The sequence below is a fragment of the Notechis scutatus genome, chromosome 3 (genome assembly GCF_049901735.1).
Source record: "Notechis scutatus isolate UNSWTSFEM ecotype Mainland chromosome 3, rNotScu1.2, whole genome shotgun sequence".
NCBI classification, from domain to species: domain Eukaryota; kingdom Metazoa; phylum Chordata; class Lepidosauria; order Squamata; family Elapidae; genus Notechis; species Notechis scutatus.
In genome coordinates this window covers 106999091-107143269 of record NC_142011.1, presented here as the reverse complement: position 1 = coordinate 107143269, position 144179 = coordinate 106999091, and the positions used below count along the sequence as shown (strand labels likewise).

The 144179-nt window shown below is 37.5% G+C and overlaps 1 protein-coding gene across 2 annotated transcripts; it reads right to left on the bottom strand.

The window, feature by feature from the left end:
• Positions 1 to 27219: 27219 nt before the first annotated feature.
• Positions 27220 to 124813, bottom strand: COP1 (COP1 E3 ubiquitin ligase). Of its 2 annotated transcripts, none has more exons than XM_026669194.2 (20): positions 124236 to 124813; positions 117357 to 117416; positions 116610 to 116707; positions 113600 to 113664; positions 110138 to 110257; positions 106618 to 106686; positions 104921 to 104980; positions 101894 to 101970; positions 101022 to 101079; positions 98028 to 98142; positions 96253 to 96388; positions 82734 to 82877; positions 76496 to 76604; positions 75159 to 75240; positions 72673 to 72789; positions 60449 to 60566; positions 58038 to 58162; positions 57014 to 57174; positions 34068 to 34112; positions 27220 to 28319 (listed from the first exon to the last, which is right to left on the bottom strand). In XM_026669194.2, the coding sequence occupies exons 1-20, from the start codon at positions 124583 to 124585 to the stop codon at positions 28302 to 28304; spliced, it is 2127 nt and encodes a 708-aa protein (XP_026524979.1). In that variant the 5' UTR covers positions 124586 to 124813; the 3' UTR covers positions 27220 to 28301. The 2 variants fall into 2 exon arrangements, with proteins under 2 accessions (XP_026524979.1, XP_026524977.1); XM_026669192.2 differs by having other exon boundaries at positions 113588 to 113664; positions 124236 to 124760.
• Positions 124814 to 144179: the final 19366 nt, after the last annotated feature.

Genomic DNA, 144179 nt, shown 5'->3' with positions numbered 1-144179 from the left:
GGTACCCTGGAATTTAAATTTAATAACATTGTTCCCAAAGAAGATTTTGAAGCTGCGAAGGAGAGAGAGAAGGGAAAGGATTAGGTTTTTTGTTCTTCCCTTCCTTATACTGACAGCTAAGAGACTTAAGCAAGAAATTGAAAAAAAAATCCACTTTGACATTAATAGGCATCTAAGCTGAAAATAAAAGTCAAAGGGATAATAAAGATTTCTGGATATTTAAAAGTTTTTAAAAGCAGGAAAGGAGGGGAAAAAAGAATAAAAGGGCAGGATCTGGAAAAATGGAGGAGAGTGCCTGGAACTAAGGAATGGAACTGTAACTAAAAGGAACTTACAGTGAAATTTTAACAAGATTCCTCAAAGATACATTTTAACTGAAATTTGGTAACAAAATAATAGAACCCCAGGAAGAGAAAATGGAAAAAAGAAGCAAGAAGAAACAGCCTTGGATTATTTGGATTACTTGGTGATTTTTGTTGCATCTAGATGACTAAAATTAATCAGGTGGTTGTTTAAAAGTCTTTAAAATGGTATCACTCTTAGAAGAACTGAAAATGGAACTTTAAAAAATGGAAAGAAGATGCACAAGAAGGTTCTTTTGGCTTCGTATTTCAATTCTTAGAAATGGAGGTCTGGAACTATGAGAAACAACAAGAAACGCTTGCAGAACAAGAAGATTGGGACAAAGAAGAAGCCATCTTTAATAATCAAATAATTTTAAGTGGGGGGGGGGGAGAAAAGGGGGGAAAGAGAGTGAAAGGTTTAAGACTAGAAAAAACAACCAAAAAGAAGAAGAACAATTTGAAAGATAAGTATAATATTAGAAAGCAACAGAAGAAGGGATTATAGATGAGAGAGTTAGAAGTAGAGAGACGAGGGGGTAAAAAAGGGGAGGGAGAAGAAGAGGGGGAAGAAAGCAAGGAAAAGAAGTTGTAAAAGACAGAAACAAGAAATGGAGAAACAGGGAAAAGACATAAGGATTGTAACCATAAGCTTGTTTAGAGATAATGGGTGAAAAATTAATTGCAAAAGGAATTCTGCAAAGGTACATAAGATAGCATTGTTATATTATAAACAGAAATAATTTTAGAAAATATTATTAAAATGATGGATAAAATATTTACTGTAATGTAGTTGAATGTTTGGTAATAAATAAATGAATTAAAATGATTGAGAGAATTAAATGGGAACATTTTTAATTATTAGTAATGATTTATAGAAATATAAGTGAGAAATATGGAAAAAAAGAATTAACTATGGAAAGTTTATAAGGTTCCCAAGGAAGTATGATATTTAATTGAAAAGAAATGTTAAAGATGTTAAGATTTTAATGAATATTAATGATAGAATTGAATTGGAATGGAATGTGTTGTGTGTGTGTGTGTGTGTGTATATATATATATATGTTTTCTTAAGTTTTCTTAAGAGATTCTGCGAAACGTCGCTACAACTTTAAAAGCACAGCTACTATGATGTGGGAAAATACCCGAACAAAGCTGAATGATATATATATATATATATATATATATATATATATATATATATATATATATATATATATATATATATATATAAAGAATATAGTGTGTATTTTAAGAATGTACCAAGCAGAATTCGATTGGAAGTTATGTATTATATTGAATGCTATAATCTTAAAGGTATACATTGAAGCTTAAATAAGAGTTTGAATGGATAAAATTAAAAGATATAAAGGTGTCATACTCCAATTGGTAACTACTGGGGAAAAAATGTTTAATAAGAAAAGATAATATGAAATTGAAACAGGACAGACAAAAGTATAAATATAATGATTTGAATTGAAATGAGATAATTAAAATAAAGTTGAGAAAATTAAAAGAGGGGAAAAATTATGTAGAATAAGATATGGAATAGAATATAAAAATGAGCATGAAATTGAGTTTTGTGTCTGTATGAAGAAGTGATCTGGGACCATGCTATTTTTTTAAAAAGATGTTTTATTTGTATTTTGTTTTTGTGAAAGCCCAAATAAAATTTTCAAAAAAAAGAAAAAGAAAAAGAAATGTGCCCTTTGAGTTCTCTTGTATCTTTTCTTTTCAAAATACCCAATGGTTTGCGTCTTAAGAATATTTTAATTAACCGCTACAAGGAATTGTTATATTGGAATATGTCTTATAGTTAATTGCATGTATTTTGCCTCTAACAGTGAATCAACCCTTTCTGTTAAAGATTTAAAAAAAAAAATCTTTAATTGTGAAATCACATGGGTTTTGCAGTTATTCTATCCCTTCAGGGTTCATAGAGAAAAAATACATTCTGATGCAATTTGTGTGGATTTGTGCTTCCATGTAAAATTGAGTCCATGTAGTAGAATTTTTTTGTAAATTTACTCAGAACTAAGTCCTATTAGTACAAAAGTTTCACTTTCAGGATTGTAACCTTAGAACAAACAAAACCCATGCAAATACAATCAACATTAATCCAATTAAGTCTAATGGATTTTCCTCTGAAGTGGGTTTAGCATTGTAATATTATAATCTACCTTTCAAATTAATTTTTGGACAAATAAATGTGTTTATTGTGGGACAATTCAGACAGACCTTGCTAGGTTATTTTCCAAAGCACCAGAAGGCAAGACAAAAAGCAATGGATGCAAACTAATTAACCTGGAATTAGGAAAAACTTTCTAACAGTGAGAACAATTAACCAGAGGAATGGCTTGCCTTCAGAACTGGTGGGTGCTTCATCATTGGAGGTCTTTAAGAAAAGACTGGACAGTCACTTGCCTGAAATGGTATAGGATCTCCTACTTGAACAAAGGGTTGGACCAGCAATCATCCAAGGTCCCTTCCAACTGTATTCTGATTGATTGATTGATCTATTTGCTCTGCAAAAATAAAGAGGCCTGGCCAACATCAGAAAGAGGGCCTGTTTATCCAAGCTTCTTGGTTGAGTAGGGCCAAGGATATAGATGATGATGATGATGACCTAAGACACTTGTGACAAAGTTGAGCAATCCTGTCAGCATATTGCCAGAGAAGAGCGTACTCAAAGAAATCTTCAGTGTGGTACAATTTGAAAAATGTAATTAATAACAGATAGGTTGTTTCTTTCTGAAAAGACGAACTTCTGTTCAGGGAGTTTCCATATGACTTAGGGTGATGGTGGGAATCATGTCAATAAAGTATTAATCAATATAAATAATCCCTCCTAAAAGAAAACTAAATATTACAAGAAGGCAGAACAATTTTATATTTCACATTCTCTATATAGAATTGCATTTCTTCTTAACATGTTGTTCCTGATGTGGAGGAAACTATGTGTAACTATATAAATCCCATGTACAGTGGTATGACACAGTCCAAATACAGGATCATAAAATGGCAATATTATTTATATAATGCAGAACATGAGCTGTGGACACTACATTAGTTTAGGATGTACTAGACAAGGTGCGAGTTTCTTTCCACAAAATGGTACTTTATGACTGAAGGAGGGACAACATATGGTGATATTGTGTTAAGTCTTCATTTGATGATCTTTGTACATTTAGTGAGCTGACTATGAAAAGGTTCTTTGCAGACATATTAATGAAGGAGCATGGGATGGGACAGAAGACTGCTACTATAGTAATATCATGCCAACCTCCACCACTTTTGTTCAATAAACATGCAAAGTACATGTAGGAAGCAATCATCCCTAACCCATTGCCATATACATGTAATCTTTTCATGTGATGTGAAAGGATGCTTCTTATACCAATGAACTATACCAGTTCTTATACCAATGAAACCCAACTGCAATTGTGTGCATTAATTCATCTTCCAGTTTTGTATGAATGAGAGACAAGAACGTATTTACCTTTCAAAAGAAATATTTTTACTTGCAATAAATATAATTGAACACCTTAAAGAAAGAAAAGGCAAATTGGTTTTTTAAGAAAACCTTTATAATTGCCTTTGGGCCAGAAAGTACAACAATAAAATACATAGATCTGTTTAGGAACCCAGTTTGACTGAGGAATAAAAGAGAAATGAGTTCACATACTGTACATAACAGTCCAGACAGGAATCTGGAAAGACGGCTCCTGTCCTGCTTTCTGTTTGCCTTCCATTCTTCATTAACTCCTCCTACTTTCTTTGTCTTTATTTTTGCATTAACCAAAAGTTATATTTGTAATGGCTACCCTTTCTTAAGATGTTTTCCCTTTCTCTTGGAAATTGTTGTTGTGAGTACATGACACAATGCTGTAAAGTAATGGTCAGAATGACACATGATGCCTATGAGTGCTATCAGAATGGTATATTTACTAAAGGCCTCAGAAGTTTGAGAAGTATAGAATGAACAGTTAACAGCAAAGCAATAAAAATGGTCAAGATGTCACCATTTCTGCCCCATATGTACTTCCATGTGATGTCAAAAATACAAGTATACAAGAAGTGGAATGTGTTCACAATGTACATTTCATCTTTGTCTACCTTGTAGACAAAGCTTCTAGTCTACTAAGATTCATATGACAATCTTGGGGTTGATGCTTTCTATGAGCACACCCAATCTCACAAATTATCACTGTGTCAATTATCACACAGACAACCCATTCCTTCCCACACATGTTTGTTTTTGTTTATTTTTAGTGTCTGGCACCTTGTAGAATCATCCATTGCAAGCATACATAGGTCAAAGGGGAGTTATTCCCCTTTGTTAATGTGCAGTTAAGTACATAGGCTGGGTATATGCAACATACTAGGCTAAAGTAGATTTGGATCGTTTATGCTTTGGCTGATCATAAGAACCATGCCAGCTGATTAAATCCTAGTATATTGGGGAATCCATGTTATATGAATAGGGAACATAACACATTTCATTTTATCATCTTGTATGATCTAGCTATAATGTTCCTATTTATACTTTCCTGTACTATCCTAGACTTGAAAATACATTGGAAATCAGCTGATCCAAACTTCAGGCCAATATTGGAAGCCTGTTTCTCAACATACCATGATGATACCAAAATAAAGGCATGCATGTCACAGGCACATAAATCATGACAATTGTGTAAATTACCTTATTACATGTGTGATATTTTTTTGTTGCTGCTGCTGCTTTCTCCCAGGTTCCCTGTTCTATTTTGTTTCATGGCTTTATGACAGGAAGAGGCATCCTCGGCCAAGACAAAATGGTGGGGATTACAGTCGGTTTCATGTCTTCTGTTCTCTCATTCAGAATGCTAAATACAGTTCACCTTCTCTTCAGTTCCCAGAGCAGAGAGATGTAAGATTATATCATGCCCTCATGTACATCCACTCCCACCTTGCATATGGGGAAAATATTTTCTGCACAGTGTATATTCTGTGTAATTCAGATGCTTGGGCATATCTACCGATGTTATCCATTCCTAAGATTGGAAAAGGATGCACCAGCAAAAGAGCATCCAGGGCACCTGTGGGGAAGTAAAAAGGTCAAAGTGGTGACTTCCACTGTATAATTGAAGCTCTGACCCATCAGACCCATAAAAAAGGAGCAAAGCTTCAATCCTGCAGTTCCAGTTCCCATCTTGATTTTTTTTGGGGGGGACTGGGCATCAGGAAAACTTATGACAACCATTGCCTATTTCCTTGCAGCAGAATAGAGATCTGACTAAGCTGAAAGTTCTCCAAGCTGTTAATTGATTAGCATATTCAGATGGTGCCTAAGAGAGAAAGAAATTCAAATAAAGCTTAGTTAAGCTAATGTCAATGTGAACCCCTCAAAAATATGAAACTGAGAAGGGAAATCGGGACTGCAAAGGAGCAGGAGGAAGAGCGGCAAGAGAAATGTCATGCTGTTCCATGGGAGAAGCTCCCGCTTTAATGACACACAAATGCAGCATCAGAGATAGGCAGTGATAATTTATGGAGAAGCGGCAAATGGCCAGCTTTGACACTCTCGAAGAAGAGATGTCAGCTCAACATCTGTTCCTGGCTCTTCAACAACTAATTATTTCTCCACACGCGGCAGTCAGGTTGCTAGAAAAGCCCTGGGGTGGTCTCAGCCCTGTCAATAAATCCGCATTGGACGAGCTAAGACGAAAATAATAAAAGCTTCAGGACTGGCATCAGATGATCAATTGAACTTTGTGAAGGTCACTCACAGCCAGAAGAAGGAAGGAAGGAGAGGGAGAAAGAGCGAGAGGGGACTTGAGGAAATTTGACCCACTTGTGCAAAAAGGCAGAACCAAAAAGCATCCTCAGAGAAGTGACCCATGGAAGAAGGTTGATTCATGAGAGACTGATGCATGGGAGTGAGAAAATGATGAAATTCATTACAAGAAAAAAGGTCATTAGATCACAAGAGATACAAACATTAAAACACACACACGCCGCCCGGTTTATCCTCAGAATAAATGATATGATGGGGCCAGAGTCGGGGCCATAGAACCTCATTAGAGACTTTGGGCAAGTAATTTCTTCCCAGCCCACCCTACTACCCAGAGTTATTTAGTTATTTTTATGTCAAAATAGGACACCGTTATGCAAAAAAGTGGGATATAAATCTAATAAATAAATAAACAAATAAACAAACTCTAAAGTGGTAAAAAAAACCAAACAACAGAATGTAGTTTAGGAACAAAGACTCAAAAGAGAGTAAATAAACAGTGGATTAGAGATCTGAGAAGAGCTTGAGAGAAAGTTTAAATGGAAGTGAAGAATGAGCTCTTTTAAGAAAAAGAAGCTAGGGAGCATGAAGGACAGATGGATGGATGGATGGTGTTAGAGTGATATGGACAATGTCTGAGATCCACTTGCTGAGTCTTTTAGATTTTGGCCATTTGGAAACATGTTTATGAAATAAATAAATGAATACATTCTGAGATTCACAAACCTCATAGGGTGGCCTAGAGGACAAATCCACACAGTTACCTAACTATGACATCCTGTGCCATGCAGGGAAACCAGGATATCTTAAAAATCAGGCTGCCCCCCCCCCCCAAAAAAAGCATACTCCTGTAGTACAGTCTGTATGAGTCTTCTGTGGGCCACTATCTTTTCAGATCTGCTGCACCCAAATCAAAGGTTCATGATCGGTAGCTAATTAAAACGAGTACATGAAAAGTCATCAATTAGGCCTGGCGTTTCCCCCCTCCCAGAACCATTGACTGCACTATTGTCAAGCAGTCAATCCTATGATGCAGCACTAATGACTATTGGTTGATCGCCTGGTTTATCAAAGAAAAATTAAAAATGTGACAGTGGGGCCTAGAGGTCCAGTTGCTTTTGCAGGCTCTTAGGAGTGGAGACAAGGTCAGGAACCAAACAGATGCAGAACAAATTGTATTCACCTCTTTTAAACACTCTTGATTATGCACATCAGTATGACCTATATCATATACATGCAAATCTAGAAATGGGATGATGTAGAAACCACAACTTCAACAACAGAATAAAGTCATATTTGGGACTGTTCCTGCTACTGGCTGTCCTTGAGATACAAGTGGAAGCAAGATACACGTTATGAGACTGATGGGTGGGGACTGCTTGCTGTGATGCAAGGAAACTATTTGGATATGGCCAGGACCAATCATCATCCTTAACTTACATCTCACAGTTATTTAGAAGAAAACATCATGGCAGAAGAGGAGGGAAACTACGTACAACTTGACGTAAATGTGAAATAAACATAGAGAATGTATGTATAATAGAAATAAACAGATATGCATTGCAAAGTGGACAGAGGCTGTCTAGAAAAGTGAAAGGACAAGAAGGAAAACTCTCCTCTGAGAGTAAAGAAGAAAGAAGCTACAACCAGGCTGGAGAAGATGTGATGGCAGAAGGAGAACTGAAGATTAGAAATGAAGACAGGAAGATGATGAGCAGTGGGGAATGAGAGTTGGAAAAGCCTTGTGTTCAGTGCCAGTGTTCATCTATGTGGGTGCTATTGAGAAATGAAGTGAAAATATTTCCACAAATAAAGACAAGTGATTGGTATTGTTGTATGGTAGCAAATATTTCCCTTTCATTTCCATATTCCTGGTGGTTCTATCTATTGGTTTTAATGTTTGGAGCACTATTGTCAGAGATGTCCCACTGGCTGGAACAATTCCTTACTTCCAAGCTTGAATGTGAAATACTCAGCATTGTAGAATCTGTCAAGTACTGGCTTCATAAAAATGATGACTGAAAGGAGCAGGTTCAGACTGTAGTCAAACTCTCCACAGGGGCATCAATATTCAGCAAGGCGCAATACATTTATTTCCAAAAGTGCCAGCATACCCTTTTTTAGTGCTGCTATCATCGTGTGCGTTTCACTGAAATGTTACAGCATTATTAAAGGGCATATTAGTGCAATTAAAACCTATACTCAGATGCAGAATCCAATATTGCCAAATGAAAATTTGACAGCCTTGGGTAGTTGGAAAAATGAATGTTCATTCCGGGCATACAGATACAATAACATCACAGATCAGACAAGGTTGATAAAAGGGATAACATTTTAGAGGAAGAAAAAGCTGCCACCAACAGCAAGCAGCACAGCATCACTTCTCCAGCCAGCTCTGTACTTTGGACTGGGACAGGCACTAGCCTTGCAGAAGACATGCCAGCAACCCAACACAGTGAGAGATCATTTGTGCAGTACTTTAAACTGTCCAAAGAATTGTTATTGTTATATCAATAACTATTGTAATAACTGGTGATGTTAAGCCAGTGTCATTAGCACCCTATTGCACGATGAGGACTGAAGCTCACCTAATGAAGGTTTCCATCCTGTGTTAAAATATACATATCTCTTGGTCAGTGAAATAGAAGTCTTCGAATTTCTAAGGTAAAATAAACTAAGTTGACTCTAGATAGCAAAGTCAGTCAATGTCACAGTGGGAAATGCTATTTAACGAGGAGAGGAAATTTACCTTCAAACAATAAGTCTCATTAGAGAGATGATATAGTCTCTTCCTGTGCAAAACATCATTGTTCCCTCCTTGCCATTAGAATTTGCTTTCTGGAAAATGGGTGCTTTTGACGATGGCAACCAATTTTTGAGCATGCTATGGCATGCAACAGGGCTCTCCTTATGTTAAGAGACTTATTGATTAATGGAAAAGGGTAATATCTAGATTTAATGCAGCCAGCTCAGGCTGCTGGATTGGATGGAATCTACATTTTAAGAAGTTTTCTGGAGCCAGTTTTTTTTAATATATTCCTGCATATCCTACAGCACTCACTGGATGTTCCATCCTTTTTTCAGGATTTGGGCAAGATATGGAGTCAATTCCGTCCTGCTTTCAAATTGTCAAAATAATTACAAATCATTTACTGTAGTTGTCATGAGCTTCCTACAAGAAAGGGTCCACCCCAAGAAGTTAGGTGGGGATAGTTACAATCCTTTCTCAAAGACTAATGGCATAGTTTCAGGCATCCCAATCAGAAGAGAAAAAATGGCCAGAGACAGGCAGGGTAGCACCTTCTCCATCACTCCTTCCCTCTAGCTATATCTAAGCAGATCAAATCCCTGTGTTTATATTGTGTAATGTAGATCATTTAAAGAGGGAAACTAAATTGTGGAATTTATAAACTACTGTCATATTGGAAGACAAAGTACTGCCATTAATCTCTTAAGGAAGAAAGGGAAAGAAAGAGAAGAAACCAGTTAGAAAAAAAATCCTCTTCTCCCCTTCCTTCCCTTCTGCAGGCTCCAGGGGCACGTTTATAAATGAGTCAAGCTGCAATTCCAACTAAGTGTGCTTTGCATTGCAGATTTATCTTGGCAACCCCCCCCCACACACACACACCCTTCTTCTGTGGCGAGGAATAGTGTAAATAATAGGCATTATTCTCCCAAGTTGTTTACACAAAGTAATCTAGCATATTTGTCATCCTGAAGTCCTTGCTAAGTCCAGCACTGAGAGGGCTAGTCTGGCAGGAAAGAAATGCTCTTGGGAACCAGTGCCCCTGTAGATTCTTACCCATTTAACTTTAATTTTTAAAGAAGTATTTTAATTACAAGGAAATGGGAAACCGTCATGCTGCAAAGTCTCAGTTTCCATCATGGTGGTTATTTACATGAATGACTCCAGGGTCCCACAGGCATTTTTAAGAAGTAGAAACAAAGGTCTTTTTTTATTAAAAATGCTAAAAAGCAATTGGGGATTGGGGAACAGGGAGGGAGCATAGAAGGGTGATGATAACAGCTTTATTGAATAGGGCTTCAGTAGTGCTGAGAATTAATTAACGCAGTTAAAGTTTGGTGAAAATTAATAGGAATTGGTCAAGAACCGTGAGGGATTTAAACATTTATTTATTTATATATATATATATATATATATATATATATATATATATATATATATATATATATATATATATATATATATATATATATATATATATATATATATAAAAGATAAATTAGTGGAGGCATCACATATGTACACGATAAAGGGATGGAGCAGAAAAAGTCCAGAATAATATTTTATTTATTTATTTGTAAAAATTATTGGCTACCCATCTTACCACAGGGTAACTCTGGGCATTTTACAATCTTAAATATCTAGAATAAGGAACAAAAGGAAAGGATTAGCTAAGGGACAATGCTTTAAGTTGAAGCAGAAAGGCTACCAAAGACTATAGGAGCAAGCGAGAGAGAAAATACCAGGCCTCGAATGGAATTTTCTCCCCAAAGTGCTACAATCAGCTGGAACTCCATTCCCTGCAGCTAGCAAGGAGAACAGCTCAAGTGAAGGATGTTCAAGAATTAGGAGAATCAGTTGTTTATCATAAGAAGAGAATGCCTGATAGTTTCACCAGCAAGGAAACCAGAGGTGGTATTCAGTAAGTTCTGTCCAGTTCTAGAGAACCAGTAGTGGAAATTTTGAGTAGTTTGGAGAACTGGCAAATCCCACCTCTGATTGGCCCTGTCCCCATCTATTCTCTGCCTCCCGAGACCCAGCTGATCGACTGGGTCTTCTTTTGTTGCCCTGCACAGGAGAACAGAGCTGGAAAGCAGGTTAGTGGGGTGGGGAGGGAATGGGATTTTGCAGTATCCTTCCCCCTGCCACACCTACCAAGCCACGCCCACAGAACCGGTAGTAAAAAAAAATTGAATACCACCACTGAAGAAAACTGCCCATGAAGACTGAAGAAGGATCAAGATTTGAAATGCCTGGAGGAGAGGTGGACTGTATCAGATGGGCCTGGATGGAGGGGAGCTGAAACAGAAGGAAAGATTAAACAGTCAAGCATAGGAAAATGAGAAAAAATACTATATTTTTCAGCTATTGCTTTGAACATTCTGTAAGAGAGATGGGAAGGTTGGCTTCTGTAAATATACTTTAAGGAAACCACACAGATTGCTGTATCTATATATATAAGAGGCATGAGCAGAAGAATCCAATTTAGTTCAAAAGCTTTTCCTTGTTTAGAGTTATTCTTGTATCTATGGGATACAATCGATATTGGTGGTTTTTTTTTTTAATGCAAATACAGTAGGGAAGTTGTTCATGACTTCTCACAACAACCCATCTGATATTGTTCTTACTGAAATTGCAAAGAAGGGAAAGGGAGATGACTGCTAAAGTTGCCCTCTGGTCAAAGACTCGACAGCAAGACTTTTAAAGTGACTAACAGTGCTAAAGAGATCCTGCTTGGGGTATCTCAGGGATAGCCATCTCCACAAGTCCAGGAAAGCTTCTGTATAAAAGCAGGAATTATTGCATGTGAGCTTTGCCACAATCACAACAGCAGCTTGTTAATAAGTAAGCTCTTTCCATGACAGCCATAACTTTCAAAAGTCAGAAGTACCACCAGCTCAGAAAAGTGTGTCCTATTCTTGGTAGTATTCTAGTGTAGCTGAACTGTATTGAATTCCACCTTGAATTCAATATGGTTCATGGCTTTGGTCAAAGAAATGTTGGCTTTGATACGCCAACTGCACTTACTTAGCCAATAACGGTTATTGCGTATTTTGTTTCTTTAAGTGCACATCCTCCTTGTCCTTCACAGCCTCTTAAGAACAAGTATCATTGATGACAAGAAAGTGACTTTTGACATCCAAATACAAGTAAAGACACTTTCAAATTGAACTTGATTCTTAGTGATTTAAATAGGTACATGCAAGTAGTTTATCATTGCATTATTCTTAATGGTTTCTTTTTTGTTTCCCTTTTTGATTTTACTAGCAAAATAAACACAGGTCACTATATGATACCGCCTAGTTGAGACTGCACAGTGGTAAGAGAAGAAAAAGGAGGCAGAAACAGCTGCCAAAGAGAAGTGAACTCAGTAAGTAAGTGAGGAAGGGGACCTTAGCTGCTGAAAATTGTAGGAGAAGCTTAAGCAGCATGGAATAGGGAAAGTAAAGGAACAAACCTCAGCTGAAAATCAACATTCTTGAGGATAGAGTGAGAAAAAGGCTACTTATAAACTCTTTTAGAAATGGTACTTTGTGAGAATCTGAACTTCATCTGAGAAAGGTGATCAATCTGCCCATCAGAGACCTTTATCCTTTTCACAGTGAGGGAGAGGAATGAACAGTTCCACTTCCACCATGATTCTGGATGTCCCACCTAGACTTGCTTGATAGATTTTCTCTGACCAATTAATCTCTGAAATATCAACCCTCCAAAGCTGTAAAGTCCCTGCTGTTAATTTCTTGGAACAATGTGGATATTATTTCATACTATTTCTGTAACATACAAACTTAAGGAGAACTTGTGGCCCCTGAATTTTTGAAGGTTATAGATTGTGGCTCAGAAGATTTGGAACCTGCATTGCCCTTAAAGCACATCTGTTTCAACACAATGTCCATTCCTTGGCTCCTTGAAATGTTTAATTATGTTTGGGGTTCTATTTTCAAACTTTTACCTCAGCCTGTCCTATTTATTGTAGTCTTTTCTTGTTTGGTACCTTATGCCTGTTGAGATCCGGCCTATTTAGTTACTCAGGATAGTAACTCTGTCTCATCTCCACTTTTAATATTTTCCCCTTTGCACTCTCTTTTTTTATGTTCTTAGATTGTAGGCCTTTGAGCAAAACCATCTTTTAAAAAATGATATTGCTCAATCACTGTTATTACTATTAGCTGGCTATGCAGATTCTGTTCAACTTGAACTGATCCCTGGAAGCTACGCATGCTTAATGCATCTCCATTATTCCCATTAAAAGCAAAAAGCAAAGCCTATCCCTGCAGTTATGAAGCTGGCAAGTCAAAGGGAAGGGTTAGAGCAAAACTTTCTGGTGTGTTAATGTGTTTACCTGTTTGCACTTTCTTTTGAATGCAAGGATGTATTCAAAATGTGACTATAATTAAAGGAGGGAGAAATAATTGCAAGACTAAACAGGCACTGTCCCCGAGACATTTAAGAAAGCTCATAGAACATTCATTGATGTCAAAGATAAGTAGGAAAACAACCTGCTGGAGACCCCCATGTCAGTCTTGTTCTGCCAACTGTCAACTAAGAAGAAACAAGATTTAACAACTGAGAATTGCTAAAGCCCTTTAGCAGGCCCCTATTTGAAATAGGTGTTCTGACTGGCAGTTCAACCTCTTAGGCATACTATGGGCACTTCCAATAGTCAGCTGAATGTGCTTTCTTCCAGAAATACACAAAAGTATATCCAGCATAATGTACCCCGCCTTAAGCCAATCTTTATTCTTCTGCAGTAACAAGGCTGGCATGATGGCATACGGTGTAATCCTAACAGTGTTCAATGGGACAAATAAACATGTAGCAGTTTTTGGTGGATTTCCTACTGATAGGAAATCACTCTCCTTAACAATGGCTGCAGCTGGAAGAGGCAATGGGAAATAAGTTTGGGCATCTGAGCTTGATCTGCAAAATGGGTAAAGGCTTTCCATACCTGCTTTACCAGCAAGTCTGTACCCAATTTGTGAGGCAGGCTGGTTCTGCTTTCCCTGGTAGCTCTGTTATTCTCCTGTATGGACCAGGTGCATATAATCTCTGCATAGGTATTAACAGACAAACTCTTTCATAGCATATGGCAGGCAAACACTGCCCAATAGAGCAACTTATCTTTCACATGGGACATATTTTTCAACTGGTATCAATGTTGGTTAAAAAAGTAGAAGACAGGTAAGTTACTTGATGGTGGAGACTATCTGAATTACTTTTGTGGTACAACCTGCTAAAAATGGAATATAGGAGATAATCAGAACTGAGGTCCATGAGCAAGAGCCTCGGTGCCACAGTGGTTAGAGTGCAGTACTGCAAGCTACTTCTGCAGCCTGCTGGCTGCCTGCAATTTAGCAGATTGAATCTCACCAGGCTCAAGGTTGACTCAGCCTTCCATCCTTCCGAGCTGGGTAAAATGAGGAGCCTAATTGTCGAGGGCAATAGGCTGACTCTGTAAACTGCTGAGAGAGGGCTGTAAAGCACTATAAAGCAGTATATAAGTCTAAGTGCTGTTGCTATTATTAATATCTCTGCAATTGCTGCTAAGGCACCATAGACTGTGCATGTAGCAAGTCTTCTCTTGGGAGAAGATGAAGAATGCCACTTCCACACCAGATGAGAAAATGCTGAAATTGGCTGACTGTAGCTTCAGGATGGACATGAGAGGGACTATGCAGGAGAACGTGATACTCAACAATATTTTGTGAGGCATCATGAAGCCAAAATTAAAGACATATATGGATATGTCTAATGCTATGATTATCCTAAAAACAATGTTTGAATTATTTTAGTGTGGAGAATATTGTACCCTCTAGTTCTAGAGGACTTCAGATCATTTGTTAAAGTTGAAATATGGATAACACAGTGTATATTAAGCCAGAAATTGCTACAAGAAAAGTACTATCTACATTTTTAGGAAGCCCAAAATTTAGATTTTCCATGTTGGAGTGACACTGCTGGAAACAAATTCATACAGTACATGTATAAACCCGTAAATCATTTCACATTTAAAGGGTTCCATTATACATCACAACCATTGCAAAGATTTCATGGAGAACCATCCTTCTGGTGTCCTCAGAACATAACATTTTTATTTATTTATTTATTTTGTCAAATGCTTACAATATAATAGAAATAAGAATAAACATAAGTTTAAATATAAGAAATAGGAACTAGAAATTGGGGACAATAGGACAGGGATGGTAGGCATGATTGTGCGCTTATGCACGCCCCTTACAGACCTCTTAGGAATGGGGTGAGGTCAACAGAGGTTAGTTTGAGGGTAAAGGAGTGGGGGTTTGAGCAGGTGACAACAGAATCAGGTAGTGAGTTCCAGACATTGACCACTCTGTTGCTGAAATCGTACTTCCTGCAATCAAGTTTGGAGTGGTTTACATTAAGTTTATATTTGTTGTGTGCTCTTGTGTTGTTGTGGTTAAAGCTGAAATATTCATTAACTGGTAAGACGTTGTAACATATGATTTTATGTACTATGCTTAAGTCCAATCTTAGCCAGCGTAGTTCAAGGTTGTCTAAGCCTAGAATCTCAAGTCAACATAACGACAGTCTCTTTGTTAGCAATATTTTTGCTAGTGTTCATGCCCTTCCTTCTCCTCCACTACCCCAGCTTGATACTTTCCTGAACACTTAATTCCTCCCAATTCTGGCACATCAAGTAAACCTGCTTTCCAGGGCTTGCCATAGCATGTATTTGCACAATTAGGATGATGTGAGTCGGTGAAGAGATGTTTGCTTTGTTCACAGCAGTCTCTCAGACAGTACTCTGAATGCATAAAAATGTGGGAGCTCTTACTTTGAATCTGCAAAGAGAGGCTTTTATTTCTAGTGCTTAGATTTTCAGAATAACATATGCTGTTGTCAGTAAGAATACAAATTCTACAAACTCATCGCGCTTATCATAACTAGAAGAAATTCTTTCCTGATGAAGTATCATACTTGCAATAGGCATGGATCAGAGGTGGTATTCAGCAGGTTCTGACCAGTTCTGGAGAACCGGCAGCAGAAATTTTGAGTAGTTCAGAGACCCGGCAAATCCCACCTCTGACTGGAGATTTTACAGTATCTTTCCCCTGCCACGCCCACCACGCCATGCTCACAGAACCAGTAGTAAAAAAAATTGAATCCCATCACTGGCATGGATCCATGTTTATCATTCTTAATGGACCTTATAGTGTTTATTAAAGTAGTGGATAGATAACTTTATTGTGGTCATTAAATAAACAACATAAGGGAATTAATATTCAAATATTTAATTCAAATTAAATTGATAGTGTCAGGATAGATATAAAAAGTACATATAGACCAGTGGTGGGATTCAATTTTTTTTTACTACCGGTTCTGTGGGCATGGCTTGGTGGGTGTGGCAGGGGAAGGATGCCGTAAAATCTCCAGTTAAAGGTGGTATTTGCCGGTTCTCCGAACTACTCAAAATTTCTGCTACCGGTTCTCCAGAACTGGTTAGAACCTGCTGAATACCACCTGTGATATAGACCAAAAAAATGGCAAAAAGACAATATTAAATCAAAGTATGCTAAACAGCTTGCTCATATTTGCAATAAGGAGAAAAGATCAACATTTCAAAATGTATATTAGCTAGATTCAAATTTTAACCTCTTGTGCTGGTTAATGACCATAATAAGGGTAACTATTGAATTGTGGATATAAAATTGCCAGGGTATGGCATTTTTACAATGATAACCTTACCCCCATCTCTCTTACCCAAGAATTCCCATTCTTTTGTTGTTTTTGTCAAGACAATTATTTCCAGAACATATTTTGCTGTTTAAAATTTTTGTGTTGAATATATGTTTATTGTTTGCTTTATTTTTTAATGCTATTAACTTTGCCCATTTTGGGCAGTATATAAATTTTATTACATTTTGATTATATTGCTTTGATGTTTCCATAGCATAAAAATAGAATGCTATAATAAATAAGCAACTAAAGCCAACAGCTGTGACACTAATCTTTGATCACACTTAACCATTTGGGGGTACTGACTGGATGTGTACGCTTCCTTTCAGTCCAATCCAGAATTAATAAAGAAAAACCAATTTTGGAAACCAATGTCTAGAAATTATGGATTGGAGCCCTCCAATGTGGTACATGCTTGTGGCAGGATAAGCTGGTCTAATGGGCCTGGAGTTGTACTTTGGTCCAAAGGTTGGTTGTTTTGTCTGCTGCCCCACTCTGCAAAATGTTACATAGATATCTACTGTAGAAGCAGCTTGGATTGATTAAAGCTGCCTTCAGGGAAAACTATATGAAGGTCAGATCTGTTAGGCAAAAAAAAAAAAAAAGACCTGAGGTGGTTGATGGTATGTTTATGCTAGATGAATCAAAGAGCCAGCACTGAAACTGTTGAAGAAAACAAGCACAGAGTTGGAGAGAGGATCCCTGGAGAAAGTGGAGAGATGCTGGCAGCACCAGAAAGGGACTCTGCAGAGCAGACTAGATATCAGCACAACACAACTCATAGTATTATATATGGGAAAGAGGCAATTAAGAACTGCAAATTTCTGTGTAAATCAATGTAAATCAAGTAGCTTATTAAACTAAGGCCAATGCATAATTGGAATAAGAACTTTTTCTTAAATAGCACTGCAACAATAACCAGCATTTTACTTTTGAGAAGAAATTATGTCTATGTTCTCACCCTCCAACAACGGAGACTGTACCATTTCCTGAGCATACCGGTAGTGCTTGACTTATAAGAGTTCATTTAATGACTGTTCAAAGTTACAACACTGAAAAAAAGGGACTTGTGACTATTTTTCACACTTATAACCATTGCAGCATCTCTATGATCACATGTTCAAAATTCAGATGCTTGGCAACTTACACGTATTTATGACTGTTGCAGTGTCCTCAGGATCATGTGATCATCTTTTGTGACCTTCTGATGAGCAACGTCAATGAGGAAGCCAGATTCATTTAACAACCATGTTAGTAACTTAAGAACCACGGTGATTCACTTAACAACTGTGGCAAGAATGGTCATAAAATGGAGTAAAAGTCATTTAACAATGATCACATTTAGCAACATAAATTTTGGTCTCTGTTATGGTCATAAGTCAAGGACTACCTGTACGCTACTCTCTGTTCGTGGCAATGGATTCTCCCTGTAACTTTGCTGTATGGGAAGGACAAGGCTGAATCTATAGCAGGGGTCCCCAAACTTGGCAACTTTAAGACTTGTGGACTTCAACTCCCAGAATTCCTTTAGATTAGATCAGTGTTCAAATGACTGCAAAGTACCAGCATATATTGCTCTTATTACATTCTGGAGTCTGAATACCCTTTCTGAAACTAGAGTAACATCAGTTGCTGCTGGAACAAAGTTCCATCAGAAAAATCTCTGAACTTGACAATAGAACTTAGTCCTGAGGATGTGAAAATATCCTCCATTCCAATTTTCTATATTAAACAGTCCTAGCAATTATTCCCAACTGGCTACAATTTTCTGCAGCTCTCTGATTGTTGTTTTCTTCCTTGAACACCTGAATTGTTTTATGGGGATTTTGACAATTCACATTAGATGCCATAATCAAGACAAACCACTTATTTAAACAAAGTCTTGGCAGACAAATTCATACTCGGGAACTTTCATTTGCTGCCTTTTCTCTCATCTCCCTTGTTGATTATATGTAATTTTTTTCATTAGCTTCTTTGTCACCTGCACAGCCTATTTAATCAGTTTTTGATATCTAATTTGTCACCCTTACTACTTCCAGTGTCCACTCTGAAACATGCATCATAGCAACAACAGGGGTAGCAATAAAGAAAAAAAGTCTTTGAGAGGATTTTTTTAAAGGTGGCTTTCATATAAATTGATCACATGCTATAGGGATGGCCAATTCATCAATTCAACTCCATTCACAAAGCCTTTCCTTTTCAAACAGAACTATGGCTTCTGTTGTTATAGGTTACATTATAGATGCCTACTGAAAACAGACAAGGGTTCCCAACTTTCCCTTTTTCCTTGTGTTGTGTGACATTTGTTTCAAGTTATAAACCTAGACACACATTGAAAACATCTCTGCAAACATACATGTGTTTCTCTGGAGTCCTTTTTTAAATGTGTTAAATTTGACACAATCTGCACTTGATATTGTTTTGTGATTTTTTTAGAACTCATTATGATCTCACAGCTTTCGTCACTAGATTAAAGGTAAGAGACTTCGTGATGGTGACTGTAGATTCCCAGCATCCTTCAATGTTTAGGCCAACTCAGTCTGCTGGATATAGTAGTTCAGCATCATCTAGAAGGGTTCTGCACTTAGAAGCTAGCAACCTAAAAACAGCTTTCTCTCATTCCTGAAATGTGTTAACCAACATGAGAATCACTTGGATGATCCATGTTCCTGAGTCCCATAGACAAAATGTGAGGTTTACCTGCTAGCTGACACCCAGATATAATTTGCTATCAAATTATACAGTAATTATTCAAGTATTTAGAAATAATAACTAGCATTTTTTACTATTTAATACTTAAATATTTCAATATTTAAAGGGAATAATTTCAGGAAGTAGAGTTGTTTCAGTTCTAACTAATTCAACTTAGATGTTTGGACTCCACAAAACTTAGTATGTTGATGTGTCCTTTAATTCCCAGACATTGCATGTAAAATAGGTCATTGCAACTTCAAAGGGTTTTAAAAGCAAAACATTTAAAATATTAGGATGGATTGTAAACCATTCAACCCTCTGGGGCATTTTCATATTTTCTTATCTTTGTTCTTTTGGAATAGCAAAATGTTGCTTTCAAGTGGCAAGTCCCACCCCACTGAGGGACATTTATAGAAACCCAATAATGAGATGTCCTCCACATAAAGAACAAACTGTGAGATCAGCCTCTCCCCCCGCCCGCCAAATCCCCAGAAAATGACAACACAATCCCAAAATACTTCTTTTTCTGTGCTTCTTTCCTGTGTTGTAGTTACCAGGTTACTTGTAGTTAAAGTATTGCATGATGGGGAAATCAGCTGCTCCTTCAAGGGCCAAGATCATTCTCCATAGCCATTCATGGAGTTCTGCTGAATAACCTGCTTCTTCTCAGGGCTGCACAGCCAAGGTTTATTTTAGTCACTGAAGTTATCCAGATCATCTAGGTAGGCCAAAGGCAGCAGGAAGGAATGTTATTTTGTGTGTAGCGGGCTGTGATATTCACGAAGTCTTTGGAGACTGCTGTCAGAAGGGGAAATAGCCATCCACTTTATCCTTAATATGAGAAGTAGGGCAAAAGCTACATCTGGCCTATAATAAGTTTGGCTTTTCCACATTTCATGAGGTGATAAATGGATGAGAACTTACTTCATATGGTCCATTTTCACTTGTCTTTCCTAGCACTACATAGCAAAACTAGATTATTCAAATGTGACAGTTGATAGGACATTACTTTGCAATATATTACCATCTTTACCAGAAGTCCCAAATTACTCAATTGACTAGTTTATTTTTTAAAATGGTGCCAGTAGTTGAAGCATGTGGACATTTAGTAAGAAGTATTCCTTGCTGAAATCCAGCGTTGACAAATCCGATGACAGATTCAGAGCGCAACAAAAATAAATGTATTTTATTTCTCCTATTTTAATCCAAGTTCAGTCGTGCAGTTTAAATGAGTTCCTTGTTTCAGCAAAAAGGAGTAAGCACTACAGACATTGCACAGGAATTAGCAGAATGTTCCATGGAAGCTGGCACTTGGAATACCTTGAATCTCTCTGAGCTGTGGGGAAGCATAATTTCCTAAGATGAGCAAGTAGCCCCACCAGACATGTCATAAAAGAAATGAACTAAATAAGATTAAATATGCAGTTTAAGAAAATGTGTATTATTGATCTTATACTACATAGGGTAACTTGTTTTTAAAGAGCCCAAATGATTTCCACTATTGCTTCCATTTATGCCAGAAATGAGGATCAGGCAAGTGCTAAATACACAGCTTGAAATCGTGCCCCAAATGATCAGAATGCTGCTACAGAGATTTTGTTTTAACCTAATGAAAACTAGTTTCCAGATACCACCAAGCTCCAATGAGCAGGAAGAATTTGTGTTAACTTTTGTGTTCAGGGAAATCAGTTGTACTGGAACATCTTTGTGGAAGATATTACCATGCAAAAATCAGGTAGTGAACTTCATGTGTGACGTTTTAAAGTTCACCTGGCAGTCAATCTAAGAGTCCTATCATTTAGGAAAGGGAGAAGGAAAATTCAGGGGTGATTTCAAACAAGCTATTTGAATAGCCCTGTTATGAACAGTGTGTTATGAACAAAGGAACAGCAACATCTACACATCTAAGATGGATAATCATATTTTATAATAGTGACGAAAGAAGCATGGTGCTGGGTCCTACAATCTTCCCATAGTAAGCTAATCAAAGCTATGGTGGTGTTGATTCCAAAACTGAAGATGAGGTCTAATAAATTCCTTTGCAAGATTTGCCCAAGTCTCACTTGCAAATGAAGAAAGACACATTTTTCATAAGATCTATTTCTTTCCCTCTTATTGAAATATCTGTAGTTCTGGAAACTTTTACATTGGATGGGAATTCCTTTGCAGCACTATATAACATTCTGTTCTCTTTGTTAAGTACACAGCAGAGAGCGCAAGGACCATTTAAGGCATGTTGCATTTAGCAAACAGCTCATTTCCTTTCCCCTGCTTGTTGCAATGTGTCATCATGAACTGCTTTCACCGACATCAAATGAAACCGCTATGACCATTTGTGATATTTTTGCTGTAGAGATAGTTTCATAGTCTCTTCTGCTTTTTATAATGTTCAACCAAGTGTTTTACAATCACCTTGCAGTTCAAAGACATCTGGACTTCATGAGCATCCATAGCCATTTTGGCTTCAGATATGAGAAAGCCAATGGACCAGAAATGCCAATAAACCTTGCTTGGCTGTACAAATTTAGTATCTGCCTGTGCAGCTTTATTGTATGTGTATTTACGGATGTATATCTGTAGAAACAAGTGCCGGTTGAGTACAAGAATATCTAAATTAATTACTTTACAGCTGGCAGAGTAGAAAGGAAAAGGAAGGTTAATCCCATTCACCTAGCAAGCCTGTTTATGAATGCACAGAAAGATCCCAGAGTTGGATTGAATGGAAGAAGAAAAGAAATGAGTGCACGTTTCTTCCCTGGAAATACTTCGCAATCTGGCTAAATGACTGAGTCAAGGCAGAAGGAACACATTTCAGGTGCAAAGTAAATGTGTCTGAAAGAAGGGCAATTAAAAATGATCCAAACGTATTGAAAAGAAAGACATGTAATAGTACAAAGATGTTTTGAGGAAACAAAGGCAAGGAAAGACGATTTCCAATAATGCAACACACAAATAAACAAAACAAAATCCAGACTTTCGAGCATGAAGGTCACTTCCAAGATCACTTTCCAAAAGGGCATTTCAGATGTCAGCTCAGGTTAAGATAGAGATCTCATTATTTTGGAAACATGCTACAATGCTGGTCTAAACTAGTATAGTTTTGCTAAGGAAATGTGAAATCAATGCAGATGGAAGTTAAGGGCCCCAATGATCAATATTCCATCTTCATGAAAAATGCCATGTTAAACCTATTCAGCTCTGTATCTTTAAAAGTAATGAAGTGAATGATTAGAAACATACCCGTAACTCAAAAAGCCCAACCGATTTAAAGCTGCATATTGTTTACTGATGGCTCTAACCCTTGCTCATGTAATCCCAAATGTCCTACATCGTATCTCCTTCTGACCATATTTGCCTTCTTGAACCAAGATAGGAAAACTTCCAAGTTTCAGAATAGATTTCTTCTGAAGGGAGACAATCACATTTAGTACCTTTTCACAGACCACCACCGTGGAAATTATTGTACAAGGATGGGCAGTTGATTCTTGAATGAGTTTCCTTTCTAAAAAGCTTTTCACAATCCTAGATGGCCAGGTTGGCCAAATTCAGGAATGTGAATAGATGCCACTAGATATTTCTGTTCATTATCCTGTGATTCTGCTAATCATCTTTGGTAACGGGGTAAAGATTAGAAATGTAGCTTGCTACTGCAAGGTTTGAGGCTGCTTTGTGGATGATAACTCTGAGATAATAGCTGTTTCATATGAACTGTGCAAGATTTATATTTCTTACCCAGTAAACACTCTAATTGGTTGTCCAAAATGAAAGAAATCTATCTAGAAAATTGACGAAGGTGCACTCACTGAATCCCAAATGAATGTTCAGTTTAACAAATCTGTCACAAGTTGACTTTCTGTACTTGTTTAGCTCTGATGTGTGTTTCTGCCAAGGCTTGCTGATTAGCCTTATTATTTATGTATGTATGTTTGTTCTGTATGTATGCCTTATCTGGAAATGGTTGTCTTGTATCCTTTCCTGGAACTCTGTAAACTTTAGCTGGATAATTTTAAAATCGCTCCCTTAAAACTCTTCAACTGCTTGTTTTCCAAATGCCATTTAATATCTCAATCTCTCTTTTTCGGAAACAGAGATATATCACCAATAGTCTCTTGAAGATCAAATTGAAGTAAACTTCTATAGATATTTTAGGCACTACTAGCACTAAGAAATTCTTCTGGATTTTAACAATGAAGCTGTGCATGTATGTTGAGACATTCAAATGTGAACTTATGAGACAAGGGTCATAAATTGTAGGCAAAATCTGTCAAAGTCTTTTCCCTGGTGCTTTCCTTCAGAATAGAGTTGGGTAGTGATCAGAGACAGGGTCTTCTGTTAAGCTATCAAAATGTTTTATGTATTGATTTTGTACCCCCCCCTCCATTTAGGATCCTTCTCTTGGATACTGCAGAATAGGACATTAAATCTCTTAAGACAATTTCCATTTGAATAAAACAATATGAAGAGCACAGTATCAAGTTGATCTCCATGTGTTATTTGCACAACTACCAGCATCAAGGAGTTCCTCTGCTGCCATTTTTGGGGTCCCTGGGATATACTGAAAGGCTATAGACTGGAATACCTTTCTCTGCTAATTTTCTTAATACTCAGTAAAATCCTTGTTTGTCTTCAAACCCTAGTAGCATCAATTAGCTCCTGAATGGCACCAGGCTGCCAATACATAATTTGGCAACAAGGATGGGATTTGAAGCAATGGGTGTCTTCTGGGAAAAAGCCATAAAAAAGAGGGTGAAGAATGCCACCACTTGGACTTCAGTGAATCAAATTTTGAGTGCCCGTCCCTCAGGGTCATTGGAATTTGTCAGCCCTTTAGAGGTAGGCCAGGCCAGGAAACGAATTCCCTAAGTCTCACTGGCACTATACTATGTTGATATAGGCTATAATAACAGAACCTCAAAAGCCTGATTGCATTATGTCTTCCTTTCTTTTTATACCCCAGGTGTTAGGGTGGTGTTTCGTCCCAATATTTTGTTCCCAGCCTTAAAGCATGCTTGAGTACACATTGTTGAAACTGCCTGTGCATCATTTTCCAAGGTCACCTCTGGGCTCAATACAGAATCTGAGTTGGTTGAACATGCTGCACTGAAATGCTTGCAGGCTTTTTGGGTGTAGCAGAGAAAAGGGAGAAGCCAATGAAGGGAATGAGATGGATTCTCCTAACTATGCTGCGAGATGCATGGGAAATCCTAGTAGACACTCAAAAGGGCAGCAGGCTCTGTTGAGAGAAGATGCTCAAAAGAGATGGCAGACAGTGGAATAATGCGCTATTATCTGGGCTGTTTTTATGTTAAAAATAAGTAAACCAAGAAAAAACGTGTCTAACCCTGGAAAGGTGATGTCATGGCTTCGTTGGATGCTGGCTCGGAAATGGAGTTGTTACCAGGATTGTCCGATGTGGAGAACACTATCCCCTCTGAATGAGTGAAGAGTCCAGGGTCTGAGGACAAGGTAGTCCCAGGGCTGTCTGGCAGGGGAGGGGGAGGCAACTGGAGGGAGAGCCACCTGCAGGAGTGGAGCAGCTGGAGAGGGCCAGCAGAGATGACAGGCGCCAGACCACCTATGATAAGGAACAGCTGCCTCTCCTGCCCGATTCCCAGGCAAGGAGAGCACAGCAGAGGGAAGCTCAGAGGCTGCTTGCAAGGAAGATGCCTTATAGCAGGGGTGTCCAACCTTGGCAACTTTAAGACTTGTGGACTTCAACTCCCAGAATTCCTCAGCCAGCAAAGCTGGCTGAGGAATTCTGGGAGTTGAAGTCCACAAGTCTTAAAGTTGCCAAGGTTGGACACCCCTGCCTTATAGCTAAGAATTGAGAAGAATCAATCAATTTTCATGATCCACCTCTAAAAAGAGCTTAAAGCACTGGCAATCAATTAGCTCCAAGGGCTATGAATATTATGGGAACAATGCTTGAAAAATTATTTGGTAATTTGTTCATCAACATCCACTATATTGACTTTGGTTTTAATTTTGCAGTAAAACATAGCTGTACTCAATATCTCTGCATATTGGTACAGTAGTTTGCATGTTGTCATTGAAAAATAGACCAAATTTAGAATCAATGTTCATAGAACTAATATATGGAGAAAATAAAAGATGTTATTCAGGCAATGATGGGACAAAAGAAGCTACTGAAAGAACCTTAAATTCAGCACCTGGAATATACATAGACGACTTTACCTATAAGAAAATGAATTAAGTGGCTGTAAATACAGAACTAGCTACTTCCAATTTCTTTTGTCACTTTGTTCAGGGAGTTCTAAATTTCTAATTAAAGCTTGGCAATTTGAATGTAGCTTGGCAGAGAAATGAAATATTTGAAAATATAGCCACTTTCCATTTCATTTGAGGATCTGCCTCAGAACACTATGCAACTTTCTCATTCCTTATTCCTTTGTCTGTTTTGTTATAAAAGTTGCTAAGCCCTTCAAGGAGCAAGTGAATCAAGTTTAGGGGTATTTATAAAGATTTCTGGGACATTATGTGGTCATATTTAATTTTATTCATTCATGTTTTCACTCGTTCAATTTATGTGATCATCCATCTCAAATGCATTCCAATTAAAAACAATAAACAACATACAACATAAAATAACAATGCATAGCAAACATACACAATCATTGCAGCCAAAAAAAAGGCTCACCCACAATACCAGGGCCCCAGAGAAAATGAACACCTATAAAGCTCTTCATGGCACAGGGATGAGTTATTTGTGGATCCACCTGTTTCCATTTCCTTTGATCATCCCATGAAATCCAGCAGGGTACCCTTGCTTTGGGTTTTTTCTATAAAAGAATGTCATCCACTGGAACTTAGGAAGTATGCCTTACCCATGGAGTATCATTCCCCCAAGGTTTGGATGGCCTCAACCCTGCTGGCTTTTTGAAGACATTGGTGGAGAACATAAGGTAAATCTATCAATCATGTTTTTTTGAAATGGATAATGTAGTGATCTGGCCTTGATTATTCTATTATTGTTTTATTCTCTCTATATTTTTGGTTCTGAGTATTTGTTCTATTTTGCTTTTAGCTTCTTTGTTGTTCTGCTTCTGTCCAATTGTAAGCTGCTCAGAGTTGCTTTTGTCCATTTAAATCAAATAATAAAGGTAGTCCTCAATTTATGACCACACTTGAGTCCAAAAATTATATTGTGAAGCAAGATGATAATTAAGTAAATTTTGCCCCATTTTATGACCTTTCTTCCCACAGTTGTTAAGTAAATCACTGAAGTTAAGTTTGTAACATGTTTGTTAAATGAATCTGGCTTCCCCATTGATTTTGTCAGGTCACATGATCTTGGGATACTGCAATAAATACAGTATTTTCCTACATGAAGGGTTCTTATCCCAAAATCTTATTTCAAATCTATCTGGACCCTTAGTTCATTTGTAATTTTCCACCCTTTGCTGTTTATACTAAAAAAAGGCACATAAACTTGTATTTAAAATTTCTTTCACAAAGGATTGAAGGAATTCACCCAGTGTTTTCAGACTAGTCAAGCTAAGCCTGCTTAATAGTTGAAAAGCAGTCAACAAGCAATTTCTGAAAGTTAGAATAAGAAATTCCCAAACTTAACTCTTAAAGGTGCTGGCTGTGGTGTGAGCAAGATGAATATTACCTCATGCTCCCAGAGCTATAAGCATACTGGAGATTACTGACTTTGTATCTTTATAAGGAGAAATTTACTGGAGCACTTGTGGGTGATCTAAAGTCCTTTTTGAAATCCATTTTAGCAAGGAATAACAAAAAGCCACTGTACTTGATGGATCTTCCTTCCATCAGTTGTTGGCTCTGTCTTCAGTTCATATTTCTTCCCTTAATATGTAGGCAAATTTTTCCATGTAAAGGAAATAGTATTGCCATCACAACTAAGAAGCCCGCTTCCTTTCCCCCAAACAAGTCTTACTTTGGGAAGACAAACTAACAATGTGAAATATTTGGAATCACTTTATTTCCCATTCACTTGTACAATTAAGAATATGAATGTTTATTCAAAAAATAAGGCTACCAAAGCCTGTCCCAAAATATATTACAACATTCAAAATGCTTGGCTTTTACAAATGACACAAATAGTGAGATGATTGGAATGAACAAATTGGGGACAGTAATGTGTGGATAGGCACTGTTGCCTTTCGTGAAGCAATTTCAATAGCCACTCAAATCAGAAGAGACAGAAAGTCATTAGTTACTGACAATTTAGTGGCTTGTATAGGGATAACTATGTCGTGTCACATCTGCTCTCATTCAACACATGTCTACATCACAGATGAGATCCTTATATAGCTGGCAGGCATGAGAGCTGGTGAAGGAACAGATGGGCTTGAAAATAAAATTGCTTACATGCCCTCTCTCAGACCGGAGAGTTTGCACTAGTTAGTCGTACAGAGAGCTTCAATAGTTGAATAGTAAAAAATGGCCCAAACATATCATTTAAAAAAACAAAAACAAATACGAAATGAAATTTCACTTGAGGGTCTCAAGTCAGATGCATGCTCACAATGTTCCAGTCAGGATTAGACAGCTTACCAGATTTTTTGAACTAAACAGAAAAAAGACCAGTAGGAATAATCCAGAACATGGCTCAAAGCATAGCTCTCACAGAAATCATTCAACAAGGCAAATCTGTTACCATGCCTATCAACAAAGGGACATTGTTTCTATGTCTAGCTCAATGAATATTCACCATTCCTTTTCTGCATCAGCACCTGCTTTTATTTAAAAGAATCCATCCATTCCTCCCACCCCATCATAAACATCAGAGAAGCAATAGAATCAGCAGCAGTGAGTCTGTGCAGTTAATGTTGATGGTTCGGAATTCTGAATCCACTGTACTTCCCAGAGTCCCAAATTGCCCTAAGGGCATCCATAAAAGAAAAAAAAAAAAAAAACTCCCACCCCCAAAATGTGACCACACTCTGAGAAGGAAGAGCAAATTATCTTCATTTTGTGTCCCACTGAGAACCTCAGACGAAAGCTGTATCAAGTATTCCACTCCTTGAGAGAGAGAGAAAACCTTTCATACCAGTTCCAGTACCTGGTGGGGGAAAAAAGAGGGGAAAAATTAGCCCCAGAAACACAAAATAGCCCTTCTCTCCTAATCAAGGTTAGATGTGCTACAGGCAGCTGGGACTTTTCTTTATATGCCTGAAAATATAAAGGATGATAGTTATATCCTAATCAAAGGAACATATGTAAAGTTGGTGAGTAGAACACAATCTCCCTTGTGCATTATAACTGATGCTTAATTGCTCTTACCTCTTGCTCGGTTACTAAATATCACAAACAAAGCGACAGAGCAGCACTGTATTTAATATTAAAACTACTTATAATACTATACTCAGCTTTATGTGAAAACTGAAAAAAGCAAAGTGGCTGACCTTAGTTTTATTTTAAAACCAAAAGGTGCCTTTTTCACCACCCTTAGGCTCCAATTCAATAGAATAGGGAGCTCTCTTATGAGCCAGTGTCAAAGGACTCTTGTATCTAAAATGGCAGAGTAATCATTTCATAGCTGATTCTTCTACGTGTAACTTCAGGCTTAATGGGGTGGTTTCAATGTCAAAAGTTGTAAGTTAATAACCATCATTCCAGCATTGATATGGAAAGCAACTCAGAATATATCACTTCTGAACATGAAATCCCTCAAAAGCAAGGGATGGGGACATTAAAGCAGCTTCATTTTGAAATCAGCTTTATTTGAAACTGATTTGCAGCAAGTCACGAGAAATCAGAAAGTTCGTTCAGTTTCAAACTTGCTCCATAATTTATCCCAGCTAATGTAAAATAGATCCGTTTGTTTTCCAACTCAAGACTTATTCTTTTCAGAGCAACGATAGATAGAAAATAGAAATAACTGACTCAGTTTTATTGACCTGAAATGTTGTATTGGAGGAAACATTTGCAGAATCGAAAGTCTATTACCAATCTATCTGATAAGAACAACAAAGAAGGTAGAATCAAAGAGATGAAGTTACCTAAGTGTAATATGTGTAGCTAACAATATCTCGAATTTACCGTGAATCTGTATTACTACAAGAGAGAATGGCATTTTATAATGGGTATATCCCTCTCTCTCTCTCTGGAAGCAAGCCCTAGAAACGTTCAGATGATTCTTCCTCTGGAGGAGATAACCCCTTTCCCCAAATTTAGAACAACAAGCCAGAAAGAGCAAAAAAAACAACCAAGCAAACAAACAACTCCTGCCACAGGAAACATAGGCATAAGGGTGCAGTGTAATTTTGTTGGTAAAACCTAGGTGGACTGGAGAAAACAGATCCCTATATAAACCCAAGATATCATTTTCTATAACAGACCAGCGTATTCATAATCTATGCTAACTGTCATGGTGAGAACTAGACACTGTTTAAGCTTGCATCTGCCATGAAGGCAACAGCCTTGGCCGCTTTCTTCCTTCTGAGTTCGCTCTGCTCTTGGATTGTAAGCTGTCCCAAGGATCGGCCAACTTTCTTGTCATTATTCAGAATGGCCTCTCAGATCAGTGCTGCCACAACATTATCTATTAAAGAGAAGTTATGGAAAACTAATACTGACTGCAAGAAAGTATAACAGCTAGGGAGATGTTAACCTTTGCTGTTTTGGACTCTCAACTCAGATCTGAGGAACTTAAATGTGTCAAGAAAAGGAAAGTATATGGTAGAACTGTTAGATACCAGGACTATCTCTACTGCCAGTAAATCCAACAAGAGATCCATAGGAAAGAACAGTTCTGGTTCCTTCAGGCCTAAAATGTTGCAGATTTTTTTGAGTATTTGTGGGGAAATCTTCAGGGCTTTTTTCTCATCTACAATTCCTGTCCTGTGTGATTGGTCCTGAAAGAAGTGTCTAGTAGTATGCCATATAAAAAAGAGATTGGGCATCTCTCCTTCATTCAGCGCCATTTCCCATTCTTCTTCCTTGTTTTCCTCCTCTCCACTGCTACGGAGAGTTTGAAAACAGTACTGGTTGTCCTTGATTTACAACTATTTGTTTAGTGACCATTTGAAATTACAACGGCATTGGAAAAAGTAACTTATGACTGTTTTTCACAGCCCATTGCAACATCCCCATGGTCACATGACCAACATTAAAGACGTCTGGCAACTGGCCCATATTTATGACGGTTGCAGTGTCCCGGGGTCATGTGATAAACTTTTGCTACTTTCTGACAAGCAAAGTCAATAGGGAAGCCAGATTCACTTAACAACTGTAGTGATTCACTTAATAACTGTGGTAATAAAGTTCATAAAATGAACTCACTTAACATCTATCTGACTTAGCAACAGAAATTTTGGGCTCAGTTGTGGTTGTAAGTCGAGGACTACCTAGAACATTCATCTTTCACATCTTTCATGGGTGTATCATTGAAAAGGTGTTGCTCATCTATCCCATGTTCACATCTGGAGGTCTGCCAGATGGGTGAGGATACACTTGCGAGAAGCTGTTTTTCACTGTGAAGAGCATGGCACAGAGATATGGGGCTATGATGCTTCACTACTGGGGGGGGTCAAGCTCTTGCTCAGCCCCAGCTATCAGAAAAGTCACCCAGTATGTACAAATCAGCAAATACATGTTCAGTAATTTGCTAGCCCTGGAGTCTGAATTCCGTTTTATTCATTTATAGCAACTTTTAAAGAAAAATACAACAAGAATAAAGATACAAAAACTCAAACCAACAGCCAATAATAAAACATAAGTAAAAACTTTTGTGGAAAAGTTTAATGATGTATTATTCCCTTCCCTCCCAATTATTTCCCTAACTGCTAATTACAACCTAAATATTTGCACTTTACATTAAATGTGGTCCATTTCATTATTATTGCTAGCATTTGTTGATTTCCTCTATTGCTTTTAATTGGTCTCAAGACTCTTTTCCTAGATCCCATATTTCAAATGTCTGGATATGCCTTGCTGTGTAATACGTAGTATATAGGGAGCCATACCTGCTTAAATTTAATTAAACTTCTATCTTAACTTCTATCCCTTGTCATTGCTACTTGTCATATTCTCCCGTTTTAGTCTCCCAATCTTGTATTGTAAACAAAATTTAAATTTTCCAATGCTGTGCCAAATGTATTTTGGAAGTTATCAGCATGTACTGTATCAAATTATATTTTTTCATCTACTTTGGAATATTATAATTAAAAAATATTTGTGATTTCCATTCAAATTTTATTTGTAGAATTTTCTGAATATTTTGATGTATTTCTTTTTAGTACTTCTGAGATTTACAAGACCACCATGCATGATGGAATATTCCTTACCAATTCTCCCATTTCCAACATTTATTGTTATAGGATTTGTCTATCTTGGTAATTACTAATGGAGTTATATACTATCCTTGGTGCTTTCTGAACTTGGCTGTTTTTTTTGCAGACGTTTTACTATCAAACTAGATAATATCATCAGTATACCTATAAATATTTTATCCTAATTTTCTCTTAAGCTGTATCAGGAAGTAAATTACATTGATTTTTTTTCCATAGCATTTCTCATTAGTGTACTGTGACTACTTTTTAAAAAATGTGCATCCATTTTAACATAATGCTTAATTTGTTCCTTTTCCATACTGTAATTCAGTAAAAATTTATACACAGTATATATCCTAACAGGTGACCTTGATTTTGTATAAATGTTTGAATTCTATCATTTTTCTCAAGGTCCCTCTTTTTTTCTTAAGATCTCTTTTTATTCTTCCAGCAATTTGTAAATATACCAACCATGCTGGATTTCTACTTTAATTGAGCAGTTCTCGCTGTGTCTTCAGTTAACTTTCTGAGTCTGGCCACAGAGTTTCTGATTCTAACAACTGAACTGAATAATGTGGTGGAAAAAGGGGGAAATAATTTGATTGAGAGGGTCTTGGCAGTTTAAATAACTGACAGAGCTGACCAGCTAGGTGCACTGTGAAATTATTTCCTCCACAGGAAGTAATATCAGTACATTTCTAAGCACTGTTTCTTGTACAAGTGGGAGGATTATAACCAAAATAGGATATTCACTATTTTTTGTGTATATATTGTACCTTTAAACTAGTAGTGTATTGTTTTGGGTTGTTAGGAGGCTGTCAAAACTCCTAAAATGTCTGCATTATTTATGAATTCTTCCAATTCGCTAAGACTCTGTGCAATGTAGAATTAATGGAACAGATCTCCTGAGAGAGATTTAAAAATTTTGAATAGGCATTTAATTGCTAATTGCCTTAGTTTAATTTTTAACACTTAATTTAGAAATGACAACCGTGACTTTGTTTTTATTGTAAATTGTCATGATATTTTGATAGTTGATGTTATAAAATATTGATGGGTAAATTGGTAAAATAAAATAACTTCAATGTTCAAAGTGCTGCTATTGAGGTATATATAAGGTTCAAAGAGAGAAGATAACAAATTTAATTTTCGCTCATTTAATGACCAAAGGGAGATTCTAAACATTCCCAATCCTTTTCATGAAGGCCAGAAAATTTGAGCTTTTTATGAGTGCTACCTGGAGAGACAATAAAAAACATCTCATATGAAATCAAACAGTGATAGGGATGCTTAAAAGTTTGTGAATCTTTTTGAATTTTCAATATTTCTGCATAAGATGCTATGTGTTCTCAGAACTAGATAAACAAGCCACACCAATTATACAAATGTGTGAAAAATGTTATGCTTATTCATTGATTCATTAAGGCAAATAAATGATCCAAAGCTATATATTCATGTGTAACAAATATGTTGTGAAACATAGTGGTGGCTATACCGTTGTTTGTGCTTGTTTTGCTGTCTCTGAACCAAGAGAGTTTTCTATCATTGATGGAACTCTGAATTTGAAATGCACAAGTATTTTACAGGAAAACAACAGGCTATCTGCCCATGAACAAAAGCTCAAAAGAACGTGGGTCACGCACCAAGACAACCCCCAAAGTACAAGTCATTTGATTAAAGAATAGTTAAACCAGAAGAAAGGTAATGTTTTGGAGCCGACAAGTTATAGTCCTGACTTTAATCCTATAGAAATGTTGTGGAAGGACCTGAAGTGGGCAGTTCATGCAAGGAAGTACACCAACATCCCTGAGTTAAAGGCGTTTTGTAAGGAGGAACGGGCTAATGTTCCTCCAAGTCAGGGGTTGTTACGGCAGCATCACGTATTGGGACTTTTTCCCCCTTCGCTAAACTGGGTGTGGGGATGGCCAGTGTATGATGCATCCAGTCCACAGACCGGGAGCTTGACAGCCCTGCTCCAAATCAATGTGTAGGACTGATCAACAGTTTTCAGGAATGCTTAGTTGCAGTTATTTCTGCCCAAGAGTGGCACACCAGTTACTAAAAGCAAAGGTTCACATACTTTCGCCATACACAAATATGTAGCTTTGGATATTTCTCTTAATAAATAAAAGAAGTGGAATGTTTTTGATTCATTTGTTTTAATTGAATTCTTTTGATCTACTTTTGGAACTTGTGTGGAGAATAGATCATATTTACACTGAAATTTGAACATTTAAAAAGGTTCACAAACTTAAGCATCACTTCATTCTTTTGATTATGGAGTGTATAATATTTTAGTTGCAGCTTTTGTTTTCTATACATACCGTTAAAACTACTGCCTGCTAGACACATTACATTCCACATTTTTTCCTAATTGGACAGCACCAATTTGCAGCTGACAATATTCCCATCTCCTCAGTAGATGCAAATAAATAATTTTAATTTATAAACAGCTGTAAAAAAATGGAATTCCTAGAAAAGTCTCTTCCAATTTTCTGTAACCTTGTTGATATCCCCGTCAACATTTTAAAACTCACCTTAATTGTACCCTGACTGTTAGCAGCAATCAATACGTTGGACTCCTGCAAAAGAAGAAAAACTATTAAGTATTATGTAAACCAAGTAAATTGGATGCTGTTTGCCTTAACAATCAGATATGGTTGTTTCCAGCATTCAAGAGATGTGTAGAATTTGACATAACATTTGAGAAGCTGTGCCTGCATAGTTTGGGAACACCACCAGTTGGTGTCATAATATTTCAAACCATCTGACATCCATGAAATCACTGAGATCTGTGAACATGGGAAATAAGTGAGAAATTCAAATTTAAAGGTGCTTCAACTGAATTCCATCACTGACTACTGGAACAAACTAAACAGGCAACTTTTATTATGTAACAGAATGAAAAACGATTGAATTTAACCATAATTTTGTAATCTATGTATAATAAGACTCTTGTGTGTATCTGTAACCTTTAACTGGTACATCATAGAAAAAAACTTTTGTCAACAAAGGTACTTCAAACAAGCAAACTCAGAATGCCTGGATTCCAAAGCCCAGAGATACTTAGGTGAGATGGGCAGTGTAAAAATCTGATTGACAGATTAATCAATCAATCGATTGATCAGTCGATCAATCAATCAATCAATCCTCCCTTGGGAAAGTTAAGCTATTTCTGTGCTGCCAGGCTGCTACTAAAAATCTTCATTTTCACCATTCTGTGAGTTTTACAACCACTCATGCAATTCCTCGTTCTCTGCTTCTCCTACCCAGCAGTATGCATGTTGAGAAGGGAAAGGAGGGAAAACAGGAAAGAATCCCCTTCCTGTCCACATCATCCTGCCTCTCCAGCTGGTGTGGCACCTCTTGCACATCCCCACAAACTTATCCATGTGCACCTTCTCTGACCTGTGTCACACCTCATGGCACCCACATATATCTTTCCCAACCAATGCCACCCCTCCAACGTAAGTGCTACCTCTTATACACTCATGTACTTCTCACTCCCTGCCCCACATGCCTGCTGGCCTTGAACCTGTAACTTCTTGCTGGCAGGAGTTGCTTCCATTCCATTTCTGCTGCATTTTTTACCTGCCTGTGGTCATTTTATTTTTCTTATTTAGGTAAGGAAATATATCTGAAATTATGACCCAATGGAACTTGGATTCTTCCAATATGCTAACTGATCCTTTATTATCGCCAGTATCTTTATGCTCAACTCAGCAATTCAATTTGCTATGTTGAAGCTCTCCAAAAGTTAAATTTTTTTTATAGAATACCCCAAATCTCTATCATTGGAAGGCAGAAAATATTTGGATGGAAAAGCATATATTACATCAGTTATAAAACAAATAATAGAGTCAAGAAGCAATAAAAGTATTCAAGTATTTAAAACAAATCCTTTGGTTTAACATTAAGAATGGGTACCCTAAACAAGGAAATTGCAAGTTAAAGTAATAATCCTATTACCTATAACAGTGCATGTAAGGGCACTATTTCCTGGTTATATTAATATCTGTAATTATGATTTTTAAAATATGTATGTATGTATTGAGTTTGTATTTGGTTTTAATTGACTTTATGATTGTTTACCAGAGTCATTTGTTTGAGATGGGCAACTGCAGAAATTGAATGAATGAATTATGAAAGATCAAGGTATATCTATTAAATCAAAGACAAAGGTGAAATCAACCAATGCAACATAAAGTTGTTTTCTGAATCCACTGATATACTGTTGAATTAAGACCTTCAAAGTGACATAGTGATTTATGTGCTCTGGATTTTATGAAATCCTACCTGTTCCAGATGTATACAGCTTCTTAATTCCTCCTAATCCTCTAGTTTATTCAGAAGATGTTAGGCTAAAGTTTGGAGTATGTCCAAAAAGGCTAGAAAGTATTGCCTGCTGTCTTTTTAAAAATTGGGACATAATCCTTTCAATTTTCAATTATTAGATCTAACACGTTTTGCCTATTTCTTAAGAGTGTTTAGTTAGAATAGGGACTCACCAGTGGAGATTCTGCTTATATACCTCTGGGTATATCATATATTCTCCAGGGACTTTTCAAGAGCTAATGCTATAATCTACCTGCATTTTAGTTTGAGACAGGTGACCACTCTGGTAATGTATTGAGTTCTTTGTTAGCTGTTGTTGATAAAGTGCTATTTAATACATATGCAGGCTATTAGTCAACAAATTCTTGAATTTTTTTCTCATTTTTTTTTGAGGGGGGGGGATTATGCTGAAGACAAAGTCCACTTTATTGAGCTACATAAGAACTGTTTGGATTTTAATAATTATTTATGTTGGAATTAAAATTGGATTAATAGCTGAATTAGAGGGTTACATTTATCCTTCCTAACTCTACTTTTAATCTTTCTCAAAGCTTGTCACTGAAACCTATAGTCATGATCAAGCCATCCCTTTTTTATATTGATCTTTTTGGGCTGTCATATAATGGTCACCTGAGCATAATGCACATGATTATGCTGAAAATTAGATACATATTTCAGTTGAGTTGCAATATGAGGTCTCTTTGATTCAGCATCTGCTAGTTATTTAATAAAGCAATAATGTTCTCGAAGTTAGAACTTAATCTAAAGTGATGTTTAAGTTGAGTAATACCATCTGGATTACATCATCTCACAGGAAGAGGGCCCCTGTACAACCAAAGAGTCAGAAAGAGGGATAGGTAAAATTTCTCTGTTCCGTTATGAATGTCAAAAGAACCAACCTGAAGAAGATATGTAGGTATGATCAGAAATAATCATTACTGCTTTAGAAATGTATGCACTACAGTTTGAGTGACCCAGATCAGTATCATGCAGATGATATAGACCAAATCTAAAGGACAAATTCAGCAAGGAAAACCCATGATTGTGTTTAATACTTTATTCATGGAGGATCAAAGGAGCTACCACTTGTCTTCTTGGCTGGCCTGTGTTATTCTGATATAATTGTTAACATCTTTATTAATTCTGCCAGGCAATAAAGTATCTGTGGTAATGGTTGTTCAATATACTCAAAAAAGTATTTGCAGAGAGGACCAAAACTTAAACCACAGATTTAGCTTCCTGCCAGCAAGGGAATAAACATTAGTACAAAGAATTGACCCAAAGGATTTGCTATCTATCTGGATTAGCTGGATATGACCATAATAAGACCAGACTTCTCTGGTATAATGTCAGCTGAAATCAAAATTGATATTCTATCACGTCTTTCATTCAAACTCAATTTCACTGAAAAGTAACATGAGGAGAAACCTGACAAGTAAAGGCAAGAAATATCCTGGCACATTTGTCTTATTAAAAAAAAATAGTTATCCATTTTTTTCCAAGCAGTCTTCAACTTAGATTTGTGACTTCCTTTCTTCCCTCATCCTGTGAATGACTGATATTGAACAAGGGCAGATCACATACACATCAGAGGTGGGCAATGCTTTTCAGCCTGGAAACCAAGAAGACATTCCTAGAGACTCATCAAGGAATGCGATAATTTTTCCCCCTTTCACCCCCCCCCCCATTTTTCTATTGTTGGGAGATGTGCTAAAAGTGAAAAATGGGCACCTATTTTGGATATTTTTACTCCCCTTGCCTCTAACAAAAGCCCCAAACTCATGTTCGTAGAGTTTCTTGCAGATTTCAGCAATACTCTCTTGGAATTCTCTAAAGATGACAAAATGGGGGTTAAGGGGAGTATACGTGGCCTTTGGGACACTTTAAAATACAATGTATTATAATATCAAGTCCAAGAAGAGCAATTAACAGTGGCTAAAAATAAAATTAATTGGCAAATGAAAGCTATTAATCTCGTCTTTACAATATGCCAGAAAGCGGAGAAAGAGCACATGAGGCAGAAGGAGGCCAAGTCAACGTTTGGCTTAAGACTGAACAAGAACACTGATTATCAAAGTTATATATAGTAACTTTGCCAAATGAATTTTATTTTATGTGTTCAATTTATTTAGCTGCCGATCTCACATGTGTGACTCTCGCAGCCCATAGTTAAAGTAGCAAAAATCAAAACACATGTAATAAACTACCCTAACCAAGGTCCAACAAAAAAATTAAATGTAAGTCATATAAATTTTCTAAATAAATAAATAACATTAAAAACAAATTAAAACAAACATAAAACAGAATATCTGAGAGTACCAAGCAGCAGGTTACGAACATCTCACAGACTCCATATCTCCATGGGATCCCCAACCTGATGGCAAAATCATGTCTCCAGCATCTTCTAAAAGGCCAGTTGGGCAGAGGCAACCCAACTCAGGGGAATGATCCAGAACGCAAGTTCCATGGCACAAAAAGGCTATCATCCTGGTTCCCAAAACTCCTTATTAGATGGGACCTATTACATACACCCATCTGTTGGATTTCATGGAATGGGAGGATGTAATCAAGAAGTGGTACTCTCTGGCCCCATGCCATTATAAAATTAATACGGCATGGGACAATGCAATCATAGCAGACCAGAACTCTTACAAAACTTTGAAAGTCATCAGGCCAAATAATATAAATATGTTTAGAACCATATTATTTAATTTATAAAAATGTTTAAAAACTATATCCATTAGTTACATTACTATTGTAAAAAATGCAATTAATTAACAAAAGTGAGCCATTTATTTCATCTTTGTTTTAGATGCTATCAAGAGATGGAATTCTAGTTATCTGGTTATATGTATCAAAAAAGTAAATTAAGGTTCTAAGAATTAGGAGTTAGCTTTAGCAGGGTACAATACTTGATTATTTCTTGATATTAGTGAAGCTCCTTACTCTCCCTACCATAAATGTTAACTTTTCTGTATTAAATTACAATCTCTTTAAAAATAATATGAATACAATTTGAAAATAAGTCACTTTAATTGAAGTGAGTAGTTAAAAGTAACCAAGCAACTGAAAACTTTTTAATTGCTTGACAAGCCTAAACATAAAACTGCATATAGGTAGATTTTATGTTATTATTATCAGACCAGCTGTCCTTCTTTCTTTATAATATTTTGTTCTATTTTTGTTTTAATTCACACTGTTATCCACATCATGATTAATATCCTACTTCTCTAAGACTGGGAATATTCACCCAAGAAAAATTACAGATTTTCAGATTTTTAAAATGTTCTTATATTTGCAACTACTTAAAATGAAATCGAGCCCCAGGTTTTTTCACACTGCACATTTCACATTCCACTGATCTTCCTCAAAAATCCTCTAAATTATCTTTAAAATTGCTTAGTATTTCAACTTTCACACTCATGTCCCTGTGCTGAAGCTGCAAGTGTTTCCACATTCTCAAGAGAGAATGAAGTTTTAGCATAACAGGACTCCGATCCATCATATGTTTTAATCTTGAAACTCGTTGACAGGCAACAAATTGTCAAAGGTTGCAAAACAGAACCAATTAACACAAATATATTTATATTTATATTTATATATATATATATATATATATATATATATATATATATATTATATTTATATTTATATTTATATTTATATTTATATATATATATTCCAGATAATTGGAATAGTTTTTGCTTTTTGAAATCTATTTAATGACATTCACTGAATAAACATTGTTATTTATACAATAAATAATAGTCAGATATTTATTACTGGGAAACAAGGCCCGACATTCCTGATAAAGTTGACAATAATATCATACATTTATTAAATTGAGCATTATCACTGAAGGACATAAATAAGTGATTTTTGTGGAATAGTTTGGAGATATTTCCTAATTCTAATATGAATTCTGAGGGTCGCACTGCATTGCTAAAAAAATAAATGGAAAAGGCATTTATTTTTCTGTATGTGATTACCACATAAAGAATATGAGAAAAGTCATTTTAAAATAAAATGTGTAGGGTTTTATCAGGGATGTCAAACTCAAGGCCCGGGGGCCGGATCTGGCCCACGGGGTACTTAGATCTGGCCCGTAGGGCTGCCCTGGAAACAGCGAAGGACTGGCCCGCAGTACTTCTGCCAGAGAAAATGAGGTCCCGAGCTCAGTTTTTGACTGCCACAGCCTCCTGCACCCTCTGCCAGTGAAAACGGAACTTGGGAGGGTCGCATGCAGCCGAACTCCATTTTCACTGGCAGAGGGTGCAGGAGGGCGTGGCAGCCGAAAACAGAGCTTGGGAGCCTGTTTCCACTGGCAGAGCGCTTGGGTCAGCACAGGCGCCCCCAATAGGAGTGATGTTAAGTTGGCCACGCTCATCCCAGCCATGCCCACCCTATCCCACGGAGGTCAAACACAACCCTGATATGGCCCTCAATGAAATCGACTTTGACAATCCTGTTTTAGATGGTTAGATATAATCTGATCAAATTCCTTTAGTGTTCCAGGAATGTATTTTTGATTCAAGAAGTAACAGTTCATTATATAAAAGGTAATCATTAGCAAACACAATCAATGTATTCCATTTTGCAAACATAAAGTTGGAGTCCATCTCCAGTATATTTCTGGTCAGTTGTATATTTTAATAACTAATTTTAATTAAAATGTTCATTATAAAGCAAACTCAAAGATGAAAAATAAATTGAAGAAAGAAAAGCAGAAATCTGGAGAAAAGATTCATGGGAAATATTAAGATCAACAAATGAAGAACAATTTTGATTGTAAAAAGAAGTATACATCTTCAAAGGATAATTCACAAGCCTATGAGCTTTATTCTTAAGTTTCTAAAAAATAGAATCTATGCATTTGGACACTGTGTGTTGGGGGCCGCCAGCTGCCAGCAGACTCGGACAGGGAGGAGGTTGGGGAGGAACTTGGGTTAGTCCTGGAGTCTGGGGAAGGTTCTGATGGATGCTCTGAGTCTGAAGCAGAGATAGGGCCAGGGCCATCTGACATTTCCCAGCTGCCTTCAGAGTCAAGTGGGGAAGAACAGCTGGAGCCTGTTCCAGATGAACATATGTGCAGAGCTGTCAGGAATTGGGTGTGGTTCCTCAAATGGTCATAAGATGGAGCCAGAAACCTGGGTTGTTAGGCTTGTTGTTGCTAGTTGCTAGTTGGTCAATGTTCTGATGTTCGCTGTTTTTGGTTCTTGAATTTTTCCCTATTTCCTGTTGCTGATCGTCGTTCTTGGATTGCTGTAAGTCTGTTACTGAACTGTTTATGATACTGGACTTTGATATTTGGATTATCCCTGGACTGAAAAACTGACTGCTTTAACCGTGTATGACTTGGACTGCTTGTTGGACTTTGCTTAACCGTTTACTGGAAGTAAAACCTACATTTTAATATTCAGTGTATCTGTGTGCTGGTCATGTGTTATTCAACATCACTCTCACTACATCTCCCTGTGTGCGCTCATTCTCCTAACGGGGAATTACCTCAACAAAAACAACTAAGGAACAGGGGCCGACTCGGAAAGAAAGGCACATATGGACGCTGAATGGCCCCTCCCTGAGGAATAAATATAAGCAAAAGGGGAGTGGTGGTTTCAGGAGACAATTAGTTCACTTATTATTATGAAGATTTGCTTATCATGGTTCGTGCCTTGGGTGACTCCTTGCCAGGAATTAATTTACAGCTTTGCAACTGGAAACTCTTAGTCTTGCAATTATCCAAGGAAGGATAATCTGTTCTTGCACTTAACCCTTGGAAGGATTATTGCCGGGGACAACCAAAATTTAGTTGGTATAAGCTGCATGTGTGTGAGTGCCATGAATTCACAGTAACTAAATAAAGAGGGGGTTTTCAGGACAAGGAGTCTGTTTCTTGGTTCTGCTAAGCCTGGCTCAGAAACTGCGGCTATATTAACATTTTCATATTAAGAATTCTGTAACTAGGTAACACATAGACACTTTTGTTAAAAACTTTATTGTATGGAATGTCTTTTTGTTACCTGTTTGATATGTCTATCTGCACTGAAAATTTTAAAAGGAGTTATCTCCTACATCTGTAATGATTTCTTTTCACAAGGCTTTTTTTGCCTTAATTATCAATGCCAATAATACAGTTACTAAAGGAGACTATTTTGGACTTATAACTTTGAAAATATAATTGCATTCCTCGTCTACAATATTTTCTCCTGTGCATGTCTCTTCAAACCCTTGATAGATAATATAAACCAAACTTAATTTTAAGTCTCTAACATACTTAAATTCAGTTAATTTATTAGTAGGCTAGAAATAAAAACAAACAAACATCCAGAGATGCGAAGAGAGTAAGTTACTTGAAACAAGTTGTAAATCAAATGATACTGCAATATTTGTAGTTGTATTGGATGTGTCCAATGTTTCAGAATGCTTCTGATATGCTTTCTCTCAATTCTTAATAGCTGATGAGAATTTCAGAAGTGCCCCAAGTCGAAAATAGCTTGTTGCATTTCTATTTTATGCTAGGAAAAAAAACCCATAATCCCCAGAACCCCAATTTCATATTCAAAACAGCAATGTCACACTCAAAATGGAGTAGACTATAGAATCACTGACTAGAAAAGTTTCAAAACTAAATGTTTTGCCCACCCCTAGTATTTAGTTTCTGTAATGAATTAAACTGAAGGCCTGAGGGCATGTTAATTCCATATACTGTTTCCTTCTACTGACACACAAAATTAGATTCCAAAATAGTAAAAAAAAAAATATTTGCAGCAGTTATAGGTACAATCATAAATTTAGCCATTACATATGTTCCTTTTTCTGTTTTATTAATGTCCATAAGAGAATTCCAGTCAGCAATACATGTAGATATTGTCTTTTCTTTGATCAAAAAATTTGACAGAATCAATGTAGCCATCTTAGCAAGTCCCATCATCTTCACCAACCATTCCTCCATAGGTAGTGCTAAATCTTTCCATTTTTATGCATACAATGATCTCATTACAGTTATCACATACAAAAACTGTTATCCATTAATCCCCAAAGAAAAACCACTGGTCTCAAACGTATATGAATCTTTAAAATGGTTTGTATCTGTGTATGTGACTTTCTAGCTTTTTTGACTAAGAAATGTTTCTGTAAATAACCAGCTGCAGCCCTGTACTTTATTGGAAAGGCCACCTTATTAAAAAAATAAAATTGATGTAGAAAGCATTCTGAGTACACATTTCTATCATCTGAAAATGGGTATTTTGTGACTGGTCATGGCCATGGTCAACAATGAATGCACATAATTCTAAATGCAACCAAAGATATACTCCAACTAAGCCTTTGGAGTTAATTAATTGGAGCCACTATAAAAAACTATTATTTTAAATGAAATTGCACTCTCTCCCCCTAAAGGGCATTAAGGCCCAATTACTTAACAGTTTACAGTATCCTTGGGAGAGAAAATGGCACACATTTCCCAACCTTAATTTTCCCTCCCAGTATGCAATGAACCATTAAGGTACTACTTTACCTACTTCTAAGCTTAATGCACAGGACAAATTATAAGCAAATACAAAATTTGAAATTGTAGAAATGGTTTATGTCTACGCTGCACTAAAGTTGAGATCTGGCAATCTGACTTGCATTTGCTTTTAATTAAGTTTCCCTACATTCCCCTCCCTAATAGAGTAGCAAATGTTTGCATGATTTTTTTATCTGTTCATATTGTACCAAAAGACTGGGCCCCTTTGTTGATTTATAACAATGAAGTCCAGATGTAAGTCATCAGATAACATTTACTATATTCTTAAAGAAATAAAGAGTTTCACTGAATCAAAATGTCCACCTACAAGAGAAGCTACTTGCTCCATGGTTCACTATTTTAACCATGCTTTCCCACCCTATGCAAATCAATTATCAGATATTAACATGCTTACAATTTTAATTAAGAAAAGAGTACTGCAGTTATCAAAAAACGGGTAACACTGACTTAACTTACCCAAGTTGTGATAGATAACTTGAATTTTTTTATGGAATACAAGAGTAATAATAACTTCATTCATGATTTTTCATAGTAAACAGCAAACAAAAATCTCTTATGTTATTTTTAGTAAATCTGACCTAGATGGAGCTATAAAAGCTTCATATACTACCAGTGGCATCTTTTCATGAACATCTTTGGTTCTCTTGCAAGATTTGCTTCTTTATAATTCTTGACTTTGGGATGTAAGTTACAAATAGAGACTCTAAAGCCCAATATTGCTTAATTACCTAGCTACCTAGCTTTAGATCCACTGATGAAATGCAATATAATAATTTCACATATTATTTTTACTTGGTGAATAGTTAATTAGATGTGCACATATAACTGATTTATTGACATAATGGGATTAAAATTTAATAATGTACATTATTAATGTCAAGGTTAAGTCAATCTAAAGCTTGCACCAAGATCTTCATTATGGGATGGAAGTATAATTAACACAGCTAAGAAAGAATTAGAGGAGACATGAAAGGGCAAACTGTGAAACTCTCTGATTGCTGTTTTCCACAGAGATATAACACTATTTCTATTATTCTGACTGGGATTAATTCAATAACATAAAGTTGAAAATACCATGTCCCACAATGGCTTGTCAAAAGGAAAATTATCTTTTCTTTACTACACAATATTTTCTGCAGCTACTAAGATTGTTGGGCGAGCAGGCACAAAAAGAGCCAAGGAGTACTCATCTCTAATGATCTAAGTGTTAGAGCCCACTGTAAGTACATAGCCAAAAATGCATTAGGAGTTGTTAACCTAATCCTACGTAGCTTTTTCTCTGGTAATATCACACTACTAACTAGACCATACAAAACATTTGCTAGACCAATACTCGAATACAGCTCATCAGTCTGGAACCCATATCATGTATCTGATATTAACACAGTTGAGAAAGTCCAGAAATATTTCACAGGAAGAGTACTCCACTCCTCTACTTGTTGCAGAACACCTTATGCCACCAGACTTGAAATTCTAGACCTAGAAAACCTAGAACTACGCTGCCTTCGGTCCGATCTAAGTATAGTATATAAAATCATACATTGCAATGTCCTACATGTCAATGAATACTTCAGCTTCAACCATAACAATACAAGAGCAAACAATAGATATAAACTCAAGGTAAATCGCACCAAACTTGATGGCAGGAAATACGACTTCAGCAACAGAGTGGTCAGTGTCTGGAATACTCTCCCTGACTCTGTGGTTTCTTCCCCAAACCCCAAAACTTTAACCTTAGACTGTCTACTATTGACCTTACCCCTTTCCTAAGAGGTCTGTAGGGGGCGTGCATAAGCACACCAACGGTGCCTACCGTCCCTGTCCTATTGTTTCTTTATTTTTTATTATTTTTCTTATACGTATCCATGTATTCATAACTATGTTTTTACTTATACCTATTATCTTGTAAGCAATTGACAAACCAAATAAATAAATAAAATAAATAAATAAACTGATTGAAGCCTGGGAAATGGCCACCTTGTCAGTCAACAGCAGTGCTAATCTATCACCAGCTTATCAACATTTTAGATAAGAAAAGGGCTATGCAGCACAAGCAAAATATAGCCAACAACTTAATAGCCAGCCATCAGCACCCCAATTAACATCTAAAAAGACACATACAACAGGAACCACATAAATACCACAGATAGAACAGCACACATTCTGCTAGAGAGAAGTTCCCTGAAGGTGGGCTCCAGCAAGTCAGAAAACTCAGAAAACTAAGCCTCTGGTTCTGGAGACCAAAACCCAGATTGGATGTTGCAATCAAAACTTTTTTTTTATTATATCCCTATTTTATTTCTAATTCCAGATTGCAACTAATGCATACAAGCAGACTATAGGAAAGTTAACTAAGGAAGTAGGTTTAATTAATTGATTTAATCAAGCAGATTTCTCTAAAAAATAGACAAATACATATATCCCACATTAAAAAAAGGTTTTCAATGTTTGTATAATTAAGTTAGAATGAAAATTTAGGTTCCCTGATCCAAACCTTTCCCCATGACTTAAGAGAAATTTAAGAACAGTTCGAGACCTGCACTAATTCATTTATACCACAAGAATTTATAGTACATGTAATTTGAGGGGAACTGCTAGAAAAAATGGCAAGGCAGGCAGTTCTTTTGAATAAATGTATTTGTATATCTTACTGCAACTCAGTTTTCTTTCCCATCTAAGGCAATGCTCGATAGCTTTAACTGAACAGATATGGCCAGTTATCTAAAATTTTAGCTAAATTGATTTCTAAAATAGAGAAATGATTTTTCATATTTGTCTCACTGCGCCCTGAAGCCATTTCCTACACTGCTTTTTAAGTCATGTCCTCATGGCAGCTGAGAGTGCTATACTATAATATGTGTTCCAGTGATATAGTGTATTTATATCCCGTCTTTATTATTTATACAAATAACAAGGCGCAAACTTATCCAATACAATTTCTTTCTTCTACTTTTCCCACAACCACCCTGTGAGGTGGGTTGGGCTGAGAGTGTGTGTCTGGGCCAAGGTAACCCAGCTGGCTTTCATGGTTAAGACAGGACTAAAACTCATGGTTTCCTGGTTTCTGGCTTCATATCTTAATCACTATATATGTTTATTCAGAAAAATGGGGCTGTGCAAAGGTTTGAAAGTGCCATTTAGTAAAATGTGTTACTAGAAAAAAAAGCACACTTTCTTGAAGCAGTAAAGAAGACAAATTCTTTGGAAGAAGCATGGAATTCCTTCAATGATTGTTCCTAGTCTTCTATATGTGTATATGAATGTCTAGTTAACATTTCTGCTGGAACCATCAATGATAAAAAGAGATGCGCGTGTACACACACTTATAGCCCCAGCCCTTGAAGCAACATTTTGAGCCTTCCAGAGAAAATAGCTGTCTACATTGCTTTGAGGACTACTTTTCTGGGACATGCTTTTCATATCCCTATTAGAAAGGATTCTTTGTTACAAAAGAAAAACAGAATTCTCTAATATAGCTTGTTAAATTCTGGAAACACATAAATGTCAGACAAGCTTTAAGTGAGAAAATCTACTATTATACTCACTAATAAAAAGTTAATTACTTGAACATTCATCATCAGCATACTTGCGGAATGCTATTTCTTAGTAACCTCATATGTTTTGAATTCATAGGTACTGAATTAAATGTTCTATTATGAACCAGAGCAGATGGGAAAGAAATGATGTTTTTAAAAAAGTGTTAGAAATTGAGAGGTTTAGAAAAAAAATATTTGTGTGAAACATTGCACAAACAATCCACAATGCAGCTTCATAAGCATCTCAAAAAAAATGCTGCTAAAATTCTATAGCAAAATAGCTGGGTTTTACATGTATATTTGAATATAAGTAGCTCGGGTTGGTAGTTGGTCTGAGCTCTGAGCTTGTCAATTTGGTTGCAAATGTTTCGTCACCATTCGAGGAGACATTGTCAGTGCGCTTTGAAATGTGCTTGTCTGTCAGAGCACTGGCCTTTAAATACCTTTTTACTTATTTAAAATCCAGTGTTCTGAGAGACGAGCACAATTCAAAGTGTACTGATAATGTCTCCTTGAATGGTGACAAAATGTTTGCAACCAAATTGACAAGCTCAGAGCTCAGACCAACAGTCCAGCTGGGTTTTAGTAAAATCTTAATTTAATTTATTTATTGATTTAAATTATATGGACACCCATCTCAATCAAATTACTCTGGGAGACTTATGATAAAACAGCTAAAACCAATAAAAACAATCCAAAACTACTGGATTGGTTTTGAGATGGGAGCAAATTCTCTTTAAGGCAAAATAGTCTCAGTCCCACCTCCAATCTCATCCATCTGCATTCAAATAAAAAAAAAAGTGTCCTAGATGTTTGATCCATCTATTTTTGGTGATGGGACGATTTAGAAAGCTTTGTGTGGTCTGCTAAAAATACAAACACTAGGTTGCAGCCTCTGTCCCCCTCCAAAATTTATCTAGTTAAACCATAAAGTTTAGAAATTCCTCCTTTAGTTATCGGAAATATGTGCTATACCAGTAATTCCAATAGTTTTAAGGACTCTTAAAGCAGGATTTACTTTTATTTCTTTTTTAAAATCCATGAATAAATACAGACTAGAAACTACTTTTTTTTAAAAAAAAAAAAGTCATTTGCATTTTCCATTTTACAAGCTTTAGAAACTTTGTTCAAAAATTAGAGTAAATATCCCTGACACACAGACAAATTCCAAATTATTCTGTAGATGTAATGACATCATGTCCAGCATAACATATATTGTACTTTTATCAATCAAACCTTTACATAGATTCTATTCTACTGAGATTACTTTTTCTTTTAGTGACATACTATTTATTTTGCTTGCTGTGTCACAACAGGTTGATGTCAGCACTGATAATATAACATTTAATTATTTTTCCCTCCATCAATAGATAAATAGAATAAGGCAGCTCAGGACGGCATATGCCATATGGGAAAGCAAATGAAAAAATTTCGAGTACTAAGTGTCAGAATTTTGCCCCCCACCAGCCCTGATTTAAAAATTAGTGACTTTAATAATGAATGAAAGTATTTTCTTTATACTGTATATTCCTTACATGAGATTTTCTTTAAAATGAATTTATAGAGCAAGTGAAATTGCTGTTCCTTAATGGATAGGTGAAACAATTGGGCAGAATCATTTGTGCAACAAGTATAAAAACTATAATACACATAAAAAAGCATATTTTATTACAAAGAGTCTTATAAATCTTATATAGAAAGTTCAGTTTCAATGTAGCATAATTTTATACCTTTTTTTTAAAAAAAACCTATAATCCCTTAATTTGGCATAGAGTTGGGGCGACTGACTGGAGCTGAGCATTTACTGGCTGGATGCCCTTCCTGATGCCTACATGGAGTTTGCAGCCCACCTGGTCATGTGACCACCAAGCCACGCCCACCCAGTCACATGATCATCAAGCCACACCCACAAATTAGGCCACGCCCACAGAACAGGTTGTTAAGAAATTTGAATCCCACCCCTGGTTTGCAGCACTTATTTTCTCTTTGTGTTCTGAGAGAGAAATATCTGATGCTACCTAGGATTGAACCCTCAACCTTCCAAACTGGAGCCAAGTCTTCATTACTAGGCCACCACAATGCTCTTATTTTGCACATATAATATCCTATCAATTAGTAGAATTTGTTCTCAGGGATAGAGCCATAACATGTATAATCAGAATCCTGGTGTGGGTGAGTAAGAGGCAACAAAACAGTTAGTTTATTTTAATTGTCCCAGGCTGGATACTTTTATAAATCTTACTCAAGGAAGGCAAATGTGAGCAAGAGATTTCATTAGTCAAACAGATCATCAATATGTCAATGTTCTTATTAATTCTTCAAACTCCAATTTTAGAGAAGATATTTAACTACCCAGAAAACTAGTAAACTATGTTGTCAAGCTTAGGGTTTTTTTATTTTTTTATTTTTTTTTGGGGGGGGGATGTTTAACACTAAATGATTTAAAACTTGTTATTTTTCAAATGAAGTACATCTTTTCAATACACGGCAGAGTATTCTAAGAATTCTTCAAAAATTACACTTCCTTTTAAATAGGGTATTAGCCTGGCATGTTAATTCTTGTCATCAATCCTAAATGAACTGAGAATATAACCAAATCTAGATTTAGTACTATACATTCCAAAAACAGTATAATGAGGATTCTGCCTTGTGGATCTTTTCTCTTAAGAGAGTAGAGAAAAAGAAGAAGACATCTGGAAAAGCAGCTGGTATCAGATTTGATGAGTGTAATCTGTTGTGAATCACACAATCTCTTCTCTCTGCCTCTCTGAGTGCAATACCTCTTTTTAATTTGGGGGGGGGGGGGAGGGCATTTTATTTGGAGTCTAGAAAAAGGGGCATGCAAGAAAATTTATGCAGATGGATGTATTATTCATCCCTACCCTAAGAATTCCACATGCATATCTAATGAAAATTCTGAATTTAAACATGCCTCCAAGCTTCATGCATGTGTCTTCAAATTTAAACTCAATCTAGAATTATCATTCTTTTTTGCTCCATTATCTCTTTTTATTCACATTTTTAAAAAAGAAAAAACAAAAACAAGTAAAAACATTATGAGTAAATGTTCTAAGTTCCCTTTTATTGTGCTCTGATATACAATAATTCTAAACATATAGAATTTCTATACATTTCTGATTTCAGTTCTTTTGCCCTTTAGAAACCATATTCTATATGTTTAAAATCTGCCTTGGTGCATAAAATATATCTGGAAACCATTTTTGCTTGTGTTTGCTCAAACATCTATGGTGAATATATGTTAATTTTTTCATTACTGCATATTGTCCAAGTTTATATTCCCAGTTAGATATCATCAGTACAAGCATCTTAGAAAATTGTGATTTTTTTTAGATGATATGTCTTGTAATTTTACCCAATTAAAAAAAATTGGTTTGAATTAAAATCTGTAAGTTCTTTAGACAGTCTCATCAAGCAATCTATATGTATGGATGCTACATGTGTATGTTGGCACCTATGTACTAATAATAATCTCTGTATAAGTGTCTGTGTACATATATACATGTGTATTATACACATATGCTTACATACACCTACAGAGAGGGGATGATTATCTTATAGAACAGAATCCACAGGATATAATGAAGACTTTCCAACACTGTCTTCTAAAATCAATTTACAAAGAATGAATGGAACTACAGGTCAAACAATATTTTGAATGAGCACCTCTATTTGATAGAACAGAATGTAAACATATTTGATCTCTCTGAAAATTAAACAGGTCCAAGAAAATCAATAGATCCAGGAAATCCATCAAGCATAACTAAGGATCAACAGCTATAGTAAAAAAAGGTACTGATCTAGGATACTAAGATTAGAAGAGTTTGAAGGTTTATATGCTGCGCCTAATCCAACAAGACAAGGCTTGAATCACAGTATTTTATTAAGCTAAATTCTTGAAATAGAATAAGATTGATAAATTATGAAGTATTAAAAACAACACTATTTTGACTTTATTACTGAAAATTACAGTTACTCATGCAGTTTGTAATTTGTGATATTTTAGATCAGGGCTGTCAAACTCACGGCTTCAAGGCCAGATGTGTCCTGTGCTGGCCACGCCCATGCTCAGTTTAGCGAAGAGGGGAAAAGTCGCAATATGTCACACAACGACCACTATTTGACACCACTGTTTTTAGATTTTTAAACTGATTTTCAAATTCAACTATCAACCAACCTCTTTAATATCTATCTATATAGCAAATGTAAACAAAATTCAATAATTAGACATAAGTTTGCAAGATAGCGTTTCTTGAGCTTGTTATGAGAACAGAATGAATAATGCAACATTGCATTAAGGTGTACTAAAGTAGAAAGCAAAAACATTTATTTTCACTTTGAAAATTCTGATACCATTCATTTTTAGGGTGTTATTTCACCAATTTCACACATAAGAAAAATATAATGAAATGCTATTTGGTACTGCAGATTCCATATGATGTAGAGCTGCATAGGAGAACACTCTTCAAGAGTAGACTATTGAACCTCAAAGAAGCACAAAGCTAATAGTACAATGAACCCATAAAGAATAATGAATGGGATATAGGAATGTTGACATTGTAATTCTCTTGCAAGAAGTGAAAAAGTTTCCTGGTTAAGAAATATATAGGTAGGTAGGTAGGTAGGTAGGTAGGTAGGTAGGTAGGAGGGAAGGAAGGAAGGAAGGAAGGAAGGAAGGAAGGAAGGAAGGAAGGAAGGAAGGAAGGAAGGAAGGAAGGAAGGAAGGAAGGAAGGAAGGAAGGAAGGAAAACATATTCTAAATTTACTTTTTTGTATTATCTCTAAAAACTTCCAGAAGAAAGAAAGTGACAAAACACTAAGGTTTTGAGTTGGCAAGTGTGCCACTAATAATAACAGCTTGACAGACTAATGTTGATCTCAAGAGTGTTACTATTGAGGTGCTAATAATGAGTAAAGGAGTTGCTAAACTGGCCACCCTTTCTAATTATTCAATGTAAATTGATATTTGCTATGGTATCCTAGAATATAGCAGATATTGTAATGCATATGCTATATATGCAAATGCAAACAAGCACAATTTATAAAAACTGCTGTTTAAAAACCACTTAGTATGGAACAATTTGTTTATAAAAATACATATGTCAGTTCATGCTAAATAAATGATAGTATTTCTGATTTTACACATTTATAACTAAGGTGGACTCTTCTACAATTGGGAATATTAGAACTCAAACTAAGGAGGAAATAATCTGCTAGTCCTATAGATGAAAAAAATTAAAGATTGTGTTAACAGATAGCAGCTTTTATAGAAATTGGGCAAAAGAAAGTAAAAGATGTAAAAATTAATTATTATAGAAGGAGATTAGAAATATACACCTTTAAAATGTTTGAATTTACTTAGATAGTATTTTATTCATAGTAAATCATGCCTTTCACATTTCATTAATTGATGATTATTCCAAATTATTATTATTTAGTGCATGTTGAGAACATGACAGAAGAGAAGTAAACATATAGATACAGTCCGCGTAATTATATATGAAATTATATATGGGAGTAAGGCATTCCTTAACCTACACTTGCTCCCTGGGTGGTGCTAAATGACCAGATGCAGTCATACTGTTCTTTTGGGCCTCACAGCCATGACAAACAGAAGTGCATAAAATCAAATTCTAAATAATCCAAAGATGACAATGAAGTAGTTGCTGAGAATAATTTTGGGAATTGTAAAACTGAATTGACATTCCCTATATTTAAAGAAAAAGTTTATTAGTTCCTATACTTTTATATACAATATGCCTTTATGTCATCACAATTCAGAGTAGATGAAATGGCTCTTTATTAGCTGGAAGAAGTCAAAGAATATTCCAGAATTTTTTCTTCTATATGGAACTTGAAGTCATATATTAATTACTAAAGGGATTATTTGAGTCCAGTATTTTACTATGGCTAAAGGCTTTCTGAAACAGTAATACAGATGAAATGCAGATGGTCTTTAGAATATGACTCAACAGAAGTCAATAATCAGAAGACAGATATTTTCCTCCAATTTACAATATCTAATCTTGAATTAAATCAGTTTTAAAATTACTGCCAGTGAATTTAGAATTCATTAAAAAAAACCATAAATATATAAATTGCAGATAGTCAATGTTCTTATAGTCCATGTCATCTGCTTCTCTGATGTCTGTTTCCTGATTTCTACACTAATCTTAGAATATATTCCATTCCTATATCATTTGTCCAAGAATTGAGGATCAGATCACTTCATACTGATAATTACAAAGTGTGTTCCTCAAGTGTCAACAAATTCAAATTAGCCCCATTTCTCAATAAAATGCAAAAAAGAGCAAATGAACATATAGATATAAAATTACAAAAGATTTTTACCTGGTAGTACTATTTTATATTCTCTTAAATATTCTAAAACATGGAACAGGGTATTTTTTTCAGATCTAGCTTTCTTAGTTTGCTTGTTAACAGAATACCTTTTCAGTGATGTAGAATAATTATGCAATTAATCGAACTTGATTTAAGTAAACCAATAATTCTGGCCCCTTCAGTAGAACTGAAATTTATGAGTTTTCCACAAGTCCCTATTACCATTACTTCAGAGCTTCTCTCTGGAAGGATTCTAGATATTTTTATGACTAATTTGCATTCTATTTTCTCTTATCTTCATTTCCAGATAGTTTTCCAAAACACTTAAATCTACTTTTTTTTACAGGCTAACCTATTTAAAATATTACAATAAACATACCAATTAAATGACTTCTTTTATAATGATGCTAATAAATTGAAGCTATGCATAATCTATGAAACCATATGGCTTATATATAATGCCCGTACTCTGAGTACCAAGAGCTAAAATAAGTTTTCTTACAATAAACTTAGTTAATACCTATTCTTTTTTAAAGCAACATCAGCAGAAGCATAACAGAACCTTTGCACAAATGTAATCGAATCTAATGCATTTGGAAACCCATATTCCAGCTCCAAGATGCACCATGACTGGGGTGTCCTTAGAGTCAGTCTTTAGTCACACTCCTGGTGACTGCCTGGATTTGATCCCACAATTTTTCTTGGCAAATTTTGGTAAATATTTTGCCAATGTTTTCTTAATTTCTTCCCGAGACAGATTGACTCGGCCAAGGTCACATAAACTGGCTTTGGGTGTAAAGCGGAACTAGAATTCATGGGCTCCTTGCCTCTAGTCTGATGCCCCCATCACTATATCGAACTGGCTCTCTCACAATGGTATTGCTAAGCTTCATATTCTCAGTTTTCATTGTGGGTTTATGATAAAACAGTACAGGTAGTCCTAGGCATACAACCATTGGGGCAGCAAGCATCCCAAGTTACAATGGGGCTAACTGAATCGTGGTTACAACTGGCCCTTAGACTTCTTGTTATCCCAGCAACCCCACAACCATATATTCCAATCTAGGCATTTAACCTATTTGCACTTACAACTGGTTGCAGCACCTTTTGATCACGTGAATGCCATTTGCAACCTTCTCTGCTGGCTTCCTCAGAAAGTCAATGGGGAAGCCAGCAGGGAAGGTCACAAGTCACTGGGATAAGTGTCCCATGCCCACACATTTCCCCCCATGCTCTCCATCACACCCTTGACTTTTCTGGACCCACACAATGTCTCTTGCACACCACCTCTCATCTTCAATGCATACCTCATGTACCCACTCCTTCATCTTCCCTAGCACATACCCTTCATACTATCCCTGACCATGCACCCCTCTTGCACATTTCCTGGCCCAAACTGCACCATGCCTCTTACATACAGTCTCATTAACCCTCTCTCATACCCTCTTTGGTCCTTCACCAAAGGATCACAGCAGCCACGTATCTGTCTACAGCCCTGGGACTTGAATTTCCTACAAGCATCCCCAATACTTTTGGTTGTGAGAAATTGGCAAGAGGTTTCCTTGTCTAATCACCATGGGATTTGGTTAATGATGGCAACTAGGACCAGGAATTGCTGCTGCTACATTACTGGTAGCATGACTACATCAGTTAGCAATGGAAATTCTGGTCCCAATTGCTGTCATAAGTTGAGGACTATCCGTCTTAACTGCCCAAAAGGTGCTTTAAGATCTATGTCCTTGGCATCCCTGGGATATGTATTAAAATAATCAAGATGATGATTGTGACATGTGATTGAAGCCCTAAATTTTTGTCCCTGAATGCAAAATTAATGCAAACGGTGGGGTTTCTAGCTTCTTTTGACCTCCCTAGTGTCCCTGGAACTTTCTCCCCAAAACAATGCATGAGGAGTATTAATCTTCTCAATATTTTGTTAGTTTTCCAATAGACTGCATGCCCCAGTTGATTTAATCATTTTCATATTTCTAATTATGAAAGGCCCAACATAGGCCCTTGAAACACTCTTTAAAAAATAGTGAATAATTGAACCAATACTTTGTTTGGAAAGTGGGAAAGGCTGAGAGAGCATAACTAGCCCAAAGTCACCCAGTGACTTTGCCAAAGTCACCCAGTTTCCATGCCTAATGACAGACTTGAATCCAACCTATCGAAGACTTAGTCCTTCACTATTATGGATCACTAATAAGACTCTTTTTAGACACTTCTTGTGGTCTCTTTATTTGCAGAAGACTGAACATTACATTTGCTTTAGTTTTTTTCTTTCATTACTAATTTGAAAGTTGTTGTATTACCATGATCTGGGCAACAACATAATTATCTTTCCCTACAGTGATTGTTTGTGTATTTTTTAAAGAGTGGAGATTAGGAAATTACATTTTATCTTTTTTTTAATGATTGGGTTATTTCTATTGCTCCCTGAGGGGAAGAAAGCTGAAATCCCTAACTAACATACCTCTATGCAATACTATAAAAGTTATTTCAACTGTTGCATTTTAACCTTTAATTGCTAGAAAGGCAGCAAAGAGTGTGAAAGCTCTATTTCTCTCGCATACCAGGTGAAACATTCCACAGGATTGATAGTGGCAGCAGGAACTACCAAGCCACTTCCAAAGCATGAGGTCAGGTCAGTATGTGGAAACTCAGACAGAAGAGGTTTTCACCTCCAGCTTCTACCCTATGGACCTTAGCATTAAAATGCAGGCAAAAATAAGTAAAGACGTTGGAAGAGAAAATTAGTTGCTATAATTAAAGGGAATAACAGAACACTGAAGTAATACAGCATACTTCCTGAACAACCTAAATCTGCAACGGCTGTTTTCTGGCACAACCAGAAAGAAGACACAATATTCCATATGAAAATGGAAAAAGAATAATTTCAGAGAAAGAAGAAAATAGGTGGAAAACAAAGTATCCTCCCCACTCCACTTACCAAAACATGACATTCAGAGCACAAAGCAAAATTGGTACTAACATAGAATTTCTAACATTTCATGAACTCAAATAACCTCTGTTGCTACAGACTTATGACCATAATTGAGCCCGTGAATTGCTGCAATCATAAGTCAAGGCATCCAGATGACCGGATGGTGGTTGTTAAGCGAACATTATGATTTTTAATTGATCTCATTAATTTGAATGGCCATTTTTTTTCTGGAAACCAGAAAAAAGTACTGTGAATCAAGGTCATGTGACCACACAACAATACAACCAATCATAAAGCTGACCTTCTTGACATGCAGCCTGACTGGGAGGAGGGACAACCATTTATGATGGCTAGGGATGCAGAGGCACTACATTTGTTAGGAGTAAAAGAGTCCCAGGTCATAGCTAAGAAGTTATCTATATACTAAAACCACTATTCAAAGAAAAAAATTAAATACAATCTTATTTGAAAGAGGAAAGCTACTGAATTCTGAAGTAACAAACCCTGATATAGGTCAAAGATTTGTTGCATAATAGTCCAGTGATATCTCTTTGGATAATCCATTAACATCTGCTTATATTCCTTTATCTGCACTGATAATTCAAAGTAGAAGTAGAAGCTATTATTCTTGAGAAAGCCTAATCCTGGTCATTGAAGGATCCAAAATGAAAACTTTCATTAATCTGACATGTTCATAACTAGACTGAGGTTGATCCAAATAAATGGCCTGCAAATTATTTTGCTCCTTGGTAAGAAGAAAAAAATTAGCAAAATATTTACCCCATCTGGTAGTGCCCTCCAGCATACAGCACTGACAAACTCATTTGTGTCATCCTCCTTACGGTCTTTGTCCAGGACACTTTTGACAGTGTCAAATTTGAAGGTTAGCAGTGTCTTTGAGAGACCTTTATAGTACAGGTAAAGTGAATTATTTTCACTTCCTACAACCAAAAACAAAAATACAGGTTGATTTACAATATTTATTTTTGTCAGTTCCAGCTCAATCTAAACTTTCCACTAAAACTAGCCTTGGTTAAAGCAGGAAACTCTAATATAGGAGTCAGATTAATTATAAGACTCATTCCAAGTATTATAACCAACTCATTCCAAGTATTCAATACTCAGAAAGTGAATGGAAGGTGGCAACTACTAAGTTTAATATAATTTAAGAAGCATACATCAGAAGATGTAAGTAACATTTGCAACTTTTTTGTGCAACGGCATGACTCCAGATGCCAGAAGAAATTTTCTATGACCTGCTTTAGATGTTAGAGTTCAAGGAGAATGCTGAAATACCCAAAAGGATTTAGAAGATAAGAAATGATAAAAAGTCCAGCATACAGACCAAAGGAGATTATGCTGAAGGATTGGGGATATTTTTCATTACTGAAAAGAACAGTAAGTTATGTTCTTGTACTATAGGTTACTTTATGTTACCAACTGGAAAACTGAATAATAGTTCTTTTCCTTGTCTTTTTGAAGTTTGAGATTACTCATTTTTCCAGTTGGTTTGAACTATAATGATTTGGGATAAACAAACATTTTTCTAAGTATGTTCTCAAAGTTTTGAACCTCATTCTTGAAAACATTTCTTGAAAACAGATGGGCAGGCAGCTGTTAGGCATATTTTAAACTTAAGAATTTCTTTTTTATCAAGAAAGGGGATGGATCCATTCAATGATTTTGTTGATATTTCATAGCGTTTTCAGTTTTATTGTAATATATTGCCATAAACTTGACATTGATAAATGCTTAAACTTGACAGTATATTTAAATTTCTTTGCTCAAACAGCTGTTTACTTACCACAGGCAATATAGTCTCCATTAGATGCCAAGCCTACAAAATTCTTCTCATTGATGTGACCCTTAAAAGAACGCAAACAATGTGGCTTCCCTACATTCCATAGCTTTAGCTGGCTATCTGTTGACCTGAGGACAGAGATAAAAACTTACAAATCAATTGGAAATTATGAAAGACTCCCAGGTAGGCAAAAACAGCACAGTGTAAAACTTGCTGTAGACAGAAAACACATTTCTGGTACCATCTGTGTCTGGGACAATGCAAGCAAAGAGGAAAGCTGCATTCAACAGAAATCACTCCTTGGGTTCTGCAAAGGTTTGTTTTCCAATCAAAAATACTTTAAGCCCTTTGTAAGGGGTAAGGAAAACTTGTTTCAAGTAAAGAAGTCAGCTTTAGTATCAATAGCCTTGTAAAACTTATTACACAATACATATTCATAGAAAAACAAAAAGCCATGGAGAATCCGAAGATACATTTTTCAATTAAATGTAAAACCATGTTAAATTTACCGAAATTTACATAACATTACTCTTACATTTAATTCATTGAAGCTTACACCACTGGAATGAATCCCAAAGAATACCTGCTGTATAGAATCACAGAACTGTGGAATTGGAAGGGATGATAAGGATCATCCAATCTTCCTTAATGTGAGTAAAACCAATTAAACCATCCACAATAGGCAGCTGACCAGACTCTTTTTAAAAATCTCTAGAGGTAATAAACCCAAAGGTACATAGTGCATTGTTCCATTATTATACAGGTAGCCCCCAATGTAGGACAATTGGGATTGGAATTCCCATCACTACACAAAATGGTCATAAAAAGCAGTGCCATGTGACCGCATCACTTAGTGACAGCAAACACAGGAGTCCTAGCTGCCTTTGTAACTCTACACACGTGGAGTCGTGAAGCAAGAGAGAGCATGGGAGTTGTTGCAGGGGTGAAGAGGAAGCTTTCAGAGGCCCAGTGCAAGCTGTGTGCAAGTTGGGGTCCTGCTGTAGTACAGCATGAGTTCAGGGAGGCCATGGAAGGAGTAGGCTCTGACTCTTGAATTTCTTGGCACACCATGACTCTGGGGTTGCAAGAAGCTTCTGTGCTGCAATACAGGTGAAGCCATAGCTGCCATAACTTCAGGGACTGATCTTAAGTCCCTTCTTTCAGTGGTTATAACTTTGAATCGTTATTAAACAAATGGTCATAAATCAAGGCAATAGCAGTAAGACTTCTTTACCACCTCACAGTGCTTTCCAGCTCTGCCTAAGCAGTTTACCGAGTCAGCATATTGCCCCCAACAATCTGGGTCCTCATTTTACCAATCTCAGAAGGATGGGAGGCTGAGTCAACCTTGAGTTGGTGAAACTCGAACTGCCAAACTGCTGGCAATTAGCAGTCAGCAGAATTAGCCTGCAACACCGCATTCTAACCAGTGTACCACCACGACTACCTGTACAGATCTTAGAATCAGGGCATTTTTGCTTACATTTAAGCAAAATCTAGATAGCTTCAACTTGCACCCATTATTTCTACTTAGTTCCTAATTATCATCCCTATGAGCCAGCTTAGTGTACTGGTTAAAGCTCCAAGCTAGAAACTGAGAAGCCATGAGTTCTAGTCCTGCCATAGGCCCAAATCAGCTGGGTGACTTTTAGCCAGTCACTCTCAGGCAATGCACACAATGGCAAAACAGAAAAAATTTCACTACTGCTTCCATTCATGTACCTAAAAACTGATATGCCTCTCTTCAGTTTTCTAAACTAACACTTAAGTTAAAATAAAGGGTAAGATTTTGCCTGGAGTGTTTCTAAATTCCAAATGTAATTTAATCATTACATAAATTGCTTTCTGCAAACTGTTTACTCCTTAATTTGATCAAATAATTGCTGTCTAACTCTCCAAAGTTCAACTCTTCAAATGCAGGAAATCTCAGGTTGTATGTTAGCACAAGAGGCACTCCTGCAATTCTTAGTACATCTGCAAGTTAAAAAAAATCTACCTTTCAGAAAAATAATGGAATCGAATATTGCTGCTTCTTTAGTAATTACTATACTAAAAAGAAACATGAATTCAAGACTTCACAGAACTAAGCATTTGTTTCAGTATGTTGTCGGCAACTCCTAAAAGTGTGGCTGAACAGACAAAAAAACAGACTAAACAAAACAAAAAACTGCTAGTTATATAGCTATATCTTTCTCAGCTTCTTCAGCACTAATGAGACACTCTGGATCCAAAAGAAGTGAGAAACAGTTTTCTATTTTTGTTCTAATAAATAGTACTAGAATCTGCTGTGCAAATTGACAGTTCACACAAACACATAGTATGTGCATACAATCTCACTCATAAGCTGTGCAAAATACTGATTTTCTGAAATTCACCAAGAATCAGAAAGTGTAGAAGCTTTTTACAATACTCACGCAGAGACTATTTCTTCTCCACTAACAAACTTTGCATATGAAACAGCTTTGCGGTGCCCTTTGAAGACCATAATGGGCTGTTTAGTGTTCCGAAGATCATAGTAGTGGACACAGTGATCTTTGGAGAAATGGGGGGTGGGGGGGTGGAGAAACAAAGATATTAGTTAAATCAAAATAGAGAATAAAGTGAAGACAGACTGAATGCTACATAGATTGGGGGAGGAGGTTCTCCCTAGGTATTTATTTCCCATTTATGCTAATTATTAAGCAAGATAGATTTCTAATTTTTCCTCCTAATTAAAGAAATACAATTTCATTCATATAAAAGAAAAAAAATATTGCTGCTGCCAGCATTTTTTAAAAATCACTGCTGTCAGTCTTGCAAGGTAATCCAGATAGAAAGTATGCCCAAGTGAATTTAGGAGTAATCAAGTAAAAAAATTGTAGCAAAAAAAAGTATGCCCAAGTGAACTAATTCTACTTTAGTATAAGGTGACATTAATAAAATCTTGCAAGTCTGAATGTAATGTTTTCCACTGTCACATTTATAGCCCAAGAAACTAGGTATGGTCCCTACTGAGTATTGGCCACATCCAGATACCTTCTGTGGGCTAGGACAGTGATCCCCAACCTTTTTGACGCCGCGGCCCGGTACCGGCATCAGCTGGGCGCCGCGCCGGTACCGGCATCAACTGGGCGCCGCCATCTTTTTGACGAAAAAGTGCTTCCGGTGACCTCACCGGAAGCACTTTTTCGTCAAAAGATGTGGCGGCAGCGCTTCAGTGAGCTTTTTCAGGTAGAAATGGCTTTCTACCGGAAAAGCTCACGGGCATGCTACGCGCCATCTTTTTGATGAAAAAGTGCTTCCGGTGAGCTTTCTACCGGAAAAGCTCACCGGAAGCACTACCAAAAAGATGGCGGCGCCACAGCAACCAGCGGCCCGGTAAGACTTGTTCCGCTGGACGTACCGGTCCACGGACGGCGGTTGGGGACCCCTGGGCTAGGACACCTCTTATCTCATTGTTATTCCAACTATCCCTTTCCCTTTTCTCAAGATCCTTCACACGTAACATTACATCTGCCATGAGTTAAATGCTGCTTGGCACCCTCAAATTCAGTCTTCCATCATGCCCCTGCTTAAATCCTATGGATTTCAATCCTAGGCTGGATTCTGAGCCCTAGAAATGACTATTTCTTCTAGAAACTGTGCTTCACTATTCAGAATGCCCTGATTTGGAAGAGAATCACCGTCTAGGAGCTAGCACTGCCATAGATAAGTATTGTAGGTCAATTGGACATTTCTGCTAGAGGTACTTGATCAGTTTGAAAAAGCTTAATTTAATTTAATTTCTCAGGATGCTTCCATGTAATAAATTCTATCTATTATGCTAGTTGTTCAACTAAGTACTTGACCAGCAGTAATACAGTACATCCTTGAGTTATGACCAAAATGGAGCCTGCCTATTATAGTTGTAAATCAAAATGGTCATAAAATGGGTTGATCATGTGACTGACCTGATTTTACAATGTTTTTAGAGTGGTCATTAAGCAAATCAATTGATTTGCTATGGCACAGTTTTTCTAAAATCATGAAAGTGCTGGTTTTCAGTAAAAACACTGTAAAACATGTCACATCACCATGGGCTGTTGCAACCCACTATAAATGCAGCAATGTTGCTGAGTGCCCAAAATGCAGTCATGTGTCCATGGGAGAGGGGGGAACTTCTTACCTAGGTCCTAAGGCCCTTTTTCAGGTAAGCCGTAACATCAAACAGTAGCTAAGTTACCTGTCATAAGTTGAGAACTACCTGAATTACACAACAGAGCACTGCATAATGAAATGGGTCTCCTCAATCAGCAAGAATATTCTAAAACTACTTTGCGAATTTGTAACTGATCTACAGACTCAAGACAAAAGCATTGGTAAAAGGGCATAGGAGTTTTTGGGCAGTTTTCAATGTTTTATGTAGCTGGCCAAAGTGGACTGTAGATCATTTCAGCCACAACAAATCTGTCTGTCTAATAGTTATTAAACCCACTCTTATGTTGTAGTTACAAGAGAATAAAATAAAAATTTCTCTGGAAAAAGGTTTTAATAACATCTAAATGCAAAATAATAAAAAATATTTGCTAACTAATGCTTTCTTTTCAGCTAAAAAGCTAGAATCTATATTAACAGATGCATTTTAAATGATATGGACAATATATTAATTTATGGTAGGAAGAATGACAAGTATGGGGAATAAATGAAGCGAGCCAAAACATCTGTTTGCAGCTTTGAATTCTTCTTCCAAATACTGCAATAAACAACTATAATCTTGATGGCATATGGCTCCAGCCCAGCATATGTAGCATATGCTATCAACTCTTGTTCTGATTAATATCTGAATGGCTATTGTGCTCTTAAATTAGTCACTCAATACTTTATTATTTAAGAATGTAGTCTCTACGCCCAATTGAGCTGTCATTATTATTTTGATCCATCCAAAGTTGCAATTTTTGAGTAATTACATCAGGATTAATGCCCATCACATTAAACAGTGCTTGAACAGTGTGCCATGTTTCATACTTAAACATTTTATCAGACTCATTATATTTATTTGTTATATTTATATCCTGCCTTTTTCTCCAAGTGCTAAAAACAACATATATGCCATTCTCCCCTCACAATTTTTTCCCATAACCACCACCTACTAAAATAGTTGAACAGAGAGACTGTGTGTACATGACTGACTCAAAGTTATCTAGTGAATTTGTATGGTTGAGAGTGGGAATCAGAAGTTGAGTCTCCTGGTGACAGTCAAATAATTAAATACAACATCCACACTAACTTACAACAGATCATATGAACCTTTTGCTGAACAAGTGTGATCTATTGAAGCAACAAAATTATTGTTTTTAATGTAAGTAAGAAATATAAAAATCTCAGGTACCCTAGTCACTGCAGAAACTTCTCAACATGATTTGGGATGGACTTAAATTGTCACAGCTAATACTGTTTAGGGCCTTTCTATTCCTTTTGGACTACAGATTTAAGATGCTCTAAAAATTGAGATAATTCCAGTAATATCAAGAATCAAGAGCACACCAAGGAAACAGTGATAAATACTTTTTAATCTTAATTCTTGTCTCCTTGCCACAGTAGTATAGAATGATGCTTCACACCACATTCAAACCAGTCAATATTCCCTTTAATCTAGATCACAGGCAGCAAATACTTTCAAGGTGGGAAAGAGTTAAAATATTTTGAGGGATATTATCTGCATACAAATCTGCATAAAGACAGGGAGGTTGAACAACTAGCCTCGTGGTGCAACCAGAATAATCTTGAACTAAATACTCTCAAAACTGTAGAAATGGTGGTAGAGTTTAGGAGAAGCCCTCCTATACTACCGCCTCTTACAATACTAGACAACACAGTATCAACAGAAGAGACCTTCAAGTTTGTAGGTTCTATCATAACTCAAGACTTAAAATGGACACCTAACATCAAAAATGTCATCAAAAAAGCACAACAAAGAATGTTCTTTCTGCACCAACTCAGAAAGCTCAAACTGCCCAAGGAGCTGCCGATTCAGTTCTACAGAGGAATTATTGAGTCTGTCATCTGCACTTCTATAACTGTCTGGTTTGGCTCTGCAAACAAACAAAACAGACACGGACTTCAACAGATAATTAGAACTGCAGAAAAAAACAATTGCTACCAATCTGCCTTCTATTAAAGACCTGTATACTGCACGAGTCAAAAAGAGGGCTGTGAAAATATCTAGACCCCTCACATCCTGGACATAAACTGTTTCAACTTCTACCCTCAAAACAATGCAATAGGGCACTGCACATCAGAACAACTAGACACAAGGAGTTTTTCCTGAATGCCATCACTCTGCTAAACAACTAAATACCCACAACACTGTCAAACTATTTACTAAGACTGTATTACTATTATTCTTCTCATCCTTCCTATTACCTATCTCCTCCCACTTATGACTATAACCTTGTTGCTTGTATCGCTACGATTTATATTGTTTTGTTTCTTAGTATGATTTGATTTCTTATTTAGTAACCTATGACTATCACTGTGTTGTATCTTATGATTCTTGATCAATGTATTTTTTTTCTTTTTATGTACACTGAGAGGATATGCACCAAAGACAAATTCCTTGTGTGTCTAATCACATTTGGCCAATAAAGAATTCTATTCTATTCTATTCTATTCTATTCTATTCTATTCTATTCTATTCTATCAATGTTTATATTAGCCTATTCTAATCTAGGAACATAACAAAGATTGATATAATTTCATGTACTGTACGTCAGGGGTCGCCAACATTTTGGACGTCAGGGACTACCAAACACATAATTTTAAATCCCAGGGATCACTACTTTGAATTTTGACTGATGGTGGTGCAGGAAACTTTGGTCGGTCTCTCAAGAGATGAGAGTGACTCTGGCTGCTTCTCTCTGTTAACAGGCGACCAAGGTATATGCAAAATTGTCTCTCTCTAAGTATCAACAGTGAGGTGTCACATAAAATGGTTCATTCTGTATTGTTGAATTTCTACTGCTTATTGCCTCAGGTATTAAATACTGTCACCTTGATTAGGAGGGGGAAACATTTAACTGCATTTCGTGATTATCAGAAGCCACTCTCCAACCAGTATAATAAAACAGACCTATTTTGCCATTATATTACAATTTCTCTTTCTCTCAACAACCTCTCTACCCCAATTATTATATTTATCAGCCTGCAATGGGCCGGTAACATAAAATACCAGAAGCCTTGCCAAAAGGCTGGGACAGGCACCCATACCACAAATACATGAAACTCTTGATTCCTCCACCGTCCACCGAAAGAAAAAGAAAAACATGGCAACACAAGGAACCAGGAACCTCCCCTTCAGACAAAGGAGTGGCCGGCCAGATGCGGTTTTAAACCCGGTGCCCCAAAGGGCTCCAGAAGCTGGCTTGGGCGCTCCTGATAGACACGTCACAGGGGGCAGGAGGTGCGTCCTAGGGCGGGACTGCAAACAGGACACCTGGGAGCCGGCAGGGTTTAAGAGGGGGCGAAAGCAGCGGCAGCAAGAGGGAGGGTTTCCTTCCTCCTTTGTGGAAGCTCCTTTGGGTGCCGCCCCTTCCCTTCCAGCGCTGCCTCCAGCACCGATTGGAAGTTCAGCACTTCTGAATGGAGCACTGGATGGAGCGCTTCTCTGGCCAACGTGCTTTGGTGATAGCATCCTCGGGGCTGCGCCGTTGGAGCAATGCTGGCACTTTGGGGACAAGCCCCTCCCCCCATGTTAGCACGGTTCAACAATGTTGTGCTCCCCTTTGCACAGTTCGGCCAAGCTATTTGCAAAATCATCTCTCTTGAGGAGCGCTCGACAGTTTGCAGATATCTTGGCTGCCTGTTAGCGGAGAGGAGCAGCCGGAGTCACTCTCATCTCTTGAGAGCCCGGCCAAAGTTTCCCCCACCACTCGTGCTTCAGCGCTTTGACTCCCAGGAACAGGAGTTTGGCCAAGCTACCTGCAAAAATTTAAAAAGACAACTCTTATGTGACAAAGACATAGAATTTGAAAGCATGGAAATTGAGATTACCACAATAGGACTACAACCTGCCTGCAATTTGGCAGTTCAAATCTCATCAGGCTCAAGGTTGACTCAGTCTTCCATCCTTCCGAGTTAGGTAAAATGAGGACCCAGACTGTTGGGGGCAATAAGCTGACTCTGTAAACCACTTAGAGAGGACTGTAATGCACTGTGAAGCTGTATATAAGTCTAACTGCTATTGCTATTGCTAAAAGTCAAACCAAGAAAAGGATCTGGACAGAGAACAGCTGCAGTAAGAAATCCTGAATGAAGCCAAACCTCTTTATGAGATTTACAAAGTAGGCTGGCGAAATCTTTGAAGGCTTTTGAATGTCAAAACATTGAGGAAATATCAAATCCCAAGTTGCCATTGGAATGTTTAAAGGTCAAGATTGTGAAGATTGTGAAAATGAGGAATACAGAGCTAAATTATTTGATATTTGTTCAACATTTCTGGTAAACCCTAATCAGGACTGAAAAGATGACAATTTGTGGATTACACATAGGTAAGTTAGGTGATGGGAAGATTTTTTTCATTTGCAATTTTAAAAGAGAGTGAAAAAGACTATATTAGCTATATTAGTGTGATGAAGATTGGAACTCACTTCTTTATTATTGCCTGTTTTCTTTTTCTTTTCCTGTTACTTTTTTCTTGTTTTTCCCCTACACCTTCTAAACTTTTTTTTACTTTTCTTTTTCCTTGTAATTTAATTTTTAATAGTTTTTACTATGTTTACTAAAAACTTCAATAACATTATTTTTAAAAAGTAGGAAAAGATTTGTGAAAATGCAAGGGAAAGTATAAAGGGAAACAAATGCTTTTTCACAGCCTTAGCCTGTTTTAGATCCCCTCCAAGAACTATATAATCTACATATTTAGTTTATAAGTATTAAAACTATCATCAATTTTAGATGGGTGATTTTTTCTATTTATCTTATGTGAGACAAAGATTTGACTCTGCAATCAAATTTCTTACAATAACGCACAATATCAGCACTTTACTACATTATTTTAAAATGGATGTCTAATAATGCCATTTATCTGTAAGGTAGACCAAAAGGTAGCCTAAAAGTGAAGATCAAGCAAGCTTTTAAACTTTTGTATTAAACAGCTTCCATATAGCTTGAGGTTACAGATGACATCCATCAAGTGATGGAAATCAGTCTTCACTCATCAGACTTTTTCATTGAGGTGTGTGTGTGTGTGTGTGTGTGTGTGTGTGATGTGATGGAATGGCTTGTAGAAGCTTTATTAAATATATTTGTACCAAAACATAAAACTAATCTCATTTAAAAATTTAATTGGGCAAGATGAAATTTAATTTAATTGGGCAAGATTTAATTGGGCAAGATGAAAAGGTTGAATGCAAGGTAGTTTTAAAATGGTTTTAAGCCATTCATGATTAGAAAAAAAACTGATGCTTGAATTTATACACAAAAATCAACACATTTTAATTTCTGTAACTGAGAATTAAACATTAACTGCTTGTGAAACAGCAGTTTTGTAATATTGTGAGAGCTGTTGAACACAGCTGCAGCCATTAACTTCACTATGAATTTTGCAAAACAAAGAGAAATTATTTACCATATATATTGGTGTCCCTGACCAATATTGGAATTGATGCATGTCAGGGCTCAATACCCTCAATTTTATCCTCCAGGGGGAAAAAAGATTGCAATTATCACTGCTATGAGAAAACAAATAATAAAACAACTGATGTAGTGACTGTTCTGTAGAAATGGGATGTACTGTCAACTGGGAATGCCTTGATGGAATACTGTGGGCCAAAATGATGCCGTCTCTCGGTTGAAACGACTGACCTGGGGATCTTTTTGTTAGCTGATATAGAAAGACACTGCAGCAAGAGGCAGAGTCATATGCAGCCTCAGAAATGTGTATGTCTGACTTGGAACAATACAAATTATCCTATAAATGTAAAACTCCAACAGACTAGAGAAATTGAATTTTTATACACAATTAAATTGGAAGTAAATAAAAATGTGAAGTATGGAAAATCATTCTAATGGGTGAAAAGGGCAAAGTTCGATTAGAACAGGGGACTGAGTTCTGTGTCCCTTTTCTAGCTGAGACAACCATAACTTGGAAGAAAGTTTTAAAGTACATTTTGAAAGAAATTATATCTATAAGTTCAGAAATGGCATCCCTAAAAGCTATGAAAACTCACTTCAGATTTTAAACAGCAGGCAGGAGAAATGAGGTTCAAAATGGGTTGACCATTTAGGAATCTATGAATGTACTTATGGAACTTATAACACATTGATTCTTTCAAAATGTACCTTAAAACTCTTTAACGACTTCATAGGCAGAGTAGAATTCAATGTAAGCAACTGCAAAGTGATGCATGTTGAAGCAAAAATAAATAACTATATCAATCAACTAATATTTAAGTGATTCCAAAATCTGTTTTTCCCCCAATAAATGCTTCACAGCTGATTTGAAGATTCGTTTAGACCGTTGTCTTGTTACCCAAGACATCATATCCAAGAAGATTTAAGAACATTCCTGAGTTAGAAAAGTTCTGCAAAGAAGAAGGGTGGGCAGGGGGAATCCAAAAACAAGAATCTAAAGATTCATTCAGCGATCTGGGATTTCTGCAAACATCTTACAAAACAAAACTTTAAAGACAGCATCCATAAAAACTAATATATTTCTTCCAAAATCCTGTAACTTGTTTATATATTCCAATGTAACACAGTCTCTGTAGTCTCCAAGTATATTTTTGGCTGTCAATTTCACTGTGTTTCTTGCCTGATTGTGTCTCTTTTATGTCTCCTCTAAACAACACAAAAAAGAAACACCTTGTCATGCCTCTGTCGGAGTCAAGACGAACAGCTGACAAGGAGTGCGAGTGTGGCTCCATTGGCTGTGGAGGAAACTGGGGAAGGGCAAAGTCCGGCTGGGCAGAGCAGAGAAAAGGCAGAACAAGGGAGAGGGAGTTCAGAGGAAGATCGAGGCCCGCCCTCTCTTAATCCTAGGGCACGCAGGAAGGAATAGAGAAGAGAGCAACATGGGTTGCGTGGCTTACAGGGGAGGAAAGGGCCCTGATTCCCTTCATTAGTCACAGCTGGAAAGAGAGTTTAAAAGAGATGCATGCTGAGTGCGGCAGCTTCTGGGAACAAATGTGAGTTTATCTTGTGTTGACTTTGGTTATCTGTGTTCCTAGCATCCTCCCAACCGTGTTGAGATATTGCAGTGCCTTCATGTCTGGAATTCTTGCTTGTGCCCTGCCAAACTAATTACCTCATTTTGCCTTGATTGGACTTATAGTTACAGTTTTTGTTGACCACATTTTGGACTTGATTCTCCGCAGCTAAAGCCTGTTCCTGGGAGAGTTTTTCTCTAGCCAGAAGGTAACAAGGACACCTGGGGCAAAGTTGGAGCTAATAAAGGGACTCCTACTGATTATCTGACTGTGTTGCCTTTGTGCCACGCCCCCGTTCATCACACAGCTATTTATATAGATCAACATCAAGATCCAAAGAATACTGGCAAGACAGTAAATACAAGATCATCACTCTAGACTATATAGTCAAATAAAATCCATATGAAGAAAAAGTACAGTAAATATGTCAGATTTTCTCTTGACAAAATAATGTTACCTGCTTATCTTTAATTTTCTCTCCCACTGTGTATAAACCAACCTAAGTAGAGTGTATGTTCTGGACTTGACAAAACACAGATTTCTACGAATCCTAACTGACTGAATAAAATATCAAGTAGCAATTTAAGCGTTTAGAAAGCAGTCAATCAAAAAATTAACCCTGAATGACTGACTGTAAAGACCTATGACATAGCTGCTGTTGAATCAACTGAAAATAAAAAATGTCTTAAAAAATTCCTTGTGTGTCTATTACACTTGGCCAATAAACCTATTCTATTTTATTCTATTCTGTTCTGTTCTATTCTCTATTCTATTCTATTCAGTTCCTATTCCTATTCCTCTGCTGTGCTCTGCTCTATTCCAATGATATTGAAATATTGTTAAATAGACACTTGCCAACAATCCTATCTAACTTTGAAACAAGAATCTTGGCCTGGTACGCAAGAATTAATATGGAAAGTTGTTAAAGTCAACAAGTCAAATTTTGCCAGAAGCTTTGGAGATTATTTAAAGCATAATGGCTTGATTGGAGAAAAGACAGTAACTACATTCACTAATTTATTAGTGAATAGAAATCCCTTATGAACTTTTTGCTAAGAAAAAAAATGAAATTGTGATTTATGGGTTTGATTAGAAAGGATAGACTATGGAAAGGAGGAAATTATGCAGTAACATTAGAGAAAGAGGGTGAAATATAAACCTACTTGTGACAGCTGTTAAGAAGACCAGAAGTTGCTTCCTTCCTTTTCTTTATTTTTTTTTATTTTTTTCTCTTACTTATTACTTTTTCTTATTTTCCTTACACTGCTTTTCTTTTCAAATTTTGTTTTTATTCATTTAAAAAAATTCTTTAATTACAAATTATATACCAAAATGTAATGTACACAACATGCAAAAAGGCCAAAAGATCACAATCAAAAAAGCATGTAAATTTGTATCAAAATAATCCAAGGAAATAGTTTTGGGTATAAGGATTTTGCAATTAATATCACCAGTAACAGGTGAACAGTTGAATGAAAAAAAGAAAGAATAAAGTCAGTATTAAGACTGTTTAGTATAGTGATTAAGACAATGGCATACAAACCAGGAAACTGTGAATTCCAGGCCTGCCTTAGGCTGGCTAGATGGTTTTGGCCAGTCATTTTCTCTCATGGCAGAATACAGGGTGATGTCAGGTCCTCCTAGTTCCTGCCATCAAAGGCTGGAGGAGGACCTGACAGCAATGACAGTTTATTTAAAAAAACCTACTTATAAAACAAGTTCCACCAGAAGTTATTAAGAAGCATTTATGTTTAAAACAAGAAACTAGTCAGTTGTCAGGTTTAGTTCAAGAATACAACGATTAGTTCGTACATGCATTCTAAAAAATTTACCTCAAAATATTGAAACTCAAATACAATGGAATATATACACATATACACACAATTTTTGTTACATAATTATAAAGAAATAGTGGAATTATAGTGTGTCATAAATAGTAACAAATATATGTTCAATGTACTTTCCTTTTAAAAGCAAAATTATATTTAATGTTGATCACACACACACACACATAATTTATCTCACACTATAATTCCACTATTTCTTCAAAATTGTGTAACAAAAATAGTCCTTGAATTACAACAGTCATTTAATGATTTTCTGCAGTTACAACAGCCTCAAAAAAGGCCTTATGGCTCATAAAGCATTGGAGACTGTAAAATGTCACGGTCGCATGATTATATTTCAGGCACTTTTGCATTTATGACCAGCTGCAATGTCTCGTGGTCATACATCCATAGTTTGCATTTTTGTCAGTTTCTAGCAAAAAGAAGCCCACTCAGGTTAAGTAAATGGATTCGCTTATCAACCATGCAATTCAGTTTACAATTTAGATGAAAATGATCAAAAAAATTCATTCCTGGGGGTGCCTCAACTTATGACTGTGATAATTTACAACTAAAATTCAGCTCTCAATTATTTTTGTTTTACAGTGACTAAATTTTTAATATTTCTAAAAAATTACTATTTAAAGCTTAATATTAATTATTTAGAAGTATCTAGTGTTCTTTAGCATCAATATTGAGTGGTGATTACTATTTCTTTAAATTGCAATTTCTCATATAATTTTTGCTATTAATTTCTGTGCCAAGAATATGTTTCATTGTGTTTTTATGGTAGCATCTATTGACTTTTATCAACATAATTTGTATCCCATTTTTTGGTACAAACGTAACTTAATTGGCCCAGAAATGCTTTAGTTTGTAAACTATGTAACTAAGACAGACTTAAAATAATAGAGTTTTGCACATAATTTCTTCCTCTTTTATTTTTCCTGGTATTTTATTATCCAATATCCAGAGTTCTTTGAAGTTAGGCATTTGTAAACCTTGTAACTAAATAGAAAACCCCATCTTAAGTGAAAGAGTTATTGGGCCCCATGATCATGAAGAGCTGCCTCCTGGACAGAAAGCAATTACTTCAGTTTTTGAGGATTCAATAGGTAAAACTGAGTTATATTTTCAGAATATAACTAAGAAATTTTTTTGCTAAGAAAAAAAATGAAATTGTGATTTATGGGTTTGATTAGAAAGGATAGGCTATGGAAAGGAGGAAATGTCTCCTGCAAAACACAAGATTTGCAGATAAATATCTATCAGCTCTTCTAAGAATGACTAGCTCCTACAAGTTCTTGTTGTTTTTGCTCCAGGACTTCTTCCTCACAACAATTTAACTTATTACATGTGGATTGTGCCTGTAGCTTGGTTATAAATTTCTTGGTCTGCTGCCCAATTCATGTCTTAACAATATTGGAAAGCTTCTAACACTCTTGTCCAAAAGATAGCAACGGAGAACTGAAATTCTCATTTTTCCAGCATTTACTTGAAGCAACAGAAAGCAGAATTCCAGCATATTCAGTAGCATCCTATTTTAAAAAGTGACTAATTCTAGATATATGTGAACATATAAAGAATTCTACCCTATTTTTCATGTTATTTGTTTTGTCCCACACAAAAAGAACAAATTGTTACACCTACCTGCACAGCCAAAAGCAAGATGGTACCGGGATGAGGGGCTGAATTTTACACAACACACATTTGCCTTGGCCTCAATACTTGCTACTGAATTGTCCAGGTTGGTTGACCACAACTTCACTAAGGAAAAATAAAAGAAACACAAGCAAAATGGGGTAGATTAAGCTGTAATTGCTGTTCTGTGATTTTCACATGAAATTTTTTTTCCTTTTATTATTTCATTGCTAAATAGAAATATAGCAATAGGAAGAAGCAATGTTTACATGTGGATCACATGCAATCTTCACAATAGATTAATGAGAATTCCAAATGCTCCGCAAGACCTCTTACCAGAAACAAAAAAAAACATGACATGATGACAACACCAACCAGCCCCCCTGCAATCCAGACAGGGCAGAAAGATAGCACTCAAACACAAGAGATTCTAAACTATCTTGGGACATAATGCAATAAACCAGGGGTCGCCAACCTTCAACCTTTTGGACCTCAGGGACCACCAAACTCATAATTTTAGATCCCAGGGACCACTAACTGGTTCTGTGGGTGTGGCCTAATTTGTGGGCGTGGCTTGGTGGTCATGTGACTGGCTGGGCCTGGCTTGTATGTAAATATTATAAATATTTATATAAATATTGATTTTTTAATAAAAAAAGAGCAACTTTTACCCAAAATCAGGCAAAGCAGGCAGATTGAGTTGCTCACAGAATCATTCAATGATCTATCTGCCATCGGCTAGCTCAGTCTCTCAAATTTTCTTGCTGTGAGTCTGCACTGAATTTGCTTGCAAGCAAACCTTCAGTCCTAAGGTTCTGCTGTACTTAAAAGCAGAGCCGAAGATTGAAAGACTAGCTAGAAAGCAAGAAAGCCAACCATTTCCTGCTTCCTAGCTAATCTAAATCTCCCAGCACAGCAGAACAGATGATAATCGGAAAGAGGAAAAATAGAAATTTAGCAGGCAAGTTTACTGGGTAAGGAGTGAGTGGGCGGGGAGGGTTCCTGCAGGCCATGTGGGCAGCGCGGCCTTGTGTTTCTGCGCAGCCTGGATTAATTGTTTTGGGGGGGTGCTCTGGGGGTGAGATTTCTCTGCGGCCCACCAAAATTTTCTCATAGCCCACCAGTGGGCCACGGCCCACAGGTTGACGACCACTGCAATAAACCAACATGTGGCCTTAATATAAAACCAAGGGATAAGAGACTTATTTTAATTTCTGCTGAATTTTTTAATAGTTTTGAGTTTTATTCTTCTAGAAAATATTACACACTAGCAACATTTTTTGAATTAAGTCATTTTCTTTCAAACTTCAAACTTTTTTAGTTTAATGTCTACTGGTAACTTATAATCTTATATCACCTTTCCTATTAACTGATCTAAACTGATTAAAAAAAAGAAAATAGACAGTTTGAAATTGTTTCCCAAACTCTTTTCAATCACAGTTCCAAAAGCAATCAGATATTTTTTTTACAATATGTTAGACATCAAGTTCTTTTCCTGCACAAATCAATAGTCAGAACCCTTTTATATAAAAACAGAGTCTATTCATCTTTTAATTACTATTTATAAAATGGTTGTTCAATTATAGTACCAACTATTTTGCCCAGTGCTTAAATTTCAAATTTCGAAAACATGGGATGATGCTATGGTTACTGTTTAAGTAGAGACCTGAACATTCACAAAATGGCTGCTATGGTGCCATAACTAGTCATAAAATAGAAATAATGGAACTGGGGATGTAAAAGTAAGTTAAAGGGATACTTCGTTGTGACTACAATTTCAGACAGAGAGCTTAAAGATATATTTGGGGGGGAAATTACACTGAACCCATTTCCTCTGCAGTTTAAACTTTCAAAAGTCATAATGATGACTGGTATATTTAATTTTGTTTTAGTACCAATTTTACATTAGGCTATGATTAAGGAAGTCACTGGGACTAAAGAAGACAAGAATGTGACCTGAAAGTATGTAAATGTAACTTATTATGTGATGAATCCTACACACCTATTTCAGTTATCAATAGGTTTCACATATGATATTTGTGCTTAGAAAGCCAGTGTTGTATAGTTGTTAAGGTGCCAGATCAGGAGTAGAGCAACTCGGGTTCCAATCCTTCTGTAGACACAGGAACTAGTTGGGTGACTGGAGGTCAGTGACTTCTTCTCAGCCTAAATCAGCATCAGGATTTTCAATAAACTAACTAATAAACAAAAACCTCTATCGAATTGAAAGCCACTGTGAAGTAGTAGCTAAGGTGCTAAAATAGGAGTTGTAAAATCCAAGTTTTCCCTTATGTCTAGAAATCAGATAGGTGACCTTGTCACTCTCTTTCAGAATCAGGCTCTGCAACAAGCCAGCTGATAAATGAAACTCCTCCTCACTAAATGGTAATAGTTTGCTTTAAGTGCTAGATACAAACGGTAAAAAATAAAACAAGTGGACACTGCACCTATTAATTCAGTGTGGCATAGTGATTGGGGGGGGGGGGGAGCAATACCTTTTGCATCATCAGAACCTGAAGCCAAGAGTTTAGGATCCATCAAATTAAAGTCCACACTCCAGCATCTTTTCTCATGCTCCTGTATTGTCATGGGGGAATAGAAATAAAATGATAGAAAATTACTTCTTCAATATAATCAAGATAATGAAGAAAATACATAGAACTTTGGTTAAATTATTATTATTAAATTATTATTGATAAAACTTTACTATTTTTCTTCTACCCAATATAATTGATTGTATTGTTTGATAGCAGCCTCAACAAGGACACCAAGAGAGCTATCTGGATGCCTAGTTAATTTTTTAAAAAATTACATTTTGAAGAGCTTGCATTACTCTTACAATGGTACAGTTTCAACTTGCTAGTAATCCCTTATGGAATTTTTGAAGACGCAATCGCTAAATTTCTCCTCTAAAAACAAATTAGCCACTTAGTAGGATGCACAAGCAGTATGTTCCTCTATAGACTCAGTTCTCAGAAGAATATTATTTAATTAGCACATCCGTTTCAGCAACTCTAGCCTCCTTAAACATGATTCCACATATGCTGGAGTTTCTAATTTAGGATTGGACATTTTAAAGTCAGGTTTTTGAGAAAACAAGAGTCTGAATGTTGTCTGCAAGCTAGAATTCTGAGAAGCAAGCCTATTGGCTTGAACAAGGTCTTTTACTCCTATATAACAATATAAGAGATCATTTATTGAAAGCATGTAGTGATTTAGAAGCTTTATTTGTGAATGCAAAAAAATCATGACTCATTAGATTTCTTTTTAACAAGAATTTAATAAGAATTTTTCAACAAGAATGTTAACAAGTTTTCATTTTATCCATGATGAAACAGCTTAAAAGGATATCAACTGAAAGCAACATACCACCGGACAGATTTATCACATTTAAATAAATATCAATGGTCCTGGCATAACTCCAAACCGTAAAGTAAATGATTAATAACTCTCATCTTCAATGGGTTGTGGTGGCGCAGTGGTTAGAATGCCAGCAGTTTGGCAGTTCAATTCTCTCTGGCTCAAGGTTGATTCAGCCTTCCAACCTTTTGAAGTGAATAAAATGAGGACCCAGATTGTTGGGGGCAATATGCTGACTCTATAGACTGCTTAGAGAGGGATGTAAAGTGGTATATAAGTCTAAGTGCTATTGCTATTGCTATAACAGAAGAGCCAAGTCTTTTGGCTTAAGAAATGAAACGGGGAGGCAGCAACTGTGATTCTTCATATTTTAGGGCCACATTATTGGGGCAAATACCATACATGTTGCACAAAGTCACAGTACACTTTGCAACACACTTCTGCAAGTACATATATAATACTATTTCTTTACCTGATAGACTTTGGAACGTTGCCCTGTGAATCCATCCCATAAGATCACTGTTCCTTCATAGTCGCTGCTGGCCAAAAGGTTTTTGTGGTAACTACTCCAGCTGATACAGCTGAAAAAGAGAGGTAATACAAATGCTAAAATGTTTTATTCTACAACTATGAACATTGTAAATTAGACAATGTAATAATTCAGACTACTTTATGCATCATCTGCAAATTTGTTTTCATACTCCTGATTAATATTATATTATTATGCATCACCTGCAGATGTGCTGGTTTCATTATTATTTAGGTCAAAATTCCATCTAAATTCAAAGCTAAAATTATTGGTGTCACTAGACTTTATTATATCAAGAAACATATATTTAAGAAGTTTAAGTTGAAAGTATTCTTTCTTTGTTAGCTGTTACAAGAGAGAGCCTTATCCAACAGACTGGAAGAGGTCATCTGCATTCCAATACCAAAAAAAGGAGACTTAACAAACTATTATATAATATTCTTAATTTCACTTATTAGGAAAATAATGCTTAGAATCATCTAATGTGGATTACAACCCTACAGGGAAAAGAAGATGCCAGATGTTCAAATTGGCTTAGGAAAAGACAAAGAATATTATGCTGATGCATGCTAAATAACTGAAAATGAAAAAAATACCAAAAAGAAATCAGTATGTACTCTATTGATTATTAAAAGGCCTGACTGTGTCCATCATATCAAGATGTGTAATGTGTTCAAAAAATAGGAATCCTAACATCTCATTGTCTTCATGAGAAACTTATATATAGGTCAGGAAAGCACAGTAGGGACAGAACATGGTAAAACAGACTTGTTCCAGGTTGGCAAAGGTATGTTAGAAATTTGCCTAGTCTTCTTTTATTTATTCAACAAAAATGCTGAATACACATATTAAGGGAGGCTTGACTGGAAGAACAACATTGCTTTAAAACTGGGGGAAGAAACATCAGTAACCTATGCTATACTGATGATATTACCTTGAAGTGTAAATATATTTGAAATGTATGCCACATTTGTCATTATATTTCAATCAACCATTGAATTCAATATAAATTCCTGTTTTAGATATCAACAGAACAAATTTAATGGCCCAATAACATTTTTTATTCTGCACTAAAGGACAAAGACTTTGAATAGTCATTAGGTTTACAGAATGTAGAGCATGGCATCTTAAGTCTTAAATAGTTTAAAGCACAGAAACCCATGTTGGTGCAAAACCTTTTCATTAGTACCTTCCAAATCTATTTTCCCATCCTATACTATTTCAACATGTCCTACTCTATAAGGCATGGTACCAAGAATAATTTGTTCTCAGCTGAACCTATGTGTTATTTTATCTGCATTGCTATTTCACTCACTCCAGATCACTGCAGGAGGGGTTTTAAAACTAAATGTTCCTATAATAAAATGTGCTATTATTTCCTTGAAAGTACAGTATGTAATACACATATATTTATGACTGTGTTCCCTTTCAAGATAAGCAACTATCTTGAGTAGAGCATAGCAAAGAAGAAACAGGCAACAAGCCAACAAAATTAAAGGCATGAGATAAAAAAGTAAATGTACTTTACACCAATAAAAGTCACTATACTTCTGGTTTTCTTAATTCTTGAAATCGGTATTTGCTTCTACCATATACATATAGTTTCCAATGACTTGCTAAAGGGCAAAAACCTGATCTACATACTTCCAGACTAGCATAAAACTCTAAGCTATTTTGGATCACCTCTATGTCTGTTATCTATAGGCAGTTCTCAACTTATGACTGGTCATTTGACAATCCTTTGAAATTTCTCCCAAAAAATCAATGAGGAAGGGAAGTTTGCAAGTGACTGCCACCTGTGGAGTGGGCTCTCTCCTAACTTTGGGGGCTGGCTGACAGAGCTGCTGGATTGCAGAAACAGGGCTCACAGATGCATTCTCTTCTGTGCATGGAAGAAACACTGAGAAGCTAGTGAACACCATTATTCTGAAGGCTGGAAAGATTTGTCTCCTTCAGAATGATCACAGTTGCTAGCTTTCTAGCCTTCCTCAGCTAGCAAATGCAATTATTCCTAGGATCGTTTGAAAGGCCTTGACAATTTGGAGAAAGAGCCTTCCAAGTATCACAATAGGAGGGCCCGCTTGCAGGATGGCATGAGACAATCTTGGTAGGAAGATTGTGCCATACATCAGCTGGGTGGAGCTGCAGCTATATAAAAAGGCATAAGTAGACCCAGGAGTACCCTCTCCTCAATGCTTTGCTTAAGGACCCGTGCAATCATTTAATGACCTCAACTTCGAGAGCTGGAGTTGTGGTTGTTGAGTGAAGTGATCGTGTGGTCCTGTGAGTTTAATGACCGCACTGCTTAATGACTGAGATTCCAACCTCTTGTGATTGTAAGTCTAAGACTACCTATAAAGGAAGGAATCTAATCGTATAGAAATGCTGAAATAAGAAAGAAAATATTTTTCTTTTTTAAGACAAATTGAAATTTTGAAAATGTTTAAATATTTTTAATGCTTTCAACAGCTATTTTTGTAAATTTGTTATTGTAGGAAAATAAACTGTATTATGCAAAATAATACATCATAATCATTTAAAGTAATACTTTTCTTCTAAGAATGGTTTATTTACATTCTTTTACACTTCTTCTGTGAACGCTTAGAATGTTTGCAAACATATCACAACACCTCAGCAATGTTTGGATAGCTTATAAATGCAAGGACTTTCACTCAACAAACACATAAATTAAGGTAAGTTTTTCTATAAAGCCCATCATGCTTCGGATAATAGCAATACCAGCAGTAGACACCGAGAGACAAGAGACTCTCTTTTGGTCTCTCTTTCCCCATAAGTACGATGTGAAGTTATGTTCACACTATTCACAAAGGAAACATTTTTCTCCATGCTACAATGATTCTACCTCAACTGAATGAACTCTAGACACTATCCAAGAAAATAAGAATTCTAAATAAAATATAATTATGTAAGAAACAGGTACAGAAGACTCTGCCCCAGCGTCTACTGGAAAAGCTAGATGTTTGTGCTCCTTAAGGCCAGCATGGTTGGTGCCATACATACTTCCAGGAGGCAGAGGCAATCATAAAGGATTCCACAGGATAGGGGCAATCACAAAGCAAGAATGTATGGGGTATTCCCCAAAATGATACTATTTCATAGATGGAATCCACACCATGGTGATCCTGCTACATCTTAACAGATAGACAAAAGCCAGAGAAATGCCGTAGACATCAAAACCCCAAGCCTTGAAAGGTTCTATAAGTGGCTAACCGGCACCTTTAATTGCACATGGAAGCCAAATGGAAACCAATGCAGCCTGTGAAGGAGAGTTGCCACATTGGCAAACCAAAGTATACCTAGAACTACTCATGCTGCTGCTCCATTCTAATTGGCCTTCAGCAATAGCCTCGTGTAGAGGGCATTGCAGAAATCCAAGCAAGAGATGACTAAGACCTTACTGACCACGAGAAGAACCTCCCAATTCATGAAAAGACATAACTAGCATACAAGATGCATTTATGGTGAGGTTCTTCTTGTCACACACTTGTTCTTCAAACCAGAGCCAAGAAGTATAATGGTATGTATGACAGATGCTAAGCGACTGGGCAAAGAAACATTGCCAAGGTAACAGTCAGATAGGAATTAGCCCATAGCTGGATAGGCTCAGAAGAGACCCTCTCTAATTTCTCAGACCATACAGGGAAGTGGGGGAAGGCGGGATTTGTACTTTCAGACTTGCAAGATTGATCTCAGCTCCCACAGGGTAAACCAGAAAGGAATCACAATTACAAAAGCTAATTCTACTTTATTGCAAATTACACTGACAGAATCCTACAACTCTGAAAGTATAGGTAGTCCTCGACTTACAACTGTCCATGTAGTGATTGTTTGGAGTCTCAACAGAACTGAAAAAAAATGACATTACCATTTTTCATATTTATGACCGGTGCAACATCTCCATGGTCATGTGATCAAAATTCAGATGCTTGGCAAATGACTTGTATTTATGATGGCTGCAGTGTCCTGGGACCATGTGATCACACCTTTTGCGACTTTCTGACAAGCAAAATCCATGGGGAAGCCAGATTCACTTCGCAACCATGCTACTAACTTAATAACTGCAGTGATTCACTTAACAACTGTGTTAAGAAAGGTCATAAAATGAGGGAAAACTCACTTAAGAAATTCTCACTTAGCAACAGAAATTTTGAGCTTGATTATGGTCATGTCAAGAACTACCTATATGTATATATGTATATGCGTTTGTGTGTGCATGTGTGTTCTAAACCTCTTGCTAGGCTGCCTCTTTTCTGACTGTTTCTTTGACAGTGTCTCTGCCCAGTCCCCCCATATTTTTCATACGTACCAATACAAAAAGGCAGGAGGTTCCACAAATTATGCACAATTTTGGTCACGAGTAGTACCACTTCATCCAGAATTAATGTTGGTAAATCACTGGCCATGGGAGATTCTTGTTTTCATAGCCATTCAATTCTGATTAAGCTGAGCATGTTCTATCCCATCTATGATTCAATATGTTCCAGGAATCAGGGCCATGGGTCAAGATAGTTGGGTGTCACCTAAGTATGGATGATAACTGATATTGCCTGGAAGGCTCATATAGCAGTTGTGCTAAGCCCTGAGCAATATTGAAAAACAAGGGCTTCAGTCTCAATTGATTCTCCCCACTCCCTAAACACCAAGTAGAACTAATCCCAGGGAAAAGAGAACCACTGGAAAACAACACATCCCAACTCTTAGAAGGATACCGTGACTGCTGATATTGAATACTAGCCTAACAGATGCAGTGTAACCCTAAAAAATGTTTTCTAGCTATTTTGCACCTACATAAAATAACCAAACAAAAAGATTAAAAAAAAACCAAATCACAGATGAAAAACTTTACTATTGATACCGAAATCTGGCTTTTTAAAATGAACTTAAGATAAATGAAACAAGGGATAATGGAACAGCAGGGAAGCAGGCCACCTGTACTTTGCACTCATTAAATATCCAATTAATGCCTCTTTAAACTTCTTCACACAACATAAATTTTAATTCTATTTTAATTTCAAAGTGACTTATCACATAATGTATTGAATTTTCTTCATTTTCTAAGTGTTCTATGTTAAAAATTAGAAGATATATTTTCCATACAGCATGCTGAGAAGCTTGTGTTATTAATGGAAAGATTAATGAATATGTTATACATTCCATCTGTTGAAATAATTTTGTTTATATAACATGTCATTGTCTACTCATGCTTGTAAATATGTCATGACAAAAACCCAACTTTAATAAAATAAACTACCCTTAGTAAATAAAATGTTAGGTTAAATAAATAAAACAGTCCTATCTCAGACCTTATAGGGAAAAGACTTCAAACTTTAACTTAGCAATACAGGTAGTCCTCGACTTACAACAGTTCATTCAAAGTTACAACGGCACTGAAAAAAGTGACTTATGATGAATTTTCACGCTTATGACCATTGCAGCATTCTCATGATAATGTGACCAAAATTCAGATGCTCAACCACTGGTTCATACTTATGACGATTGCTATGTCCCAGGATCATGTGTTTGCGACCCTCTGACAAGCAAAGTCAATGGGGAAGCCAAATTCACTTAACAACCATATTGCTAACTTAACAGCTGCAGTAATTCACTTAACAACTGAGGCAAGCAAAGAAATAAAATGGGACAAAACTCACTTAACAAATTTCTCACTTAGCAACCTAAATTTTGGACTCAATTGCCATCATAAGCTGAGGACTACCTGTATATAGGTCTAAGTGAAAATAATGAATCTTGCATTATACAAGAAGTCATTTATATACTGCCTTGGCATTTATTTTTGTTGCTTTTATTTTCATTTATATTATAAGGTAAATTACAGTAGTAGCAAAATACATCTATCCTTACTCGAATCCTAGTATCTAAGAATAAGTAATCATCAGCGCTGTCTTAAAGATAATTAACCAGATTTGGATTCTATCACAAATTGTTTATCAAAACATTTAAACAGTAAATTCTATCATCTTGTTAATGAATAATATTTCTGCAGAAACATTTAATGTTAAGTAGTTTTTTTAAAAAAAGAAGAGAATGGTCATTAAACAAATGGTTGTAAGTCAAGAACTATCTGCATTCAAATATGGAAGTACAGGATACAAGACACTATTCTTACTTTTTAAAATCAAAGAAGAGGAGCAACACATACCTGATTTTGGAATTACATGTCATTTCATTTTCTGGATAATGAATATCAACTGCATCCTGAATGACTGTGCCATATTCATAGACTTTAATCTTCTTTGTGACTCCCGCAATAGCAAAATAGTCACAGTCTCGATCAAATTCAATACTAAGAAACAAAAATACAAGCACAAAAGACACAAACTTATGAATATAATATATAAGTAGTTTTGTTATGGTAATGCAAATTATTTTTCAGGAGAACACCATCTCTGACTTTCAGGTTAAGATACCAAAATTTCTATCTCCTAAATTTGTAAAAGGCTACCTTCTCACTAAATTTTCTGTCTTGTTGATTTGTTCATTTCTACTGGGTAGAATAAAATTAACATGAAGGAAATTTAATCCAGAATAATAAAACAAGAAAAGGGAAATGAAAAGGAAAAATGTGTGGGGAAGTAAATATTATTACTGATTTTTTTAATGCAAAAATGGACTTGCTAAATTGTTCAGCATTGTATAAAACAATACACCGGAGCCAGGTTCTTCTCAAATTGCCACATTACCAACTATCCCAATGACAAGGAAGACAATTTACCCGTAAAACCTGAGAATAATACACATTTTTTGTATCTGAGTTAGTGTGTAACTGTGATGTACTTACTAAAATAAGTTGACTCTGTCTATTGCTGGCTATCCTTTCCTTTTCTCTATCAGGAACAGCATGGGAAATAAGGGATGTAATATATTCATCCTAAAAATGTACTTGCAAAGAATGCACTAAAATAATTAAATGTAAGACAGAGAAATTTCTGAGTGATTTTAATGGAAGCAACTATTAATTATTAGATTTAGTGTTGTCTGACTCCACATTGATTTTGGGTGATTCATGGTACAACATAAAAAATATGCAATCCACACAGAAAACAGTAAACAAGATGGCAAATCTGACCAGCAATACAAAAACATATACCACACCCCAAAAGCGGCTTCAGCCAGCTTGTCCAGAGTTCATTTTGGAACAGGGTGCATGCAAAGGGCTGAAGAATGTGTCCCTAGCAGAGCAAATTATATTAAGAATACAATTGACAAAATGGCTTCGGATAACTGAAGCAAGAAAATGCTGTGGAAAAAATATTTTATAGATGTCTGTGAAAATGACAACAGTATGCTAAAGAATGGAATTAAAATAATTTCTATGAAACTTAGTGCCCAAGAAAACAATGACGAAGTCCCAAATATTATGAGAACATGGAACAATTGCACAGGATCTGTGATCCATTTAACCTGGATGTGAAGACTGTACTTCAGGGGTCTCAAACTCACATTGTCATGGCGGCCTCACATGATGTATTGGGATTTTTTCCCCTTCGCTAAACCGAGCATGGGCGTGATCAGCACATGACGCATCTGGCCCACAGGCTGGAAGTTTGACAGCCCTGCTGTACTTCCACTTGATGATTGGAAGAATGCTGGTATGGTTCCTATATATATCAGAGGTGGGGGAACTATGGTCCTGTTATGATTTGTGGACTTCAACTCCCAGAATCCCTGAGCCAGATGGTTCAGGAATTCTGGGAGTTGAAGTCCACAAGTCATAACAGGATCATAATTACCTACCCCTGCTTTATATGACGTTAAAAAAAATAGAAGAACCACAGGGGCTTATTTTGTTAAATTGGTCTGGGAATGAAGCAGAATTCTGACTAAAAGGGCATAACTGGTGATAAGGAGGAAAATCTGAAAAGGCAAGTGCTGGGTTACACTTATAATGAGTTTTGCAGAGCAAAACTTGCAGATCATTGAGAATGTGTTTGTTAGAAGGAAATTTTTATTGCACATTTCTCAATTTCGAGAAATGCATAGGTTTGAATTAAGAGAATGCTTTGGAAGGAATGTTGGTTGTGATATCACAATTCCTGTTCTCCATATAAGCCTGTATCAAAGCTTTTTGTATTTTTGTACTTGACTTACAACAGTTCATTTAGTGACCATTCAAAGTTACAATGGCACTGAAAAAAGTGACTTATGACCATTTTTCACACTTATGACCGTTGCAGCATCCCCACTGTCATGAGAGGCCAGGCGAGGAAAAGCACCCCTTGACATGAGTGATGTCGAGTTGGCCATGCCCACCAGTCACATGACCACCAACTAAGCCACGCCCACAGAACCGGTTGTTAAAAAACTGAATCCCACCCCTGGATACAATGCTGATTTCTATTTTACTAAATATTATTCTATATTTATCTCCAAACTAATCTTTTTGGATACATTTTACTTTAATAACATAATTTGTTCCTGAAAGAGATATTTTGCTTCAGACTGATCAAATATACATAAGATTTCATTAGGAAATTGTCACACTTAAATAAACATAAAAGCAATTTGGGCTACTTTTATCTTGATATTTATTTTCTAGTACTTTTGGTGACACCTTTTCACATCTATCTGTCTTCAAATACTCAGAGATTACAAACTCTCTTTTCTATTAGCACATTAAAACCTCTATTTCCATCTGATATGGAATAAACTAATGACACTAAGCTACTGAACCCCTGTTGATCAACTAGCATCAACTGCCATGGATAGCACAATCATTTCCAAACTATGCAAATAATATGCCAAAAAGTCTATAGCAGTGGTTCCCAAACTTTTTCAGTCCACCGCCCCCTTGGTGCTACAAACTCATCCTCAATGCCCCCCACCAAGGGGAGGGATTCAAATTTCTGTGGGCATGGCCTAATTTGAGGGTGTGGTTTGCTGGTCACGTGACTGGGTGGGCAGGGTTTGCTGGTCACATGACTGGGTGGGCATGGCTTGCTGGTCACGTGACTGGGTGGGCGTGGTTTGGTGACTGGCAAACCAAGTGGTCCTCACTTAATAGCCAGTTGCTTAGCAAGTGTTCTAATTTATGACTGGCCTCCCCAGAACTACTTGACCTGCTTTTGGAGTTTTGACAGCCATGCGCGCGCACGCACACACTCCCTTCTAACCCTGCTGGAGCAGGTGATTGGACTACAATAGATATCTCATTATATTTCTCCTTGCTCCCTCCCTCTTTATTTCTTTTTCTTTCAGTCCCTTCCTTCCATCCCCCACTTTCTTTGTCTGTCCCATTTTCTTTCTGTCCCTTTTCTCTCTCTTTCTCTTCTCTTTCTGTCCCTTTTCTCTTTCTCTCTCTTTCTCTCTCGTCTCTCTTTCCCTCTCTCAGGCTCATCCCATTGACTTTGTGCACCGCTCTGTTCTGACTTGATTGGGCAGGTGCCTTCGGTGCAAGGGGCTCAATGGGGTGATCCTGCGGGGCCTCGCCCTGAACACGGCGGTGGCAGGATATTTGAAAAGGAGAACAAAGCCACTCTGGCTTTGCTGTCCTTTCCCAATGCTGCATTCGGGGGGAGGCCCCGCAGGCTTACCCCATTGAGCCCCTTGCACTGGAGCGTGTAAGTCAATGGGGCGATCCTGCGGGGCCTCGCCTTGAACGCGGCGGTGGCGGAATTTTTTCTCACCCCTGAATTGTGCCCTGCGAGGGGCCCACCTCCAGCATCTCCCTGCCACTTCTTAGAGCCCCCCCTGCCAGCCCCCTTCCCGCTTAGCACCCCCCTAAGGCATCCCACTGCCCCCCAGGGGGCGGTACTGCCCACTTTGGGAACCACTGGCCTATAGCATGTTAGAACACAAAGGTTAATGTCATATACTTTTTAATATGAATATATGTAACAGTAACATACAATTCATTTTATGATTATCATCACATGAATTAGAAGTATATAAAATATAGTTGGGCTGAATTCTTCTCAAGATCCACACACATACAAAATTTATTTGAACGAGCATAAAGCATTCAGATTCGTTTCATATTAGTTCACAGTTCTAGCATAGAATGTTTTCTTAAGGAAAAATCTGCAACTATAGAGCAAAAAAACTTGAGGATTTGCTATTTCTTTTCTGTTTTTACAGATATACTGCATGCCTACAGCCTTGTTTGTTACAAAGATAAAAATAACTACATTTGTTAACTGAAGAGGTGTTTAATGTGTTTGTATGATATATCATCAACATTCACAATGACATCTCTAAAATATCAGGAGCTTAATAGTATTTATTAATACTAAACCTTAGAAAAAGTTCCACTGGTAATTCAGAAACTTCTACTGATTATTTTCCAAATTCAGAATAGGCACATTTCCATATTTAGAATATACAAATATGCCTAAAATTAAAACAGAACCTGAACAATATGGTTCTTGTCATATGATTCTTTGCCATGAACTTGCAGTAAGATTCCACAACCATTCAAAAGCTCAGACAAAATGGGGATACTAGTCCCTGGCCAAAAGGTTTCAGAGGGCTGAGAAATCCATAGAGAATGTCTTGGATCCCGGTGCAAGAAATGGGGAGAGCAGCTTGCAGTGATTTTGGCAAGAAATCAAAGATGCTCAACATGTAGGTAGTCTTCAATTTATGACTGATCATTTACTGAAAAGTCTTCAGTATTGCAATCCTTACTATTGTTGGAACCTGGTATATAGAATTATTTGGAGGATTGCCAAATTTTCTTTTTGTTTGCCATAAGAAAACACATTCTGGAAATGTTGGAAGATAAGATTTTCAATCTGTACCATTCATTTTTTTTTTTTTTTGGTTTTCTTTTTCAGCCCCGTTTCTCTGTCACTTGATAGTACTGCATTTGTTATTCTTGTATTTGACAGTAAAGCATCAGCATGATCCGGATCCTACACACGAGTAACAAACACACACAATCAATGTGGATCTTATTTAAGCAATTAAAAAAGCACCACTCATTTGTATAAGAAGGGAGAATAGTTTAAGTTTTAGTTAAATGAAAATATTCTCAGAAATGCTCAAACACAAAAAAAGAACATAATACTCTGACTGACCAAAATTCCAACAGCAATATTTCAATGCAGTATTTTTTGTAGCAGGCATGGCTACATATTCAAAATTCAGAATGAGCTGGAACATTCGGGATATTTTTCACATCCTTTTTGCTTACACAGTTGAGCCAGTTTTTTTTCTCTTCAAAATATAACGGAAAACTAAAGGTTCCCATATGGTAGAAGTCTGCATGTTTAATTCCCATTGGATAGCCTTAGGAACCTCATGCTGGTGACATAATATTCTACAGCAGGGGTGTCAAACTCGCATTGTCACGGCATTGTCATTGTAACTTTTCCTCCCTTTGCTAAACTGGGTGTGGGCAACGCCAGCATGTGACACATCTGGCCCGTGGGCCACGAGCTTGACAGCCCTGCTCTACAGAATGAAAAAAGGGAAGGCAACCTGGGTCCGCTACAAACCTCCTAAGTCTGCAGTGTCCTTGAGACAGACAGCAACTCTGAACCTCTCTGTGATGGAGATTGCTGGATAAGTAAGGAGAAAATTAATCCTAGGGGGAACGGAATGGCAATCTTAAGACTATATCAACGAAGAAAAGGGCATTTCATCAAGAAGAAAAATCAGAACTATTAAAACAATGGTCTTCCCAGGGATAATGCACAGCAGTTAAATCTGGACACTGAGAAAGAAAAAGAACCCAAATGCTTTCCAATTATGCAGTTGGAAAATATTAGTAAGGATGTCATGCATTGCAAGAGCAAATCAATCTGTCCATAATCAAATAAAGTCTGACTGTTCCCCTGAAGCAATGACCAGCAAGCAGAAACTCACATATTCAGGGCACATGATATACTAGGAAAATAGATGTTTGGATGACAATGGAAAAACTGAATAAAAGAGATAACTGAATGTGAATTTTATTGATCTCATGCTGCCATTTTAAATTAATTAAAATAGTCAACCCTCCCCTAGGACACCCTTGCTGTCCTTGGAACAGCTATAAGTCAAGATATGAGTTCTGTTCAGTTACCAAAGCTGAACCAATTCAATGCAACTAATCAATGTAAGCCATCGCTTACACAGATAAATTTATTCCTCATATGAAGAGCTTTCACAGCTTTTATCAAAACAATGTTTGTTCAAACTAATTATTTTATTTTGCAGAATTTCTTGTACAAGGGCAATATAACCTGCTTTTACTTGTTTTTAACCTGCTTTTACCTAGTTTTCTGAGAAAAGAAATCCATTACTTATACTTGATTAGTATAACTACTGAATTTATAGGGTCCAGTTATTTTTAAATGGGAATTATTTTCACTTACAGGATGCACTGGTCTTTGGCTTTTCATGCATATTGCATGAACAGCTGTGCTTTCCTGACAACCAGTCAGGTTTTGCCAATATTCTATTTTGTGGTCAGATCTCTCAGACTTTCAAATGTGTCTTAGTACACCAAATGCTTGCCATCTCCTCCATTAAACAAACTGTTGAGGAATACCAATATCACTTTCTCTAAGGCAGAAGTATTCTATTTCTTCAAAATTTATCTGCTCCTCTGTACATGTATCTAATTCACAAAGTCCAAAAATAGGGGCAGAGAAATTCTGTTTACTGTTGTTGCACATCTTTTTACAATATAAATTACCTTTTCTCTGCACAAAAATATACATCAAAATTTAGACTATAAATGGCATGAAAGCTATTCCATCAACTTCTATAATTCTCTGAAATATTTTTCCCTTTAACAATAAAAATCCATCACTACCTCTTCTAAATGATGTCTTCGCTAATATTTATCTATATTAAAAAGTTTGTGAATCTTTTGCATTTTCAATATTTAAAACGTGATCTCCACATAACTCCTAAAATGAAGGAAAGAGAATCCAGCTAAATGAAAAAGTCAAAAACATACTTATTCATTGATTTATTGAGGAAAGTAATCCAAAACTGCTTATTTATGTGTTGGCAAAAGTATGTGAACATCTAGAATCATCAGTTCATCTGAAGCAGAATTTAGAGTCAGGTGTTTGAATCCAGGTGATACTTGGTTTTGAATGTGGGAGGTCCTGCCTTGTATAAAGGACAGAATTCTGGGATCCACTATCAAAGTCTGTTCTTCACAACTCAAGGGTGTGGAAGTGTTTCATAGGTTGAACAAAGGAGATTTCTGAGCACCTCCAATTCAACACCATTACTACTTTTACCAGGAGGAATTGACCAATCGAGATTGTGCCAAGAGCAAGGCATGTTAATACTCTGGGAGATTTTACAGAACTGCAGCTTAATGCCTAAGGAAGTAAAGGCCTCTCCTGCCTTTGTGAATGTCAGTATTCATGAAACCACCATCAGAACACTGATCAACAATGGTGTACATGGCAGGAATGAAAGGAGAAAATTATTATTCTTAAAAAGAACAATGCTACCCGTTTACAGTTTGCAAAAGATCACATGGATAAGCAAGAAAAATATCAAAAGAATGAAACCAAAATAGCTTTATCTGTGAAACATTGTGGTGAAAGTAGTTTGGATTTGCTTAGTTGCCTCTGGACCAATACAGCTTTATATGATTGATTGTACTATGAATTCTGAATTGTACAAATTTTAGAAGCGGGAAAGGTCAGAATATCTGTCCATAAATTGAAGCTTGAGAGAAAGTCAATCATGCCAAAATCCAAAGCACACAAAGACTGGTTAAAGCAGAATAAAGTTGCTATTTTTGAATGGCCAAGTTCAAATCTGGCCTAAATGCTACGAAAATGTTATGGAAGGACCTGAAGTAGGCAGTTCATTTGAGGAAACCCACCATGATCAATGAATTGAAGCTATTCTGAAAGGAGAAGTGGGGTAAATTCCTCCAAGCTGATTTGCAGGACTGATTAATGGTTATCAGGAATGCTTAATTGCAATTATTGCTGCCCGGAAGGAGGGGAGGGACCAGTTACTGAAAGCAAAGACTCACATACTTTTGCCGCACACAGATATGTAGCTTCAATACATAAATGACCATGTATACTCTTTCGAACTCATTTGTTTGCTTTATCTAGTTTTGGGACATGTGGAGAATAGATAACATTCAGAACATATTTATGCAGAAATATTGAAAGTTCAACAGTTCACAAATTTTTAAGCACCACTATAACTCTAGCTACCTTTAGAGGGAAAACAAATGAACAGAGACCAAATGGTTTCTTTCCCAGTATATTAAAGTATTTCAGTCCATGCAGAAATGAAATGATACTGCAAGTCAAATACACCATGGTGAGCTTGTAGAAAGAGGTCTGCTTCGATTCCTTGATGATATAGATTAAAACTATGCAATGGTTAAAACTACATGAATACAAGAGAATGCAAAAATATGTATGTGATAGATCAGTGGTGCTCAACTCCCAGGCCATGGCCCACTACTGGGCTGTGGCCTAACTGGAACCAGGCCATGCAAGAGGCGGGCCAGTGCACGCAGACACAGTTCCACTTGCGTGAGCAGTGCTCCAAAGGTGCATGAGTGGAGCTGCACACACATGTCAGTCCACGCTCAAGTATCCCAGTCCCCTTCTCTCCCCGCTCCCAGACGGGCCAAGCCGCCTGTTCTCGATGCTCTAAAAGCTGAGTCGTGAGAGCAGAGGCTGAGAGGGACGAGCGTGCCCTGCTCAGCTTTGCTGACTCACCAAGTCTGCCTTGCGCAGGACATCCAATCCACTTGTGGAGCGTCAGGCAGCCTTGGTGAGTCTGAAGGATCTTGAAACCGCTCCCCCCAAAGCCTTCTCTGTTCCATGCCAAAAGCTTTTGCAAACAGACGAAAGTCTTTGAGGGAGCAATCTTGTGCTGCTTCAAGCTTTCTATCCCTTTGCAAAAGCTTTTGATGCAGAGAAGCCTGAAAGAGCGCAAAACCGCGCCCCAAAGGCTTCCCTTCTCTCTTGCATGAGTCGAGCCGCGGCCTATTTCCTCTTTCCTCTCCAGTCAGGCCTCCAAGCCACCAAGGATGGGGAATGCTGTGATAGATAATGGGATCAAGGAATACATTATACTATGTATCTGACAGGGTGATGTACACAATTATGACATGAGACTGCCATATCTGTTGATGAAACTCTTCTAAAATCCCATGGGGATTGCAAGGTAAATCAAGGAATCTGCAATATGAGTTTTTAAAACTATTTAAATTAATCTATTCTATGATGGAAGTCAGGATGATCATCTTGATACCATCCAGTTGTCCCTGGAAATTGGATTCCCAAATTATGTAAGCTCTCCTCCTAACTGTATCTGTACCAGCACAGATAAGCCAAGGGGTACCATCACACTACTGAAACTGAAAAACTGAAAATCTTTGAAGGATTTTTTTCCATAATGACTAAACAGAGTTATATATGCCTGAACTGTTAAGGGATAATCTGTTATGGTGTGGTTACTGAGAGCCACTCATAAAATGATTGAACAAAAACCTTCAGAAAAAAATCAAATGCACTCTTCTTTAAGATTAGTTTCATTAACTGGGAATCCAATCACATAATTAGCTGCTGTCTTCTTGGTTAGTAGACTAATACATAACTGTTTCCTTTTTAAAAGGAAAAAAAGACAGAAAAAACTGGAAAAAGCAGCTTTGCTTTAAACCAACAGATATAAAAATGACAATTTAATGTTTGTTTTTTAATTTTTAATTAAAAAATTAGAATCCTCCAATTTCTTCATAAATGAAGTGGAAAAGTTTAACAATGCAAATATCAAGAGCACAAAACACAACATATAAGGGTTTACACATTTAATTCTTACAAGTCTACATTTGAAATTTAAATATTCAGCCAGGTTTTGGATGCTAAATTTAGTTTGCAAGCTGACTTCCTCTTAAGTTGTTCTCTCAATTTCTGAAATAGTAAAATGTGTTTCTATCTGGTGCTTCCAATTGAGGGTACTTTTTTAAATAAAGGACTTGGCAACATTTGAGAACAACAGGAAAGAAAGTATTGAAATTTTTTAAAAGTAAGATGTGGGAGGTATCTGTTTTTCCACGATTTTGAGAAAGGGAACAATTAGCTTACCAAGTTTACTGTTCATTTTGCTACACAATCTTAACAGCATGTAACACACACAATTAAATTAAAAGCAGTTCTACTTTTTGAAATGTCAATATTGGCTCATAAGTTCTGAGAAATTTCACTAATTTAGAAATAAAGAAAATGCTTCATATGTTCATTTGGTGAATACAGATGGTATGAGATCTTGCCAATGTACTATTTTTATCAAACAATTACAGTTCTTGTTATTACCAACATTACCTGTAAAGTAAACTAAGGTTGCCACCTTGCGGTTTGATAAGTTACTACTACTATATTTACTTGCCTGGAAAGGTAACTCCCCCCCCCACCTGTTAAATGAGAATAATGTACTAAATGTATTGAGAATGCAGAACAGAGACAAAATGTTTCTTTTCAACATTTCCTTGAAATTGGACTGACATTGCTTAAATTCAGCCCAACTGCCTTTGAGATAAAAACTGACTAAACACTGACCAAAGTTAATTACCCATAAGGATAGCCCGTTTGTTATAGATGATCCTAAAGACAACAAGATAAATTTAAGGAATGTTTCAGCAGCACTAAAGAGTAGCACACTCTAAAATTTATTTACTTAAAACGTTCTCTACCAAACAAATATGGCATTTCCAGTATCATCCCTGTGAATGACTCTAGAAAACTTAACTAATTGAAAGAAGAAAAATGATAGAAGCGAATCCAGGAAATGATGGCAACAAGGAATTCCTTTCTTTGGAAATGGACTGCCTCTACTTTCATTTCTAAAATCAGAGTGGCAGAACATCCAGTAAAAAGCCTCATGTTATAAACAATTTATAAATATTCATCTGTAACATTGGTGGGGTTTAGTCTTAATTATTCTAACATTTATAATGATGTGCTTCCTCTTTTTTATTGCAACTCTGGGAATAATGTAGGGAAATTATGCACATCTGTTAATTTTAAAAATTTACAGTGATTTACATGGGATTTTTCTTCAATTTACAAAGTTTTTCAATATTAGTAATTTTAATACAATAAAGATGAGTAGTGTTGTAACGTATTAATATCTGAATAAAACTGCATTTTACCTCTCATTTATACATAATTGATCCCTTTTGCCATAGATGTGAAGTTTTGTGCAGCACAGAAGATCTGTCAAGCTCTGATGGGCTAGTGTTCCACAATGCATTCTTTGTAACTATCATTCATTTACATTTTAGATATTATTTTGTTGATATTAATACTTTTAGAACTTTTTCTTTAAAATTTTAGATGTTATCTTATCTAATGTAATATTAGTGCTTATATTATAATTTAATATTGTATAGGTTATATCCAGGGGTGGGATTCAAATTTTTTTAACAACCAGTTCTGTGGGCATGGCTTAGTTGGTGGGCATGGCTTGATGGTCATGTGACTGGCTGGGCGTGGCCAACTCAACATCACTCACATTGAGGCACGTATCTCCTCGCTTGGCCTCTCATGACTGTGGGGATGCTGCAACAGTCGTAAGTGTGAAAAATGGTCATAAGTCACTTTTTACAGTGCCATTGTAATTTTGAATGGTCACTCCACACAAGCAAAGTACCAGAAAAGGAGGAAAATAAAACCTCCAGAGAAGTTCCAGAGACAGGAAGTCTAGTTCTGCCAAGAATGTAATAAGGGTTAACGGATAGGCAGTTTCTGTAAGCAACACCAGAATGTTTCCTTCCTGCCTTCCTTACAGGATTAGGTCAGTAATTTCTTCTAACAACCGGTTCTCCGAACTGCTTAGAATGTTAACAACCGGTTCTAGCGAATAGGTGCGAACTGGTAGAATCCCACCCCTGGTTATATCCCAGATCTCACTTACAGATATTAGTCAGGTTGTTTTACAAATGTATTCTAATTTTTTTTCTCTTTCTCCCCCAAATCCTTCATTAAAACAACATAACCTTTTCCTAACTTTCATTTTGAAGGACAGACAAAAATTAAAGGGGAAAAAAGTGTGTGGGGGGGAAGGATTAGAGAATAGTGAGAATAACTCAAACCTAATATAAAATATTTTATTATATTGAAGCTCAGAGTGTTTTAGAAAATTCTTTTGCCTATGTTTTAGCTGGTAAGCACACTGTTTTTGATAAAAGAATTTTCCAAAACACATTGGACTTCAAAATGTTGTACTTCTATAAAATAGAAGATTTCTATTGGCATTTGTGATGTTCCCCCCGTTTTATGTAGACTACCGTATTTGCCGGCGTATAAGACGACTGGGCGTATAAGAGAGCCCCAACATTTCCACTCAAAATATAGTTTTGTTATATACTCGCCGTATAAGACGACCCCCACTTGGAGGCATGCTTTTCAAGGCAAAAAGTCGTCTCATACGCCGGCAAATACGGTAAGTTGTAACACTTGGGGTATTCTGGATATAATTCTTGATTGACACCCCAACCCTTTCCCCCAAACTTACAAAGCCACCAAAATGCTTTAGAGAGGCAGCTTCGCCTTTCTCAGGCTGGCACTCAATTCCTCTCCCTTTCTTTGTGACAGCCCCGCGTGCGTGCCATGGGACTCCAAGGGTGGGGGATGGACAGCTGCCAACTCTCTCTCTGTGTGTGTGTGTGTGTGTGTGTGGTGTGGAGGGTAATCCGGCTATCTCTGGCCTCCGCTCGGTTTTAAAGTCGCTTGGCCGGTTCCCAAGTCGCAGCGCGCTGGCCGGGAGACGCGGCGCCGGGTGGAAGCTCGGTGCAGGGGAGGCAGATCTTTCTCTCTTAAGCGGGGAGGAGGAGGAGGGGACAAGAGGAGGGACGGGACGGGACAGGGGGCGGGAGGAGGCGCTCGCCTTCTTCCACCGCCCACCGGACCCTTTCTTCCCAAGGGGACCCTGGAAAGCAGCTCGGGAGCCGGGTGGCCCTGCCCAGCGGGTCCCATCAGGAACTTCCTGAGGACACCCCCCGCCCCAAGCACAGCCCTCCCGGTCTTTCAAAGAGGAGGGAGAAGCGGGAGGAGCAAATTGCCGCCCCCGCCCCGCTGCCCAGAAGGAGGGGCGCCACAGTCCACCCCCACCACCTTCTCCCCCCACTCCCTGGGCCATTACGCGGCTCGGGGCTGGCTGGGCGAAGCGGCCCTGCCAGAGACCCTCCCGGCTCCACCCCACCCCACCTCCAGATTGGCCTCCGCAGCGCCCGAGCCGGGCGGAGGGTGGGTGGGTGGGTGGGAGGAGGAGGAAGAGGAGAGAGACTCCGGCTGGGCTTGAAGGGGCTTCGCAAGTTGCGGAGCTCCGCCCGTCGCTCTTGCACCGAGTGACAATGTATTTACCGGCGTATAAGACGCACCCCCACTTGGAGGCATGTTTTTAGGGCAAAAAGTCGTCTTATACGCCGCAATACGGTAAATATAATAAATAAGTTAAATATATTTATTTAAATATGGATATGAATCTGTAACAACAGATCAGATATGATGGATGGATTATTCTGATAGTAAAATCTTTTAATTATTTCAAAATTAGTATGGTAACTTATGCTAATTGTAAAGAATGAAAATAAGCTTTAAAAAGCAAATATTAAGATAATATAAACAACATCTAACTTCAAAAAGTATTGTGAATAAACTATCTGCAAATAAATGAAGAGTTTTGTCAAACTATAAATTCTCAGGATTTATAGCACTCAAACAGGTATTTATTACCTTGAGACTATGCTAGATCCGTTGTAGAGATCACTTGCATAAGATAGTGTTGCCAAAGGTCGAACAGAATTGTAGCGAGTAAATTTAGACAGGCACTCTTGAAATTCATCCAGCTGGTTTGAGGTTCTACTATCATCTAGATGGGAAAAGCAGGGAGGAAAGAATGCAGTTTAAAAGTTTACAAGAAGGGGGAAATGGTAAACTGCCACTATACATTTACAGATCAATAAAATACTATTTTTTCTATTCTGCAGGACTAGCATAGACATGGTTACATATGTAGTCCATTAAGATCTGAAAATATGTTCTGCAGTACACAGCAAATACAGAATTTAAGCAGAATACCTGAAAGTCATATACAATCTTTCATCATCCTTTCCCAGCCTGACGCCTATCAGATGATATAGTAGGTACACACAGATGTCATCCCCCACAAGCATGATTTGGGCATAACCATGTACTTCTGTGGAAAATACATACAATGTAAAAGTAGTCTTCTATTAGTTTGCCTAATTCTAAATCTCTTAGTAAAAACTAGCAAAAATAGTTTGATGAGGGAAAATAACTTTTCAATTATTTAAGACATCAGAAAAGCATCCCTTCAAACCTGCTTCAACATAATTCCATACCCATTTATATAATATGAATACAAATCCTAAAGGATGTTATAAAATATACTATAATCAGTATTTTAAAAAGCCACTTTCTTTTTACAAAACTGGGATGTAATCAGTGTAAAACTCTTTATTTTTTTGTACATGAAAGATCTAGGGAGAGACAAATATTGAGAAAATAGTCTGTCCAGTGGTTTGAGGAGGAATGTCCCATGATGTAAACTACAGAAGAATTGAATTACATTGTAGTAGAAATCTAACCATACGGAAGGGGACTGAGATGTCACACTGGTCTCCAGGATACTACATATATAGATAGTCCTCGATTTACAACTATACATTTAGTGACCATTCAAAGTTAAAACGGCAATGAAAAAAGTGACTTATGAACCTTTTCCGTTATGATCTTTGCAGCATCCCCATGATCATGTGATCAAATTTCAGGTGCTTGGCACCTGATTCATATTTATGACCGTTGCAGAGTCCCAGGGTTATGTGACCACCTTTTGTGATTTTCTGACAAGCAAAGTCAATGCGGAAGCCCTATTCATTTAACAACCAGGTTACTAACTTATCAAATGCAATGATTCACTTAACAACTGTGGCAAAAATGTCATAAAATGGAGTAAAACTCACTTAACATATGTTTCATTTAACAACAGAAATTTTGGGCTCAATTATGGTTGTAAATCGAGGACTACCTGTAACACCAAATGAACAAGAGCTCCAACACTCAAGAAAAAATATAACCCTAAGATTTATATAGAAAAAAATAGAATGGGGACAGCAAGAAAAAAAAGAAACATGGTTCAGGATCCAATCTGGGTCTATCACCGGGAACAGAGGTTTAGTCTTCAAAGCTTTCGGACTTGTGCTGGAACCCATCTTCAGGGAACTTCTCTCTCACCAGGATGTGTCGCTTAGAGATAAGAAACATCATTTTGAAGTAAACAATATTAAGAATATCGGAAAGGGATGAATCATACAATAATATTATGACTGCAGATATCTATTGTCCTGTCCTGTCCTGTCCTGTCCTATCCTGTCCTATCCTGTCCTGTCCTATCCTATCCCAACCATAGCAAATTACTATGCAGAACAGAAGGATGATATTGGGAGGCACAATAAACCACTTTATTCAGAAGCTAATAGGTATTCTACCTGATAGACGAGTCATCCTGGTAGAAAAGTAGCATTGTTCCAAATCTTCAAAATGAGCTGTAAGTCTCTTCCTTCTTGAAGCTAAAGTACTATTATACCATGGCTGTTTCTTAGTCTGAATGAAGGAAAAGTAAAAATTATGTTCATAAATCAAACTCAGTCCAACAATTTTGAATATATCATCATTTTATAAATTACACTTAAGATATTTCAGATAGATATTTATCTTATTTTTTAAAGTTATGTAATATACAAGTAAAGGGAGAAGTTCAACAGATTTAATTACATATCTAAGTTTCAAAAAACAATAACAAAATCAAATGTCATAGTACATAGTATCCTCTCTTAAGTTATTTTCACACTAATATTGTTTTGACACTGCAAACTACAAAAAAGCTGAACCTAGATCTTCTGGAAGGTTAAGAAAGAGGCAGATTACTAAAACAAACATTAGCACCACCAGTGTATCTTATTCCAAAGATTTACAATTTGTTGTCAGGGAAAATACTCCCATACAACTCAGTGCATAAAATATAAAATGGGGGACCAGGTGTGATAATTAAACAACTAAAAGGGTTCTTCATTCAACTGAACCTGGGGAAAAGGCCAATCTTAACAACTTTTCTAAAGGCAAGCAGAATTGAATATATTTTTGGGGAGAATATTCCAAAGAACTGGAGTAACCACCAAGAAGGCATGCATTCAGACATAAGATGTCTATCTTTAAAAGAGAGCTCCTCCTACGACTGTGGGGCAAGTGGATGTTCTTAGGAGATGGCAGTCGCACAAGTCACCCAATTCTATGCATGTAGAGCTTGAAAGAAGGCCCTTTATTAGTGGTCCTTTCATGACAGCAGGGAGTCTACTGGGAGTTAATGCACAACTCTGTAGAGTTGTAGTGCCACATGAGCATAACAAATAGCACCTATAAACTATCTGATCACTGCATTTTACCCAAAGGAAGCCTATGGATGGTTTTCAAGGAAAGCCACAGGTATACCATATTGCAAAAGGCCAACTGGGAGATGAACAAGTTACAACTGATGAACAAATCTCCTGCTCCAGTAATGGGGACCTCCCCTGGCCAGAGCTGCTATTGCCCTTCAAACAGTGGAGATTCAAGAGGGACCTCCAGATAAGCCTGAACAAGGCAATGCCAACACCACATTCCTTGGCAAAATGGGCAGACATATAAATCAAATTCAATGAGTAAATTAATATATTTCTTCATAAGCAAACCAAAGACAATTTGGGAGGCTGGCAGCCCTTTTCAGGAAGAAGTATTACATTGGTTCTATTATTGTTGATGGGAGATTATCTGCCGAGTTTTGCAAATGTTTCATTACTTTACCAAAGAAATTTCAGGCAATTGAAACAAATGGAACAAATTTAGGAAATGAGTAATTGGGGTGGGGGGTGTTGTCAGTCAATATTTTAAATATCAGGAAGCTGTACATATACTCGCTGTTTATGCACTCCTATCTATATAGCTTTTGACAAAACTTTTTTTTTTTACTCTCCAATTTATTTTGAGGTCAAATACTGTAGAAAAGCAAATTTTATTTTGTTATTGATTATTGATACAAAACACCCAATAGTGTAATTTCACTGGCAAGTGAATACTAAATATGCAATTAAAATATTGATATTTTAGAAAATGTAATTCACTGTGGGGGAAATCTAGTCAAATAATCTTTATTTCACAGATTAATATCAAAAAGCTCCTGTTTTTCCTGCAAGTAAATTACATTTTTTATCTCAATGAAATTTGTTTATAGTAAATTCAAACAAATTGAGGAACTCCTCCCATATAACAATGAATCAGATCAGGGTTTTTGCTCCATTTTCAATGCTGACTTAAAAAACATGGTGTGGTGGTGACCTTATTACCTACTCAGGAAATTGATAAATAGATACCCTTAGGGCATGCAGAAGCAACTTCCTCAAGAATGAAGATGACACTGACTGGTCATACGAACAATGACAAGATAGAAGCGTGTGTGTGTGTGTGTGTGTGTGTGTGTGTGTGTGTGTGTGCAGTGGTCTGCTTCAGCTTTGTTGAACGCATCCATATAAATCCACAAAACTTAAGAATGTGTGTGTGTGTGTGTGTGTGTGTGTGTGTGTGTGTATATATATATATATATGTATATGTATATGTATGTGTGTGTGTGTGTGTTATATATATATATATATATATATATATATATATATATATATATATATATATATATATATATATATATATATATATATATATATATATATATATATACACTGTATATATATACTGTATATATATACTGTATATATATACGCTAAACCAGTATAAGCCTAGTTTTCAGCCCATTTTTGTGCTGAAAAAATCTGCTTATACTCAGAGTCAGATTCCCTCTGAAAAAAAATGGTGTGGAGTCGCGGCCTCCGGCGGCAGCGACTCCCAACAGCCCCAGCTGGGAAGGGAAAGGCAAAAAGCGCTTTGCCTTTCCCTTCCCGAGGACTGGGCCGCGCCGGCGGTAGTGACTCCTGACTCAGGGGCCTCCGAGGGAGGGGAAGAGAGTGACTCCTGCCTCCGCTGTCATCATCATCTTCTTCTTTTGGGTTAGTGAATCAATTAAACCTTTCATGATAGTGAGATCGTTTCCCAAATTAATTATTTTTATTTTTGAAATTTACCAGTAGCTGCTGCATTTCCCACCTCGAACATACTCGAGTCAATAAGTTTTCCCAGTTTTTGTGTAAAATTAGGTGCCTCGGCTTATATTAGTGACTTATACTCGAGTGTGTGTGTATAATGGGATTATTTGCATCATAGAGCAACAAAAAAGAAGTCTACAAATCATTAAGAATTTATATGTTGGAAGAGTTTAGCTGCTTTGATTTAATCACTGAAAAATAGAACAAATCTTTCACTGAAAATATTCTGAACATTCCAGATTCAAAAAGATATCTGCAACATTTATCAGCATGTGTATATGAAGATTACTCTCATACCTGGGAACTGCCACTAAATCCAGAAGGTTGGCTATATTCTGTAGAATCAATAATGCTACTGTAAAAAAACAAAACAGAGCATACATGAACAATAGTAACAATAAAAAATTCTGATAGATAGAACTGCAGTGCACAGTGCTACAGATTTAGAGACAAAAAAGTGCTTCAGAGTGCTCATGTAGCATTTTTCTGCAAGTCCTAAAAGCAAATATCCCACCCACCCACCGGGGGACTGTTGGAGCTGTAGATATTTTTCTGTCCTATGTACTGCATAGACAGTTACCTTGCTAACCACACAGGCTAGCTTAATTTATAAGGATACCTTTTAACTGAGGTGAACTCTAATTTGTGAAGAAATTAAAGATGACATTAAAGCATTCACTCAAGCAAAATCTCCTTTCTAGCTTTTGCATACAGAATAGCCTATGGTGAAACATTCCAAGCTTTACAGATTTAAAACAACTGCAGTGTAATAGATTTATCACCTTTGTAATATGTAATTTCTATCAATGTTTACTTCCACATAAACTATGCTTTAAGACAGGTTAATATGGAGTACAACAAGGATAGAAAGAGTGGCAAAAAGATGTAAAGTGGTTTTCACTGTATTCTTTAATGGATTCTGTACAAATTTCAAAAATGGTTTGAAAGATTACTTTAGACTTGGACTGAATACAAGCACACCACTTTTCACCATTAAAGCAGATAATTTGTCAGGGATCCTCACAAATCATTAGAAGAACATGTAAAGCAAGAGGATCTTTTTTCATGTTTGCATGCCTGCTTTAATAAACAGCAGAGAGGTTCATGCATTCATTGTTTAAATCATTTGAAAAACATAGATGCATCTAATTCAACTGAAATTTGGTTACCTGTGTGAAGGAGATGGAGCTTCAAACTGGGGCACAGTGCTGTCTTCACTGACTGGTGAATACAAACCACTCATCTCCTGGAATAAATATAGAGCCACAATACAAATAAACAATTTGATATTTATATCCCTTCATTAATTTTAAATTTGTATCAAAGTATTTTTATTACTTGCCATTAAGTCATGTTTACCCCTAGTGACCACACAGATAGATTTTCTCTATGATAAACTGGTCTTTCAAGTCTTCTACCGATAATGGTGCACCACTCACCACTATAATTGAACCTCTCCACTTGGCTATTCTTTTTCCTTCCACCCTTACCAGCATTAAAGCTTTTTCCAGGTCTTTACATGATGTCTCTAAAATCAAAGCATTATATTTATTTTTATTGCAACTATTTTTTCCCAAAGGTGTTTTTTCAAGAGGCAACCGGACTTGGTTTTTCTTTGAAGATATTTCGCTTCTCATCCAAGAAGCTTCTTCAGCTCCAACTGGATGGTGGGGAATGGAAGGATTTATCGTCCTTGTAGACAGCTGGTTATTTGCATTCTTTTAGAGAGTCGTTGATGCCACCTAGAGGTTTGTCTTTGGGGTCACCTGAGTAGTGCAAATGAGTGTGCAACCTTCTTGGGTGCAGGATGTTTTCTGCCTTGTGTTCCTTCACTGTTGGACACAGGCACAGGTTGTTGGGAATAAGTCTGTATTGTCTGTGACCGTGAGGACACAGATTAACCTCTAAGGTGCCTTAATGACAAATAAAAACAAGAAAGTCCAGTTGCCTCTTGAAAAAGTACCTTTGGGACAACCATGACCTGGATGACTGAGAATCTCCATAAACATTTAGCAAATATTTTGTCCTTTCATATTTAACAGAGCAATACTGAAAATTACTGTGCTTCCTTCAGAATTTACTGAAAAGGAAGCCAGAAAAGCTCCCACCTGAGCTGTTTAAAACCAACAAAATAATCCATGTTGGCTATTACCATTTCAAATGCAGAAATGTTAACCCATGAATATATTTATAATTAATGTTAATGCCAAAATTATATTTAAATGTTACCAGAAAATAAATAGGTTTGCTTAGTTTACTGAAATGTATAGGATGGCCTAACTGAACCAACACTTGGCACTCTCATTGAAAGAGTCACAAACTGAATTCACATCAATGACACTATTTCCTTTTATTTGCTGTACATCTCAGTAAATAACTCTAAAACTATCCCAATACACAAGTCTAGAATTTGGCTCAATGGAAGGCTACATATGGAAGAGAAAAACTCATTCTGTTATTGAACCACACTATTGTCATCAAAAAAGAATTTCTGAATAAAACCTGAATTAGAATTATTGCCCTTATTTTTAATCACTTTTTCCACAGAAGGTAAAATACCACACACACTTAGGAAAGTTTAATTAGATATATTACAGCTCTGTCACTGGGAAAAAAATGTTCCTTAGTTAATTTACATGCACGTTTAACGTATGCCTATAACTTTTTTGTGGTGTAATTTTATATGGCTGTGTTCTGTATGTAGATATGCATACCACATGTGCAAGACCGATCACAAAGGTCTTTCCAACTAAGACCCTATGACTTTTTGATGTTTCAATCATATGGGGTCATGTTATGTTGATAGAGCATCACACCATTACGGGTGCATGGTGCAGACTGAGATTGCATACAGGTACTCCTCGACTTACAACTGTCAGTCATGTGACCAACCGGAGCTTACAAACCTTTTTGTGATGGTTGTTAAATGAACCAATGGCTTGCTGTGTTTTGCCAAAACCTGAAAGCCTTCAGCAAAAACATGGTAAAACACAGTCACACAGCTGCAATATACTGCAAATGGCTGAAAAATGCAGCTATTTTGCTAAACTTATGAAGTTTAATAATGTGGCTGCGGAGATGGGGGAAACCATTGGGACTTTGCATCTGGATCGTAAGTAGTCCAAAGGTGGACCTGTCATAACTTCAACCAGTCACAACTCAATGACTACCTGTACAAAAGGCATTTATGCTATCATTTTTAAAGCTTTCAAATAATCCACCGGGCTACAAGTGGTCCTCAACTAATGATTATTTAATGCAGTCATGTTACTACCATTGCAGCATCTCCATGATCATATAATCAAAATTCAAACTGGCATGTATTTACAATTGCAGTGTCTCAGGGTCATATGATTGCCATTTGCAATCTTCCCAGGGGCCTTCCAACAAGAAAAGTCAGTGGGTGGAGTTGGATTTGTTTAATGACATGATTCACTTAATGGCCATGATTCATTTAATGGTAACAATCACAGTAATCAAATACGACATGACTTATTTAGCCACTGTATCACTTAACAAATGTTCAAGTCCCAATTGTAGTCGTAAGTTTAGAACTAGTCCTCGACACATGAGCCCAATTGGGACTGGAATTCCAGTTGCTAAGCAATGCAGTTTTAAACAAGTTGTAACATGCCAGACTTGATTTTACAACCATTTTTACTGCAGTAATTAAGTGAATCATATGGTTGCTAAGTGAATCACATGATTCAGAGGTGGTATTCAGCAGGTTCTGACCAGTTCTTGAGAACTGGTAGAGGAAATTTTGAGTAGTTCAGAGAATCAGCAAATACCACCTCTGACTGGAGATTTTACAGTATCCTTCCCCTGCCACGCCCACCAAACCATATCCAGAGAACCGGTAGTAAAAATTTTGGAATCCCACCACTGACATGATTGTTAAGTTTCTCCAATTGACTTCGCTTGCCAGGAAGCCAGCTGGAAAGGTTGCAAATTATAATCATGTGACTGCAAAATACTGCCACCGTTGTAAATATGAGTCGGATGTCAAGCACTCAAATTTCAATCACTTGACCGTGGAGATAAAGTTTTATAATTGACAGCATTATTTGTGCACGTATGGCAAACTCATAAAAAGTTAATTCTCCACCTTTACACTTGCCATTGAGCATGATGCAATCAGTTTGATACACATTAAAACAAAACCTGCTTGTTGCAATGACTGTGGAGAGCCTTACCTCTACTCGTTTAATATCTTCTTCCAAAACACTCAGCTCCTTCTGGATTTGCTCTAACTGCTATAGATTAAAAGAAAGATTTTAAAAATGTAAGTTATACTGGCAGAACTATCATAAATTACTTGTGACAGAAAAAGAGGTCGTGGGCACAATAAATGGTAAAAGAACAAAATGCAGTAATGTATTTTTAGGTACGCATTCTACCAGTAGACTGATAGCAAAATCGAAATGAGGAAAATATTAACAAAACTTAAGTTCCTTACCATCAGTTACAAGCATACTCAATGTTAATAAATAAAATTTGCTAACAGCCATTTAAAAAACACACAAAAATGGCCCCATTTTTGGCCTGCAGGGTGCTTCTGGGGGCCAGGAAGGCCAAAAAACAGAACACACGGAGACCAAAAACTATTTTTTTTTTTGTTTTCCCTCTCTAAACCTTGATGCGTCTTATGGTCCAAAAAATACAGTACTTTAAAATACACATCTGTACATTTAAAACATCTGGCAACATGAACAATTTTCTGCTCCATGGGTAACACTGTACAAAATATATTAGTTGTACAACATATATTAGTAATTAGCATAACTGTTCTTCCTTAGAATAGACCTAATGACAGTATAGTTGTGGCTAATTTAAAGTTCATTTATTTCAATGAGAGTTTTCTTAAGTATAGCCAAGTACGGGTACAAGTCTAATCATACTTCTTTTGTCTTAACTACTCCTATTATCCAAAGAAGCCAATAAAATTTCTTTTAACAGTATGTCTGAACCTAAATTCCAGCATAGTGAACTAAAAAACTGCACATGGCCTAAATTTGTGGTTTGTGACGAAAATAATCAACAAAAGATCCTAGACTGAACATAATTTCAACAAAATCATACGTAGATATTCACTGGTTTATTCAACAAGAGCAATCCAGTAAGAGTCATCAGGCACCATGCATTGCCATACTTACTTAGGTATGTTTAAATTGAGCCACTGATTAGGTATTTATAAAAAACGGTAGGATCGTTCATACATAAGGGCTGTTTTCGCCCTCCCAAGGGTCTGGAGGCTTCCCCTGGGCCTCTGGGAGGGTGAAAACAGCCTCCCCAGGCTCTGGAGGTCCACAGGAAGCCGTAAACAAGCCTGTTTTGTGACTTTTGGTTTTTCCGTGAGGGCCATTTTTTGCCCCTCCAAAGGTCCATGACATTAAGAAAACAAACGGTTCATCCACAACTTAAAAGCCTCACCTCTGGGAGGGCGAAAACAGCCTCCCCCAGGTTCTGGAGGCCCACCAGAAGCCGGAAACAGGCCCGTTTTGCAACTTCCGGTTTTTCCGGAAGGCCCGTTTTTTCCCCCAGAGCCTCTGCGCGGATCCTGCCCTTACCTACATCAAAATTGGGCTGCATGGAGACTCCTGGAAGGAGCGGGCGGGGCCAGCTGGTCAGCTGACATACCAGTTTGGTGAACCAGATATAATTTTAACATCCAGTTTGCCTGAACCGGTCCGAACTGGTAGAATTCCCACACCTGGTCAGATATGACTTCGTGACTAAGAACAACAAAATTCTTCAGGTTTATGTGTTTGAAATAAACTGTAACAGATTGCCACTCCCATATTTCTTAAACAGTGATAAACTAATCTGTATTATTTAAGAGAGTAATGGAAATATGTTTGTAATAATAATAAAGCAAAGTAGGTCATGTTACCTCTCTCTTATTTCTCCTGGCAACCTTGAGGAATTCCATCAAAATCTGTAGCTGGGCAGCATGGGACTCCTATAACAATAAGTTGTGATAAACCAGGGAAGAGGTGGAAAAAGGAAATTGGTAATCAAAGAGGCATTTAAGACATTGGAATTCTATGTACAATATTTAAGTACAGATACATACATATTAGAATCACAAACTGCTAAATGTAGTGACATTAAGAAAACAAATGGCTTATCCACAACTTAAAAGTCCACTTCAAATCATAGTTTCAGATCTTGTATTATAAAATAATCATGTTTGTAGAGAATCTGCTCTAAGGAATTCAAAACACTAGTGAAGAAGCTCACATCCCCCTAACTGGTTCTTACCAAAACTAGAGGCAATAAGGAAAACACCAAGCAAAACAGAAAATAATGTTGTGTACTAGCCAAAAACTGTGTACACTATGTGCACAATTATTAGGCAAGTGAGTATTTTGACCATATTATCTTTTTTCTGCATATTTTCCACCTCCAAGCTGTACAAACTTGAATACTTAGTGGATATAAGCATATCAGGTGATGTGTATTTATGTAATGAAGGAGGGTGTGGCTGAAGGAGATCAACACCCTATATCAAAGTGTGCATAATTATTAGGCAGCTTCTTTTCCTCAGGCAAAATGGGCCAAAAAAGAGATTTAACTGATTCTGAAAACTCAAAAATTGTAAAAAGTCTTTCAGAGGCATGTCGCACTCTTGAAATTGCTAAGATATTGGGGCGTGATCACAGAACCAACTAACGTTTTGTTGCAAATAGTCAACAGCAAGAAACCTGTTGAGAAAAAAAGATGCTCATTAACAGCCAAAGATTTTAAAAGAATCAAACATGAAGCTACCAGGAATCCATTAGCCTCCAGTGCTATCATGTTCCGGAACTGCAACCTACCTGGAGAGTCTTGAAGTACAAGGTGTTCAGTGCTCAGAGACATGGCTAACGTAAGGAAGGCTGAAACCCAATCACTACTACCAAGACACATAAGTTGAAACGGCAAGACTGGGCCAAGAAGTGTCTGAGGATAGATTTTTCAAAGGTTTTATTCTGACCCAGCCTTCATGAGCCCCAAATCAACAGCCTACTCATGAGGAAAAACCTTTTTATTTAGAAAGGCAGGAATTCAGGGCATTCACTGACAAAGCTCCAGGTCACACCTCCAGTAGGTGATTCACAAGCCTGTAAGTTCTCCACAGGGAGCTTCAATTCCAAAACAGAGTTCTGACCAACCTGGTTAGTGGCAAAGGAAATCCTGGCAAGCAATCCGCCGGAGGGAACTCTTCTGGAGCATCAATGGATGTCTCCAACACCCACGCCTCCCAGGCCCTTCCTCCTTATATATCAACTGGGGAGGGACTTGTTAACGCCTCCTTCTTCTCCTGAACAGCTGGTCCTCAGTCCTGTATTGCTTTCTTCTCCCTTCTCTGCGCATATGCACATCTGGGACAGGGCCCAGCTGTTCCTCGCCCTTGCTTATCTCATGCCCCGAAAACAGCTGTCTCTCTGCCCGAGCATGAGTAGATGGACCCTATTCTGCATCTGGCTTTGAGACTTCCTGTTCTTCTGAGCCTTCTGCCAGCTCTGATGGTAACCCAGGCACCCCTCCATCTCCTCTGACTCATCTGACTCGACTGCCATTTCCACTGGCAGTCGACGAACCACAACAGGTTTTATGGACTGATGACGTGAGAATGACTCTTGACAGATCAAATGGATAGGCCCGTGGTTTGATCAGTATTGGGCACAGAACTCCACTTCGACTCAGATGCCAGCAAGGTGGAAGTGGGGTACTGGTATGGGCTGGTGTTATTAAAGATGAGCTAGTGTCAGGGTTCCGATGGATGCTAATTAATTCATGAGCCTCGAGACAAGTTTCAAAAGAAATCCTATTATTTATTAGGAGCAACATGTTGGCGCTTTTCCCAGTTGCAGTCAGCTCTGCCCTACATAATTTACTGCTCACCTATGACCCTGTTCCCGAGAGCAAGACAAAAATGCTTTACAAGTTGACAGCTAGTTAAGACTGTTTCAGGTTGAAGATGGACTCAAAATCAACTCCCAAACCTATTGCCAGTTTTTAGAAGACACTTTCTTCAAGCAGTGGTACAGGAAAAAGTCTGCATCTTTCAAGACCATGATTTTTATGCAGGACAATGCTCTATTGGATGCATCGAAGTATGCCACTGTGTGGCTAGCCAACAAAGATCTTAAAAGATGAAAGAATAATGACATGGCCCCCTTCCACACCTGACCTTTATTGAGAACTTGGGGGCCCTTCTTAAACGGAAGATTTACAGTGAAGGAAATCAATACACGTCTCTGAACAGTGTCTGGGAGCTGTGATTACTGCTGCATGAAAAGTTGATGGTCAACAGATCAAGAAACTGACAGACTCCATGAATGGAAAAGTCTGCATCTTTCAAGACCATGGCTGTTATTGAAAAGAATATATTGGTCACTGGGTGTTTTTTTTAAATGTCAGAAATGTTTATTTATAGATTGAGTTATTGTTCTCACTTTAAAAGATGCAAATAAATGAGATGGACAAATTTTCATTTTTCATTTAGTTGCATATTCTGCACATTGTTACCCAATAATTGTGCACACATAGATATTCTCTTAAGAAAGCCAAAACCTCTCTTTTACTTTCTTAACTATTCAAGTTTGAGATTTATTAACAGTTTGGATTGACCAAGAGCACTGTAGTTGTTCAATAATAAAAGTAATCCTCCAAAATACCACTTGCTTAATAATTGTGCACCCAGTTTATTTTGAGAAAATACAATTCCCTCAAAATGTTGTAATGAAACTTTATGGCATATTTTTTTCATACCACTTTTTCACCTATGGAACAAAAAGGGAAAGACAAACCTTATACAAACAAGTACAAATTCATTTGGATATTGTCAAGGAATCCATTTCAGGAGTTGCTAAAGTACAACACACCACAACGCAGGCAGCATTGGAAAGCTGGGAATGCACTCAGCAATTTTTGGAGATCTATAGATAATGAAGCCCTTCTCCTCAGGATGTTGATAATACAATATATGTTGGAAATTATTTGTCCAAATATTTTTATCATCATCTGAAACCCAGTGAAATAATGCATTTGCTACATGTCTAAAATATCTTATGAAACCCAACAGATTATGCCTTCATTTAAAACTAACTAATGAACGGGATATTAACTTTTCTCAGCCATGGCACACTCTTGTATGATGGACTAGAGAACACCCTGCTACTTTAAAAGATCTCACATAAAGCCATAAAAATCCCATAATGGATTTTTTAAAGTAAAGCATTTTATTCTGATGATGGCAGGACTATCCACTGGGTATTTAAAGACCATTTTAGGGCCTTTAGGCACTAGGTTACTGATCTGTACATTGGTATATCAACCAAACTCTGGCAAAAAAAAGGGATCAGTTCCACTAAAAGAAATATATTGTTTATAATATATATCTAAGAGATTAGAAAAAAGCTTACTGCCTCCAGTTGTTTTTTCTTCTGCACCAAAAGTTCCAACATTAAGTTAACATTGGCCAAATTAAGATTGTCTTGGTCTGTTCCCAACAAATCTTGAAATATTTGCCACCTGTGCCCATTCTAAAGAGAAAAAAAGGCAAACAAATAATCAAGACATGTTTCAGAGCCTTAAGTTAACATAGCTTATACTGTATATTACATAATAACATAAAGCAATCACAGTAATCCAATGGAAACATACCGTTCTGAGAAAAATTGTAAGGAAGGATAAACTTACTTCAGGCTATTTTTTTTTCTTTTTCACTATTTGCAGAAGCAATGTCCAGTCTCCTTGAGGTGAGTCAGGACATGCATTACTGCAGTCGTGCAGAATCCCACACTTTGCTGTAACAAATGAGCCCTGAATAATATAATCCCAAACTTATACCACCTCCTTCCTTCACTCCCATGTCCTCAAAATATTCTTTGGAACACTCAACTGTTATTAGAGCTACAATTATCCAATTCAGATCCAAAGAGGACTCCGAAGTTTTGCGCGCCTGACAGATTCTTTCATATCTCCAATTTCACTTGCCATCCCATACAAAATGCTATGCTTAAACTCCCAGATGCAGCTAGATTAATGAATGGCCATGAACAGCTACATGTTGAAGAAGGGGGTGGGGGGGAGCCTAGGGGCATGTGCAGAATGCTCTGCAGCTTATTTAGGAAATGTATTTGGGTAATTAGATATGTAGTGGAAATTGTGATAATATTTCAGATGAAATGTTGATGTATCTATCTGTTTCAACATGTAGAGAAACAAAAGAATGTGGCCTCCTGTTCCAAAGAAAAGTTTAACAGAAACTGTATATATGTTTATTTTAATATGAAAGTGAAATCTTTTAGCCAAACCATTTCAATTTCTTGTGTAAATACAATGTTAACAGTCCAAATACAATAATGTTAGCATTAGTCCATAGCTATGCAATTATATTTAGCATCTGTTTATGATTACCACCTGAATTTCAACAATTGTTCACATATTTATGTTTGTGAATCAAATATTTCAATAATATAATTGATGCACTTAAAAGCTATGATTTATTCAGTATGGCTCCAACTTGCTGGCTTTTTCTAAGTCCTTAAAGACCTAACTCTGTGCCAAAGCTTAGAGCTCCAAGTGTGTGCAGACCCATTTCATGGTTTAGTTATTATAATGAGTTATTTATTCTTGGCTCCTACATATTTTTTAATATTATTAATCATTAATAATTATCACTTGGTGAGATGGGTGGCCAAATTAAATATACAAATAAATGTTTCTTGGAAGAACCTTAGAATCTATCAGAATGGCATATACATACCACATTCACTTAAGTTCTCCAAATAAAGATACCGTATTTGCCGGCGTATAAGACGACTTTTTGCCCTAAAAAACATGCCTCCAAGTGGGGGGCGTCTTATACGCCGGTAAATACATTGTCACTCGGTGCAAGAGCGACGGGGCGGAGCTCCGCAACTTGCGAAGCCCCTTCAAGCCCAGCCGGAGTCTCTCTTCCTCCTCCTCCCACCCACCCACCCACCCTCCGCCCGGCTCGGGGCGCGCGGAGGCCAATCTGGAGGTGGGGTGGGGGTGGAGCGGGAGGGTCTCTGGCGGGGCCGCTCGCCCAGCCAGCCCCGAGCCGCGTAATGGCCCAGGGAGTGGGGGGAGAAGGTGGTGGGGGTGGACTGTGGCGCCCTCCTTCTGGGCAGCGGGGGCGGGGCGGCAATTTGCTCCTCCCGCTTCTCCCTCCCTCTTTGAAAGACCGGGAGGGCTGTGCTTGGGGCGGGGGAATGTCCTCAGGAAGTTCCTGATGGGACCCCGCTGGGCAGGGCCACCCAGCTCCCGAGCTGCTTTCCAGGGTCCCCTTGGGAAGAAAAGGGTCCGGTGGGCGGTGGAAGAAGGCGAGCGCCCTCCTCCCGCCCCTGTCCCGTCCCGTCCCTCCTCTTGTCCCCTCCTCCCCTCCCCGCTTAAGAGAGAAAGATCTGCCTCCCCTGCACCGAGCTTCCACCCGGCGCCGCGTCTCCCGGCCAGCGCGCGCTTGCGACTTGGGAACCGGCCAAGCGACTTTAAAACCGAGCGGAGGCCAGAGATAGCCGGAATTACCCTCCACACACACACACACACACACAGAGAGAGAGAGAGAGAGAGAGAGAGAGAGTGAGTGAGTTGGCAGCTGTCCATCCCCCACCCTTGGAGTCCCGATGGCACGCACGCGGGGCTGTCACAAAGAAAGGGAGAGGAATTGAGTGCCAGCCTGAGAAAGGCGAAGCTGCCTCTCTAAAGCATTTTGGTGGCTTTGTAAGTTTGGGGAAAGGGGTTGGGGGTGTCAATCAAGAATTATATCCAGAATACCCCAAGTGTTACAACTTACCGTATTTGCCGGCGATGAGACGACTTTTTGCCTTGAAAAGCATGCCTCCAAGTGGGGGGTCGTCTTATACGGCGAGTATATAACAAAAACTATATTTTGAGTGGAAATGTTGGGGGCTCGTCTTATACGCCCAGTCGTCTTATACGCCGGCAAATACGGTATATTGTGTTATGATATGTGATTTCCCTTTTTATCATTGGTAGGTTTCCATTTTTTTTTACCACCGGTTTTGTGGGCGTGACCTGGTGGGCGTGCTTTGCGCGCACACAGAAGGTTTGCTACTAACCTTCTCCTGCAATCCTGCACTCTCCCCGTGTCTTCAACTGCTGACGCGCGGCAATTGGCTGTGCCACGCGAAGCAGCTGAGGTTGAAAAGAAGGAAATAAAGGTCAGTATAGAGCCGGGACAGGTGGGAGCAGCTGATCGTCGGAGCTACCAATTCACCAATCTGGGCCGAACTGGTAGAATACCACCACTGCTTTTTATACATATTATAATATAATGACTGATGTTTGAAGTTACACTGGCCACCATGATGCCGCATGTGACTTCTCAGACATATACCACCAGATATTTCCTATGGGTGTCAAAGCTTAACCAGAAATTTAACTCATAGACCATTACTTTATATAATGATCTGAACTGGAATGGTCCAAGACTTCAATTGCCTGCAGACAATTTGAATTTCACAGAAAAAGACTTGATTATGTGAATGAGAAGTGTAGTATCAGTTTTAATATCACCGATATTCTTACCTAAGTCTTATAAAGCATAACTTTCATGATTATCCCACTGTCATAACTTGTAATAATTATAAACTGCACTGGAAAATACAGAACATTTTGAATCTATATTCACAAATCTATCAAAACCATTATTATATTAAAGAGTAAAGTTAGACTGTATAATGAAAATCCCAAATTTGCTTACAGATTAATTGAGCTGTCTGCCAAAAAAACCAGACATTATCAAATGCTTAGAACATAGGAATACCATGCACCCCATCCCTTAAGCCCAGAAATAACCAAATGGAATAAAGAAGATTGGGACATACGGTGCTACTCACTGAATGGTCCAATTTGAATCTCTTTTCCTCAAATCTTTGCTTCTGTTTAAGGATGAGCTCATTCACTACAGGGCGAAAAAAATTTAAGTAGTACATTTTAAGAAAATAGATGAAAGATAAACTTAGAAATAAATGCATACTAAGAAGATCAAAGGAGTAAACTTCAACACTGCACCTTTATTAATTCAGTAAAAAGGAAGATTAAACACAATAGAGCCACAAATATTACTCACTTGCCAATCAGAATAAAAAGGTTTCCATAATTTTTCTGGAAAATGTATACTGTACATACAGTATTTTTAATTTATACAGCAATATTGATGAACAGTCACTCATTTTATTTCAACAAACTATATACATCAAAATATGATGCATCTTCACCATTCTGTAACTGGTTCATCAAATGTGACCATTAAATACATTCAGATTTGTGGGTGTCCAGCTTCCTCTAACATATTAATGACCTAGACATCAGAGTTATTGCGCATTTAAATAAAAAATATTTGATGAAAATAAATCATGCCATTATTACCACATCTTTGGATTACAGTAAGCATTCTACATGGGTTTCACTTAAACATGATCCAAAGCTACCATTGGTAAAGAATGTGACATCCATTATTCAAGTGTTCATTCACTACGCTGGTTGTCAGTAGATTTCAAACTTTTGACTAAGTGGCTTGATTCCAGGGAGCCATCCCCACCAGGCAGAATCTGCTCAGTTAGTATAACACTGACAGGGAGAAGATGCTGAGAATCTCATCCCTACAAATATTCAAAGGGACATGGGCCCTAAGGCAGCCCTCTTCCTTGATGGCCTCCACCATATTTGATACCCTTATTAGCTTTCAAGAAGGACATTAAAGCAATCTTGTTTTAACAAGCACTTGAAGGCTGTTTAAGAATTTGGTAGCCACATATGTTCTAGAATTTGGATTTTGTTGTAGTTACTGTGATTTCATGATTTTTGGTGTTACTTTTTTCAAATCAACATGAGTCATTTTTAGTTGGGTAATATAAAATACAATCAATAGCTAACATTTAACAGGATTTACCCCTAATAATCTAGACATTTAGAGATGTGTTATTGTAAATACAGTATTTAAATACAAATATGAGTAAATCAAGGAGATTGAAGCTCATCTAATATGTAGGAATAGTAAAAGCTACATTTTATTGTACACAATAGTCTACTAACAGCAGATGTTAACTCATATTTTAACAACTTCAGTTGTTCAGTGTTACTTATTCATTATGTTACTAATTAATTTTATGAAACTAAGCTTTTGAAAATGAATCACATTTTGTGGAATATGTCCCAATCCACATTACCTATATTAAAATATACACCATAGGCACAATTTTCCCCCATCATATACAGAAGGTCCTTAAAATTGGTCTTTTAATAAGTCTATAACTTTAACTACAGATTGCAAATGTACAAAATGGACTTTTTCACACGATATACAACCAAATTACATATTTGCACTTTTTCCTACCCTCCATATTCGTTTCATGTATGTCTCTCTCCTATTCACACAAAACCAAAAGGAAAAACTTTAATTCAGTTTTATTTTTTCCTACTTCTAATCTATCATTACATGAAACATAAATGATTGTTTGAAATAAGATCACTCGCAAACTGTCCAAGATCAGAAAAGACTATTATCAAACCACTTTACAAATGCTACTATTTCCAAGAAAAGAGCAGAAAAAAGTTTGCAAACCCATTTTGGCAGAATAACTGTGTCACAGGCATTATGACTTAAGAAGATTTTATGCTGAGTATACAATTCATTTAACATAAAACAGACCAAAACCCCAAACAGACCCTGTGCGTAATCTGAGTTTTTTTCTGGATTCATGACTCCTGCTCAAAGAGCAGATGGTAGTCGTGGCCAGGAGGCCTTTGCGCAACTGCGGGCTGTGCACCAGTTATGCCCTTTCCTGGGCCAATGGACACTATTCACAGTCACGCATGCCCTAGTCATTGCCTATCTTGATTATTGCAACACGCTCAACATGGGGCTACCCTTGAAGAACAGCCGGAAGCTCGTTAGTGCAAAATGCAGCGGCCCGCATGGTTTTGTGCAGACCCCGGTGTGCACGTTTCACCTCTCCTGCGGGAGCTGCATTGGTTGCCAATTTGCTTCCGGGTGCAATTCAAGGTGCTGGTTGTCACCTTTAAAGCCCTTCATGGCTTGGGACCAGGTTATCTGAGGGATTGTCTCTTGCAGGTCACATCTACCCAACCCATCAGAGTGGGGAGGCAGGGAATGCTGCGGGTCCCATCCTTGAGGGAGATACACCTGGTGGAACCCAAAAGAAGTGCCTTCTCTATGGTGGCTCCCTCTCTCTGGAACATCATTCCCCCAGAGATTAGAATGGCCCCCTCTCTAATACTCTTCCGGAAGGCACTGAAGACTTGGTTCTGCCAGCGGGCCTGGGGAACCCAGAGCGGGATGGAGCCGATCAAATGGCTTTTGTGATCTGTTGTCGTCGGGTTGGGGGGTGATTTCCCCCCCCAGATTTTGTTCTATTGTACTCTATTAATTTATTTGATTCTTTTTGTTAGTTTTTATTTTATTTTTTAATATGGTTTTATATTCTGAAAGTGCCTCGAGTTGCCATGGGCAAATAAGTGGCAATATAAAATAAATAAATAAATAAATAAATAAATAAATAAATAAAGGCCTATTTTGATCTTCACTCTCCCTTCTTCACATCTCAAAATCAAATATGACAAAGCATTATTAAATCCTTTGGTTACTAATCATTTTCAATTTGTTGCTTTCACAATCACGTATTGTTTTGCAAAGCTAGAGTGATTTTTATATCACTGAACACCTGATATTCAGATATTACATATCCAGGAAAGTAGTCTATGTTGTACAAAATCAATGGAAGTACGTGAAGCATAATAAAGAAATAAACAACCAGCAATAAAGGTTCAGTTGAGAAAGTTACCAAGATATGATCGAAGGCTTTATTACTGAACATTAAAACTTACCTAAAAAGTTGGGATATAGATGATCAATGTTATCCACAACATAATTACATTTGGGGCATCTGTTGTTATCTTCCAGGCTTTGATGAATACATTTATAACTATTCAAGAAAACAGAACAGTGAAAAATACTGCACAAATTTATTAAGATGTGTTTTTGAATATGATGCATTACATTCTGTTTGTTAGTTGATGAATTGGAGCTATGGTACCAGGTGGTTGAGTACTAAAGATCAAATCAATGAAGTATCTTCAAGTTCTGGGCAGGTTTTTTTTTTTTTTTTTTGGTAATTAATATTACCTTGTTGCCAACAGCAAGCAATATTGGATGTTAATAGACAGTTTTGCCTGTAACATAGATTTATCATCCTCAAAGATACTTCATAACATACAAAAGTGCAGAAAGAATTGTATGCATCCAAACTTTCAATGAGATACATCACTTTTTTAAAAAAAGCAGCTTTTAAGAGTAAGAACTTTGAAAACTATTGATGGCTTTGAAGAATTCATAGTCACTTATAAGAATTTGATGCATGTGCCATGTCCTGCTTCATCCACCAAACTGTTTTCATATATTTTAATATTTTTTTGTTTAAAGCAATGTCAATGTTACCTTTCAGAGATAGAAAATAGTATCTCTAATGAAGATACTGAGTTGGAAAGGTGCATTTAACAAAATAACTTTAGTTCACACATTTTCATTTTATAAATAAATCACTCTTGCTAAACAATTTCATCAAGCAACCTTACCAGAAACTGTGTCCACATTTTGTCATGTAAGCTTCTTCAATCATATCAAAGCAGATGGGGCTTGAAAGGAAAAGAAAAGCATATAAATACCGATGGAGTATTTAAACAAATGTTTCTTTTAGTAGAAAAAAGGTAGAGAGAAAAGAATGAACACAACAGTTGATAAAACTCTTGTTACACACCACCAGCAATGAGAAGCCTCTATTAATCTCTTATTAATAGAAAGCCCAGACCAAATGTTACAGTCATTTATGTATGATTTACAATCTAAAGAAAACAATCTAGAAATATATATCAGGAAAAAGCAATTGATAGACGCTATCTCAGGTACTACACTTAAAATTTAAATAGGAAAATTGTTAAAAATTAGGAAATAGATACTTTTTAAAAAGTAATTATTTAAATTTAATATTAAATTACTTAAATTATGGCAGAAAACATATCCAAGCAAGATACTTCTTTTGCATAACAATGATGTCACTACATAAAAATATACTAAAAACAACCCAATTTTCCAGCTCAATGTCAAGAACTAGTTGAAATCTTTGATGATGGAATTCATTTTGAAAAATTAGAAAAACTCTAAAGCACTCATTTATATATGTGTTCCTTTTAAAAAAATTAAGATGATTTTTCTCTTTCATAATAAGGGATTCAACTATCAATATTTTAAAATCTGAAAAGAGAGTAGCAGGTTTTTTTTCTAAGTATACAAACTGTTAAAATATTGCAGTTAAAAAAACCTGAATTCTCATAAGGTTCATTTTAATTTCTTCACACATTCCAGAACTACTCCAGATGGTGTTTCTAGTCAAAGCAATGTTCAACAAAAACAGAATCTAATATAAAACAGCATGGAGCACTTTCTCCTGTAGTAGGGAAACAGCAAAAACACCCGCCCAAAGAAATATAAACACATTTCTTTAAATTTTTTGCCAAACATCTTAGTTTGCTTACAATTTCAACAACTTAAACATGTGTTTCTAAATATCCAGAAACACTTTCAGCCAGTTTTCTGTGATCAAAGATCAAGACTAAACTCTAAAGTGTGTGTGTGTGTGTGTGTGTGTGTTTGTGTGTGTAGGGGAAAGGTGTACCTGCAGATATTACTTCCCTAATCGTAACCGACTGGGGGGATGGGGGGGACAGATGCATAAATCCAAATGTCTGTTAAATCTCAACTGAAAACACATATCATATCATTGATATGATTTGAATAATGGCGCCATCATGCAAATAATATAAATTGAATTGCTAGTTTACTACTTAGATAAAAAGTTTGTGTAAAAGATCTATTTTAGATTTTAAAATTATATAAAATAGATTGGTCTGAAATAAAATACATTAGCTGTATTGCATCATAATGTCCTTTGATTACAAGTATAAACATGCTGGAGCAACTTTTCTAATAGCTTGATCTTGTGCCTTTTTATTTGATCTTTGCTTAGATCTAACATTTTATTAGTCTCCTGGATCTTTTTGAATATTCAGCTCTTTCTCTTGATTTCTAAATAAGAATTTATCTATACATGACTGCAAGTGCTCTGACTTTACTTTGGAGGTCTACATCTCGTCTTGCTCTTTGAAACTGAGCAGATAATTGCAGACATTTTAATTTGGAGGCTTTTTCATATTTCTAATTTTTTTAAAAAAAAAGTAAGAAAAAATGTGATGGAATTTAGATCCAAATTGCACCAGCCAGATAGCAATCCAGAAATATTTGGAGTTACAAAATCAACAGAAGACTATGATTTGAAATGTTCCTCCAATCACTTTGGGAGTACAACATACATTTTAAGATATTGTATTAGCATTTGACAGTTACTTTGCTACCTCAGTCTGCCAACAAAAAAGGGATTGGAAAATTATAAAGTCTCAAATTCAGTAATTCATCTTAGTGTTTGAAAAGGTAGTAGTTTTATAATTCCAGACATACCTGAATCATACTGACCATCTGAATCCATCTAAATTGGGCTTTGGGACAAGATATGAGACTATTATGGTCACCTTTATGGCTGACCTACAATACAAATGCAGCCCACTGGTTATTCTGAATGTCTTGGAAATGATTCAGTACTTTTGACCAGGCATTCGGCTGGACTATGATATTTTTGCAATGGTTAAGATCCTTTTTGCCAGATAGTATTCAACATGTCATGCTAGGAATTGCAGTTCAATAAATAACGTTTTGGTTTATGCTGTAACACTGAGTTCCATCTTGTCCCTGTAACATTTAATACCTCCATGAAACTACTGGTGATAAGAAACCTAGAAGTGTCAGGCCAGCAATATATTTAAAATACATTGCTGTCCTTTGTCATCTAGTTCCAAATAACTAATTCATTCTTTTAACTTATTGCTTGCGTTTAGTAATAAATTAGATGAAATAAATGAAATATAATCCAAAGGAGATGACTCTGTCGTTAACTTCTAGATAGGTTCTATGAATTGCACCCAAAGCTTTCACGTGTCCCATGTTGCCCCAAAGCCTTTTTAAAGATCTAAAGTGGTTTAACTTCACATAAGGTCATGGAACTATCAGCTCACTATGCACTTAAGTAGGCTTTAAAATTAACAGATAGGCTTAAGACATCTTTATTTCAGAGACCCACTGCTCACAAATAATAGAGAAGGACTTCCTCTATATTAATTTCCAACTATAAAACATACTCCTTCAGTAATTGGATTTAACTCTATTTTTCCCTGTCTGTAGAACAGGGACTTTCCTTTTCAAGCGTTCTAAAGTAGTAGACATTACCACATCTTGCATAGTACATTCCTTATATGCACATTTTAAATTTCCTATAATTTAGCTTTACTGGATGGTAGTATACTGTAATACTATATTCTAGACTTATGGGAGAGACAAAAGTTTCTACTTCTTCATACTGTACTAAATTTATAAAATATGTTTTTTCAATTACTTTTTCTAATTTGGCAAGTATAAACCCTCAAGAAAAGTAACTATTGTTTTTTTAAAAAATATTTAAGGTTTATATTGAACATTTTCTTAAAGCATTGTATAAAAATATTTATTTCAGAAATATAAAATCAAACATGTTTTAATTATATTAAAGAGTCATGTATTTGAGATGGGTAGGCATATAAATCTAAAAAATAAAAAACTGCGTATTTATTTTATAGGGAGGGAAGATGACCGGTAGCTAGGGACTGTACTTGTATAATGAACCTATCAGCCCTTTGAGGTAGACCAGATCATGAAAGAGTCTCTATAGAAGTAGACTTTATTGAGACAGACTGCAAGAACAGAATCTTGTAAGTCTGTGCTTCGCCTGCCAATCTTCTTATACCTTAGTGAATCAACCTCTTCTCAACAGTATCTCCCTTTCCAGAACTTAAAGTTATATTTTGGTCCTCTTGGTTTACAAAACAGCTTATGAACATTTGCTTTAAGGTTGTTTTCACTGAAATTTAGATTTAAAAAAAATTAAAACTAATAGTTCAAAATTACACTTTGCTGCAAGTTAAAAACCCATTGGTGATCCAAGTTCTCCTGATATAGCATGACAAAACATCATGAAGCTACAATATACATTTCCAGTGGTACTAAATCACCATGTTATCTAGTTTAAAACGAAATTTAATCTGAAAAAAATGAGAACAGCAGTTATATCTTCAATAATGACTTTATTTAAATGCATTGAGACATTAATATAACCTCAAAGAAGTAGAAAGAAATCATTAATCAAAACCAGAAAACCTTTCCTTAAGATTGACATCTTTACCTAAGAACTTTTAACTTTAAGGAAGGATTTGAAGAAAGAAGTTAAAAATAAATAATTGGTTGCTTTTACATCTCTTCTAGGTAAGTTTGTAGAAAACATTACTAAATGTAAAGTAGCTAAACACGCTGAACACATAAATAACAAGTCTTCTTAAAGAATAAACTTTTTTCTGCAAAACAAGTTACATTTGGTTTAAAGTTCTTTGCTAAAATCAGCAAGCATGTGACAGTGGGGATCGTCTTCTTTCTAGATATGAAGGCGTCACCTCTTTCTAGACTCTGAAGGATTCACTTACCAAAGATCCCTGAGCAAAATTCACCCTCTCAGAAGTGCAGAGATTCCTTTATGTTTAGATACTGTCTGAATATCACTGGAGAATGACAGCCATGATAGCCTGAAATTACAGTTTCTAAAGCTTATACCTTTACAAACTATGTTAGTTGAAAAACGTGCTGCCAGGTTCTTTCTGATAGTCTGAAGAACAGTAAATCATATGTGACAAATAGGATCTTTAAAACTCACAAACTAGTGCTTCTTAACATATTACAGGCAAGAAATAAGGCAGCCAATAATTTGGATGACAAAAATTATTATAAGCAAAGGGTTCCAGAATACAGAACAGAGTTGGAAGGGTCTTCTAGCCCAGTCCCCTACTCAAGCAGATCTTATATCAGTGAGCGAGTGCCCAAACTGCAACCCAAAACCCACTTATTTATCACAAAGTACCAACACAGCAATTTAACCTGAATACTGAGGTTTTACTACCTAAAATAATGATAAACAAGGCAGAGATCAGTTAATTGTTCTAAGAAAAATGTGATAAATGCACTTTTATGCCTCTTCGTTTTTCTGCTTTTGAAATATTACGTTTAGCAACAATAAAAAAAGAAAAACTTTTGTAATATTATTTCTTTCCCTCCCCTCTTTCTCTCCTTCTTTCTCCCCTCTCTCCGATTCTCTTTTCCTCCCCTCTCTCCCTCCCTTTCTCTTTCCCTCCTTCTTTCCTTTCTCTTTCTCCCCTCTCCCCAATTTCTTTCTCCCTTCCTTCCCTCTTTCTCTCTTTCCCTCCTTCCTTCTCTCCCCCATCTCTCTTTTCTCCCCGGAGTGTGTGTGTGGGGGGGAACCCTGAACTTGTGCTGGGAATCTGATGTCCCGAGGCCAATGAGCCCAGGAGCAGCTAGTGGCCAGAGAACCAAAGACCAGCTGGCCAGTGGGGAGGCAGAGAATCACAATACTGGCAGCTCTGCAGGAAAAGTGACTGACATCCAGGAGGCGAGGACGAGCCAACTATGCAGGCTCTCATTGTAGCTCCGCGTCATAATAGGCTCCAGGAGGAAGGGACCCCATCTCCCCCATTGTGAAGCGCACTAAATTTCACTGTGCTGCACAAGGTGCTGCCAGAGCAGCGGGCAGGCCATGAAGGCAGAAACAGCAAATGTACCGCAATGAAGGCGGAATGCTGTTTTGCGCAAAGGCAGGTGCAGGGGTGCTTCACTCCCACACTAAGGCGAAAAACTCAACGGAGAAATGCAATGGAACTAGGCTGGGGCGACAGCACACATGCCCACAGAGAAGGCTCTGAGTGCCACCTCTGGCACACGTGCCATAGGTTCGCCACTTCTCTCTTATACCATTATACAAATCTCTTATACAAATGACTCTTCTTAAAAACCTCCAGTGATGGACCATCGCCACTTCTGGAAGCAAGCCGGTCAACTAATTAATAGTACATCCCAGGGCTGTCAAACTCGCAGCCCACGCTGGCCACACCCACGCCTGGTTTAGCATAGGGGGAAAAGTCCTGATACATCATGTGACACTGCCGTGACATGAGTTTGATAACCCTGGTATATCCAAATTAGAGGAATAGGAACTAATATGAAAGTAAGGATAAAGACTTTCATACTAGAGCAAAATATCCTAATTCTTCTACAATTGATAGTGTCTGATCTGGTGATGGCTAATCAGAAAAAAAGATATTAGGTTTGTGATAGATGACTTGATGCAGACAACAGTACAGCTATGTAAATGTTTTCTCCTGTAAATCATTGCAAAATAAACCTATAAATTTTGTAACATATTCTAATTCCATGATTCAACATTAATATTGTTGACTGCGTTGGTTACACAATTTCCCAAATACAATGTTGAAATAGATCCAGAAAGGGCCACAGTTGTTTAGACCTAGGTGGAGAATCTATTCAAGGAAGAAAATGGGCAAAAAAAAAAAAAAAAAAAAAGCTCACTACATAATATACACAGAATTATGCATGTTGAAGAGAAACCGAATAATCCCCAGAAAGCAGTAAGCATGTTTGCTGATCAGGCACTTAGGGACCTAAATTAAAATCTCTATTCTATGAATTAAGAGACTTCTTTAAAAAAATGTATCAAATTCATATTGCCCAACTTACAGATACTGTTTTAGAAGAAAAGACAGAAGCTTGAGGCACATCCCTTATAAGAGGCATCTTCCGTAATAAATGTGGATTACGGTCTCTTTTGTCTGGGGTAGTTAAAGAAGTCCTATTGACTGGTTCTGCTGGAATAGTGCTTCCAAGGTAAACACACTGGATTAATTGGTGAAACGCTATGAACCCACAACATGCTTCTATGCCGATTTCAGAAAAGGGAATGGAAAATTGAAATGGTCAAACACACCGTCACTCAGTAATCAAAACAGAACTCCTGCTGTCAAAACGGATATTTCAATCCTGGCTGATTTGTAGTAATCTGATTTTAGGCAAATGCAGGGCAGCTGAAACTTCATCATCTCCTCTTCTGATGAGGACCCTGCAGAATGACTCCAGTAGAGTAAGTCCCCCCCTTAGCTCCACAGAACTTATTTTGAAATCATAGGTGTGTGAGAGAAAATCACAAGGTACCAAATGCACAGCTTAAACCTGACATCAGGCATGAGTTATGCCGAGTGGCCATTCCCTTCTCTCTTCCCTGCCCAATGCTTTGATGCAGTCACCGTTGCCAAGCCCTTAGATGAACCGTCGCTCCTCCTAGCCATGCTAGCACCGGCCCTGAGCTATAAGGCACATAAGGTAGGGTGGCATTACCCCACCACCACCACCCGCAGCCCTGCCCCCAAACACACCTTCCCCACCCGTCCCGCGCCACTCACCAGACGAAATCGTTGCTTTTGTCCTCGTAGGAATTCAGAAGGCCGTTGCAAAGCGGAGTCAGAAGCGGCCTCTTTCTGGTGCCGCTGCAGGCTGCTCCATTGCCGCTCCCGACTCGGGTCCCCGCCAGGCGAGAAAGACCCCCGCCGCAGGAGGATCCGGACACGGCGGCCGCCACCAACACGGGTCGCGAGGGGACCGCTGAGGAGCCCGTCGCCATCGCGGTGCCCGTCGCCATCGCGGTGCCCAAGCAGGCCGAGGTGGTGACCGAGGAGGTCGAGGAGGAGGCCGGAGGGCCCGCAGCACCCGGCCCGGCCGGAGGGTGCTGCGGCGATGGCCTGCTTCCGGACATTGCCGAGGCCTGCCTGGGCCAGCTACGGCGGCGAAGACGGGCCTTTCCCCCTCGCGAATCAACGCATCGCTTCCCCGCGAAACACCGACCAACTGCTGGCAGAGAGGAACAATAAGGCTTCTACGGAGAAAATAAAAGCTCTCATTGTCGTCCCGCCTCAGGAAGCCAGTACGTCGCATCTGATTGGTTCCCGGACTCCCGCTGCCTCTTCTCCTCCCATCCGAAAGCAAAAGGGGCGGGGAAATGCCTCCCACTTGTCGAACTTTACCGACACGCATCCTACACTCCGGAGGCGGGGCTAATAACGACGCATGCGCCGTTGAAGAACCTCCTCGCTCCCTGTAAGGCAAAGGTCTTCAAACTTGGCAAGGTTAAGATTTGTGGACTTCAACTCCCAGAATTCCTGAGCTAACATGACTGGAGGAGGAATTCTGGGAGTTGAAGTCCATAAGTCTTAAAGCAGTCAAGTTTGAAGACCCCCTGCTCTAAGAGGCTGCGCGAGGAAAGCGGGAGGGTCTCGCGCTTGTGCGACAAACTGCCAGAGCGGTTGAATCGGTGCTCTTGGGAGGGTTCGCCTTCCTTGCACGATATCGAGTTGCTAGGAAGCGACGAACTCTCATCGGCAAACTCCTCCACTTCCAAGCCCTAGTCCTACCTAGGCTCAGTTTGCGTGGCCTTAGGACACACAGACGCCTAGAATTTTCGGTTATCCGTTGCGCTTGTCCTTCATGCTGTGGCAGCGTTCAAACTATTGCCTTCATTAGACAGAAAAGGGCGTCATTCCTGAGCGGTTTTTTTTCTTTCCTCCCCATAAAATGCCTTTTGGGTCTCCTAAACAAATCTGCGGTTTTTCCCTTTGGAGATGAGTTAGATTTTTGCACATCCATTGGCAGAGCACCTGTCTCAACATGAGACCGTTATTATCAAGTTGGGCAGGTTTTACAGTTTCAGTGTGCAGAGCCATTGACGGCATTGTCTGCTACTTATGTTTTCCCTTTCTAGCACTGCCTGCCTCACCTGGGAGCCAGACATCTTTGCCTTCACAGTCATCAGCTTCTTATAGCCAGATACGTTCGGAATAATTCAGAAGCTGTGAGAGTAAATAATGAAGGGTTTTTTTTAGCACTTCTGTGGAAAGGTGTGTATATGTGCCCCTAAACTCAAATATAAAATTTGCATGATCAACCTTTTCAGAGGGAAGGGTTCTCACAGTGTCAAAACTTTGTCCAGTCTTGCATTCCTTCCTGAGGAAAAGTCTTGTGGTCCAAAGATTTAGGGGTTGTAATGTTGAAACAGCAACTATTCCTCCACAACAATATTCCCACTTGAATTTAAGGATCCATTGATTGGCAGTTGACAGCCAATTGTGGTCAGCTTGACTACAGCTGCTCAAGTGTATCATGTCTAGCCACCAGTGATCTTAGTGAAAGGAGTTCTCCCTGGCAGATGACCTTGTTACATTCTGTTGCCATTCTCTGGATTATGATTTACTGCAGCATTTTTTTTTCCTAAAAGTTAATTTCTGATCCCACAGCTTTCTTGAAGTCTCAAAGCTTCTCCACTCTTGAGTCTGCTTCTCCTTTTCTGGATCTTTAGATTATTTTAATTCATTCTTCCCAGCAACTGCCTTTGTCTCTGCTTCCTGGTTGTTGTTGATGGTTGATTCTCTTACCATTAAGACTTTTTATTCCTAATATTTATGTCATCATGCCATGTCTTATACTCTGAAACAATAGGCCTTGATTTTTTAGATATATTTTTCCTTCAGTATTTGAAAAGTATTATTGTGTCTCCCTCTATTTCATCAATTTTTTTAACTCTGAATTATATTCAATTCTTTAAATTCTAAGAATTTGAAAGCATGGTTTGGAATCAATGCTGCTGTTGTAGGCTAAAATTACATTTTGCCTTATTTGATAAGCACAGTCCCTGCCAACAACCACATTGTGGGGAGAATTTCCCTGGAGGATCTAACTCAGGTTTCACCACAGGTAAGGAAGGGCTGTCTGAATGCAGTGAGGTCCCAGGAGTTTCCAACTGCCTTCATCATCTTCTGTTCACCTCAAACTGTTACAATCAAAGAAATTTATTCCCCTTTCCCTTCCCAGTCAGCTGACACAGACAGAATGCAAATTCCACATTTATTGGAATCAGCTTGATTTTGTTTATTTTGTTTTTTTTCAAAAAGTTTTTTATTTTTAATCTTTTACATCTCTTTTAGTGAACAGTGTGATTCCAGGTTTTTACATTTCCATACAAATATGATCATAATTACATACTTATCTCACATATTCAGTTTCTTATTGCATATTTCATTTTCTATAAATTTTCAAAAATATTCTTATATTTTTGACTTTTATTTTATCCAATTTTATTTCATATGACTTGTTCTAGTTTTCTTTAATCATACCCTTATCTTCTTTATATAATATCTTAAAATTCTTTATTTCTTATTCTATATTCACTATATTCTTATGCTTTTATCTGTCATGTTTGCCATTTCATCACAATTCTTATTTCATTATTCAATTCCATCTTAATAATTCCAAAGGATTTTCCCCTTAATTACCCATTTGAGTGCACCACCTTTTTATCTTATACATCACTCAATTTACTCCCCTTTATCTCAGGCTAAAAGTTACCATAATATAGTCATTTTTAATTATCAACTAAATACACATTTTAGGTTGGAGTCCACATGGTATTCTTTTCTTTATTCTAAAACATTTATTTTTTCTAATACATTAATCTTTCCAGCTGAGTAAAGGAACTGATATTTATCTTTTTAGTACAATGGTTCATTTTAACTATATTTTTCTTTTCATTTAATGTAATTTACATTCTTATTATATTAGCAATAATTCTTGGAAAGTAATCAAATAAAAAGATTAAAATAAAAAAAAAAACATCAGTTCCAATCATTCCATTTTTTACAATCTATATTCTTATACCTCTTTATTTATTACCTTGTAGAATCCCCCCCTTTTTTTCCTCAATTCACCCATTATCTCTAGGTCTTTTAGCCATATGTCTTCTTTTCTTTTTCTTTTTGGCTTTCTATATCCCCTTCTTTTCTGGTCCTTTCCCTTATTCCTCTTTTCCTTTACTTTTTTATTTTTTTATTTTCCCCTCCATTTCTGACTCCATTTTTATCCCCCTCCCTCTTTTGAACTTTCTCCTGTATTTCCCCTTTCTGCTGTTTCTTTTTTCTTCATTTGACTTTCCTAACCCTTACCTCTTTAATTGTCCCCTCAAACCTCCAATTTTTAATTTCCATGTCCCCCCCCCCCATTTCAATGTTCATTGTGCCATTTGTTTATTTAAGCTGGCCTCTTCTTTAATCAATTCCTTCCCTTCTGGTTCTCCTTGATAGTCTTTGTTCTCCAACGACGCCATTTCTAGCATTTGCAAACCAATACTGCAGAATTCCATTTTTTCCCATATAATTTCCCTTATACTTCTTAAGTCTGATTTTAACTCCAAAAAGTATTCTGCCATTTGTGTGCACCTCTTTTAATTTTTCTTTTAACTCTTTCTTCAATAATTAAATCCAGTCCAGTTATCCGGTAGTTAATTTAATCCGGCTTCTAACCATCCACTTCTATTAAGTCCTATTCCAGGTTTCCAGGGTCAAAATAGTCAACTGTTCATATATTTTGTTGTTAAATTCCTTCGCTTGAGTTTTAAATTTTCCTCAAAGTCACCTAGTATTCTCAGTTCAAACTTCTTTCTTCTTCCTTCATATAATAAAATTCACTTTTCAGGGTTTTTGTCTTATTGTTTCAAAAATCTTACTTCAGATTCTGTCTTTATGGAACCAAATACTTTTTTTAAAAAAAGTTATTGAAAGTTTTCCTTTACCATTAGGTGGCGCTCTCTGTTATATCCAAGTTCCACCTTTTCTTTCCACTTTCCTTTCCCTTTTAAAGCTTTTAAATTAAAAAAGTCCAGTAAATCCAATTATTGTATATTTTTTCCTTTTGTCACCTTCAACAGCTTTTAAGTGTGCCTGTTTAGTGCCAATTATATAATTTAGTATAATCCAGTTTACACAGATGTTTCCCTCTTTCGATTTACTTCTTTTACTGTTCAAAGCACTTTCACTTGTCTCCTATTTTTTTCTTCTGGTCGCCGCTGTTCTAATCTTTTTTTTAAAGTCTTTTTAAATTTTTAAACCTTATATTCAGATGTTGCGCTTAATTTGCCTGGTCTCCACATTGTCTGCTTCTTCATCACTCCTGCACAATCTTTGTCCCAGGTAGCTCTCCTTCTTTAGGGTGGCCATATTTAACCACCGTTGCAGCCTGTCTTTGGGGGGAATTTACCTAGCCAAGGAGGGGAGATGTGGCTCCCCTCGACCTGACAGGTGGTCTCCCCCTTCTTCCCCACCCCTCCAGGGTGGTTCTAGCCTCGTTTGGAGCTCTCCAACAAGTACAACATGGATCGAAGCCACACATGATCGCGGTCTTCAGTCCATCCTCAAAGGAAACGCAACCGGAAGTCAGCTTGATTTTGTTGTTGGACAGCAGATCACACAGTAGTGACCTCTTCTTTTTATTTAAGAGACTGATGTGGATACCCATCTTACACGCAACATCCCTGGGCAGGTCAGTGCATAACAATAAAATATAAAAGCCAACAAAAAGATAGTAACCACAAACCATACAATGTATTGTACCATTCTCCCTCCACACCTTCTGAACTCTAGTCTCAACTTACCCCATGTATTGGTGGAAGAACCGACTACTTGCGGTGCCCTTATCACTCAGGGTGGAGGGTGCTGGGTGTCATAGAAAATCCTCTATCACTTGACAGGGACGGCTTTGGGAAAGGAATGCTAACTAGGTCTCACTGGATGACAACATCTAAGCGAAAGGACCTTGAGGCACTCATTCTATCTAGCTCTATCTAGCTCTATCTAGTCGGATGGGCATGTACCTTCAGAGAGAGGCCTTCTTGGGTTTTTTTTATTAATATGTTTTTTTATTTTGAATACAAATAATACAAACATATAATACATATATATCTAAATACAAAAAGCGGGGAAATACAAATATTACAGTGCACACACCGCTGAGACCATTTTTATTCTTATATTTCTTCTATAACAACTAAAAGGTATATAATATATTCCAATTGTGTTCTTATCCTCTCCAAAACAGTGTATATTCTTGAGTAGGTTTATTCCCTTTGCTTTCCACAAACACTGTTTTTATAAAATCCCCCCATACTTCATTATAATTATTTACTTTTAAATGTAAATTCAGATATGTCACCGAGGATTGCATTATCATTGCTGGTGGAAAAACAGGATATAAATGAAAGAAAAAAGGAATTGATTGTACATTTGATAATGGCAGCTTAATTAGTGATGGCTAAATATTGGGGACAAAATTGGAATATTCAAAGAAATGAGTGGTATAATGAAATCTGGAGTATGGCAACAAACGATAAATTAACAATAGCAATTAATTTTAAAAAGAGATGATTAAAGTGAGAGAGGCTGCCTTGAAAGTATCCTGTCTTTGTGCTATTTGTGGCTTGAAAAGTGATAACCAGCCCTTAGTATTAAACCTGAGAAAAAAGCTGAAAGTCCATGCAGCATGATAGCCAAAAGAAGACTAGCTGTACAGCATGTTACATGAATCCAGTTGCAAAGGGACCAAGTTGTGAGGGATTGTGAGCAAATCCTCTCAGTCTAGGAATGGGCAAAGTTGATGCAGGAGATGGCTCTGTGCAAAACCCGCCAGCCACAGCTACCAGTCACTCCTCGAGCAACAGTTGTGAGTCCAGAGGGAACCCAAATTGCCTACTAGCTGTCTCAGGAGTGCTTACCCCACTGAGAATCAGGGTTGAGGTATACCTTGTCTCTCCCTAATCTGAAATTCAAAGCCTCCAAGCACTGTGTAAGCACATGAATAGCACGGTCCATTGCTGCTCTTTTTTAATACCAGCAGTAGATGAAACCATTAGGTGAGGTCATTTGGCAAGATGTGATGTAACACAGTATTATGTGATCTTTTGCAAGCTCTTTTAGCTTAACCTCGAATGGAAGGCTTTATTTGCTGGTACCTGGTCCATGGGTCAGACACGACTTCACAACTAACAACAACAACAAAATACTAGCTGTTCTTGCTGCAGAATCAGCAAGCCTCCCCAGAACTTTGGCTCTTGGAAAAATGTCTTGGGAGGAAGGCTGCTCCTGGCATGGAGATGATGTGCTCCATTTCGCATGGGGGGAGCGGAGCCTGGCTTCTTCCCTTACAGAGAAAGTGGCAAGGAGCTTGTTCTCCTCTCCAACGTCTTTGATCTGCCGAGGAAGTCACTGGGTAGAAAAGCAAGCAAAGCTTCCTATCCTTGGCATGTGCCGCAGTGTGGCTTGATGGTTGGTAGTACTGCAGCCTGCTTTGGGCTGCGTATGCAAAGATAGATCCATTCTGGTGGTCCGTCCCAGATATCTTATGGATACAGTTGATTTCTGGTGAGAGCCTGGTTTGCCAGTGATCTTGGCACACTTGCTTCTGAATAGTAAATTTATTTGGGTGGCTCCTTTGTTTGATTGTAAATTTACTTTGTTATTCAAAGTAAATAAATCTGATATGACAAATGTACTATGTTCATGTATCTCTCTATGTGTGGTGGTTTTGGCCAAGTATCAGGCAATGGCCCAGGGGCCAAATAAAGGGCTCTTTGAGGATCCAAACAAATAAACACACCAATTAATGAGGAGATTTCAGCCTTTATTAAGTACTGTAGCAGATTAAGTAAAAGAAAACTTCCTCAGCTTTGACTGGATGGTGTGGAATGGAAGGATTTATATATCTTGTAGACAGCTGGTCATTTGCATTCTTTTAGAGAGTCATTGAGGCCACTTGCGGGTTTGCCTGGTCCTCAGGGTCACCTAAATAGTGCAAAAGGTGTGGAGTCTTTTTGGAACCTTTTTGGTTCCTGTAGTCTGCATTTTTTCTGGAAATCCATTCATATTCCCGCACCATTCGAGGATGTTCATCCCAAAGTGCATAGCTAAATGTCTATGGAGATCCTCAGTCAACCAGGTCACGGTTGTCCAAAACATGCTTTTTCAAGAAGCAACTGGACTTTCTTGTTTTCTTTACAAGACATTAAGCTCATCCAAGAAGCTTCTTCAGCTCTGACTGGAGGGTGGGGAATGGAAGAATTTATATTCTTTGCAGACAGCTGGTCATTTGCTTTCTTCTATTGAGTCGTTGAGACCACGTGAAGGTTTCCCTGCGTCCTCAGGATCACCTGGTAGTGCAAATGGGTGTGGAGCCTTTTTGAAATTAATGAAAGGGTTCCTGTAGTCTACAATTTTTCTGGAAATCCATTCACACTCCCGCACCATTCAAGGATGTTCATCCCAACCAGTTAAATATGAGCCAGCAATGTACAGCGGCAACCAAAAAAGCCAATGCAAACCTATGTTGCATTAACAGAGGGATACAATCAAGATCAAGTGAGGTACTAATACCACTCTATAAAGCCTCAGTAAGACCACACTAGAGTACTGCATCCAGTTGTGGTCACCACACTATAAAAAAGATGTTGAGACCAGTGGTGGGATTCAAATAATTTAACAACTGGTTCTCTGCCCAAATGACTGGCTGGGTAGGAGGGGCTGCGTGGTCATGTGACTGGGTGGGTGTGGCCAACTTGATATCACTCACGTAAAGGGGCGCCTTGCCTCTTCTTCACCCCTCCCCTCCTACCTTGCCCAGCCACTTGCCTTGCTGCCTGGCTGCCCATTCATCTGGCCTCCTGTTCCCCCACATTTATCAGTTGTTATGGTTGTCAGACAGATGTTTAGATTAGATTTGGCATTTTTAGCTACCTATATTGTTTTTTCATATATATTTTTATTTTAGTTTTTAATATGTGTGAACAGTGTTGGTGAAGGCTCCGCATCCAACAAAGGGGCTGGGTAGGAGATCATGGAAGGCATAGGTGGCAGAAAGTGAGGAGAAAGGTAGGGCGCGTGGGTGGGGGAGCCCAGGCGGCTCCAAAGTTCAGTGTGGAAATGCTGGAGAGACCAGTTGGTGAGAACTCTAATAGGAGCCAGGTAGGAGATCAATGAAGGCATAGGTGGAAGAAAGTGAGGAGAAATGTAGGGCGCGCTGGGTGGGAGCCTGCAGAGATTGGGGAAGGCATAGGCGGTAGAAAGGGTGGAAAAAGGTAGGCCAGGGCATAGGGGAGGCTGCTGAGCGAGGAGCGAAGTCAGCAGGAGATCGGGGAAGGCAGGCAGTTCAGGCAGCATAAAGGTAGGCCCGGGCATGGTGGAGGCAGCTGGGTGAGGAGCGAAGATCAAGGAAGGTAGATACGTGAGGCAGAATGATAGGCCATGCGCGGGGTTGAGGCAAGCTAATGAGCAAATGAGCACGAGAGCAGCAGCAGCTATGCCAAGGGTGTGACTCTAGGCACAGGCCAAGGCAGGCGAGGTGAGATAAGGAGGGGCTGGGAAGGGTGTGGTGTGGTGGTATCAGTCTGTTCTCTGAACTGCGCAAAATCTTAACCAGTTTGCCTGAATAGATCCGAACCAACTGAATCCCACCTCTGGTTGAGATTCTAGAAAAAGTGCAGAGAAGAGCAGCCAAGATGATTAGGGGACTGGAAACTAAAACATATGCAGAACGGTTACAGGAACTTGGCATGGCTAGTCTAGTGAAGAAAAGGACCAGGGGAGACATGATAGCAGTGTTCCTATATTTGAGGGGCTGCCAAAGAGAGGAAGGGGTCAAGCTATTTTCCAAGGCATCCGAAGGCCAGATAGAGAACAATGGATGGATACTGATCAAGGAGAGATTCAACCTAGAAACAAGGAGAAATTTTCTGACAGAAGAATCAACCAATGGAACCACTTACTTTGGAAGTTGTGGGAGCTTCATCATTGGAGGCTTTCAAGAAGAGATTGGACTGCCATTTGTCAGAAATGGTGTAGGGTCTCCTGCTTGGGCAGGGGGTTGGACTAGATGACCTATAAATTCCCTTCCAGCTCTGTTAATCTGTTATACTCAGCTTCAGTCAGATAATCTGACATCCAGTTACCTGTGAAAGCTTCTGAAAGCCCCCAAGGGCACTCAAATGATGGCTGCCATCCCACCTACACCTGTCCTGAAGTCATGGCCACACATCCCCAAAGCAACCAGTTCTGTCCACACCGGATCACAATCTCTGTTGAGGTAATTCCCCGTTAGGAGAATGAGTGCATACAGGGAGACGTATAGAGAGTAGTGTTGGAATAATACACACAGAGCACACAGATACACTGTACAGTAAATGTAGGTTTTTACTTCCAGAAAGGTTTAAGCAAAGTCCAAAATAAGCAATCCAAAATCATTCACAGGTAAATCAGTCAGTTTTTCAATCCAGGGATAATCCAAATATCAAAGTCCAGTGTCAAAAACAGTTCAGTAATAGACTTACATTAAATCCAGTAATATCAGTCAATTAGAAGAAATGGAGGAACGGCAATACTTTCCAACAGAAGGAAACAGAGATACTCAGTCACACTCTCTTCTGAGACTAAGACTAAGACAATCCAGGTTTCTGGCTCCATTTTATGGCCGTTTGAGAAACCACACCTAATTACAGTTTTGCATTTTCTTAAAGATACAGTTTTAAAATGTCTATCCTGGTTTATATATTTCTAACCCAAATAGCTGTTAGGTGACTCATATTCCTAACAATCTCTAAAAGGGGAACTTTCACTCAAATCTTTGTTATTCACACCTGATCACCTCATGTACATTTAAGTCATGTACAAGGAAGATCTTACCACATACTGGCTTGGCACTGAAAAGCAACATCAAACCTTAAACATTAACAATGACAGGATTGGATTTTTAAGGGTAAGATTAGAAGCAGTTTGGAAATAAGAACTAGTGTCTTGCCTCATTTTCTTACTAATACAGTTCAATAAGCAGCCATTTTTAAATATAATTCTTTACTGTTGACCCATCATCCTCTTCAATTACAGAAGGTGTCTGTTTTAATATAGGAATTGCTACAGTGAGAGAAATAATTTTGTCCCCATAATAAGAAATTTCCAAGAAGGTACCAAATGGTCAGCATATGCATCACAGCACAAAGTAAGGCAGCATAAAATACACAGCAGCTAAAAGTCACCATATTTTTCTCTTCATAAAAACTTACAAGGGATAGGAACGGGTGGGATTCTATCTGTTGGGACCGGTTCGGGCAAACCGGTAGTTCTGGTGAGCATGGCCCCATCCACCTGCCCCTGCTCTTTCCTGTGTTTTATTTCGTTGTTTTAGAGCACAGCTGATTCACGTGGCAAAGCAGTTTCCTGCACCTTAGCTGTTTTATTCACAGGGACTGCAGTAAGTATTAGAGCTGAAAATGGGTTTTTTTAAATGCTGTATGCACGCATGTGAAGAGTGAGCTCACCGAACCAGTTGTTACACCGGTTGAATTGCACCACTGGGTAAGAAGCAGAGGTGGTGTTCAGCAGGTTCTGACCAGTTCTGGAGAACCGGTAGCGGACATTTTGAGTAGTTCAGAGAACTGGCAAATACCACTTCTGGCTGGAGATTTTACAGTACGTTTCCCCTGCCACGCCCACCACGCCCCGCCCAAAGAACCAGTAGTAAAAAAATTTGAATCCCACCACTGGGTAAGAAGGGATCCCAGGGTTTCTAAGTGAAGAAGGGAAAGCATTTCCTGCTTCACCTCTCGCAACAATAGGTCTTTTGGCACCCCTGTCTCTGTGTCTCTCCTTCTTGTCCTGTTTGGGGAATGGTTTTGGGCTGGTGACCATGTGAGAATATGTTGCATGCTCTATGTTTTTGTGAATGATTACCACAGTGACCTTTTCTGTTTAAGAAACGTATTCTGTGGGATGCACGGCCTATTAAACAACAGCTTAATTGTTCATTTCAACATAGGAAGTTTTGCCTGCCACAAATCTGACCTTTTAGAATGCCTCCTTCATCCCAGCTTACCTTACTTTTTTCCCTTAATGGATGAATGACACACTTCCAAAGAAAGGACTGAGGTGATGCTATGATTTTTGTGCTCAATGGAAGGCTATGGGGGACATTTCTTGCTTAAAGGCATTCCTGGAAGTAAAGTTGATCTCGAAAGCTCTCCTTTTTCTTTGCAGCATGCCAGTTTCACAAAAAAAGAATAAAAGACTCTGAAATAATCTAAAATAGATGAAGTTCATGCTCACATTTCCAATTATTGTTGTATTTGAAGGAATGAATCAATGTTATCTCTTCTGTAAAATGTGGTTTGCATGGAATGAGCCAGGGTGCTGCATATTTGTTCATCTGTTTGTTGTCTCCTCTAGGCAATATTCAAAGAATTAGAAGTACTAAAACTAAAATGTAATATAGGGAGTAATATAAAATAATACCATACAATGAAACAACAATACACCAAATACTATAGAAACAATAACCATTGGTTAAGGGACAAACTACAAACCATACAAGATTTGACTTTATTTGATTTGATGCCAGCTGACATTATTAGAACAGTGTTGTTATCTATCAGCATTTAAATATTTAAGAACAACGAAGAGGTGTTTGGACCAACCTTAATGGCGTGGAAATGTATTCAGAAAATGTTTATTTCAGAAATATTGTCTCTGACCACCAGAGGGCATACTTAACTCAAAGGAAAAGAGGCTCTAATTTGCAGGCCATTTGAAAAGGAGGCAAGATCATACCAGAATTAATAATTAGAAGAATAATAGGAAAAATTACATTCCTGTATTGGGAGATGGGAGAATGCACAGCAAAAAAATGAAATGAAAAACATACAATCCATTTCTTAGTGATTGATTTCATTAGGACAGTTAAATGGAGACATATTTAAATGTCTTCATTAAAATAAATATCATTTACAAGTGCTTAACTTCAGTGATTGTGCTCAAATATCTTAAAAACAAAATGCTTGCAATTTAGAGAGCTAGTTTGCAGGAACCTAAGTAAGCCATTTTGGGTTGTTTCAGCAGCACTATAAATTTTACAGCACTTGTAAAAATGAATACCTAAGCAGCACAGTGATGTGAGTTTTCCTGAGTGTCCTTTGGTAGATGTACAAATCTTGCAAATGTTATTGAATTACCTCAAGTTAGTTTTTTCTGCCTCTAGACTACATCAGAGATTTGATTGGATGATGAAATGGGCTTCCTTCTTCTTTAGTATGTCTGACCCTAGAGTCAATATGTTGCTGTGGGTGATACTGGACTCTGGATATTTCTTGTACTGGTTTTCTGTGTTCTTAGATTAAGAGTTGTTTATTTTACATCGTTCAAATTCAGCCTTAGTTTTTTTCAGATCATCTTCAATTTCTTTACTGCTGCCATGTGAACAATCTATGTAGTTGTTTGTGACATCTGTGCTGCTATCTGCAAATATTACACCATGGTCAGCAGGCTTGAAACTGGTTATATAGTAGGTTTCCTCATTCTGTACTCCTTGCTTTCTCTCAGAAACTTTCCTCATTACAGCATTGACTACTGTATGACATTGAAAGTAGGAATAAGATTACAGAGCCTTGCAGACTGTAATTTCAAACCTGGAATTGAGGCATAGTTGCTGGAAGTAACACATGCACAGTGACACATGATTTGGTGACCATGTGTTCGGTTTTCAGTGTTTTCCAGAAAGCTAGCAAATATATTCTATTGAAATATACATATTTGGAAACATAGTTGGATAAAAATATTTCAAATGATAGGTAAAAGGCTTATGCCCCAGTAGCTTTGCATTGTAGCTGTTCTCATTTTACAAAATAAGGATTATAATATTTTGTTTCTTTGACTGCCAAATGAGTGAATACAGTGACTGCAGTTGATGACTGACATGATCTCCACTACTTCCAAATCCCTTATACTTCATGTCTTCTAGGCTTAGCATCTGAAGCTTAATTTTCTAGTGCTCCAATAAGATAGACCTGCTGGTGGTGCCTGTGGCTCTTCATGGTGGCATAATTGTTGGAAAAATTCTCTCCATATTTGAAGCTGAAGTTTCTACTCATGGTTTTGTATGGCCTTTTTCAGTTCCAGGGCCATAGCATTCCAGGATAGTAAATTCCCTGCTGGTCTCAAGAAACCAAAACTCAACTCAATCTTGAACCAACCAAACTCCATAACCATCATAGTCTAAGACAGGATGTCAACAGCATCATTTACAGTGATGGTGCAGTGGTTAGAATGCAGTACTGCAGGCAAACTCAGCTCACTGTCAGTAGTTTGATCTTGACTAGCTCAAGGTTGACTTAGCCTTCCATCTTTCTGAGGTCAGTAACATGAAGACCCAGATTGTTGGGGGCAATATGCTGACTCTGTAAACCCCTTGGAGAGGACTATAATAAAGCATTATGAAGCAATATAAAAGTCTAAGTGCTATTGCTACTTCTGTGAGTGAGATGGACGGTTTACAAATGTGATATATAAATAAATGTAATATTAAAATACTTCATCAGGGGTAGAAATATATTGTTGGGTATCATCAGCATATTGGTGATACCTCATTCCATGGCTACAAAGACCTTGTGATGACCTGGGGCATGGCACAAAGGCAACACAGTCAGATAATCAGTAGGAGTCCCTTTATTAGCTCCAACTTTGCCCCCAATGTCCTGGTTACCTTCTGGCTGAAGAAAAACTCTCCCAGGAATCAAGTCCAAAATGTGGTCAACAAACTGTAACTATTAGTCCAATCAAGGCAAAATGAGGTAATTAGTCCGCCAGGGCAGGAGCAAGAATTCCAGATGTGAAGGCACTGCAATATCTCAACATGGTTGGGAGGATGCCAGGAACACAGATAACCAAAGTCAACACAAGATAAACTCACATTTGCTCCCAGCAGCTGCCGCATTCAGCATGCATTTCTTTTAAATTCTCTTCCTAGCTGTGGCTAATGAAGGGAATCAGGGCCTGTTAGGGATAACATTGTTTACCCTAACTGGTTTGGGTAAAAATAATAAATATGGTATCATGGTTTGTTAGTTAAAGTGTGTGTAACTTTAACAGCAAGAATGTAATTAAGGGTGTGGTTGTAAAAGCACTATATAAGAAGCGAGGCAATGCAGCTCGCTCTCTCTGTCTTACTGATCCCTAATTACTGAATGGATTGATGACTGCATTCTTGCTGAAACGGGGAGAGAAGGAGGAGTGTTGATTTTTCTCAACGGAGAGATAGTAAAAAGATTGGACTGATTTATTGTAAGTGAACTGACATTGGCTATTCAACACGGACTTTGCAAATAAAGTATCCCTGACAAGACTTGACTGAAATTGATATATGACTAATGGACCGTTACATTTGACTATGCTATAATTCTTAAATGGAATAAACTATATTCTTGATAGCACAAGCGTATCTGTATTTTTACTGCGTGTTAACTAGAAAAACTTATCTCACACATTTACCTGTCTTCCTATCTGACTTCGCTGCACGTTCTGTTTTGTTTGTTTTCCTTAACACCCGTTGGGGAATCCAGGCTTAACAGGGCCCTTTCCTTCCCCGTAACCCATGTAACTCATGTTGCTCTCTTCTCCATTCCTGCATACGCCAGAATGAAGAGAGGGGTAGGCCTGGGTCTTCCTCTGAATTCTGTCTCCCTTGTTCTATCTCTTTCCTGCTCTGCCCATCTGGACTTTGCCCTTCCCCAGTTTCCTCCACAGCCAATGGAGCCACACTCCCACTCCCTGTCAGCTGTTTGTGTTCCTCCCCATCAGGGGCATGACTGACCTTAATACATAAAATATGTAAAACAGAATAAAATAACATAAAATTATATTTCTTTTTTAATGTTTTATTAGATTTTTTTTAAAAATATGCATCAATATCAATACATGAACAGTGTGGACCCTGGGTATAATTCATTTTGATACAAACATCAATAATGATAATCATAATAGTATATTAATCAAATTATATAATCCTATTATTAGTATATATGTTGTTTTTAAAGTAGTTATTCAATATTTCAATATTCCATTTTAATGCCAATAATGTTATAAGCATACATGGCAGCACCATCTTTCACCTTCTAATCTTTTCCATCAAATTATTACTTTTATTCATATATATATATATATATATATATATATATATATATATATATATATATATATATATGTATATGTATGTGTGTATGTGTATGTGTATGTATATGTGTATGTGTATGTGTATGTATGTATGTATATATATATATATATATATATATATATATATATATATATATATATATTCATTCTTAAGTTTTCGCGGGTATTTACATGTATGGTATTCAGCTTTGTTCGGGTATTTTCCCACGTCATTATAGTTGTGCTTTGACAGCCTTTGAAAGTCTGACTCACAGACGAACACAATACAGAAGCCTGATGATGGCAGATGAGATTCTGCCAAAACGTTGCTACAACTTTAAAAGCACAACTGTAATGACTTGGGAAAATACCCGAACAAAGCTGAATACCATATATATATATATCCCTTATTTCTTATTTCTACCTCTATTCTAATCATGTTTATATAAGGCATAGCCCTTCATTATTTGGTTGTTCAAAGTCACAGTGCGCCATTCAAAAATACCAGTCTTCCTATTATTTAAACATACCTTATAATACGCTTTTTCAACCTCCCATACTCTTCTCTTGGATCTTTATCAACATTTGTGTCTTCACCATTCAGACTGAATATTTCTCCCATCTCTATCCTCTTAAGCTGCCAGATCTCCAGAGTATCCACCCAAACCCCTATCTCCTTTTCAAAAGTATTTTCCAGATTATCTGATTCCATTTTTAAATCTTTTAAAGTGCTTTTCCTTGGTTTATTTCATCAGTCATTATTATCTTTATCATCTTCTCCTTCCCATCTTCTTGCTTTGTTTGCTGGTTTATCTGTTCTGTCTTTTCTTCCGTTCAGGCTACCAGCCTTACTAAGGTTAATTGTTATAAATGATGAGGTGCAGGGTCTTCTGAATCTGAAGGAATTAAGCAGCTGTTGAAAGGTGTCAAAATGCCTTTCTTTCGAGGATTCGATTTTCCCGCTGGGAGAGCTCCGGCACTAGGATATGGACAACTGCTTGAAAGCTGGATCTTTTTATTTTTCAGGAAGGCGGAGAACAGCGAGAAGTCTGCGTTCCTGGGCTAGCTAGCTTCTTATGGTAAGTCCCTGGTTTTTTTATACCCTTTTCTCCCTTTGTAAGTTGATTTTGTGTGAGTGTTTGTATTTGTGCCTAATGTTTCAAATCCTGTTTGAGTTTGTCTTTATTTCCGCCGGAGGGCAAACTCCAGGGGTGGCCAGATTGTATTATTGGTTTTCTGTAATCTCTTTTAGCTTTAAGATAGTTTTTCATATTTGTTCTGTGGCAATCTCCTGTCTGTCCCTTTTGTAATTTATATTTTGTGTCTTTTGTCTGTTTGTTTTGCTTATTTGGTATGTCCTGTGTTTGTAAGGGTTTTCTAAATTACCTTTTGTTTCCTTTTCCTATTTGTCTAGTTTTCTTAATTACTTAGGCTTTTGTCTATAGGGATTCTTTAATACTTTTTATTTGATTCCTTTTCCTATGTAAGTTTGTTTTCTGGCTGACCTGATGTTCCCCTTGGGCTTTTCCTGTTTTTTGTGACACTACTGCCTTCGTGAAATTCCCTTTCCACACAGCTTTTCTCAGTTTTACTGTAGTTGAAACTTGTTGATATCCTTTTACAAAATGTATTCATTAACATCAGGTTTCCATCAATAATTTAGTCTCAAGTTCTGTAACATCTGTTCTTTTTACTGAACATATCACCTTTGGTCTTTAAAAAAAAGGGGAGTGATGAAGGAATAAAATAAGATGGGAGAGGTCAGAAACTAAAGGTTGTTTCCACTAGTTCCGAAAGTCTAAGATTCTTTTAAAAAAATAGCTTGACGCAAATAGAATAATTTTCTTAACATTGGAGAGAAATAATGCCCTTTAATAGGAATCAAATCAACTTTGTTAATGTGAATGAATTATCTTAATTTGAAGGAGATCACAGTAACATTTCAAATTTTATATGGTTAAACTCAGCCATGCTTTTCTTTATATTGTAGGTGTTCATAGCTTTATATAAAATTTGGTGCAAAATACAAACCAAAAAATAAGCAATGCAATAGGATAGGGTGAAACAAAAGTAAAAACAAAGGAAGAATACTCATTTGGAAATATTCTATCAATGAATAAAATTGAAACTTGTTACCCTGACTTTAATTCAGTTTTAATTTTGCTTAAAAGATATTATATTATATTTTTAGTTAGTCCTGAACTCAGTAATTCTTACTTTTAAAAATTCAAATAGATGAATATGAAACTTCCTGAAATTATCTTTACAAACAGCAAGTGATTAATGCATCAAGCAGTCCATCAATTGTAACTTCTAAATCTATAACTAGCTAAAATGAATGCAATTCAAATTTCAAATTGTGTTATATTTCTATTAGCATTTTCAATAAAAATGAGTATAACAAGAAGATATTGTCAGTTTTTTTTAAATTGAGTCTTGTTGTTTTCTATCAATATTATCTTCTTTCCTAACCCTTCCATATTGAGATCATACAGAATAGAAAAGAGCAGACTTCGGTATTTGATGCTGATATATATTTGAAAAATATTTCTAGTCCATCTGAATCTTCAGGATTTAATATTATTTGAAAATATTATGATACTGCATATTTCATCTCCACTTATAACTTCACTAAGATAATCTTTATGTTCATTCATTACTTTTTGTGAGTTTATGATCCCATTATCCTCAGAACTGGTGGATGTATAACTGGAGAAATAATTTTGTATAATTACATTCTATATATCTTTTTTGCTTGATTAATGGGACCTAATTTTTGGTTTATGCTGTTAATAAAATTTTTATTCTTTTTCTGACCTCAGGAGCTAATAATTTTGAAGAACGATTTCCAAACTATGTTACCAATAAATGAAAATGTCAGTATTTCGAGCTTTTGCTTTTCAACCTTTTTTGTTTTTAATCCTTTCTTCGTAAAATGCTTATGGTATGTCTTCTAATCGCACCTTTCATAGTGCCCCACATAGTAAAAAAAATCCATTTATATTTGAAAATAATTCAATATTATAATTTTTAGATGAATAATATTTCTTTTAAAGTTAGTCTTATAATCCAAGTGCTGCATAATAATTAAATCACCATTTAAAACAGGGGTGTCAAACTCAAGGCCCGAGGTCTGGATGCAGCCTGTGATGTGGTTGGATCTGGCCCCACAAGCCATCCTGGAAGCGGTAAGGAACCAGCCCACATGGCTTTGGCCTAGCCCATCCCATCCCGGCAGGCACACATGCCCGGCCCACCCATCCCAGTGTGTGTGTCCATCTCCTGTGTGCAGATGTATGTGTGCAGGGGGGAGATGTCCAGCAGCAAGGGCTCCGCAGCAGGGGCTCCACAGCTGGCCCTCCAAAAAGAAGGTGTGGCAGCAGCATTACCAGCAGCGGCAGCAGGCAGAGTTGGGGAGGGGAACCACCAGGCGCACCTGATCCATCCCATGTGGCTGGGATAAGGCAAGTAACTGCCTGGTGCATCCAGCAGGCCAGACCGCGTGCCTCTCCTCTGCACCTCTGCCTCTTGCTATTGCTGCCACTGTGGGCCAAAACAAGGTGAGGAGGGTATGGGGCGGCTGCTGCCAGACACCATCACAATTTACTCCATCCAGGGGTGGGATTGTACCAGTTCACACCTATTTGCTAGAACCGGTTGTTAACATTCTAAGCAGTTCGGAGAACCGGTTGTTAGAAGAAATTACTGGCCTAATCCTGTAAGGAAGGCAGGAAGGAAACATTCTGGTATTGCTTACAAAAACTGCCTCTCCGTTAACCCTTATTACATTCTTGGCAGGACTAGACTTCCTGTCTCAGGAACGTCTCTGGAGTTTTCCCCCCCTCCTTTGCTGGTACTTTGCTTGTGTGGAGTGACCATTCAAAGTTAAAATGGCACTGAAAAAAATGACTTATGACCATTTTCCACACTTACGACTGTTGCAGCATCCCCACAGTCATGAGAGGCCAGGCGAGGAGATGCGTGCTTCGATGTGAGTGATATTGAGTTGGCCACGCCCAGCCAGTCACATGACCACCAAGCCACGTCCACCCGGTCACATGACCACCAAGCCACACCCCACCACCTAAGCCACGCCCACAGAACCGGTTATTAAAAATTTGAATCCCACCCCTGACTCCATCCCATCTGTTTTGGCTTGTGGTTGCAACCAGGGGTCGCTGCTGGTCATCTCCTAAGCCCCCTCACACTTTGGCACTGCTATGGTCTACTGCCACCACCAAGGTCATCAGCAGCTTGCAGATATCCATTAGGCCATTGCTGTAGCTGCCCAGAGCACCAGGCTCACCCAGCACGAAGGAAGTGAAATGGCCATCTAGAAAGTCTTGTAGAGGTGGGAGAGCATGTCCAGGCCCAGCAAGCAAAGGACAGCCACCATGAGCAGGGAAAGCTAAATCCCCACCCAGGCCCAGCCACAATCCCATGCCTCCCCGCATCTCTGCTGGGACTATGTGGCCATGGCGCCAATGGGGATCTACCTTTCCCCACTCATGGCCT

What these genes read in the sequence shown, in the direction of transcription:
- COP1 (XM_026669192.2), bottom strand. Translation starts at nt 124,585, where the DNA reads ATGTCCGGAAGCAGGCCATCGCCGCAGCACCCTCCGGCCGGGCCGGGT. An exon ending in ACCATTCAGTGAGTAGCACC is followed by an intron (nt 110,258 to 113,587) that starts GTATGTCCCAAT and finishes TTTTCTCTTTAG; the next exon opens with AATGGGCACAGGTGGCAAAT. An exon ending in GATTTAGTGGCAGTTCCCAG is followed by an intron (nt 98,143 to 101,021) that starts GTATGAGAGTAA and finishes TCCTTCATTCAG; the next exon opens with ACTAAGAAACAGCCATGGTA.